At 33.7% G+C, this 121,896-nt stretch overlaps 14 protein-coding genes and 1 long non-coding RNA gene across 17 annotated transcripts; 10 read left to right on the top strand and 5 right to left on the bottom strand.

Annotated features, from left to right (window-relative positions):
- Nucleotides 1-3,129: 3,129 nt before the first annotated feature.
- LOC135134123 (uncharacterized) lies at nt 3,130-3,820 on the top strand. Its single transcript, XM_064062742.1, has 2 exons — nt 3,130-3,206; nt 3,261-3,820. Exons 1-2 carry the CDS (start codon nt 3,158-3,160, stop codon nt 3,752-3,754), a joined length of 543 nt encoding a protein of 180 aa, XP_063918812.1. The 5' UTR covers nt 3,130-3,157; the 3' UTR covers nt 3,755-3,820.
- Nucleotides 3,821-5,326: 1,506 nt separating this feature from the next.
- On the top strand, nt 5,327-6,120 carry LOC135134117 (uncharacterized). Its single transcript, XM_064062730.1, has 3 exons — nt 5,327-5,459; nt 5,561-5,760; nt 5,810-6,120. The coding sequence occupies exons 1-3, from the start codon at nt 5,393-5,395 to the stop codon at nt 6,068-6,070; spliced, it is 528 nt and encodes a 175-aa protein (XP_063918800.1). The 5' UTR covers nt 5,327-5,392; the 3' UTR covers nt 6,071-6,120.
- A 1,680-nt stretch (nt 6,121-7,800) lies between these two features.
- LOC135137303 (uncharacterized) lies at nt 7,801-11,055 on the top strand. Its single transcript, XM_064066926.1, has 4 exons — nt 7,801-7,921; nt 8,028-8,227; nt 8,277-8,738; nt 9,046-11,055. Exon 4 carries the CDS (start codon nt 9,052-9,054, stop codon nt 10,834-10,836), a length of 1,785 nt encoding a protein of 594 aa, XP_063922996.1. The 5' UTR covers nt 7,801-7,921; nt 8,028-8,227; nt 8,277-8,738; nt 9,046-9,051; the 3' UTR covers nt 10,837-11,055.
- Nucleotides 11,056-16,743: 5,688 nt separating this feature from the next.
- LOC135133605 (uncharacterized) lies at nt 16,744-21,315 on the bottom strand. The gene is made up of 3 exons (XM_064062061.1): nt 20,190-21,315; nt 19,647-20,105; nt 16,744-19,505 (listed from the first exon to the last, which is right to left on the bottom strand). The coding sequence occupies exons 1-3, from the start codon at nt 21,313-21,315 to the stop codon at nt 16,744-16,746; spliced, it is 4,347 nt and encodes a 1,448-aa protein (XP_063918131.1).
- Nucleotides 21,316-22,676: 1,361 nt separating this feature from the next.
- Nucleotides 22,677-23,486, top strand: LOC135134108 (uncharacterized). The gene is made up of 3 exons (XM_064062717.1): nt 22,677-22,775; nt 22,873-23,072; nt 23,122-23,486. The coding sequence occupies exons 1-3, from the start codon at nt 22,724-22,726 to the stop codon at nt 23,425-23,427; spliced, it is 558 nt and encodes a 185-aa protein (XP_063918787.1). The 5' UTR covers nt 22,677-22,723; the 3' UTR covers nt 23,428-23,486.
- A 3,617-nt stretch (nt 23,487-27,103) lies between these two features.
- LOC135134097 (uncharacterized) lies at nt 27,104-27,892 on the top strand. Its single transcript, XM_064062707.1, has 3 exons — nt 27,104-27,212; nt 27,359-27,558; nt 27,608-27,892. The coding sequence occupies exons 1-3, from the start codon at nt 27,164-27,166 to the stop codon at nt 27,884-27,886; spliced, it is 528 nt and encodes a 175-aa protein (XP_063918777.1). The 5' UTR covers nt 27,104-27,163; the 3' UTR covers nt 27,887-27,892.
- A 4,075-nt stretch (nt 27,893-31,967) lies between these two features.
- LOC135137311 (uncharacterized) lies at nt 31,968-32,756 on the top strand. 2 transcript variants are annotated; one of them, XM_064066935.1, is made up of 3 exons: nt 31,968-32,111; nt 32,160-32,374; nt 32,424-32,756. In XM_064066935.1, exons 1-3 carry the CDS (start codon nt 32,021-32,023, stop codon nt 32,697-32,699), a joined length of 582 nt encoding a protein of 193 aa, XP_063923005.1. In that variant the 5' UTR covers nt 31,968-32,020; the 3' UTR covers nt 32,700-32,756. The 2 variants fall into 2 exon arrangements, with proteins under 2 accessions (XP_063923005.1, XP_063923009.1); XM_064066939.1 differs by having other exon boundaries at nt 31,972-32,111; nt 32,169-32,374.
- An 896-nt stretch (nt 32,757-33,652) lies between these two features.
- Nucleotides 33,653-44,687, top strand: LOC135137279 (uncharacterized). 2 transcript variants are annotated; one of them, XM_064066905.1, is made up of 4 exons: nt 43,524-43,662; nt 43,761-43,853; nt 43,926-44,125; nt 44,185-44,687. In XM_064066905.1, exons 1-4 carry the CDS (start codon nt 43,623-43,625, stop codon nt 44,464-44,466), a joined length of 615 nt encoding a protein of 204 aa, XP_063922975.1. In that variant the 5' UTR covers nt 43,524-43,622; the 3' UTR covers nt 44,467-44,687. The 2 variants fall into 2 exon arrangements, with proteins under 2 accessions (XP_063922980.1, XP_063922975.1); XM_064066910.1 differs by lacking the exons at nt 43,524-43,662; nt 43,761-43,853; nt 43,926-44,125 and adding exons at nt 33,653-33,754; nt 33,868-34,067.
- Nucleotides 44,688-44,836: 149 nt separating this feature from the next.
- LOC135137293 (uncharacterized) lies at nt 44,837-45,657 on the bottom strand. The gene is made up of 3 exons (XM_064066918.1): nt 45,526-45,657; nt 45,237-45,433; nt 44,837-45,187 (listed from the first exon to the last, which is right to left on the bottom strand). Exons 1-3 carry the CDS (start codon nt 45,572-45,574, stop codon nt 44,894-44,896), a joined length of 540 nt encoding a protein of 179 aa, XP_063922988.1. The 5' UTR covers nt 45,575-45,657; the 3' UTR covers nt 44,837-44,893.
- Nucleotides 45,658-46,110: 453 nt separating this feature from the next.
- On the top strand, nt 46,111-46,886 carry LOC135137258 (uncharacterized). The gene is made up of 3 exons (XM_064066874.1): nt 46,111-46,267; nt 46,327-46,526; nt 46,580-46,886. The coding sequence occupies exons 1-3, from the start codon at nt 46,189-46,191 to the stop codon at nt 46,856-46,858; spliced, it is 558 nt and encodes a 185-aa protein (XP_063922944.1). The 5' UTR covers nt 46,111-46,188; the 3' UTR covers nt 46,859-46,886.
- A 4,246-nt stretch (nt 46,887-51,132) lies between these two features.
- LOC135137275 (uncharacterized) lies at nt 51,133-52,279 on the bottom strand. Its single transcript, XR_010281796.1, has 3 exons — nt 52,088-52,279; nt 51,299-51,989; nt 51,133-51,255 (listed from the first exon to the last, which is right to left on the bottom strand). It is a non-coding gene; the product is annotated as an uncharacterized LOC135137275 (long non-coding RNA).
- Nucleotides 52,280-52,308: 29 nt separating this feature from the next.
- Nucleotides 52,309-53,068, top strand: LOC135137267 (uncharacterized). Its single transcript, XM_064066887.1, has 3 exons — nt 52,309-52,465; nt 52,538-52,737; nt 52,786-53,068. The coding sequence occupies exons 1-3, from the start codon at nt 52,417-52,419 to the stop codon at nt 53,053-53,055; spliced, it is 519 nt and encodes a 172-aa protein (XP_063922957.1). The 5' UTR covers nt 52,309-52,416; the 3' UTR covers nt 53,056-53,068.
- A 10,755-nt stretch (nt 53,069-63,823) lies between these two features.
- On the bottom strand, nt 63,824-64,725 carry LOC135137321 (uncharacterized). Its single transcript, XM_064066948.1, has 4 exons — nt 64,626-64,725; nt 64,474-64,560; nt 64,231-64,427; nt 63,824-64,175 (listed from the first exon to the last, which is right to left on the bottom strand). The coding sequence occupies exons 1-4, from the start codon at nt 64,657-64,659 to the stop codon at nt 63,906-63,908; spliced, it is 588 nt and encodes a 195-aa protein (XP_063923018.1). The 5' UTR covers nt 64,660-64,725; the 3' UTR covers nt 63,824-63,905.
- Nucleotides 64,722-69,792, top strand: LOC135137329 (uncharacterized). Its single transcript, XM_064066955.1, has 4 exons — nt 64,722-64,838; nt 69,114-69,199; nt 69,255-69,454; nt 69,502-69,792. The coding sequence occupies exons 2-4, from the start codon at nt 69,151-69,153 to the stop codon at nt 69,772-69,774; spliced, it is 522 nt and encodes a 173-aa protein (XP_063923025.1). The 5' UTR covers nt 64,722-64,838; nt 69,114-69,150; the 3' UTR covers nt 69,775-69,792.
- A 635-nt stretch (nt 69,793-70,427) lies between these two features.
- Nucleotides 70,428-79,408, bottom strand: LOC135137231 (homeobox protein slou). Its single transcript, XM_064066840.1, has 2 exons — nt 78,805-79,408; nt 70,428-71,033 (listed from the first exon to the last, which is right to left on the bottom strand). Exons 1-2 carry the CDS (start codon nt 79,346-79,348, stop codon nt 70,522-70,524), a joined length of 1,056 nt encoding a protein of 351 aa, XP_063922910.1. The 5' UTR covers nt 79,349-79,408; the 3' UTR covers nt 70,428-70,521.
- Nucleotides 79,409-121,896: the final 42,488 nt, after the last annotated feature.

The following is a 121,896-nucleotide window of genomic DNA, read 5'->3' as shown; positions in this document are numbered from 1 at the left end:
CATACCAGCCTGGATCTCAATTCTCAATTGTGATGATCGATCTGACAACGAGTGAAAACGAGGGGAGGGGATTAACTGCAAGATCCATATTTGTCCACAAGAATTTACCGTTTTAAACATGTTTTAGCTTTCTTGTTCTGAAAAGACGACTACGTATATTAAGAAAAAGGCAAAATATAAGCCCCGCCCACCCACCCTGTCTCAATTGTGGTGATTTTTGAGTTGCAAAATTCTTATTATTTCTCTACAAGAAATTACTGTATAAGACATGTTTTTGAGTATCGTGTTATTCAAGGAATACTATGTATATTACGAAAACATTAAAGCCAAAGATTAAGCCCCACCCATACCTACCCCGATCTAAATAGTAATGAAGTTTTCATTCGTTGGCAGACCTACAGGCGGAGGCTAATTGCGAAATCCATGTTTCCTTACAAAAATTTACCATTTTAAACATGTTTTAAGTTTCTTAGAAAAAAAATCATCACAATTGAGATAGGGTGGGTGGGCGGGGTTTATATTTCGGATTTTTGCTTTTTATACATAGTATTCTTTGAGCAGCCCGATACTCAAAAATTGTTTTTAATTTCTTGTACAGAAATAAGTATTTTGCAGTTGAGCTCCGCCCTCTAGGTTCACAGCGAATAAAAAAAAACATCACAATTGAGATAGGGCGGGTGGGCGGGCTAACATTTTGCCTTTTTGTTTTAATACATGCAGACTTCTTTTCAATACATGAAACTTAAAACATGTATAAAATGGAAAATTTGTATAAGGAAATATCGATTTTGCAATTAAGCTCCGCCTCATAATTAGAAAATCCATATTTCCTTGCAAAAATGTACCATTTTAACCATGTTTTAAGTTTCTTATTGTGAAAAGATGGCTATGTATATTAAGAAAAAAAAGGCAAAATATAAGCCCCGCCCGCCCGCCCTCTCTCAATTTTGATTATTTGTTTATTGGTCGTGAGCCGAGGGGGCGGAGCTTAATTGCAATATCTTTATTTCCCTACAAGAAATAAGAAAACATGTTTTTGAGTATCGTGTTGTCCAAAGAATTCTATGAACATTAAGAAAAAATTAGCCAAAAATTAAGCCCCACCTATATCTATCCCAAGCTCAATCGTGATGAATCAATTGGAAAATCCCTATTTCCTTCCAAAAATTTACCATTTTAAACTTTTTTTAAGTTTCTAAGAGTAAAAAAATTATGACAATTGAAATGGGGTTAATGGGCGTGCCTTAAATTTAGTCTTTTTTTCAAAAAATGTTTTTAATTTCTTATAAAGAAATAAGTATTTTGCAGTTAAACTCCGCCCTCATGGTTCACGGCGAATAAAAAAAATCATCACAATTGAGATAGGGCGGGTGGGCGGGCTTTATATTTTGCCTTTTTTCTTAATATACGTGGTCTTTTTTTCAGAACAAGAAAATTATTTATTTTCAGAAATATTTGTCAAAATATACGCAAAAATATAGGATCGCTATAGTATGTAGAAACGGATAAATATCTTGGAAACCAATTGTACCAATCAACTGAAATTAAGTATATAGGTACAAGAAATTCGGATGTAATTATTCGTCAAAAAAAAATTGTTTTGCTTCATTTGTTTCCGAGATGTCTGGCCAACTTATTTTTTTTTTAATGGCGTTACCATATAATTAATGCATTTTTGAATAGAGCTTTTTTTCTATGTATATTAAGAAAAAATTAAAGCCAAAAATTAAGCCCCACCCATACCTGTCCTGATCTAAATAGTTAAGAAGTTTTCATTCGTTGGCAGACCTAGGGGCGGACCCTAATTGCAAAATCCATATTTCCTTAGAAAAAGTTACCATTTTAATCCTTTTTAAGTTTCTAAGAATAAAAAAATCATGACAATTGAGATGGGGTGAGTGGGTGCCTGGGGTTTATATTTTCCTTTCTTTCTTAATATATATAGTATTCTTGGAGCAACACGATATTAAAAAACATGTTTTTAATAACCTGTACAGAACTAAGTATTTTGCAGTTAAGGTCCGCCCTCTTGGTTCACGGCGAATAAAAAAAAAATCATCAGAATTGAGATAGGGTGGGTGGGCGGGCTTACACTTTGTTTTTTTGTTTTGAAACATGCAGACTTCTTCTCACAACAATAAACTTAAAACATGTATAAAATGGAAAATTTTAACCATTTTAACCATGTTTTAAGTTTCTTGTTGTGAAAAGATGGCTATGTATATTAAGAAAAAAAAGAGGCAAAATATAAGCCCCGCCCATCCGCCCTGTCTCAATTCTGATGATTTTTTTATTCGTTGTGGGCGAAGGGGGCGGAGCTTGATTGCAAAATCTTATTTCTCTACAAAAAATAAAATACGTGTTTTTGAATATCGTGTTGCTCAAAGAATACTATGAATAGAAAGAAAAGCTCTATTCAAAAATGCATTTATATGGTAATGCCATTTAAAAAAATAAGTTAGCCTGATTTTTTTCATTTAATTTCTTGTATCTGTGTACCTAATTTCAGTAGATTTGTACAATTGGTTCTCAAGATATTGAACCGTTTCCATATATTATAGCGACCTTGTATATGTGCGCATATTTTGACAAATATTTCTGAAAATAAATCCTCGTTTTACTTTTCATAAGTGATCCGTGAACACATTCCGCCATTTTATTTCGTAACAAGAATCCCCTGTAATTTTTTTCACATTCGAACTATTAGCATAATTATCTAGTCACAAAGTAGGTACTCATAATTTATCATGTTTGCAACATAAAAATATTAAATATTGGTTTTGAAAGGTGCAGTTTATTTTATGTGGATGTGGGTAGATCACATCATTTACAACAGGACTGTAACTGCAATTTCTAGTTTTAAAATCTAAAAAAGACCTCTACAAGGAAAGTGAAGAGAGGACAACAATGCAAATGTAATTCTAAAATGTAAACCATATTACTGTCATGTTCTTGATTAATAGCATTCAAGGAATCGCCTCTGTTGGTCCAGTGTTATCTCATGCTCATAAATTGGTTTTAAAACCGTAAATACATATAAAGATTAGTTGGAAAATACCAATACAAGGAATTTCACGAGTGAAGCCGGTATAAATAAGTGTGAAATTTCTTATTTGGACATAGTTAGAATATTCTCCAGCTGTAGAAGTACGACAAGATGAACCCACATACATGTCATCATTGTCACCATCATCCAGTGCCAGAAGGTAAGTAGCAAATCGCCAACGATGTCGGTAGCCCAAATGTCGTACTATTTATAGGTTACTACTGGCGAGATTACACCGGCGAAATACCTAACGATGCATTCCCGGGTGGACATGATTCAAACGGTCAACCCACCTATATTGGTCAAGCCTATTTACCAAATGGGGGCGTAGTACCGTCGAATATTTACCGTGGTCAAGCCGGTATGCACTTACCCTCTAATTGGAAAGCGAATTACTCTGATCTTGCCATGAAAGTACTTTGTACTTCAAGCCCCAGTTCTCTTTCTTGGGTAAACGCCACTGCTTCGGATATACATTTGGTTACAGCTGGAAAACAACTAGTCATTGGGGGTTACCATCCTGGTGCTAAGGGTACAAAAAAGCTGCTGAACGTTGGACGAGCGCTGCACCAAGGAGAATTAAGCGTGGGAAAATTGCTGGCATATGACGGAGGACCCGACAAATTGCACTTTATTGGTGGTGGCACAGAGATTTCTGTGGCTTCGTATCAAGCTTTAGTGCTGAATTCCCCAAGTGGATGTTGTTAGTTACTAGTACATTATTTTTTTCATATATATGTAACAGGTGTACAATAAAAATATATTTGGAGCAGGCTTTGAAGTTTTTATTTGCCATTTATGTATAACCTAAATGCAGTCGGGTTGACAGATAGGGTAAATGTGTACAAGAGTACGCACTTAGTGTAAAACTGTCAATAACTTTTTAATTTTTTTGGATAGACAGATTTTATGATATGGGTTCGTTATATACATGTTTAGAGATCAGATATATTTAATTGTACGTCTCAAGACGACTATATTTTAAGAGTAATTTCAATTTTTGTCAAGATGTGTAAATGCGCACTCTTAAACAGTTCATTGCACAAGAGTGCGCATTTGACCGCTTATGAGTGCGCATTACATTTTATAAAAAAATATTTGTTTCTAAGGTAAATAAATGGGAATAAGTGACTACAGACTACACATAAAACGGGAGACCTATTTCTTCGTACTCTAGGGGCCTTGAAAAGTCGAGAAAACGTAAAAATAGAGAGTCGGTCGACGGACTCGATTACAACACGCTCAGGAAGTAAAAATAAAAAAAAAATCACCATAACCACCACCACACAACTTGAGAAGCAGTACAAAGTAGTATAGTTAAATAATTCATTATCGTATGATATGTATCTCCAAGACTATTAGACTACGTATTGCAAGCAATGCGCACTCTTATACAATACCTCGCTGCGCACTCTTGTACATTTGTACATAACCTAATGTTTTCAAAGTTAAAAGCTTTTGATGGATAGAAAGTATAAAAGTGTTAGTGCATAACGAGACCTTAAAAGTTACAACTAATGAAAATTATTACTGTAAAATAAAAGAACTGGTACGTACCTTACAAAAAACTAAAACTATGAGCGGTAAAAATTACATCCACACAACGTGTGAACATAAAATCGTCAGTACGACCAAACTATAAATTCAGGTCACTTTTGCACCTTTATCTCAGGTTTAGCATTAAATTCTGAATGGTATAATTTCATCTTACCCAGATGGCACTAAAAAGCAGAAATCATGAGTGCGTACTCTTATACATATTCGCACTCTTGTACACATTTACCCTAACTGACATATGACTTGACAACATCATTTTTTGTCATTTCATCTTTTGCTTTCTTTACGTCTCACATCTACATATACGTGAATTATATCCAACTGATTTTGGTCAAAGAGTTCAATACTGTCAATGGTTTCTAAATACTCTACATCCAGATCACCATCTTGAAAAAAACGTTTTTCAGTGATGAAGTGAACTTTCATTTGAGTGCCCACAAAGCATTTAGTTTACGGTGACTTTCAGCAGAATGGTACCACGGCTCATACAACTACCTGCTCCAAATATATTTTTTATTGTATAGCCGTTATTCTTGTAATTTTTGTTGGTAATAGTATTCGAAGAATTTCTCGTCGGAGGATATATTTTATCGCCTGACTGCCCGAATTAGCTTAATGTTACTTTACGCTGATAAATTATTTTTAAAACGCGGCATCGGTAAATCGCAAATACAAAGATAAGCTGGAAAGCAACAATCAGAATGGAATTTCACAAGTAAAGTCGCTATAAATACGAGCAAAGTTTATTTTTTAACACAATAATTTCACAAGCTCTAGAAGTGCGGCAAGATGAGTCACCACTGTCATGATCACTGTCATCAACATCCTGATCACGATCATCATCCAGCAACAGAAGGTAAGTAACAAAAAACCTTCAACACACAAGACTCGTTTCGCCAACGACACTGGCAACTTTAAATATTATAAATACATCACGTCTCAAATGCGGAATTTTAGGTTATTACTGGCGAGATTATACTGGCGAAATACCTGAAGACGCATTCCCCGGCGGACTCGATATAAACCAAAAACCAACTTACATTGGTCAAGCAGATTTAAAAGGCGTTGGCGTGATCCCGACAAGTCTTTACCCTGGTCAACTTAGTATGAAATTAGCCTGCGATTGGAAAGCCAACTATTCCAACAACGGCATGAAGGTACGTAGTTGCACCAAAACAAAGCATAGTTCCAAAAGTGTGGTTGCAGATACTTTGTACTTCAGACCCGAATTCCCTTTCTTGGGTGAGCACCACTGCTGCGGATCTACCTTTGATCACAGCTGGCAAAAAATTAGTCATTGGAGGTTTCCAACATACTGACACGCTCAACGTTGGACGAGTGATGCACGGAGGAGAACTAGTGGCTGGAAAAGTGGCCGGGGGTATGCCAGGAAACACCGGGCTGTACTATGTTGGTAGTGAAAAGGAAAATTGTGTTGCTTCGTATCAAATTTTAATTCAGAATTAATTAATTTTTATTTTATTGTTATATATTAAACGTCTAAAAAGCATTACGTAATATAAATAATTTTATATATACAAATTTGGTGATTTTAATAAGTGTCTCTGTGAACACATTCCGCCATTTTGTTTAGTCACAAGAATTCCCGTTTTGTATGACTATAAATTTTTCCACAGTCGCATTTCATCGAAAACTCAAAAGATCAATTTTTCAATATTCCCCCTTCTAAAAATTTCGACGTTTTTTCTATCACTTTTGAAAATTACCACATCTTTTGGTAGATTTTACGTCTAGAAGTTATTTTCTGTTTTATTCTTAGCATCGCCCAAAGAAATATGGCAATTTTTGGGATTTACAAAAAAATTTGAATTTCAAATCAGACATTTGTAAAAACTTGTTGCGGGGCCAAAAACAGGATATATCTTTTGAATCACCACTTTGAAATCTATACACGTGAATTGCTTCTGGATTTTTAGACAACTTTTTTACAAGCTCAAAGTTTCACAACTCTTTATAAAATTTTGAGTTTCTTCCGAGCACCCTCAAACAATTCGAAAGGAGATTCATTTCGAACTGTTGGGGTTATTTTCGGCTTAATTTTTTGAAAATTCATACGACTTTTCCAAAATAGTCAAAATGAGAAATGGAAATTTTAGGATTTTTCAAGGTTTTTATTTTGAGACTTGTCGTCGCATTGATTTGGCATTATTTTCTCTAAATCTATATTCCAGATTTTTTTTTGTGTATTATGATTTTACCATTCTTTAAGTGACCATTTTATTTTATGTTGTATCATTTTATACATATTCATTGTTCCATAGTTCTGGATCTCACTGCATATCTAGTTCACAAATTCTTGAGTAAAACATTGCATACTTTATTTAGAAACAAATCTAACATCATGTAAGTATGCAGAATTCGTCAATTAGTCTTTAATTAGGTACACTGTATTACAGTTTATTTTTGACCTGAGGACGGGTTACCTTTTGGATGATATTCAAACAGCTGTAAAAACAACTTAATCTAATTGCGAAAAATGTGTAGTTAATAGCGTATGAATGTAAAATATGTTATTGGTAATAAATGTAACTGTAGAATTTTTTTGTGTTTCTTGTTTGTAGTTTATTGTTCTTTCTTTCCGTGTCTCCTCGGGAAAATTGCATACAAAAGTGTGCATATTTCGAAGAAATTTTGTACAAATATGTGCGCATCATATTTTGACAAATATTTCTGCAAATAAATCCTCTTTTTAGTTATCATAAGTTATCCGTGAACACATTCCACTATTTTCTGTAGTACCAAGAATCCCCTATAGTATTTTTCACATTCGAACTATTAGTGCAATTATCTAGCAGAAAGCACTGATAATTTATCGTATTTGCCACGTAAAAATATTAAATATTGGTTTTTCAAGGAGAACTACGCCTGGGAATATTGCTTGCGAATGACGTAAAAACGCCAAAATGGCACTTTGTTGGTGGTGGTACAAAAATGTCTGTGGCTTCGTATAAAGCTTTAGTACTGAATGTTGTTAGTTACAAGTAACATGATTTTTTTTGTTAAAATATATTACACCTGATATGTACAATAAAGAACGTATTTGGGCCAGACTTAGGAATTATTATTTTCGCTGATAAATTATTTTTAAAACGCGTCATCGGTAAATCACAAATACAAAGATAAGCTGGAAAGCAACAATCAGAATGGAATTTCACAACTAAAGTCGCTATAAATACGAGCAAATTTTATTTTTAACACAACATTTTCACAAACTCTAGCAGTGCGGCAAGATGAGTCACAACTGTCATGATCACTGTAATCAACATCATGATCACGATCATCATCCAGGAGCAAAAGGTAAGTAATAAAAATATATTATATTACATATATTAATTTATTATAAGTATACATACAACCTTAAACATACAAGACTCGTTTCGTTTAGGTTTAGTTTTAATTTTAGGTTATTACTGGCGAGATTATACCGGCGAAATACCTGAAGATGCATTCCCCGGTGGACTCGATATAAACCAAAAACCTACTTACATTGGTCAAGCATATTTAAAAGGCGTTGGCTTGATCCCGACAAGTCTTTACCCTGGTCAACCTAGTATGAAATTGGCCTGTGATTGGAAAGCCAATTATTCCAACATCGGCATGAAAGTACGTACTTGTACCAAAACAAAGCATAGTTTCAACAGTGTGGTTGCAGATACTTTGTAGTTCAAACCCCAATTCCCTTTCTTGGATGAACACCACTGCTGCGGATCTACCTCTGGCCACAATTGGCAAAAAATTAGTCATTGGAGGTTTCCAACATAATGACAAGCTCAACGTAGGACGAGTGATGCACGGGGGAGAAGTAGTGGCGGGAAAAGTGGCCGGGGGTATGCCAGGAAACACCGGACTGTACTATGTTGGTAGTGAGAAGGAAAATTGTGTTGCTTCGTATGAAATTTTAATTCAGAATTAATTAATTTGTATTTTATTGTTATATATTAAACCTCTAAAAATATTACATAGGGTAAAACAGGGACACATGACGCGGCGGGTTAGATGACGCACCGTTTAAATTTCGCGCCAGGTAACTTTAATATGTGAAACAATGCACTGCATATGATAGCGTGATTATTACTTCAACGGTGTTCACGTTAAATCAGCAATATTACAAGTGGTAAGTACTACATTAATTAATTTGTACTTTGTGCGCAGTCTGAAGTTTCACAGCATGTTTAATTCCACAACGATTTTGACACAAATATAACTGCTGAGTAAAATTCAAACTAGTCGATGAAAATAGGTTAGTTTCTAGTGTCTTTGTGAGTTAATTCAATGCAACTTTCTTTGCTGGTGCATTACTATGAACGTGCGTCGTCTATCCCATACATTTGGTAGAGACGCCGCACGCTGTTTGGGGATACATGACGCATATCAATTTAAAACTATAAATCAATTATAATCCTGTTTCATTTAATGTTTAGATCAAAATGCCTACAATGTACGGTCCCCGGAAAAGCAGTAGGGGCCAATGGTCAGAAGAACAGCTAAGAGCTGCTGTGGAAGCTGTTCGAAATCAAAACTGGTCAATTAGACAAGCCGCTAAAGACCATAATATTCCTGAAAAAACACTACGCACTCGGCTGAAAACCGGAAATTTGAAAAAAGGATCTTTGGGAGGTGCGTCCTTCTTGGGAGAAGAGGCAGAGAAGAAACTGGTAGCCCATATTCGAACTTTGCAATCAGCGGGATTTGCACCATCTAGAAAAACCCTTCGTCAACTTGCTTATAATTTGGCAAAGTCGATGGGACTACAAGGTCGTTTTAACAATACCAAAAAAATTGCCGGAAATGATTGGCTGAAATTATTTATGCGAAGAAATCCTACTCTAAGTATCCGACAATCAGAAGGCGTCTCCTTAGCTCGAGCTGAAGGTATGAACAAAGAAGAAGTGCAACAATACTTTCAGTTACTTACAAAGACACTCACTGATCATGACTTACTTAGTAAACCTTTATCCATATTTAATATGGATGAGACTGGATTACACCTCAATAATGAACCTGGAAAAGTAGTTGCAATTAAAGGTAGTAAAGTTGTTCAAAGTATTAAATCAACCGAAAGGGGAGAAACCATAACGCTAGTAGCATGTTGCAATGCGGAGGGTAATTTTTTACCACCTTATTGCATCTTCAAAGGAGTCAATAAGCAACTTGCCTGGGAAGAAGCCATGCCACCAGGGTCTGTAATAAAAATGCGAAGAGAATCCGCTTACATCAACGAAGAATTGTTTATGGATTGGCTTACAAATCATTTTATACCTCGAAAACCCCCAGGAAAATGTATTCTAATTTTAGATGGACATGGTTCGCACATGAATTCGTATGAAATGCTGGAGACAGCAGTTGAAAATGATGTAATTCTTTTGTGTTTACCTAGCCACACAACTCATTACCTTCAACCCCTAGACCGGTCCTTTTTTAAATCACTGAAGGCTTTTTTTAAAAATCAATGCGACGAATTTGTCAGAGCAAATCCACAAACAAAAATTCACCGTCGTCATTTTGGAATGCTCCTTAGCAGCGCTTGGGCTAATGCCGCTACGAGTAAAAATGGAACTTCAGGATTTGCTGCTACAGGAATATTTCCGTTGAAGCCTTCTGTTATTCCCGAATACGCGTTTTTAGTTGCTGATCCTACTCAGCGTGTACCTTCCGAAGATAATGAAAGATTGAGTGAGGCTCAAGTTTGCCCCGAAGAACCTGTTGTGACCAATCTTGCAGTTCCTGGAACGTCAAGCAGTTCTGATTGGACGCCTACAAAAATTTTGTGTGAAATTTCTCCTGTTCCAACCATTTCTGTTCCCACTAAACGTCCAAGAAGAAAACAGTCTGCCCAGAACTTGACGGAATTATCTTACATGGAAGAAAGAAAAGAAAAACGCCTGAAAAAAGAGGAATCTGTCAAAAAGAAAAAAGAAAAGCAACAGAAAATGAGTCAAAGTTCTAAAACTGTTAAAACAGTGAAAAAACGAATATTTTGTCAAGAAAGTTCTTCAGATGAGGCAGATGATTTTATTGTTAATGATACCACAGATGACGAAGACCTGGATGAAAATGAGTGTGTCGAATGTCTTGACAGATACGAAACGACGTCTTCGAATTCTGATTGGATACGTTGCAACAGATGTATGAGATGGCTGCATGAAACATGCAGCAATTACGAAAATACATGCATGAGATGTGGCTGCATGGAACAAAAGAAACAAAAATAGAATTCCTTTCACCTATCTAGAGACTATACCAAATATTTACAAATAAAAAATGTTATGTTGTTACAAGGCATCTCTCCCATAGCTGCTGCGTCAACTAACCCATATGGTGCGGGAGAGATGGCAAAAAACACTTTCTTTGTTTTTATTTTATTAAAGAAATATTTTATATTTTTTTACTTAATCGACATGTTATTCATAAAATATAAGCTTTTCTCTATAGCCAGACATAATTTTTAATCTGTTCCAGTACTAAATGCGAATGTTACAAATTATTTTCAAAACGTGCGTCATGTATCCCGGTTTTACCCTATTACTTAATATAAATCTATATAAATAAAAATGAATCGCCGAAATGTATGTACGCGCATAACTTCAGAATGACTGCACCAAATTGGATGATTCTTTTTTTTTATGTGTTCCTTATTGTCAGGACAAGGTTTGTATATAAGAAAGTTTGCAAAAAATGAGACAGCTAAAAAATCAAAAAATTCTAAAAATTTTGTATGGGAATTTCCAAAATTTAAACATTGTCGAATAAACGAATCATATGGAATCGGATAAATTAAAACTGAAGTCGTGCTTACCTTGTTTTCGTTCGTGTTCACAGCACTAACACAACATATTTTCCGTAATATGTATTAATAATAAACTAGAAATTCGCTAAAACGCTCCACTTTTACGCCAAAATGAAGCGACCGTCTTGCGGCCATCAAACAGAAATTAATACTGAACACAAAGGACCGCAAAACGTGACCTTTATACAGGTAGCTCACGTGACATTGACGTTATCGTACGTCACGATGAGACTGCAAAAATTATTTTTCATATTTTACCCGGGAAAATGCACATTTTCGGGGATAATTTAACATTGTTTAAACAAATTGATTTGCTTTTAATAATTTCGGCCTTGTAGGACAACGAGTTTCGGTTTAATTATTATATATATTTATGCTTATTATCATATTTAAACATTATAAGTGATATTAATTATGTTTAAAATTCATTAATTTATATCGTGAAAATGTATAGTTTTGATCAACCGACTTCAACCGTTTCGAAAATTTTCCCAAAATTTAAACATTGTCGAGTGAATAAATCAGGGAATACATAAATTAAAACTGAAGTCGTACTTACCCTGTTATCGGTTCTTTTCGGAAAAATATCCATTTTCGTTCGTGTTCACAGTACTAATACAACACATTTTCTCTAATATTTATTAATAATAAATTAGAAATTCGTGAAAATAGTCCTAGTTTTAAGCCAAAACGGACTCTGATGTTGCTGCCACCAAACCGAAATCAAAACTAAACACAGAGGACGGAAAAATAGACCTTTTATCAGGTAGCTCACGTGACAGTGATGTCATCGTACGTCACGATGAATTGCAAAAATTATTTTTCATATTTTAGCTCAGAAATTGTACATTTTCGGGGTTAACTTAACAATGTTTAAACAAACTAATTTGTTTTTGCTAACCTCGTGTTTTTAGGAAAATAGTTTTCGGTTTAATTATCACATATTAATAGTTATCATATTTAAACATTATGAATTATAGTAATTATGTCATTTCTGCAACTCTTGAGTTATTCTCTAAAATAAATTGACTGATCCATACATTTTTTTGAGTCACTGTAAAAGCAAATCTAAAAAATATGAATGCAATGATAAATTACGAAAATATACTGATGATATTTTGCACATTTTAGATAGGATTTATTCGGCAAAATCTTGAGATGACGTCATGAAGTTTTTGGGCTTGATAAACAGATCTATTTATTTGATTAAAAACGTACCATGTCAAACAGTAACTTCAAAACGTCTGCAATATTTCAAAATTCAGTTTTGCAATTCTTGATTCAATCAATAAAATAAACTGACTCAGTGATTAATTTTTTCGAGACACTCCCTATAAGCAAAACTAAAGAATATGAATGGAATGAAAAATCACAAGTATAGTCTCATCCTACTTTGGATATTTTAAAAAGGATTCATTTGGCAAAATTTTGGGCTGACGTCATCAATTTTTTGGAGGAAGTAAATATTATTTTGAATAAAAATTTATTTTGCTTATCATACAGGCTGACTGCGAAATAAGTGCAAATATTTTAACCACGGCATCCCCCACCCTAGTAGAGCCGAAATATAGAAAAAAGAAATTAAAAATCGAATGGGGCAAAACCCCCATGAACCACCCTCGATACGAAGGCACTGAGCCACCTTGTAAACAGAGTTGGAAAAACGTTCGAATAAAAACGACCTAAACACTTTCAGTTTCAATTAAAAGTAAAACCGACTTTTTGCTGCTTATCATTCGTTCATTCATTTACTCATTCATCGTTAAAGGTCAGTGTGAAAGTTTTTTGGTAATTTTGATTCTGACGGATGTTTGGTCCTTGTCACAACGATTTTACGTTGTTTATTGGAACAGAAATAAGAGCAACTTAGAATGCTACTACCTTTTTACAAGAAATGTTGAAAATGTTGTCCTTGACTAGCAATACAGGCGTCAGAGCGTCGCAAGAGGTTTGTTGATAGGTAAAAAAACACCGGAGTAGCGGGTGTCACTTTCACTTGTTGAAGCTCTTCGATAATTTCTGGACACTGTTGATTTCCACAAACGAACTGTTTCATCCAACTGATACACATTTATCGAAAACCGTCTCTTGAAATCGTACTTGTTGACGACTACGTGGAGTTCCATCGGACAAAAAGTGAGTTACACAACGTGAACAATCAGTGGACTCCAAACCGTGCACTTTGTCAACATGGTATGGATGTGGCCGTATTCTTTTAATGTAGGATGCACTACAAGCTGTGAAAATCCAACTTCTTCTTTCTGTCCTATCACGGCCACGATCGTGAGTTTGAGGTTGAAGGTACCATGATCTCGGAGATGCTGTACCACTGATGCACCCATTACCATATCGACACAATCTGCATGGGAAAACTGCACCATAAACCGATTTCACCGACCGCTCGATGCTAACTGGCCCTTTTCGTGTTTTTCACGTTGCGATTAAAAAAGTGCCTGATAAAGTAACTTTTTTGGTTCTTTAACCGACTCGCTCTGTTCCATTCATTGTAGTAATTATGTAGGTCACAAAACAGTCCAGCGGCGCGTACAACAATTTACATTGAATTTCAAATAATTTTTTCTAGACACTGCTACTACTTAGGACCGTGAATTTTACCCAGTGACATAATCATATTGTGAGCTATTCCCCATTTTTTTTTTTGCATGTATTTCGCAGTCACCTTGTATGTTTAAAACATCTGCAAGATTTCAAATCATTCGGTTTTGCATATTCAAAATTAAATTGTAGGTGAAACGAAGTTCACGGGGTCAGCTAGTAATTTTATATAAACAAATTTGTTGATTTAATAAGTGCCTCTGTGAACACATTGCGCCATTTTGTTTTGTGCCAAGAATTCGAACTATTGGGAAACAATTCGTTTGCATATTAGCATAGTTTAATTATGTGGAGGTGGAGACTGTATAGAAAAAAAAGTAAGAGATGACATCAATGGCAAAAGTACTTTTAAATAAATTGATTTTAAAATGTATCATTGGGAAAAAAGGAAAAAACAGATGTAACAATACGTCCATATAAATTTTTTCTTTTGTGTTGGTGTCCATGTAAAAATTTTGTTCGTTTTAATTTAACTGAAGGCCGTTCCATCAAAAATAATATGTTACTATTTTTCGTACATTTGAAACCAATTTTTTTTATCCAGTTGGTTAACAATCTAGGACCAACGTTAAAATCGGGAATCTTTTCCATTACTCGATCGTGCAACAACTTAATAGTATACAATGTATTCTTTAGAAATACCCATTTTATAGATAATCTCCAGGATTCACTTTTATCTTTATGTGACCAATTCTAGAAGAGATATTTTTCTTGTATTCAAAGTCACTTAAACCTGGACTTTTTGTAGCCTGTAGACAAATCTTTCCGAAATTTTCAACAATTCTGCGGCCAGTTTTGTCTTCCTTTTTTTTTCCTAAATTCCAAAACAATCTTGGTTTCTAACAACATAGCCTAACACATTTAAAATTATTTGTTTTGCTTGGTCGTTAAATCGCTTCATTTTTGATTGGGACAAAGGACAGATTTCAAAATTTGACATAAAACTCTACGACTAACTCAAAATTTGTTGATTTTTGTCTCACACAAAGGGCATATATAGATGGAGAAAAACTTTGACTTGGGTTAATTCCACGACTTTAGTAGTTCATTCTTTTTCTTTTTAATCTAAATCACACGTATCTTATCTTCCCCGTATTTATTTTGATGCAATATTTTTATTTTACTGCTACATTTCCACAGATAATTCCAGACAGCGTGTTTCCCGAGATATTTTTGATGTTTCGTAATTAACTACTTCAGAAATTATTCACTAGGGTCTTGTCAATTCCCAAAAAATGGTTTCTAGTAACCGTTCATGATGTCTTTAGACAGAAGTCAGCAACGAATTTTTTTTATGTTGGATAATAGATAAAACGGTTTGTCTGACAGTGTGCGAGACTGACGTTCACTTGAGGCTGATTTGTCACATTTATTGTTATATTTTGCCTTTTTTTCTTAATATATGTATAGTATTCTTTGAACAACACGATACTCAAATAGTATATTAAAGAACGAGTTTCATAAGGCAAATATTGAGGCACGAATCCAAGTTTATAGAACGAGCGGCGAAGCCGCGAGTTATATAAAGGATGAGTGCCTCAATGGCCTTATGAACGAGTTATTTATACTATTTTTTCTACCGCACACGTTTTTTCCCAAAATTTAATTGAAATTTGCAATTTTTTTTAAACTGGGGACTTTTGTCGTGGTTGGTGATGGGTTGGTCTGACACTAACCACGAAATATTCGAGGTTCGAATTTTCACAACAACAATTGTAATTCGAATCAATTCGAGTTTTTGTAATTTAAAATTGGTTAAAATGTCTTGCGAAGAAGCTACGCGTCCGGAAACGTGGGAAATTTTAAGTTTAGATTTGCCACTGACATTCATCTGACATTTCTCGTCATTGCTACCAATCTTACCGATCTAAATTACACCAGATCTATTAAAGAACGCCTTTCTGCTATTAACGAACTGCTGTGACGTCATTTGCGTGCGTTAATAGCTCTATTAGAAAACCAAAAAACGTGGGCGGTAGAAAAAAATGTTTTTAATTTCTTATAAAGAAATAAGAATTTTGCAGTTAAGCTCCGCTCTTTTGATTCACAGCGAATACAAAAAATCATTAGAATCGAGATAGGGCGGGTGGGCGGGCTTACATTTTGCCTTTTGTTTTAATACGTGCAGACTTCTTTTCACAACATAAAACTACAAACATGTTAAAATGGAAAATTTGTTTAAGGAAATATCTATATTGCAACTAGCTGACCCGGCCACGCGTTGCTGTGGCTAAAGTTTTTGTTATATTACATTATAGTAAACAATCTAAGAGGAACAATAAGAGAACATCAGTCACGGAGTCCACTATGCTTTTTCACACAGATGGTATTTGTAAAAAAATATGGTGATCTCCTTATTTGACTTTCTACTACTATAACCCTTTAGTACAATGAAATTATTTACGAACAAAGACGAAAATGTTGATGTTGGTATACAAATTCACTGGATTGAGATTTGAAGGGGAAGTACGTTGAACACAATTAATTAAAATGTTCTTACACTTGATATTAAGCAGAAATCAATAGGTACAAAATAAAAATTTATCAGATTTATTATTTCCATTTAATTTTATAACAAATATAAGTATATTACAGTATAATACAGTAAATAACATGTGACGCTTAAACTCATGAATGAGGTAGGCAAGGCAGACAGTCTTAAAGTTTTAAACATTAATATCTATTTTTTTGAATTATAAATACTTTCAATTTCAATTTAATTTAACACCAATCGGTGCACAATGTTTTTGGTTAACCTGTCTTTAGCTAACACAAATAGATTCGACGGTTTCCCAACACGTGAACACGCAACATATAGTTGCCCATGAGAAAAACATGGATTTTCCAAATCTAAACCACAAATGGACATTGTTTGACCTTGAGATTTATTTATAGACATGGCGAAAGCTAAACGAATTGGAAACTGTAGCCTTTTGAAGGGTATGGTAGAATCTGATGGTATCATCGGAATACGTGGCAGCAGGACCACTTTTCCTTTAAACTTCCCAGCCAAAATGGTTGCTTCAAGAATGTTTCCGGTGATCTTTTTGATGACCAAACGCGTACCGTTACATAATTGAGGTGGATTCAAATTACGGAGGAGAATAATAGGGGAACCAATCTTTAATCGAAGATTATGTGGTGGCATTCCAGGGATATCTAATGAATTTAAAAATTCAATCGGAAAATTTACACTTTCATTTTCATCAACAACAGTATCGATCGATTTAAAAGACATCAGATCACCTGGTAACAACTGTTGTATCTGGAAGTTAATTTCGTCAACATCAACGTTTTTGGCTGCCAAAATCGCCCGTTGACTAAGCCATTCATGATTCAAATAATTATTCTGTATATCCGGGAAAATACTCTGAATCAATTCATTTTTATCCTGAACAACAGTGCAAAAATTGTCTGGTAGTTTAATGCATTGCGTATTTGGTTGCAGTTCTATTTTACCGTTCCCAATATCTAGTAGTTGTTCGGAAAATATTTGTGCTGATGGATCATTTTGCAATTGTACTCGCATATTTATGGTCAATCGAAGTGTTTCAACACTTCGCCATAAGAATGATTGTTTCAAACATGCATTAATCTCATCCGCGAAAGTAGAGCGAGGTATAACCGGTAAGGTCTGCCGGAAGTCACCAGACAAAAGTAAGATAGCACCACCGAAAAGTTTATTATTGCTGTTTAAATCTTGCATAGTTCTGTTTAATGCTTCAAGTGAATATTTGTGTGCCATTGTGCACTCATCCCAAATTATTATAGAACTCTTCCGCAACACTGCAGCTATTCCACTATTCTTTTTGATGTTACACATTGCATCTGGTTTATTATGAACGTCCAATGGCAGCTTGAATGTTGAATGTGCTGTTCGCCCACCATCCAGTAAAGTAGCCGCAATGCCTGACGATGCTACTGCTAATGCGATTTTTTGTTGCGACCGTATTTTGGCAAGAATCAACGATATTAAAAATGTCTTACCGGTTCCACCGGGTGCATCCAAGAAAAAAAAACCGCCTTGTTCAGCAGCAACAGCCAGCATAATCCGATCATAAATAATTTTTTGTTCTGCTGTCAGTAATGGTTCACTGTTCATGATAATTGTTGCTAAACTTCCATGGTCATATTGATTTTCTCGTTGTAAATCGGTATTGACTAAGTCGGTGGCTGGACGATTAGGTGATGGCATAGCATAATGATTAAGTGGTAAATTTGAAATAAGAACACATAAATCCTCGATCAAGACCAATGCTTCATTGTACATCTCTGGTGTATAATCTATGTTTTGGCATTGATTTGTTTGTCTAATTCGGTGCAAGATGTCTTCTGTCATACAATTTTTATATTTTTCCCACAAAGTTTGTGCTTGCGAGGGATAACACGTCGTCAAAATAATTGCAAACAACTGACGAATGTTATTCGGTGTTGATGTCAACGCAGCATCAGCAAGCGTTAAGTCCCAATGGTTATCGTCTTCTAGCAATTGCAGTTCACGACATGCATCCTGGTATGTATTGAATACTCGACCATTAACTGTTCGTAAAAATTCAAAAGACGTTGGTCCGGGAACATTCACCAATAACAAACGTAAATAGAAGCACTCACGTTGCTTTGGATGTACCGTGTAAAGTCTCCCCAATGTCTTAGCTTTGAATATGCCTGTAATGGAAGGATGTGGTTTTCCTTGTTTCCGTGGCTCCCATTTTTTACTGGATTTGTTCCATGTGAAATAACGTGGAACATCACCAAACACCAATGTCTTCGCGAATTGGCCAAAAACATCAGGTTTTTGACACAATGTAAAAAATTCAGTTAGAGTCGTTTTCGGAGCTTCGAACGCTCTTTGGAGAACATTTTCTTCAGTGAAGTATACACGTTGACCGTTTTCAAGATGTATTGCCAGATGTTGGACAGCAGGATCTCTTTCGTGGATGGGAAAGCTGAGAATATGCCAAATAGCTTCATTGCTGCTAATGTACCTGCCCATTTGGTATCGTGCTATTTCGTCATTTTTATTTATGTTTTGTACTTCAAATATGGCCAAATCACTGCCTTTGTTTACATATTTACAAATATACTTAATTGATTTAACAGAACTGCAAAGCTCAACATTGATATGAGCTTTGTAAGTTTTTGAAAGTAGTGGTGAGTATGGTACCACCCACTGATTATCAAACTCAACTTGATTTGGAAAGTTCGGCAGTCGCATTGTAAATGTGTGGCCACCATTCTCAGTACTTCTGCGGCGATACATTGGATAACCATCAATATCCGTGATCGTGTCATTCGTATGCGGCTTTGGGAATTTTTTTTTACATTTTCCATTTTCCATGCACGGTGACGTCATGTTGAAAGCACCGCATGGCCCATGGATCATGTGTTTGGTTACAATATCAAATAATTCTTGATCAATTAATGGGTCTGGAATTTCGGCTGAAATTATTTGATCGATTTCTTCAGGACGGATTCTATCTTTAAGCCAAACCAAAATGTGGGCATGAGGCAAACCTCGCTTTTGCCACCCTATCGTATACAGCCAACAACGTGTGATACCAAAAATTGAATATTTAACAATAAAATCAATTAAGGATTTCAATTTTTGTTTAAACACACGTGCAGTTAAATCATGACGATGAATGGCTTGTTGTCCTGGCAATAGTAAAGTTTGTATCTCTTCCCAATTCGGATTACATGTGAATGTTATAAATAAATCCGGTCGGCCGTAATGACGTACGTAAGTCATCGCATCTTGTATGTATTCCTGCATGTTCCGTGGACTGCCGATGTAGCTTGAAGGTAAAATGAAAGCATTACCGATGTCATTGGGATTTAAATTTCCATCGATGTTTCCAGCAACAGCATCTCGTAAGTGAATATATTCTTCCGATCGTAGTTTTGCCTGGTTGAATCGAAGGAATCGCAAGCGTTCGCTTTCGACCTTAGCATACATATCAACAATGTATTGATGGAACAGCTGACGATATCGAAGGATATAATTGTCTTGATGTTGCCTAACCATTATTCGGTGTGCGTAGTAGTTCATTGAGCTAACTTTATTATTTCTGTAATCACCTAAAAAAATAAAAAATAAAATGCAATACGAAATTAAAATCTATACATTCAGTAAGAAAGTAAATAGATAATTGTCAAATTTACCGGTATTTGGATCATACTGTTTGATATTAAGGTGATATTCATCTTGTCCTTGCCAAAATATCAATGGATATTGTAGTGCGTCATATGAACGGTGTAGATCCGAAATCGTACTGACAGTGTTGTCTCGCCGTGTAATTTTTATAGATCTCTTGTCAACTGGATCACCAACCATGATAACAGCAACCTCATCAACAGTTGGAGCGTTGAATCTACCAGCATGTTCACCTAATGGTACTTTGTCGGCTTTTATGACGATTTGATAATTGTCATTTTGCAGTCGTGGCGAAACTCTTTTGATCAATTGAATTAGTTGATTGTGATCTTCTAAAAAATTTTCCAATAATATCACAATTGCTCTTTCCTCTGCTTGTTCAATAAAATTATACAGGCACCGAGTCGTCACGCGCTCTTCACAATCGCCCATAAAATAAATTTGAAGAAATTTCGGATTGTTATCAGGCATTGGCATCAGTGATCCGATTTTATGGTAGACCTGGCCTTGAATTTTGAATGTAGTTTCAAAATTACGTCCATCGGATGCACGATCGCAAATTTTAGTTGCCCCAAATGACGTCATTTGGAAGCAAGAATTAAATTTGCGTATCTTACGCAAAAATAATTTGGAATCATCTGAATTGCCAGTAAGAAGGGATAATAAAGGCTCCGGCGGAGCGGGTAGAGGTGACAGCACAACTTTTCCTGATGCGCAGCACATGCCGGCTGCTTCATTCCGAAATTTCAATGCCTGACAATATTGACATACTTTATCCATTCCACCGATAGCAATTTTTGAATGCGCTGAGTAGTTAATATCTGGTGCATATTCAAAGGCAAGCCGAACGAATGATGCACGTGTTAATGAGCGGCTGATCCGTTGCCTTTGTCGATCTAGTACTCGTACTGTAGCTATGTTTCGTTCTCGTGCCGCTCTTGTTCTCGTAATATTCTGTTGCCGACGTTCGTCACGCTGTTCTTGAGATTCTTGTGCACGACTTTCTGCAATCCTGATTCTTTCAGCTGCATTTCTTGTTTCGATTTGTTCTGGTAATTGCTGAGCTCTTTCAACACGTTTGCGTCGTGCCCCTTTGCTGCTCGCGTTGTTGAGGTTAGATTTTTTCGGTGGCATTTGACTGACAATAATAATTTAATCGTTTAAATATTAGAAACCCAGTCGAAAGGTATCGACATCTGTTAGAATCATTTGGAGTTAACAGATAATTGTGACTGTCAAATAATAGCAGACAAATAATTAGCAATAAATCAAAATTGCGACTATAATTTGAGATTTAAACTATCCTATAACTCAAGTTGGATCGAACTGCACATGGTGTGCGAATTTTATTATAATCGGTTAAGTGGTTTAGCAGTCCATTGAGGACCAACATTGTGACACGAGATTTATATATATTAAGATTAGGCTACGCCCCATATTTGTAAAATCCATATTTCCTTCCAGAAAAGTGCTATTTTAACCATGTTTTAAGTTTCTTGTTGCGAAAAGATGGCTATATTATTAAGAAAAAAAAAGGGAAAAATATAAGCCCCGCCCACCCGCCCTATCCCAATTCTGATGATTTTTTTATTCGGCGTGAGCGAAGGGGCCGGAGTTTAATTGCAAAATCCTTATTTTTTCCATATGTAAAATAAAAAACATGTTTTTGAGTATTGTGTTGTTCAGAGAATACTATGAATATTAAGAAAAAAACAAGCCAAAAATTAAGCCCCACCCAAATCCTTCCTAAGCTTAATTGTGAATTTTTCATTCGTTGTCAAACCGAGGGGCGGGGCCAAATTGCAAAACTGATACTTTCCTACAAAAACTTACCATTTTAAACATGTTTTACCTGTCTTGTTGTGAAAAGAAGACTACAGATATTAAGAAAAAAGGGCAAAATGCAAGTCCCTACAGTTATAATACCTAATCTGTTTTTGAGACGATATTAACATATATTTCTGAAAATAAATCCTCTTTTTACTTATCATAAGTGATCCGTGAACTCATTCCACCATTTTATTTCGTAACAAGAATCCCCTATAATTTTTTTCACATTCGAACTATTAGCACAATTATCTAATTACATAGTACTCATAAGTTATAGTGTTTGCAAGGTAAAAATATTAAATATTGGTTTTACAAGGTGTACTTAGTTTATTTTATGTGGATATGGGTGGATCTCATCATTTAAAACTGGACTATTTACAACTGCCATTTCTAGTTTTAAAATCTCAAAAAGACCTGAACAAACAAAGTGACAACAATGCAAATGTAATTCTAAAATATAAAGTATATTGCTGTCATGTTTTTGATTAATAATATTCAAAGAATCGTCGGCAGGCTTCTTTTGTCACCTTTGTTAGTTCAGTGTTACCTCATGGTCATAAATTGGTTTTAAAACATGTCATCCGTTAAAATACATATAAAGATGAGTTGGATAATAGCAATAAAAGGAATTTCACAAGTGAAGCCGGTATAAATAAGTGTGAAATTTCTCGTTTGAACCCAGTATTTTTACCAGCTCTAGAAGTACGCCAAGATGAATCCTCACAAATGTGATCATCACCACCACCATCCATCAGTACCAGAAGGTAAGTAATAAAATCAGTTTTGAAAATACCAGGAAATTGTCTTTAAATTTTTGAATTTATTTGTGTACGACATGTCCAAATATATAAAAAATTTTAGGTTGCTACTGGCGAGATTATACAGGTGAAATACCTAAGGATGCATTCCCGGGTGGACATGATTCAAACGGTCAAACCACCTATATTGGTCAAGCCTATTTAGCAGATGCGGGCGTTGTACCGGCAAATCTTTTCCGTGGTCAATCCGGGATGTACTTAGCCTGTAATAACAAAGCGAACTATTCTGATCTTGCCATGAAAGTATGCAGTTTTACCAAAATAAAATACAGTTTAAGCAGTGTGGTTGCAGATACTTTGTACTTCAAGGCCTGATTCTCTTGCTTGGGTAAACACCACTGCTGCAGATCTACATTTGGTTACAGCTGGGAAGGAACTAGTCATTGGGGGTTACCATCCTCGTGGTAACGCCAAGTTGCTGCTCAACATCGGACGAGTGAAGCACGGAGGAGAACTAATCGTTGGGAAAGTGCATGAGTGGAAAGGAAACTTTTCACTAAACTTCGTTGGCGATGACACGGAACTTTCTGCTAAATCGTATCAAGCTTTAGTAGTGAATTCCCCAAATGAATGTTGTCAGTTACAACATACGTACTAGTACATTATTTTTAAATTAATATATATCTTCTCCAAATATATTTTGTGTTTTTCCCGAGATATTTGATTATTACTTTAATACAGGACGTTGGTTAAATTAAATAAATATAAATGAAAGCTAGTTCAATTGTCGTTGTTGTTTCTTATCATCAGTGAGCGGATTTCTAGGTTTAATGCTTTTTGTGAAAAATGTAAGCACTTCAAAACTTTTTTATATCTGTAACTATGATACAATTTGGAGTCATTTGGCATTTTTTTTATGCTTAATTGCTTTTTTTTCAATTTTATGCATATTAAAACTTATATGCTTATTTAATGCTTTTTTCGACGAATATGAGTTTTAATGCATATTTTGTTCAAATGCCGGCCTGTCGGGATGACAAATACTTGTTAGTTAGGCGTAGCGTACCGTATGCATTTTACCTGGACTTGACCATTGAAGTACACTTACTCAAGACCCTTGCTGTGAATAGGTTCCGGTCGTTTGGGTAATAAAATTTTATTATAGGATTGGAAAAATACTCCATAGATTTTATGACTTTAAATCCTTACTTCCGTTGATAATGAATTAAAGCTTTTAACCAGATGTTCTTTTTCGGCATTTTGCGGCAAGACCGTTGAAGATTTTCTAGGAAAAAGGATTATTGTAACCAACTACCTACCTTAAAATTTTTCTAATGGAAACTTTTAAATGAACCGTTTATTTCACAACCATCAGTCTATCGCATCTGTCGTAGTACAGTGTTATACGTGGTTCTCCCTTGTTACATGTTGAGTTCTTTTTGGTAATATTACTAATATTTTAAAAGAATACCGAAAGTAAAATCGACGGCGGATGAGTGGATAAGGGATTTTCGAGAATTAAAATTAGAAAACAACAAAATATTCTGCAGAGCTTGTGTGAAAACCGTAAGCCCACTAATTTTTTTTTTTTTTATCTATTTTCCTTTGTTAATCCTGTATATGTACGTTGTTTTAGATTCAAAGTGATAAAAAATATAACGTGACGCAACATGTCAGAACGACTCTTCATGTAAAAAGGAAGAAAATGTTTGAAGTTTCTAAAATTAAACAGCAGACCATACATGAATCTGTTGCATCTACTTCCACAAAAGATGAGCAGTTTCAGTTTAATTTCGATTTATGTAAAATGATGATCCAGTCCAATATACCTTTAAAAAAATTGGAGAAAGGCCCTCTTCAAGAATTCCTTGAAAAACACTGCAATCGACATATTCCGGTTGAAAGTACTCTCCGAAACAATTATGTAGGCCCAGTGTTTCAGCAAGTTTACAACGAAATTAAACATCGCATTGGAGATAATTATTTATAATTCGCTGTCGATGAAACAACCAATAGTTGTGGAAGATACGTGGCAAGTTTAATTGTTGGAATCTTAAATGAAAATTTCCCTAGTCGAGGGGTATGTAGTAAGTTTGAAAATGTTAGATAAAACAAATGGCAATACGATTACCAGATTTGTAAATGACAGTCTTACGTCACTATTTTTGCCAAATGCCGTGCCGGCGAATAAAATTTTATTGATGATCTCGGATGCAGCTCGTTATATGTTGAAAGCAGGGAATAATCTAAAAATATTGTACCCCAATTTAATTCACTCTACTTGCATTACCCACGGTTTAAATAGAGTGGCTGAAGGAATACGTTTGCAGTTTCCTACTGTTAATAAATTAGTGGCAAATGGTAAAAAGATTTTTGTTAAAGCCCCACTAAGAGTGCAACATTTTAAGGAAAAATTTCCAAACATACCATTGCCCCCAGAGCCGATTATAACGAGGTGGGGAACATGGTTACAGGCTACATTTTATTATGACAAATATATCAAAGAATTTGAGGAAGTAGTTACGGAGTTTAGCGAAGATTCTTCTCATCGATTAAAGATTGCATAAATATTTTGGAAAACAAAGATTTGCGACAAGATCTAGCTTTTCTAAGAAGTAATTATCAATTCGTATGTGAGGTAATAGAAAAGTTAGAAAAATCCAACATGTTCTTGGTAGATGCCATAAACTTAGTGAAAGAATTTGAACAACAAGCAAACGCAGTAAGGGGTGATATTGGTACTAGAGTATCTCAAAAACTTGACGAAGTGTTAAATAAAAATGCAGGTTTCGGTGTTCTTTCCGACGTTGCTCGTGTTTTACAAGGCCAGAAGGTGGAAAATTTGGAGTTAGATCCAACATTAGTTGCAAAATTCAAATTTGCGCCAACAACGAGTGTGGATGTTGAATGCACATTCTCCAATTTTAAACACATTTTAAATGATCGGCGAAAAAATTTTACAGTGGACAACTTGGAACATATTACAATCATAAATTGTTTTAAAGAAAACTGAAATACGTGTTGCAAATATAAAGTCTAGGATTATTGTAATAATATTTTATCCAAAGTTCTAAGAAGTGTTCTTTGATTTGTAATATGATTATGTTTTAATGCTTTTTTGCTTAAAATAAAACTTTTTTAATGAAAGTGTTATGCTTATTTAATGCTTTTTTCTTAAAATAAAACTTTTTTATTGAAAATGTTGTGTTTATTTAAGCTGTTATTCTTAATTTTTTTGTGCTTATAAATCCGTTCTCTACTTATCATAGTGCCTCTATGAAGACATTCTGCCATGTTGCTTCATGACAGGAATCCCGTTCTTGTATGATTACAAAGTGTGTCACATTCAAACCATTAGTAATCACTTTTTTGCATATTAGCATAATTATGGAATCACAAAGTGTATAGTTGCAACTTAACGTATTTACATTGTGAAAATATTAAATACTGGTTTTATGACGTGTATGTTTTTTGTTAAAAGTTTTTAAAGGATCTCTCGTTGGGCGATTTCCTGTATCACCTAACTAGCCTATATTAGTTCAATGTTACTTAACGGCGATACATTGGTTTTTAAACCTGTCATGGGTAAAACATACACATAAAGATTAGTTGGGATTAGCAATAAACGGAATTTCACAAGTAAAGCCGCTAGAAGATCCAAATTTAATATTAGAACACAGTGTTTTTAGAAGTCCACCAGGATGAATACACACAAATGTCATCACTGTCATGATCACGATCGTCATCCAGTAGCAAAAGGTAAGTAACATATACATAAAGTCTTAAACACACAAGACTCGTTTTGCCAACGACACTGGCAACTTTGTTGTTATGTGGCAATTTTAGGTTATTACTGGCGAGATTATACCGGCGAAATACCTGAAGACGCATTCCCCGGTGGACTCGATATAAACCAAAAACCGACTTACATTGGTCAAGCATATTTAAAAGGCGTTGGCTTGATCCCGATAAGTCTTTATCCTGGTCAAGCTGGTATGAAATTAGCTTGTAATTGGAAAGCCAGAATTAATTAATTAAATAATTTTATATATACAAATTTGCTGATTTTAATAAATGCCTCTGTGAACACATTCCGCCATTTTGTGTCGTGCTAAAAATTCGAACTATCAGGAAACATTTCGTTTGCATATTAACATAGGTTAATTATGTGGACGTGGAGTATCTATAAAAAAAAAACTAAGAGATAACATCAATAGCAAAAGTGCGTTTACATAAATTGATTTTAAAATGTGTCATTGGGAAAAAACAAATATAGGTACAGATAAGTCGGAAAGAAGGATTATTTGAAATTTGATAAGTGAAGCGGTTATAAATGAGAGCAAAATTTATCATCTGAGCACAGTATTTTTTACCAGCTATAGAATCACGACAAAATGAATCCACACAAATGTGATCATCACCATCATGATCCAGCACCAGCAGGTAAGTAATAAAAAAATTAATTTTAAAAACACTAACAAACCTTCTTTTAACTAATGTAAATATTAACGAGATCAATATAGATTGTGAAACTCTAACACAATTGTTAGCAACCTTGTGCCCCGAATATCTACTTATAAGATTTTTAGGTTATTATTGGCGGGATTATAGCGGCGAAGTACCTAAAGACGCATATCCGGCTGGACATGATTTAAACAACAAACCCACCTACATCGGTCAAGCATATTTATCAGGGGTTGGTATTATACCGACAACTGTTTACCCCGGTCAAACCGGTATGAACTTACCCTGTAACTGGAAAGCCAATTACTCTACCATCGGCATGAAAGTAGGTAATTTTGCCAAAATAAAATTAAGTTTCAGTGGTGTGTTTGCAGATACTTTGTACTTCAAACCCGAATTCTCTTTCTTGGGAAAACGCCAATGCTTCGGATCTACATCTGACCACAATTGGCAAACAATTAGTCGTTGGAGGTTATGAAATTGAAAAAATGCTCAACGTTGGACGAGTGATGCATCAAGGGGAATTAATCGCGGGAAAAGTGCTTGTGTATAACATAGGAAGCGCCCAACTTCACTATATTGGTGGTGGCACAGAAGTTGCTGTTAGTTCATATCAAGTTTTAACACAAAGTTCTCCAAATAAATGTTGTTAGTTCATACATTAGTATTCGTACATTTTTTTTATTAATTTGAAATTAATCACCAAGGTCTTGTCAACCCCAAAACAGTTCTTGTAATGAATAATACATGAGGAGTTCTACAAATTGTATATCTCGAAACAGGCTAATAACTCAAGATTATACCTATACACATATGTATATTATCCGTTCACGATTTTTATTTAGTAGTGTTGGCCATGAAAATCTAGTGAGTTTGTTGGTATTCGATGCACAGGAATAAAAATTCCCTGAACTTTTTTCGTTAGGTTATGTTTTATTAAATTAAAGGTTAAAAAATGTGCCAGAAATTAAAACATTGTTGCCGATACTTTCAGTTTTCAGTAGCAATGACCAAGTTAACGGTATCCATTTCTTAGAAAGCATAAAACTTTACGCTATTTAAAACAGTTATTCGGCTTTTTGTAAGTGTTTATTTCATATGTAAGGAACAAACACTAAAATTTCACTTAAACATTGTTTTTATATGAATGGGGGTTCTACATACGACTATTGCCGCATGCCACATTTAGCATCTCGTCTTTAATTCTCAATCATCAGTTCGTTTTGCTCGCCCACTCTTCTTAGAAATGGAAATTTCGACCTTGTGAACAGCCTATTTCCATATCTTCCAACTTCTTTTTTCACTTTTTTAAGATTACTAAAAGGGTTGGTAAACGACAACAACCTTGTTCTAGTGCTTTGATGGGTTTAGCTCTTCTGAAATATTTTTCCGGCCTTAAATTGAATGATTTAAGTATATAGCTATTACTAATGCTTTAATACATTGTAAATATGATAACTTGCAAGTGTCTAGTGATTAACTGATTAGATAAGTAAGTTAAGAATAATAATAGTCGAAACTGGTCGAAAAAGATCAACATTTTTAAACGGGGAACAATTAAAAAGACATCATTTGAAAAGTTGTTTAAAAACCGGCAAAAAATCTGGGATATATAGATGCGAAAAATTTGGCGTATTGATGGTCCCGGACTAACATTACAGGTGAAGGTTGAAAGTCCCGGAGTAATCGTCAAATTTTTTTAAAAGGATTTATTTAGCATTGTTCCGGAAAAACACGGTTTTCGCCGGAATCATAGATCTAGTAGAAAAATTTTGAAATATCCTAGATAAGAGTTTTCGAAGAGTTGAAGCCCAAAATACCGTGAAAAATTCAAACTTAATACTTAAAAGAATCGTTTTACATACATTTTCTTGTAGATTTCGGGCCGCAGAAGTCATATCCGCTATCATTTCTTCGATAACTCCAATGGTTTTTCCAGAATCGTCCTTTGAAATATTCAAAAATATTTGTCGTAATTTTTGAAGATTCTCGTGAGTAGAGTTCCTTGGCACAATATGTAGTTTTTAAGAGTATAGACACGACTGACAGCGTTGTCAAGTTAGAAAGAAACACAGATATGGTATTCCTTTGCTCGCCTTGAGAAGAATATATTATCCGTTCACGTTCTTTATATAGTAGGGTTGGCCATGAAAATCTAGTGAGTTTGTTGGCATTCGATGCACAAGAATAAAAATTCCCTGAACTTTTTTCGTTAGGTTATGTTTTATTAAATTAAAGGTTAAAAAATATGCAAGAAATATAAACATTGTTGCCGATACTTTCAGTTTTCAGTAGCAATGAACAAGTTAACGGTATCCATTTCTTAGAAAGCATAAAACTTTACGCTATTTGAAACAGTTATTCGGCTTTTTGTAAGTGTTTATTTCATATGTAAGGAACAAACACTAAAATTTCACTTAAACATTGTTTTTATATGAATGGGGGTTCTGCATACGACTATTGTCGCATGCCACATTTAGCATCTCGTCTTTAATACACAATCATCAGTTCGTTCTGCTCGCCCACTCTTCTTAGACATGGAAATTTCGACCTTTGTGAACAGACTATTTCCATATCTTCCAAATTCTTTTTTCACTTTTCTAATATTACTAAAAGGGTTGGTAAAAGACAACAAACTTACTCTAGTGCTTTGATGGGTTTAGCTCTTCTGAAATATTTTTCCGGCCTTAAATTGAATGATTTATCTATATAGCTGTCACTAATACTTACGTAAGTGCTGTTTATTTAAGTACTTTCAAACGCTTATTAATAAGAACGTTACTATACGCCTTCTCCAGGTCCATGAAAAGTTAAAAAAAATGAAAATGCTTAAAATTTGGTGCAAAGTAACAATGAGGATGATCCAACTAAAATTATACTTATTTTGTTGTACGTCAGGTAGTTTTTCACATACTACCTTGGTAAATTTAGAACGAAAGATTCGTAAAAATATCACCCCCCGACAAGCTACAATTCACTCCATTTCCATTATTTCGCTATTAAAATCTGTATCATCACCGTCATTTTCAAATTCTGGATCAGATTCACCTAGCGAAATAATGAAAGGAGGTATAGATTCGTACGAAAGATTTCCCATATTTTTTTCCCAATCTGCCAAAACGAGTTTTTCACAATGTTTACAAAAATTTTGCCACATACTTGGAGTACATTTAGAAAGCGCCTCAAGCCATAAATTCTCCACCCTATTTTTTAATGAAGGTTGAGAATTTATATGCTTCTTGTAATAGTTCTTAAAAAATCCCCACGCCATTTCAATTGGATTATATTGACAATGGTACGGAGGTAATCTAAGAACTTCATGGCCACTTTCTCTTAATGTCTCGTCTACCAAGTATCTTTTTTTCTATTGTTTCTGAAGGGTTTAATTAAATCCCATAACTGTCTCTTCGAAAATTTTTTGTCAAATTCAACACTATGTTTAAAGAGCCATTCCTGCATTTCACATTTTTTACTAGAAAAAGTAGGTGGTTTATCCAACTGAACCGATGATACGGTGCATTGTCTAAAACCACCACACATTTTTGGTTCAACTTTGCCAAAGCAGGAATGAGCTGATTAACCACCCAATTTTGAAAAATTGTCCCGTCCATCGTTTTATGATAGTCTCTATCGTTATTTTTTTTAATTTAAAAAATTGTTACAACCATCCAAGAACCCCGTTGAACAACCCGCGTGGAGAATAGTAAACCTTGATCTTTCACTTTTAATTTTGGTGGGATTGCTTTTTAGATCAGTATCGTGCACCCAGCGACGAATGGACGAACCATTTTGATAGATCCATGTTTCATCCAAATACACGAAAGTCAAATTTTCACAAGAATTTAGAAACTGTAAATATGTTCTCAAAAAAGTAATTTTAGCTGCAACGACATGTTTTTGTTCACATAGAATTTTGCGACCATTTACTTCCCTGTGTTTATAAACCCATTGACTTAAGAATTTTGTATAATGTGGTTCGCCCCCTTTTAAATTCCAACTGTTCCCTAGAATATGCTAAAAGAGTATCTACAGTGAAATATTCGTTTTTTTCATTAAGTTGCCAAATTTGTCGTTGCAGATCTTTCCGAAACATACAATTTGTAAATAAATCCGTTGGTTTTCGCTTGCCAGATCGTGATGTTTTTAAATTTTGGTCCCCTGTTGATAAAATTTTCGCCACAGTTGATGTTCCCACCTATGAGAAAAAAAATTAAAACATATTTTACAGCGTATTTTTACATTACAGAAAATATGTTCGAGACCCTCATAGTAACTTCTTCGAAAGAAAGATAGGGCCTGTCTTTTCGAAACTGCAAAAAACATCTTTTTATTGCAATTTTTTGTTGCAGTAAAACTATTTTAGGCATTTTCTTTTTAAATAATGTCGCAAAGATCTGTGAATCTGTCACAATGACAAATTATCAATGCTGACAGACAAAAAACTAAATCATCAAATCAGTTTATCCAACTTCAAGAAAAAATATCAAAGCCTACTTTACTATATAATTTTTTTGGTAAATTTTCACCGCCTGCTCCAAATATATTTTTCAATGTGCAGACGTTATTCCTGTATTGTTCTTGGTATAATTATTCCAAGTATCTGTCGTAAGAGATATTTTATTACCTGCCTAGCCCGTATTAGTTGAATCGTTGTCGGTAAATCACAAATACAAAGATAAGTTGAAAAACAGCAATAAAAACGAAATTACACAAGTAAAGCCGCTATAAATACGAGCAAAGTTTATTATTTAACACACTATTTTCACGAGCTATAGAAATACGGCAAGATGAATCCTCAGAAATGTCACCATCACTGTCATCAATGTCACTATCATTGTCATCAATGTCATCATCATGATCATCATCCAGTACCAAAAGGTAAATAACAAAAAAAAATATTTTTTCTTTGTACGTTAAATATACAAGATGTGATAGTTCTAGGTCACTACTGGCGAGATTATACTGGCGAAATACCTGAAGACGCTTTCCCGGGTGGACATGATTCAAACAATAAACCCATCTACATTGGTCAAGCATTCTTAAAAGGTGGTGAAATGATACCGACAAGTATTTATCCTGGTCAAGCTGGTATGAAATTACCCTGTAACTGGAAAGCGAATTATTCTGACATCGGCATGAAAGTACGTAGTGTAGCCAAAATAAAATAAAGTTTAAACGATGTGGTTCCAGATACTTTGTAGTTCAAACCCGGATTCTCTTTCTTGGGAAAATGTTACTGCTTCGAATCTACATTCGACTACAGCTGGCAAACAATTAGTCGTTGGGGGATTCCAAGATAAGAACAAGTTCATCGTTGGACGAGTAAAGCACGAAAAAGAACTACTCGTGGGGAAAGTGCTGGGGTACACCAATGGAAGCGCCAAACTACACTTTGTTGGTGACGACAAGGAAATTTCTGTTGAATCATACCAAGTTTTAATACAAAGTTCCACAAATAATTGTTAGGTACTACATTGGTACCAGTACATTAATTTTGTGTATTACATGTATGGTTACCGAGAACTGTCGTTTTGGATTTTGGAAAATTTTATTTTTTATCTTGAACCCTACAATTTAAAAAATATAGATAATGGCATTCACGTGATTGATGAATCTAAAACGCGTCGCTCGTAACAAATAAGTACTTACATATCAAGATTAGTTGGAAACTAGTATTAACTGATAGAATTTGTTATTGTTGTTAGTTAGTACACTCATACTAGTACTTTTTTTTAATTCATATAAATCTTCTACAAATATATTTTGTGTTTTTTCCCTAGATATTAGATTATAATATTTGAAGACAGGACGTTGGTTAATTAAATAAATATAAATGAAGGCTAGTATAGGCCTACTGACAATGCTGGAAGAATTTGCGGTCAAATTGAACAAACTATTTTTAAGTTTGTAAATTAAAACTACATAATTACATATATATATTTTAACTCGAATGAAAAACTCCCAAATTTGCTGCTTTTAACTGTCGTTATTGTTTATCACTATAAGTGCTTCTATGAACACATTCCGCCATTTTGTTTCGTGTCAGGAATCTCCTTGTACAACTATAAACTTTTTCACGTTCGAACCACTTTGTTGAACTTATCGTATTTACAATGTGCAAATATTAAATATTGGTTTTACGACGTGTAGCTTATTTTATGTGGAGATGACTGGATTACATCATTTACGAGTGAAATATAATTATTACATCTCCGGTTTTAACATCTAATAAAATAGAGGTACAGATATGAAAAATGAAATTAGTTCTTAAGTGAAAAGCTAGCCTATATTAGTTCAATGTTACTTCACGGCCATAAATTGGTTTTTAAACCTGTCATCGGTAAAACATACACATAAAGATTAGTTGGGATTAGCGATAAACGGAATTTCACAAGTGAAGCCGCTATAAGTAAGAGCCAAATTTATTATTTGAACATAGTGTTTTTACCCGCTCTAGAAGTACACCAGGATGAATCCACACAAATGTGATCATCACCATCATCACCCATCAGTACCAGAAGGTAAGTAATAAAAATTAGTTTTGAATATACCAGGAAACTGTCTTTAAACTTTTGAAATAATTAATTTTTTGATTGACTTTTCTGTTTGATTTGTATTCTATAAAAAATTTTAGGTTGCTACTGGCGAGATTATACGGGTGAAATACCTAAGGATGCATTCCCGGGTGGACATGATTCAAACGGTCAACCCACCTATATTGGTCAAGCCTATTTAACAAATGCGGGCGTCGTACCGGCAAATCTTTACCGTGGTCAATCCGGGATGTACGTAGCCTGTAATAACAAAGCGAACTATTCTGATATTGCCATGAAAGTACGCAGTGGTTGCAGATACTTTGTACTTCAAGGCCTGATTCTCTTGCTTGGGTAAACACCACTGCTGCAGATCTACATTTGGTTACAGCTGGGAAGGAACTAGTCATTGGGGGTTACCATCCTCGTGGTAACGCCAAGTTGCTGCTCAACATCGGGCGAGTGAAGCACGGAGGAGAACTAATCGTTGGGAAAGTGCATGAGTGGCAAGGACACTTTTCACTAAACTTCGTTGGCGATGACACGGAACTTTCGGCTAAATCGTATCAAGCTTTAGTAGTGAATTCGAAAAATGAATGTTGTTAGTTACAACATTCGTACTAGTACATTATTTTTTAATTAATATATATCTTCTCCAAATATATTTTGTGTTTTTTCCCGAGATACTTGATTATTACTTTAATACAGGACGTTGGTTAAATTAAATAAATATAAGTGAAGGCTAGTTCAATTGTCGTTGTTGTTTCCTATCATAGTGCCTCGATGAACATATTCCGCCATGTTGTTTCATGACAGGAATCCCCTTCTTGTATGACTACAAAGTGTGTCACATTCAAACCGTTAGTAATCACTTTTTTGCATATTAGCATAATTATGTAATCACAAAATATATACTTGCAACTTAACGTATTTTTTCTAACTAATCAGATGATAATACATGAGTTCTACAAATTGTACACTTACCTTGAAGCAGGCGAATTTTTCGAGATTATATGACATGTGTGCAGTGAAGATTTGCATCCTTTGTTAAAAGCAACCAGTAATAAAAATCTATTAACATACACATTATTATCCATTCAGGATCTTTATATAGTAAAGTAGGCTTTGATATTTTTTCTTTAAGTTGGATGAACTGATTTGATGATTTTGTTTTTTGTCTGTCAGTAGTCTGATTGACATTTGCTTTGAGCTGGATTGCCACTTTTCTACCTCATTTATTAGATCAGAATTATTAGACTCAATTTTTTAATCAACCAAACAAATGTTTTAATTTTGTCAGGATAGATAATTTGTCATTGTGACAGATTCGCAGACCATTGCGACATTATTTAAAAAGAAAATGCCTACAATAGTTTTACTGCAACAAAAAATTGCAATGAAAAGATGTTTTTTGCAGTTTCGAAAAGACAGGCCCGATCTTTCTTTCGAAGAAGTAACTATGAGGGTCTCGAACATATTTTCTGTCATGTAAAAATACGTTGCAAAATATTTTTTAATTTTTTTTCTCATAGGTGGGAACATCAAGTGTGGCGAAAATTTTATCAACAGGGGACCAAAATTTAAAAACCTCACTATCCGGCAAGCGAAAACCGAAGGATTTATTTACAAATTTTATGTTTCGGAAAGACCTGCAACGACAAATTTGGCAACTTAATGAAAAAAACGAATATTTCACTGTAGATACTCTTTTAGCATATTCTAGGGAACAGTTAGAATTTAAAGGGGGGCGAACCACATTATACAAAATTCTTAAGTCAATGGGTTACAAACACAGGGAAGTAAATGGTCGCAAAATTCTATGTGAACAAAAACATGTCGTTGCAGTCTAAATTACTTTTTTGAGAACATATTTACAGTTTCTAAATTCTTGTGAAAATTTTACTTTCGTGTATTTGGATGAAACATGGATCTATCAAAATGGTTCGTCCATTCGTCGGTGGGTGCACGATACTGATCTAAAAAGCAATCCCACCAAAATTAAAAGTGAAGGGTCAAGGTTTACTATTCTCCACCCGGATTGTTCAACGGGGTTCTTGGATGGTTGTAACAATTTTTTAAATTCAAAAAAATAACGATAGAGACAATCATAAAACGATGGACGGGACAATTTTTCAAAATTGGGTGGTTAATCAGCTCATTTCTGCTTTGGCAAAGTTGAACCAAAAATGTGTGGTGGTTTTAGACAATGCACCGTATCATTCGGTTCAGTTGGATAAACCAGCCACTTTTTCTAGTAAAAAATGTGAAATGCAGGAATGGCTCTTTAAATATAGTTTTGAATTTGACAAAAAATTTTCGAAGAAACAGTTGTGGGATTTAATTAAACCTTTCAGAAACAATAGAAAAAAAAGATATTTGGTAGACGAGATATTAAGAGAAACTGGCCATGAAGTTCTTAGATTACCTCCGTACCATTGTCGATATAATCCAATTGAAATGGCGTGGAGATTTTATTAGAACTATTACAACAAGCATATAAATTCTCAACCTTCAGTAAAAAATATGGTGGAGAATTTATAGCTTGAGGCGCTTTCTAAATGTTCTCCAAGCATGTGGCAAAATTTTTGTAAACATTGTGAAAAACTTATTTAGGCAGATTGGGAAAAAAATATGGGAAATCTACGAATCTATACCTCCTTTCATTATTTCGCTAGGTAAATCTGATTCAGAATCTGAATTTGAAAATGACGGTGATGATACAGATTTTCATAGCGACATAATCGAAATGGAGTGAATTGTAGCTTGTAGGGGGGTTATGTTTTTATGCATCTTTCGTTCTAAATTTACCAAGGTAGTATGTGAAAAACTACCTGACGTACAACAAAGTAAGTATAATTTTAGTTTGATCATCCACGTTGTTACTTTGCACCAAATTTTAAGCATTTTCATTTTTTTTTTGTAAATCTTCATGGACCTGGAGAAGGCGTATACTAACGTTCTTATTAATAAGCGTTTCGAAGTACTTAGTAAAAGCAAATAAAGAGCACTTACGTAAGCAATAATAATAGCTATATAGATAAATCATTCAATTTAAGGCCGGAAAAATGTTTCAGAATAGCTAAACCCATCAAAGCACTAGAGCAAGGTTGTTGTCAATCCCCAACCCTTTTAGTAATCTTAGAAAAGTGTAAAAAGAAGTTAGAAGATATGGAAATAGGCTGTTCACAAAGGTCGAAATTTCCATTTCTAAGAATCTCTGTTTCTTTCTAACTTGGCATCGCTCTCAGTCGTGTCCATACTCTTAAAAACGACATATTGTGCCAAGGCACTCTACTCCCGAGAATCTTGAAAAATTACGACAAATATTTTTGAATATTTCAAAGGACGATTCTGGAAAAACCATTGGAGTTATCGAAGAAATGAAAGCGGATATGACTTCTGCGGCCCGAAATTTTCAAGAAAATGTATTTTGGTGAAATTTAGAAATTTTTGTTGAAAATTTGTCGAAAATTGGGCGTATTTTGCATATTTTTGAATATTTCAAAGAACTATTCTGGAAAAACCATTGGAGTTATCGAAGAAATGGAAGCGGATATGACTTCTGCGGACCGAAATATACAAGAAAATGTATTTAGGTTAAATTTCGAAATTTTTGTTGAAAACTGGTCGAAAATTGCGCGTATTTTGCATATTTTTGAACATTTCAAAAGACGATTCTGGAAAAACCATTGGAGTTATCGAAGAAATGAAAGCGGATATGACTTCTGCGGACCGAAATCAACAAGAAAGTGTATTTAGTGAAATTTCGAAAATGTTGTTAAAAATTGGTCGAAAATTGGGCGTATTTTGCATATTTTTGAATATTTCAAAGGACGAATCTGGAAAAACCATTGGAGTTATCGAAAAAATGAAAGCGGATATGACTTCTGCGGCCCGAAATCAACACTTAGTCGAGAGCTCGTAAAGTGTGGACGCGTTGCAAGTTACTCGATTAAAAATGAAATGCAAAAAGTGTAAAGCCAGTTTAATAAGTGGTGTAAAATGCAATGTTTGTTTGTCTTATTATCACACAAGTTGTGGAAAGTTGCTCAGTAAAGGGAAGTTCAATTCTGAAGATGTTATATTGTGCTGTAATCGACCCTGTTCTCCGTTTACCGAGGACACTACTCCTGAGCCAAATGATATCATCGATTTATCAAACATCACTGAACCAGTTGATGCGACCATGTTTAAGTATGTCATGCAGCAGAAAGATGTGATCATTGAAGAACTACGGTCTAAAATCGATCTCCTACAAGAAAAAATTTGCCTTCTAGAACAACTGGAAAAAGAACGGCAAAAACTCTCCCAGTCCTCTATCACACCAGTCGCTGCTAAGCAAGATAAGCAAAAGGTAAACAAGGAAAATGGTGGAAGTTCTGTCAAAGTTTCTGTCAAAGGTTTAAGAAGTCCTGCGATGTCATCAAAAAGTCCTGCGATGTCATCTAAAAGTCCTGCAATGTCATCAAAAAGTCCTGTGATGTCATCACCCAACATAAAATCTATACAGCCCACAATGAAAGTACAGCCAAAGGCTCTTCCAAAACGCCATAATGATGAATGGAATCTAGTTGAGAAGAAAAAACGTAAAGCTGTAGTTGGTTGTTTCGCTGCTGCAGGTTGCAGTTTGAAAGCTATACCAAAACTAATGGATCTGCATGTTTATAGGTTACACCCTGATACCAAAAAGGAAGACGTACTAACGTTTGTTAAATCTCATTTTCCCGAAGCAAAATGCGAGGAACTGGAAGCTAAACACAAAGGCGAATATTCATCTTTCAAGCTGTCTGTATATGCTGACAATTTCGGAAAAGCCCTGGATCCCAACATCTGGCCTGTAGGAGCATGTGTTCGCAAGTTTTTTCATTTTAAAAAAATTAACGAGTAAAGCGGTAGTTAGTGATAGCTATTTTTCAATTTTCCATTTAAATGTACAATCGATTAGGAACAAAGTTGATGAAGTAGAGGTAGTTTTACATAACATTGAAGAATCTTATGATGTTTTATGTTTTACAGAACATTGGTTAACAAACTATGAGTTGGATTTATTAAAATTGGGTAGTTTTAAGATAGCCTCTGCCTATACCAGGAAAGATAATGGTTATGGCGGTGTTGTGATACTAGTAAACGATAAAATTAAATACCAAGTTATTGATGTTTCAAAGTTTTGTAATGTAATTGACATTGAGCTTGCAGCCATTAAAGTTAATAAACCCAAACTAATCATAATAACTGTATACAGAGCACCAAAAGGCAATCTGGAAGTTTTATACTCTAATTTGACTAATTTATTTAATTTTATCAATATAATCGATTCAGATGTTATTATTAATGGAGACTTTAACATACATTTTGACCGCAAAACCAAACAGACTCTAGAGTTCCTTAACTTTTTAAAATCTTATAATTTGAGACCTCTAATCTTTGAGAACACGCGAGCAAATTCGTGTATTGATAATATACTTACAAATATCGCACATGATTGTAGGCACCAGGTCATGGAGACTCATTTATCTGACCATCGTGCTGCTACTGTAGAAATTCTATATAATCGTCATAAGTCAAAAGACTGCTCGAAAGTTGTATCATATCAACCTTTTACGGAAGTAGGATTCTTTAATTTTTTTAATATTATTAGTGATTGCAATTTTGATTTTATCAATGATGCTGGACTTGATACAAATACCAAATTTAACTTATTCACCAAATTAATTTCTGATAAAGTAAACATGGCCTTTCCTATAAAAGTAAAAAGAATAAAAAATGTTAAAAAGGATGATATTTACTGGTATGATGAGAAATTACATAAAATGAAACAAAATGTAGACCTGCTACACGAATTACACAATCAAAATCCTAATGACCCAACTTTTGTGACCTATTTTCAAAAATATAGAGAATTGTTTAGAACCGAAGTTAAGAAAAGAAAAAAAACCTTTAATGACAACCTAATTAAAAATTCTACTAATGTAGCAAAGGACAGCTGGAAATTAATCAATAGCAAACGATTAGCTAGTAGCAATAATTATTCAGAAAAACTGACTGCGGAGGACTTCTCTACATTTTTTGGTGATATCCCACATAATTTGGAGAATAATTTAAAATTATCAAATACGGATCCAATTCAGCTAATGCACAAAAATTTGACTCCGGTGAACTCTGTTTTCAATTTCAGAGAGATAACATTTAATGAAGTAAGAGATACAATTGATTCCATCAAAAAAAAGAAAAGTAAGGACTACTACAACATAAGTATCACCATTGTTAGGAATATTAAGAATCTCATTCTAGTTCCACTCACAAGATTGATCAATCGGTGTATTAATGAAAATCTTTTCCCATCCTGTCTCAAGGTGACCAAAGTAATCCCTATCCACAAAAAGGGCAACGTAGATGATGTTGATAAATATAGACCTATTTTTGGGAAAATTTTAGAAAAGATTATGCTTAAACAACTTGAGGAATACGTTACTAAACAAAACATATTGAACCAACGCCAATTTGGTTTCCAACATGGCAAAAGTACAACCATGGCTATTAATAGGCTTGTTGATGAGGTCATTACCTGTTTCGAAACAAAACAATTCTTAGGATGCACATTTTGTGATCTATCAAAAGCTTTCGATAGTATTAATCACAACATTCTAATAAACAAGCTTGAGTTGTACGGATTGTCAAATGGAGCCTTACAGCTTATTTTTAGTTTTCTCCACAATCGCCAGCAGGTTGTTCTGTTTAATAATGTATACTCCGAAATGACAATAGTTAACATAGGAGTGCCACAAGGCTCGATTTTAGGTCCGTTGCTCTTTTTGTTATACATTAACGACTTGGCTAAACATCTAGACAATAAAATCATACTTTTTGCGGATGACACTACTTGCTATAGTGTGGACTCAGACATCCCGTCTCTCTTGGACAGGATGGAACAAGATATTAATGCTGCTAGTGAATGGTTTACTTCAAACAGATTAACGCTTAATGTACTGAAAACTCAAAAAATGGTGTTTTCCCTTCGTTACATTTCTGAGATTGACAATCCGAGGTGTGTCAAATTTCTTGGTGTGACACTGGACCCGAAATTATGCTGGGATAATCACGTCATTGATATCTGTAAAAAATTGTCCAAGTCAACTTTTCTTATTAGGAATTTGCAATATGAGGTTAGTGAGCAGATCCTTATGATGATATACTACTCTTTATTTCAAAGTATTTTTAGCTATGCCATTATAACCTGGGGCCACAGCAGTCATTTAAAAACCGTTTTTAAATTGCAGCGCCGAGTAGTTCGAATTATTGGAGGTCTATCTTACAGAGCTTGTGTTAAAAATTATTTTAAAGAAAAAAGTATTCTCACCGTGCCCTGTCTTTATATTTTATATGCTTTATTATATGTGAAGTCTAATCTCACCACTTATAATAATCTCACAAATATGTCATTAATCACGAGATCTACCCATAGCATTTACACCGAATTCTATCGTGTAGGTAGAAGTAGAAATGCCATCAATTATTATGGGCCCAAATTATTCAATAAATTACCGAAACGTATTGCTAACTTACCTTTTTCGCAATTTAGCCGTACTATAAGAAATTTTTTATTAAAAAACGCATTTTACTCTCTCGATGAATTTTTAAATTGTAGCGATGTCCTGTGTAGTTTTTACCATTCGATTTGAATTATCTTGTAAATTGTATAATTTTAAACTCTTTATATTGTAATTTCATCTGACTTGACTTATGTACCCTAACGGTCATTAATAAATACTTACTTACTTACTTACTTACTTACTTACACTAAAATGTATTTAGTGAAATTTCGAAAATTTTGTTGAAAATTGGGAGTATTTTGTACATTTTTGAATAATTCAAAGGATGATTCTGGAAAAACCATTGGAGTTATCGAAGAAATTAAAGCGGATATGACGTCTGCGGCCCGAAATCGACAAGAAAATGTATTTAATAAAATTTCGAAAATTTTGTTGAAAATTGGTAGGAAATTGGGAATATTTTTGACATTTTTGAATATTTCAAAGGACGATTCTGGAAAAACCATTGGAGTTATCGAAGAAATAAAAGCGGATATGACTTCTGCGGCCTGAAATCTACAAGAAAATGTATTTAGTGAAATTTCGAAAATTTTGTTGAAAAATTGGTAGAAAATTGGGCGTATTTTGCATATTTTTGAATATTTCAAAGGACGATTCTGGAAAAACCATTGGAGTTATCGAAGAAATGAAAGCGGATATGACTTCTGCGGCCCGAAATCTACAAGAAAATGTATTTAGTGAAATTTCGAAAATTTTGTTGAAAATTGGTCGAACATTATTGGGCGTATTTAGCATATTTTTGAATATTTCAAAGGACGATTCTGGAAAAACCATTGGAGTTATCGAAGAAATGAAAGCGGATTTGACTTCTGCGGCCCGAAATCTACAAGAAAATGTATTTAGTGAAATTTCGAAAATTTTGATGAAAATTGGTCCAACATTGGGCGTATTTTGCACATTTTTGAATATTTCAAAGGACGATTCTTGAAAAACCATCAGAGTTATCGAAGAAATGAAAGCGAATATGACTTCTGTGGCCCGAAATCTTCAAGAAAATGTATTTAGTGAAATTTCGAAAATTTTGTTGAAGATTGGTCGAAAATTGGGCATATTTTGCATATTTTTGAATATTTCAAAGGACGATTCTGGAAAAACCATTGGAGTTATCGACGAAATGAAAGCGGATATGACTTCTGCAGCCCGAAATCTACAAGAAAATGTATTTAGTAAAATTTCGAAGTTTTTGTTGTAAATTGGTAGAAAATTTGGAGTATTTTTCATATTTTTGAATATTTTAAAGGACGATTCTGGAAAAACCATTGGAGTTATCGAAGAAATGATTGATATGACTTCTGCGCCTCGAAGTCTACAAGAAAATGTATTTAGTAAAATTTCGAAAATTTTGTTGAAAATTGGGAGTATTTTTCACATGTTTGAATATTTCAAAGGAGGATTCTGGAAAAACCATTGGAGTTATCGACGAAATGAAAGCGGATATGACTTCTGCGGCCCGAAATCTCCAAGAAAACGCATTTAGTGAGATTTCGAAAATTTTGTTGAAAATTGGTCGAAAATTGGGCGTATTTTGCATATTTTTTAATATTTCAAAGGACGATTCTGGAAAAACCAGTGGAGTTATCGAAGCAATGACAGCGGATATGGCTTCTGCGGCCCGAAATCTACAAGAAAATGTATGTAAAACGATTATTTTAATTATTAAGTTTGAATTCTTCACGGTATTTTGGGCTTCAACTCTTCGAAAACTCTTATCTAGGATATTTCAAAATTTTTCAAATATATCTATGATTCCGGCGAAAACAGTGTTTTTCCGGAACAATGCTAAATAAGTCCTTTTAAAAAAATTTGACGATTACTCCGGTTACGATTATATCCCAGATTTTTTTGTCGGTTTTTAAACAACTTTTTTAAAAGATGTTTTTTTAATCGTTCCTCTTTTAAAAATGTTGATCTTTTTCGACCAATTTCGACTATTATTATTCTTAACTTACTTATCTAATCAGTTAATCACTAGACACTTCCAAGTTATCACATTTACAATGTAAATATATGAAATATTGGTAAAAGTAAAAATAATTAAGTAATCTTTCGTGGGACGGTTCCTTTGTCACCTGACTTGCCTCTATTAGCTTAATGTTACTTTACGCTCATAAATTGGTTTTAAATACGTCATCGATAAAACATACATACAGATAAGTTGGAAAATAGTGAAATGAAACCGGTATAAATAAGGGCCAAATTTATTATTCGAATTTAGTACTTTCTACCAGCTCTAGAGGGATGACAAGATGAATCCACACAAATGTCATCATCACGACCATCAAAAAGGTAAGTGTAAAAAAAAAATCAATTTGGAAAACAAAAACACAAGCTTCGACCTAGATTGTGTATTTTTACAACAACTTTAGAATTAATTTATATACCAGGTTACCACTCGCGAGATTATCCAGATAAATGTCACCAATGTTGTTGTTGTTGTCATCAATACCATCATCACGACCACCACCCAGTAACAACAGGTAAATAAAAAATCAACCACAACTATTGAATTCATTTATTTATCTTATAAAATGCGTCAAATAATATTTTAGACTACTACTGGCGAGATTATACCGGCGAAATACCTGAAGACGCATTCCGGAGTGGACACGATTCAAACCATAGACCCACCTATATTGGTCAAGCATTTTTATCCGACATGGGAATTATACCAACAACTCTTTACCCTGGTCAAGAAAGTTTGAAATTACCCTGTAACTGGAAAGTGAATTACTCGGATATCGGCATCAAAGTACCTATAATTTTACAAAAATAAAATACAGTTTCAAAAATGTGATTACCTGATTACAGATACTTTGTACTTCGAACTGCAGTTCTCTTTCTTGGGAAAACACCACCGCTAACGAACTACATTTGACTTCAGCTGGCAAACGAGCAGTCATTGGGGGCTACCAAAAGGGTCAGAAGAGACTGCTACTCAACATTGGACGGGTGCACCACCATGGAGAACTGCTTGTGGGAAAAGTGCACGGGAATGTACCAGGAGAGGCAGTAATGTACTTTGTTGCTGGTCACAAGGAAATCGCTGCTGAGTCGTATCAAGTTTTAATACAGAGTACAAATTCGTGCTAATACGTTATTTGGCAGTTCGGTATACAACTGTTTTTCGAAAACTAGTTAAAAAACGTTTGAATGTCACACAAAAAATATGTATTTTAAATGGATTACGTAGATTTGATGAAGGAGAGAGAGAGGGCGAGAGAGAGAGATAAAGATAATCTATTTATTTGTTATTCTATGTCCTTAATCCCACTAACGTAAACAATAGCTGGAATATATATAAATCTACAGGTGGTGGTTTTTTCATTTTGGCAAAAATTATTTCCAATTCCAAAAAGTACTTTTTCCGATATATTTTTGATGTCTAGTCTGGAAATGTGAGTGTGAAGGTGTTAAATTTTGTACTTCTGTCGCAAAGTGAAAAATACGTCAGAAACAACACTTTTAATTTCACTTTTGTATGTCAATGTATTCGTATTTATGTTACAAGTGATACAATTTATTTGGAGGAATCATACAACAAAACTTGATAGGAATTAACAGAATTTTCTTGGCCACCAGCAACAAAGTACAGTATTCCCTGTCCCGCCTTATTCTCTGTTGGATGATTCCCGGTCACTTTTCCCACGATTAGTTCTCCTTGGAACAGCACTCGTCCAATGTTGAGGATCATTCTATAAACATTCGTTTGGTAACCCCCGATGATTACTTCTTTGCCAGCTGTAGTCGAAGGTAGTTCCCTATTAGTGACGTTTTCCCAAAAAAGAGAATTCGGGTTTGAACTACAAAGTATCTGAAAGCACACTGCTGAAACTTCATTTTATTTTGATATAACTACCTACTTTCATGCCGACGTCAGACGGGTGCACTTGATAATAAGGTAAGTTCATTGTGGTTTGACCTGGGTAAACATTGGTCACTATAAGACCCACGCCTGCCAAGTATGCTTGACCAATATAGGTGGGTTTGGTGTTTGCATCAAGTCCAGCTGGGAATGCGTCTTCAGGTATTTCGCCGGTATAATCTCGCCAGTAATAACCTAAAAATATAACGACGTCATACACATTTTAGATCTATCTTTTCACAAGACATCAGGTTCTAGTATTTTCGAAAATATTTTTTATTACTTACCTGGTGGTGATGGAAGTTTATTGTGACAACAACATTTTTGTGGATTCATCTTGTTTTTCTACAGCTGGTGAAAATACTGTGTTCAAATAATAAATTTTGCGTTCATTTATAGATGTCGATTGAGCCAAACCTATAAGATAATGCAATTTTTCGACTTATCTTGACATAATATGTGTTTTAAGATGCCGCAATGTAAACTTTAAAAAAGTTTATTAAAGTGAAGAAACAGGAAACCGCTCAGCCTCATTAGATAACAATGGGTTTTACCAATGATTTTTTTTACAAGAATAAAGTACGAATTACAAAATATTGAAACTAGATGGAATGTAACAATACATTGCTTGAAAACTAAGTAAGTATCTAAAAGGCATTTGAATATCAACGTAAAAAATGTAATTTGTCCATGTTTTGAAATAGAATTCCCAATTTAATAGGAGTAATATAATTAATCAATAACATCAGTTCATCCTATTTTCCAACTAATCTTTATATATGTATTGGGTTATATCTACAGATGACGCATTTTAAATTCAGTTTATATAACTGATAAGGGTTCATCATGTATCAGTGGGTCTTTCTGCGATTTGATAAGTGAAGCTGCTATAAATAAGAGCAAAATTTAATACCTGAACACAGTGCTTTTATCAACCATAGAGGTACAAGATGAATCCAGATAAATGTCGCCAATGTCATCATTGTTGTCATCAATGCCATCATCACGATCAGCACCCAATACCAACAGGTAAGTGAAAATTAAATTTTTCAATTGTATTTTATAAAATAAGTACCTACGTCGTTTAGGTTACTACTGGCGAGATTATACCGGCGAAATACCCGCAGACGCATTCCCAGGTGGACATGATCTAAGCAATAAACCCACCTACATTGGTCAAGCATATTTATCAGGTACTGGTTTGATACCGACAACTCTTTACCCCGGTCAAGCAGGTCTCAACTTACCCTGTGACTGGAAAGTGAACTACTCTGACGTCGGCATGAAAGTACGTAGTTTTACAAAAATAGAAAAAAAGTTTTATTAACAGTGTGGTTGCAGATACTTTGTACTCCAAACCCCAATTCTCTTTCTTGGGAAAACGCCACGTCTTCCGATCTACATGTGACTGCAGCTGGTAAGCAGTTAGTCATTGGGGGTTACCAAAGCCGTGGGTCGAGGATGCTGCTTAACGTTGGAAGAGTACCGCACCAGGGAGAACTACTAGTGGGAAAAGTGGTTGGGAGTGAACCAGGACAGGCAGTAATGTACTATGTTGGTAGCAACAAGGAAAATGCGATTAATTCGTACCAAGTTTTGGTACAGAAGTCCGACAAATAAATGCCGTCAGTTGTAACATTAATACCAATACAGTTCTTTATTTCTTGCAACTTGCATAACCTGTCCCGCTTGATGTGGTATTTTATAGTTCATTGATTTTTGTACATTGGGATTTTACATGGAAAAAGAGATCTACTTATTTTCGAGCAACACATTAAATACAAAAGTTTGTAAACATGAAACCACTGATAAGGATAAGTGTTCATCGGGAGACGAGAGGACCTTGCATTGGGTTTTTCAAAAATTATTTTAAGAAGTGCAAGATAAGTAAGTATGTTGTTTTTATTAGTTTATATTATCTTCATTTGTGTGCCATAAAAATTTTATACATAATTAGTTCAGTACGTAATGTATTGAATGATTTCTTAATAGCGATAATAAGACATTTATAAGTTATAGATAAATAAAAACAAAACCAATAAAAAAAATCCATTAAAGCATAACCAACTAAACAATAGAGAAGATGTACAAAATTCCTGCCTTCTGCATATAAGTGATCTCGTAGTGTTTCCAAATATTGATCATTTTTTTGTAAAAGTTAGTCATTAATACTACTGGCTAAGGTAAAACTGATTTTGGCAAATAACATACCTTCTAAGAAAAGAGAAGGTGGGTGGGCGGGGCTAGTACCTGCTAAGATAAGACTGATTTTGGCAAATGATTCTAGAGACTATAGAGCTTGAGATTCTAGCCATTCGAGAAATGTTAGATTCTAGAGATTCTAAATATTCTGAAGTTTTCGAATAATTCGAAGACTGAAGGTCCCGAAAATCCTGAACATCCCAAGAATTTCGGAGATTCTAGAAACTCCCAAGATTTCGGATAGGAGGCTAGAGAATCCAAAGAGTCTAAAGATTCTGAATATTTTGAAAACTGAAAATCCCAACAATTCTGAAGAATTTGAAGATTCTCATGTTTATGAATACTCTAAAGATTCCAGAGCTTCCATAAATTCCAAAAATTCCGAGGTTAGAAACTTCAGAAACTCTAAATATGCTAAAAACTCTATATCTTCTATCGATTTTAGACTTTCTGATGAATCTAGATTCTAAGTAATTTAAATTCTACAGCATATTGGAATCTAGCCATTCGGGAAATTTTAGATTCCAGAGATTCTAAAGATTCAGAAGTTTTCGAATAATTCGAAGACTGAAGGTCCCGAAAATTCTGAACATCCCAAGAATTTCGGAGATTCTAGAAACTCCCAAGATTTCGGATAGGAGGCTAGAGAATCCAAAGAGCCTAAAGAATCTGAATATTTTGAAAACTGAAAATCTCAACAATTCTGAATAATTTGAGGATTCCCATGATTATGAATATTCTAAAGATTCCAGAGATTCCACAAATTCCAAAAATTCCGAGGTTAGAAACTTCAGAAACTCTAAATATGCTAAAAACTCTATATCTTCTATCGATTTTAGACTTTCTGATGAATCTAGATTCTAAGTAATTTAAATTCTACAGCATATTGGATTCTAGCCATTCGGGAAATGTTAGATTCTAGAGATTCTAAAGATTCTGAAGTTTTCGAATAATTCGAAGACTGAAGGTCCCGAAAATTCTGAACATCCCAAGAATTTCGGAGATTCTAGAAACTCCCAAGATTTCGGATAGGAGGCTAGAGAATCCAAAGAGCTTAAAGATTCTGAATATTTTGGAAACTGAAAATCCCAACAATTCTGAAGAATTTGAAGATTCCCATGATTATGAATATTCTAAAGATTCCAGAGCTTCCATAAATTCCAAAAATTCCGAGGTTAGAAACTTCAGAAACTCTAAATATGCTAAAAACTCTATATCTGATTTTAGACTTTGTGATGAATCTAGATTCTAAGTAATTTAAATTCTACAGCATATTGGATTCTAGCCATTCGGGCAATGTTAGATTCTAGAGATTCTAAAGATTCTGAAGTTTTCGAATAGTTCGAAAATTGAAGGTCCAAAATAAGACTGATTTTGGCAAATGACATACCTTCCAAAAAAAGAGAGGGTGGGTGGGCGGGGCTAGTAGCTGCCAAGATACGACTGATTTTGGCAAATGAGATACCCTCTAACAAAAGAGAGGGTAGGTGGGCGGGGCTAGCATCTGCTAAAATCAGTTTTACCTTAGCAGCTACTAACTGGATAATTGTGATTGGTGTTTTATTAACGATGAGAATAATATTAGTCCTATTGTGAATGTGTCTAATAGCTTTCATTTGTGACAATGTTGTAAAAACGAAAAACAGTGTGCATTCGATTTAAAAACACTGGCGATATTAGAGACTATGTTGACTTTGTTTTTTTTTTAAAGCAAAATGCAAGAGTATTATTTCTGAAGGTTGTAATTTGTACATAAACAAAACGGAATCCGAGATTCATTCCAATCCCAAATACTTTTGGAATATTGTTAAAAACATGAAAAATAGTTGTGAGCTTCCGAATACCATGAAGTATAACGATAGTCATATTCTTGGGTATGAAACCATAGTAAACGCTTGTACCAATTACTTCCCTTCCGTTTATACGTAAAGGAGTGTCAGTGGCTACCATAATTATTCCTATAAAATTAATTCACTTATTGATATTAATAACGTACATACTACAGAAGATATTGTATCTAATGATCTGAACTCTTCCATCTATCTTTTTTTTTTATAATTATAGCGATTCTCTGATGGTACCACTTGGTAATATTTTTTCGGTCTCGGTTGGCTATGGAAGTCGGGCGCGTGTTGTATCAGTCTTTAATTCTGGTGATGAACATCACATTGAAAATTATCGCCCTGTTAATAGATTGTACGTCCCATCAAAACTTTTTGAAAATATTGTGTTCAAATTTGTATAAGAACGTACGTAATTCGCATATCTCAGCATGGTTTTTATTCTGAGAAAACAGAGGTGGGCGGCCGGGCTAGTACTTGCTCAGATAAGACTGATTTTGGCGAACATCATACCCTCTGAGAAAATAGAGGGCGGGTGGGCGCGGCTAGAAAATTTTAAAACCTCCGTATTTAGAATCTAAGATTCTCATAATAGACAGATCTTTGAACAATAAATTAAACTCATTTTCTATTTTTTAGAAAATTCTAACAATTTTGTCCGAAATGAAAAGAATTTCTTCCGAATTACGAATCTAAGTGTTATAAACCATGATAATTAAATCGTAACATAGACCATGATCGAAAACACTCGCTTTAAACAATCGAGGAAAATTTTAGAAACCCCATTTCCAACATTTTTGAGAAATTTTAGAGCTAACCAAATGGATGGAAGAAGAAGAGCAATCGTCATAGTTTTAGGTTGTTCAAAATTCCGAAATTCAGATTTAATTTTTAAAAAATTCGCAATTAAATCTAAAATAAAATAAGCCACATTTTTTAAAACCAGTGAACTGAAGAGAAGATTAGATTTTAATTTTTACAGTTCGTCTTTGCAAAATTATAGCTATGTAACTGCGCCTTAAAAATTTTTTTTTGCTTCATTAAAGGCATTTTAGTCCTCTGTTTTGAGAAGACCGACTCATTCGAATCAACAGAGAAATATAACAATAATAAAAAATTCATCACAATTAAGATCGAGGCGGGTGGGTGGGGAGTAATTTCTGTTTTTTTTTGATATATAGAATTTTCTTTCAAACAACAGGATAGTTAAACAAGTTTTCAGTTTCTTGTTGCCAAAAGAAGACTTCGTATATTAAGAAAAATGGTCAAAATATAAGCCCCGCCCACCCACCCCTTCCCAATTGTGATGAATATTTTATTCATCGTGCGCTGAATGGTGAATTTTAGTTGCAAAATTCTTCTGAACGAGAAATTACCATATGAAATTCATCACAATTGAGATTGGGGAGGGTGGGCGGGGCTTAATTTTGGTTTTTGTTTTAATATATAGAGTTTTCTTTCAACAACAGGTTAGTTAAACAAGTTTTCAGTTTCTTGTTGCCAAAAGAAGACTTCGTATATTAAGACAAATGGTCAAAATATAAGCCCCACCCACCCAACCCTTCTCAATTGTGATGAATATTTTATTCATCGTGCGCTGAAGGGCGGAGTTTAGTTGCAAAACCCTCATTTCTCAACAAAAAATTACCATATGAAATTCATCACAAATGAGGTTGGGGCGGGTGGGTGGGGTTTAATTTTGGTTTTTTCTTTAATATATAGAATTTTCTCTCAACAACAGGATAGTTACACATGTTTTCAGTTTCTTGTTGGGAAAAAAAGACTTCGTATATTAAGAGAAGAATGGACAAGATATAAGCCCCGCCCACCCACCCCTTCTCAATTGTGACGAATGTTTTATTCATTGTGAGTTGAAGGGCGGAGTTTAGTTGCAAAATCCCCATTTCTCAACAAGAAATTACCATATTAAACACATTAAATTTTTCTCCTATTTTGATCCTTTGATGTTGGGAGCTTTGTATTTCATAAAATTCGTCATGTGATATTTTAAGGTTACTACTGGCGCGATTATTTGGGCGAAATACATAAAGACGCATTCCCGGGTGGACATGATCGAAGCAATAAACACATCTATATTGGTCAAGCATATCTATCAGGCGTTGGTTTAATCCCGACATAATGTTCAAGCTCTTCCCTGCCCTGTTCGTTCACCAGATTTGTCACCAATCGAACATGTGTGGGATATCATGGGCACACGTCTAGGTAACTTGCAGCATCCCCCGAATAATTTAAATGACCTTCGTATGTGACTTCAGGAAGCTTGGGACGAGATCCCACAGGACACCATAAACCATCTTCTTTCAAGCATGCTTCGCCGAGTATATGAGTGCATTAGAAATCAAGGTGGACCCACACATTATTGAATAAATTTTTTATTTCACAAGATTTAGGCCTGTTGTTTTTTTAATCATGTATTTGGTTCGATTTAGTGCACATTTAGTGAAACTTTCAGTTTTATCAGTCAACTAATTCAAGGTGTTTGGATTTTTATGGAAATCAGTATGTATTGGGATTATATCTAGAGATGACGCATTTTAAAGTCAGTTATATAACTGATAAGGGTTCACCATGTGACACTGGGTCTTTCTAGTGCAATTTCAACTACTCGTGGGAAAAGCAGGAATGTTCTATGTTGGTAGTAACAAGAAAAATTCGACTATTTCGTACCAAATTTTGGTACATAATTCCTGAAAATAAATGTTGTCAGTTGTAACTTTAATAATAGTTCTTTATTTCGACGACTACTTGGATAACCTTTCCTGTTTAATAAAGAGATAAAATATACCTTTCTTGCGTAGCTTCAGCTATTTCCGTTCAGGCTTTGGTGTGTATACTTGTTTCTTGACAAAGTCGATTTGTGTGTTCACAACATTCGATGTTTTGGTAATTCATTATTATTTGTATAAATTTAAACAGAGCCACGGGACCGTTGCATGTCATCTGTTGACCAATCGCTGCAATACTGATTCCGTGATTATTCCATCTTAATCACACATGCAAAGGTTAGTGCAAAAATAGAAATAACTGGAATTTCCTAAATGCAACTCATATAAATGTGGGCAACATTTATCATTTAAACACTGCCTTTTTTACCAGCTGTAGAATTGTAGCAAGATGAATCAATGCAATTGTCATCATCATGATCATCATTCAGTGCCAGCAGGTAAGTGTCCAAAATATTGAACACATTGAAACTTTTAAGTTCGTTCGAAAATTCGTCAACTGATACTTTTAGGTTATTACTGGCGCGATTACACGGGCGAAATCCCTGAAGACGCATTCCCGGGTGGACTTGATTCAAACAGTAAACACACCTATATCGGTCAAGCATTTTTAGCAGGCGAAGGTGTCATTCCGACAACCCTTTACCCCGGTCAAACAGGCTTGAACTTACCTTGCAATTGGAAAGTGAATTACTCTGAAATTTCCATGAAAGTGAGTAGTTTTACAAAATAAAATAAAATTTGAGTAACGTGGTTCCAGATACTGTGTACTTCAAGCCGGAGTTCTCTTTCTTGGGAAAACACCACTAATAAGGAACTACCTTTGACTACAGCTGGCAAACGAGCAGTCATTGGGGGTCACCAACATCGCGGTAAGCTCAATGTTGGTCGAGTGTTGCACCAAGGAGAACTAATTGTGGGAAAAGTGCACTCGATTCAACCAGGGCAGGGAGAAATGTACTTTGTGAGTGGTGACAAGGAAATTTCTGTTAATTCGTATCAAGTTTTGGTGGAGAGTTCCTGCAAATAAATGTTATCACTATCAGTTGTATTATTTCCTTAAGATATTTTTGAATTGTTTGCTGCCACCATTTGATAACGAAGAGATTTCTGTAGACTTTTCAAAGCGTAGTTTGTGGTAAGTAGAACATTTGAAAATTTAGTCTTTTTAAACCGTTTCACTACAACGAAAACAGGAAAAAATAGTATTGTAATTCTGTGCCTTCAAATCGAAGAACCTTCCAACTATTGAATTCAAGATGACTCATTTTAAATTGAGTTTGTAAACATGAAATAACTGATAAGGTGATAAGTGTTCATCGGGTGACAAGCGGTCATTCCATTGGGTTTTTTAAAAATTATTTTAAGAAGTGCAAGATATTATCCGCTCACCATCTTTATATAATAGGGTTGGCCATGAAAATCTAGTGAGGTTGTTGGTATTCGATGCAGAAGAATAAAAATTCCCTGAACTTTTTTCGTTAGGTTATGTGTTATTAAAGGTTAAAAAATATGCCAGAAATTTAAACATTGTTGCCGATCTTCCAGTTTTCAGTAGTAGTGACCAAGTTAATGGTATCCATTTTTTAGAAAGCATAAAACTTTACGCTATTTAAAACAGTTATTCGGCTTTTTGTAAGTGTTATTTCTAGAGAGCGGATTTCTAGGTTTAATGCTTTTTGTGAAAAATGTAAGCACTTCAAAACTTTTTTATTTCTGTAACTATGATACAATTTGGAGTCATTTGACACTTTTTTTTTGTGATTAGAAAAATACTCCATAGATTTTATGACTTTAAATCCTTACTTCCGTTGAGAATGAATTAAAGCTTTTAACCAGATGTTCTTTTTCGGCATTTTGCGGCAAGACCGTTGAAGATTTTCTCGAAAAAAGGATTATTGTACCCAACTACCTATATTAAAATTTTTCTAATGGAAACTTTTAAGTAAATGAACCGTTTATTTCACAACCATCAGTCTATCGCATCTGTCGTAGTACAGTGTTATACGTGGTTCTCCCTTGTTACATGTTGAGTTATTTTTGGTAATATTACTAATATTTTAAAAGAATGCCGAAAGTAAAATCGACGCCGGATGAGTGGATAAGGGATTTTCCAGAATTAAAATTAGAAAACAACAAAATATTCTGCAGAGCTTGTGTGAAAACCGTAAGCCCACTATTTTTTTTATCTATTTTCCTTTGTTCATCCTGTATATGTACGTTGTTTTAGATTCAAAGTGATACAAAATATAACGTGACGCAACATGTCAGAACGACTCTTCATGTAGAAAGGAAGAAAATGTTTGAAGTTTCTAAAATTAAACAACAGACCATACATGAATCTGTTGCATCTACTTCCACAAAAGATGAGCAGTTTCAGTTTAATTTCGATTTATGTAAAATGATGATCCAGTCCAATATACCTTTAAAAAAATTGGAGAAATGCCCTCTTCAAGAATTCCTTGAAAAACACTGCAATCGACATATTCCGGTTGAAAGTACTCTCCGAAAAAATAATGTAGGCCCAGTGTTTCAGCAAGTTTACAACGAAATTAAACATTGCATTGGAGATAATTTATTTATGGTTCGCTGTCGATGAAACAACCGATAGTTGTGGAAGATACGTGGCAAGTTTAATTGTTGGAATCTTAAATGAAAATTTCCCTAGTCGAGGGTATGTAGTAAGTTTGAAAATGTTAGATAAAACAAATGGCAATACGATTACCAGATTTGTAAATGACAGTCTTACGTCCCTATTTTTGCCAAATGCTGTACCAGCGAATAAAATTTTATTGATGATCTCGGATGCAGCTCGTTATATGTTGAAAGCAGGGAATAATCTAAAAATATTGTACCCCAATTTAATTCACTCTACTTGCATTGCCCACGGTTTAAACAGAGTGGCTGAAGGAATACGTTTGCAGTTTCCTACTGTTAATAAATTAGTGGCAAATGGTAAAACGATTTTTGTTAAAACCCCACTAATAGTGCAACATTTTAAGGAAAAATTTCCAAACATACCATTGCCTCCAGAACCGATTATAACGAGGTGGGGAACATGGTTACAGGCCACATTTTATTATGACAAATATATCAAAGAATTTGAGGAAGTAGTTACGGAGTTTAGCGAAGATTCTTCTCAATCGATTAAAGATTGCATAAATATTTTGGAAAACAAAGATTTGCGACAAGATCTAGCTTTTCTAAGAAGCAATTATCAATTCGTATGTGAGGTAATAGAAAAGTTAGAAAAACCCAACATGTTGTTGGTAGATGCCATAAACTTAGTGAAAGAATTTAAACAACAAGCAAACGCACTAAGGGGTGATATTGGTACTAGAGTATCTCAAAAACTTGACGAAGTGTTAAATAAAAATACAGGTTTCGGTGTTCTTTCCGACGTTGCTCGTGTTTTACAAGGCCAGAAGTTGGAAAATTTGGAGTTAGATTCAACATTAGTTGCAAAATTCAAATTTGCGCCAACAACGAGTGTGGATGTTGAACGCACATTCTCCAATTTTAAACACATTTTAAATGATCGGCGAAAAAATTTTACAGTGGACAACTTGGAACATATTACAATCATAAATTGTTTTAAAGTAAACTAAAATACGTGTGTAAAATATAAAGTATAGGATTATTGTAATAATATTTTATCCAAAGTTCTAATAAGAAGTGTTCTTTGATTTGTAATATGATTATGTTTTTAATGCTTTTTTGCTTAAAATAAAACTTTTTTAACGAATGTGTTAAGCTTATTTAAACGCTTATTCTTAATTTTTTGTGCTTATAAATCCGCTCTCTAGTTATTTCATATGTAAGGGACAAACACTAAAATTTCAGTTAAACATTGTTTTTATATGAATGGAGGTTCAAGATACGAGTATTGTCGCATGCCACAATTAGCAACTCATCCTTAATTTTCAATCATCAGTTCGTTCTGCTCGCCCACTCTTCTTAGAAAAAGAAATTTCGCCCTTTGTGAACAGCCTATTTCCATATCTTCCAACTTCTCTTTTCACTTTTCAAAGATTACTAAAAGGGTTGGTAAAAGACAACAACCTTGCCCTAGTGTTTTGATGGGTTTAGCTCTTCTGAAACATTTTTCCGGCCTTAAATTGAATGATTTATCTATAAAGCTATTACTAGTACTTCCAAACGTTTATTATTAATAAGAACATTACTATGCGCCTTCTCCAGATTCATGAAGAGTTACAAAAAAATGAAAATGCTTAAAATTTGGTGCAAAGTAACAACGTGGATGATCTAACTAAAATTATACTTATTTTGTTGTGCGTCAGGTAGTTTTTCACCTTGGTAAATTTAGAACGAAAGATGCGTAAAAATATCATCCTCCGACAAGCTACAATTCACTTCATTTCCATTATTTCGCTATGAAAATCTGTATTATCACCGTCATTTTCAAATTCAGATTCTGAATCAGTTTCACCTAGCGAAATAATGGAAGGAGATATAGATTCGTACGAAAGATTTCCCATATTTTTTCCCAATCCGTCAAAATAAGTTTTTCACAATGTTTACAAAAATTTTGCCACATGCTTGGAGTACATTTAGAAAGCGCCTCAAGCCATAAATTCTCCACCATATTTTTTAATGAAGGTTGAGAATTTATATGCTTGTTGTAATAGTTCTTATAAAATCCCCACGCCATTTCAATTGGATTATATTGACAATGGTACGGAGGTAATCTAAGAACTTCATGGCCAGTTTCTCTTAATGTCTCGTCCACCAAATATCTTTTTTTTTTTCTAATCGTCACCTTAGAACTGGTTTGCCGCATATCCAGATCGCGTCCGAGGGATTTTCGCCTCTACTGTTTGGTGCAGATTTGCCGCATGTCGCACTTGGGCGAAGCGAAACATAGTTTAGATTCAGTGCTGATTTGCCGCATGTCCAAGCAGAAATCGATACAGTACCGTTATCCGTTTTTACGTACTTCCTTGCTGTTTTCCTTTTCAGCGTTAGGTATGGGGTTGGGAAAGAAATCGTATTCAACTTCATGCGCAGAACAATAAGAATAATGTGAAATAAATAAAAAAGAGACTTAACAATTTTGATGAATCTGAAATTAAAAAAAAGCAACTGTAATTTGTGCAACTTTTTTTCTGTTGTTATAGATGTTACAAATATTTTCGATTTTTTTTTTAAGAAAGATTGAGTTTCAAATTATTGGATTCGAAATTTTACAAATTAAAATTTCAAATAAATTTGTTGCTCGTTAAACAAATAATTTAATTTTTTACTTAACAATAACATTTTTATTTAATGATTTCTCGGAAATGATTGAACTCATTTTCTCTAAAATTTTAGTCAATAAAATTCATAATGCTGCATACCTGTATTCGTATTTGTGGAAATGATATTTCCACATTAATAATTACAGATAATAATAAATACATTTTTCAGAGATAATTAAGATTAAGATTTCTTAATCAACTTCACGCGCAGAACAAGTAATACGGCAAGGACTAATAATGTGAAATAAATGAAAAATTGAAACGATATTAGAAATCGCGTGGTGAAGTAGTTAACTAAGTATAACGAACAATGAATGTTAAGTTATTGATGTTTTGATTCGATTTTTTCTAAATATTTTTAAAATAAAGAGACTTATTTTTCTTTATTTTTATATAAAATCTACATTTGATAAAACGCATTGCAGTCATCCATTTTACCTAAAAATTGTAGAATCGAAATATTGCATTGTTAATTTCCAGTGTTAAATGGTGAATTGTGAACGAAATACGGAGTACCAAATTTAAATGTGTTTTACAGAAAGGAATTATTTTTACAAAGGATAATAAAATGATATTTTCTTTGCATTGGCGGAGTAAAGGCGGCTCGTTGACTCGCTGCAGTCCTACTAAAATTGCAGCTTAATATGTAATTTTTTTATATAAAATATTCAAACTGATAAAGAACACTCGGGTAAAAATAGGTTGTTGTCTCAAACAATTAGATTCCAGTATTTTATTACATTACGTGGATATTGACTACAAGTAGCTATTGTCGGGCAACCAGAGAAAATTAGCAGTGATACTGTTTAAAACTGTAAATGCAGTATATTTGGATTTGGAAATAAATCATTCGTTTCCACAGCGCTGGATTATATATGAGGCGCATGAGGCGCGCGCCTCAGGGCCCGGGGAGACAAGGGCCCGACAGCAAGCGAACAACAATAACATAAGTTCAAATTAATGCTTAATAATTTAGGTTCGCTAATTCATTATTTTAGGTTGTTTTTGGTTTTTGTTGAGAGGTTTGTGTTTATTTTATATTACAGGAAAGACAGGAAATATTTTTTTGTTGTTTTTATGAAAAATATATTTTATTCTGATATTATATTTAGTTTGTTGTTTTTTACACGTAAGTCATGTTAAAAAATTTGACAACAATCGACCCAGTAGTTTCGGAGATCATCTGTCTAATAAAAATCCGTGACGGCAGATAGACAGACAGACAGACGGGCAAGAGAGACCTATTTCTTCGTATTCTAGGGGTTATGAAAGGTCGAGAAAACGTAAGAGTAGAGAGTCGATCGACGGACAATACTTCTTTCGCTTACGCTCGGAAAGTAAAAATTAAAACTAATAATGTCAAGATGAAAGGGGCCAGGGGCCCAGTATTTTTTGCGCCTCAGGCCCGAAGATTCTTTGATCCGGCCCTGCGTTTCCATGTCTTATGTATCAAAGACAATTATGTTGACTGCAACCCAAATCTATTTGATTACCCCTAACTCCATAATATCTAGTACTTAATGTAGTTATACGCTTTTCAGTTGAAAATGAAAGAATTATTTGTACTGGTAGTTGTAAACAATTGTATAAATATTTCCGTTGGATTCCTTTGCGAACTCTTTGTCCATTATTATTTATGATACTATGGTATGATCCCAAACTGTTTAGGAGAAGAAAGGGAGACTGTGGTGTGCACACGTAAACTTGTCCTATTTCTTTCCAATACATTAGCTCTATGTATTAGCTCTCTGTCTATCATCTCCTACGTGCGCTTATCATAGACTCCTTTTTTCTAAAAAGTATGCAGTATTTCCCGCGCAAACCAGCAGTCAGATCTCTAGATTGCCTGGCCTCGTGATTTGTCACGTATTTTTAATTAACATACAGTTTTCTAAATTTGCTGAAGTACTACTAGACTACAAAAATAAATATACGGGTAAATTATATTCTCAAATTATAACTCCGAATTAAACATGCAATGTGAAAAGTTTAATGCCGTGAACCCTACTAAGTATAAATTAAACGTCATTGTTTGCTAACTACATAATTGATTTAACTTATTATTTTAATAAGGTAAGATATTAAACTAGACAGAGACTTGAATACTTTTTTTTACTAATTTTAATAATTCTTGTAAATGAGTAGATATTTAATAATAAAGCAATACATATTATTATACGCAAAAAATGTATTTGCATGCTTTTGCATAAACTTCCTGCACTTTTAATTTATGAACAGTATTTTGGACGATGCCCAATTAATTGATAAATAATAGTATGTTGATGTAAAAAGAGTATCATTACATTACTTCAAATTCTTTTAACTTTCTTTATGTAGTATATCCTGTTTCCAAAATCTCAAGAAATTAGGGTTATGGTAATTCAATTCAATCTGGGTGCTTAGGGTAAAAACTCAATAAACAACAAATGAAAAAGTATGTTATTTTTTAAAATTTATATAACATTTATTGCTGTAAAAGTTGGAGATGACGTTATATGATGGGGAGGATGATTACAAATGTTGGTCAGCGTTTTATCAACCGGAAACGAGAGACCTATGTTTTCGTATTATAGGAGTCATGAAACGTTCAGAAGCCATAAAAGTAGCCAGTCGCCCGATGAACTTGATTACAATACTTCCTTAGCTTACGCTCGAGACATAAAAAAAATAAACAATAACATTTGGATTTAATAGCTTTTGATATCTGGTATACCTAAACAGTGAGTGAATTTTATGCGGCTATTATTACCATTACATATAACCATCCACTTAAATTAATTGGTAAAAAAATGTACCCATAAATAAGTTATTGTAAAGTTATTTTTATTTACACGCGTATAATTGCACAACAATAATTGTTAGACAAATAGAATGATAAAGAAAGGCAATGTCATATTAAAAAACAAATTACTCGTTTCGATGTAAGGTACCTTATATAAGTTAACAACATACATCTATTTAATTATTATAGGTAAAATTCTAATACGGAATTTATTCTTGAAGTAAGTCGTAAATTGTAAATAGCTATAAATTCGGAAATAATTCTTTTTAAAAGATACAAGTCAAAAATGTATTAGGCATGATTGTCAAGAAACATTCCAATTCTGTTTCAAATTTGCAAGCATTTTATGTCAAAAGCTGATTTTTGTAAACGTTCCAGTCATAAATTATGAATGTTTAGGTGGATTTCGCTGCGAAATTTTAATTTTCATATTACTTTTACAACATTTTAATTTAAAAAATTAAAAATGTATCTATTATTTGTGATTATTGATGTAGAAATATCGTTTCTACAAATAAGAATACTACAAAAAATTGTGAACTCTTTTACTGGTATGCAGCGTTATAAATCTTGTTCACTAAAACTTTAGAGAAAATAAGTTCAATCATTCCCGAGAAAAAATTAAAGAAAAATGTTACTGTTTAGTAAAAAATTAAATTATTTGTTTATCGAACAACAAATCTATTTGAAATTTTAATTTGTAAAATTTCGAATCTAATAATTTGAAAATATTTGTAACATCTATAACAGAAAAAGAGTTGCACAAATTACAGTTGCTTTTTTTTAATTTCAGATTCATCAAAATTGTTAAGTCTCTTTTTTATTTATTTCACATTATTCTTATTGTTCTGCGCATGAAGTTGAATACGATTTCTTTCCCAACCCCATACCTAACGCTGAAAAGGAAAACAGCAAGGAAGTACGTAAAAACGGATAACGGTACTGTATCGACTTCTGCTTGGACATGCGGCAAATCAGCACTGAATCTAAACTATGTTTCGCTTCGCCCAAGTGCGACATGCGGCAAATCTGCACCAAACAGTAGAGGCGAAAATCCCTCGGACGCGATCTGGATATGCGGCAAACCAGTTTTAAGGTGACGTAATGTTTCTGAAGGGTTTAATTAAATCCCATAACTGTTTCTTCGAGAATTTTTTGTCAAATTCAGCACTGTGTTTAAAGAGGCATTCCTGCATTTCACATTTTTTACTAGAAAAAGTGGGTGGTTTATCCAAATGAACCGAATGATACGGTGCATTGTCTAAAACAACCACACATTTATGGTTCAACTTTGCCAAAGCAGGAATGAGCTGATTAACCACCCAATTTTGAAAAAGTGTCCCGTCCATCGTTTTATGATAGTCCTTATCGTTATTTTTTGAATTAAAAAAATTGTTACAACCATCCAAGAACCCCATTGAACAACCCGCGTGGAGAATAGTAAATCTTGATCCTTCACTTTTAATTTTGGTGGGACTGCTTTTTAGATTAGTATCGTGCACCCAACGACGAATAGATGAACCATTTTGATAGATCCATGTTTCATCCAAATACACGAAAGTCAAATTTTCACATGAATTTAGAAACTGTAAATATGTTCTCAAAAAAGTAATTTTGGCTGCAACGACATGATTTTGTTCACATACTTAGAATTTTGGACCATTTACTTCTCTGTGTTTATAACCCATTGACTTAAGAATTTTGTGTAATGTGGTTTGCCCCCTTTAAATTCCAACTGTTCCCTAGAATATGCCAAAACTGTATCTACAGTGAAATATTCGTTTTTTTCATTAAGTTGCCAAATTTGTCGTTGCAGGTCTTTCCGAAACATATAATTTGTAAATAAATCCGTTGGTTTTCGCTTGCCAGATAGTGATGTTTTGAAATTTTGGTCCCCTGTTGATAAAATTTTCGCCACAGCTGATGTTCCCACCTATGAGAAAAAAAATTAAAAAATATTTGCAGCGTATTTTTACATTACAGAAAATATGTTCGAGACCCTCATAGTTACTTCTTCGAAAGAAAGATCGGGTCTGTCTTTTCGAAACTGCAAAAAACATCTTTTTATGGCAATTTTTTGTTGTAGTAAAACTATTTCAGGCATTTTCTTTTTAAATAATGTCGCAATGATCTGTGAATCTATGCTGACAAAATTTAAAAAATAATTTTCAACAATGGATTAATAAAACAAGTTTCGAAATCCCTTGATTATCACTTATCAGTAATACACAGAAATAAAGATTAGGTAGATCAGTCCCTATTAGCTTTTGGTTATTCCATGTCATTAGTCACAACCTCTAAAGATTAGTTGGAAAGTACACATTAACTGGAATTGTTAAGTGAAGCTGCTATAAATAAGAGCAACATTTATTACCTGAACATAGTACTTTTACCAGATACAGAAGTGCGGCAAGATGAACCCAGACAAATCTCATCATCATCATCATCATCATCATCCCGGTCATCAATCAGGACCAGCAGGTAAGTAACAAAAACATCAACTACAATTTTTGAATGTTCCAAAAAATTAAACACATTCAATTTTTCCGTCAGTTTGATACAGCGATGTTGGTAATTTTGTGATATTTTAAGGTTACTACTGGCGCGATTACACGGGCGAAATACCTGAAGACGCGTTTCCGGGTGGACACGACTCAAACAGTAAACCCACCTACATCGGTCAAGCATTTCTAGCAGGCGAGGGCGTCATACCGACAACTCTTTACCCCGGTCAGGCAGGTTTGAACTTACCCTGTAACTGGAAAGTGAATGAATTACTCTGATATCTCCATGAAGGTACGTAGTTCTACAAAAATGAACTAAAATTTAAGCAAGGTGGTTCCAGATACTTTGTACTTCAAACCGCAATTCTCTTTCTTGGGAAAACACCACAAGTCAGGAACTACTTTCAACTACAACTGGCAGAGCAGTCATTGGGGGTCATCAACGCCATGGTAAGCTCTACGTTGGACGAGTGATGCACCAAGGAGAACTACTCGTGGGAAAAATACACTCGAGCGAACCGAAGCTGGGAACAATGTACTATGTTGGCAGCAACAAGGAAAATGCGATTATTTCGTACCAAGTTTTGGTGCAGAACTCCTGCAAATAAATGTTATCAGTTATTACTATCAGTTGTATTTGTTGCATACAATATTTTTGAATTGTTTGTCGTCACCATGTGATAAATAATCCCTTGTAAAATGTTCATTATGGACCGGACAACCATTTTCTTGAAACCATCTCATCAGTTCCCAAATCATTAATATTTGGTAGTGCACTTTCTTTCGGTAGATTTAAATAATGATTGTCATTTAATTGATTCCGAACAAAATATTAGTCAGTGATATTATGAATTTATTTAATTTTATGTTGTAACATTAATACAAATACAATGATATATATGAGTAATTTTATTGAAGTTGTTATTCTTAGTATGACCGAAAACAAAAATGCATCATTGAGAAAAAAGGGACAAAATTTCCGGTATCCACTCAGGTTCACGATATTTTAATATGCAACCAAATTTCTCTGCATATAATTCCGACCTTTAGTTATCACTCTCAGTTGTAAAATCTATTCTACGGTAGAACAATAGGGAACTTTACTTCAAAAGCAACCAGTAATACACTGCAATAGTACGTAAAGTTAATATCATTACTTAAACCAAGTTGATTATCCCGAGCTTTTAACTAAAACCGAAAATAAATTTACTGTAAAAATTACTAATAACTTAATTATGTTAATATACCATAGAACATATTTCAACCCATATATTTAATTAATGTAAAACACAATTAAATATTTACAATTCCATTTTCAAATCTACAATCCTTCAAATCATGGTGTGGCTTGGTAAATCAAAACCTCATAGGAACTAACTTCATACTCCTTATCACCATGTATAAAGTACAACTTTGCTTTCTCCGCTTGAAACCCCAACACCTTTCCAACTACAAGCTCCCCCTGGAACATAGCTCTTCCGATGTTAATCATTTTTCCATCTTCGAAACCTCCGATCACCAGGTGCTTTCCAATTGTACTGGAATGCAGAGTGGTACTTTCGGCTCTCTTCCATTGAAAGCAAGTTGCATTAGGGCTACATAGTACCTACAGGAAATTCTTTGTAGTTTTATGGTACTTGTTTAAAATATGTCAGACTTGCCTTCACACCTATTTCAGACGTATTTGATCCGCTGTAAGGTAATTTAATCCCACTTATTCCTGGATATATAGTTCCTGTTAGCAAACCAGCTTTAGAGTAGAAACCTTGCCCGATGTAGGTAGTTCTGTTGGTAACGTCGTGCCCACCGGGTACAGCATCACGTGGTACTATTCCAAGATAGTCCCTCCAATAATAATCTGAATCATGTGACTATTATATCTCGTATTAAAAAAAATCTCTTACCTATAGGAGGGACTTCATCACTTCTACTACATTGCGAACAAACATGCTGTGGTTCCGTATTATTAGTCGTACGAGTAATCCTACGACCTATTTTTGTATGATTTTTATTTTTTATTAATAAATAAGTCGTTTTTAGTAATAATAAGACTTACTTGGAACGTGTGCGCTGTCCATATCGTTCCCCATTACACACAACTCTATCAGTACTCAACGCTCTAGATATTTGTCTATTTTATTAGTGCTCTCGAATCTTATCTGTATAACATATAGAACAAACAGTCTGTGACAAAAATCGGTAAATTACCCACAATGTAGACATTTATTTTACAAGTACGGAAAAAGTTGTGTGTTATTACTTCCCGAACGTAAGTAAAAGAAGTATTGTAATCGAGTCCATAGCCGACTCTCTACTTTTACGTTTTCACGACCTTTCATGACCCCTTTCATGACCACTAGAGTAGAAAAAATAGGTATGTCTGTCCCAGATTTTGGGCCGATATTTTAATCATCCCCTCCAAAAATGATGACGTCAGCTCAAAATTTTGCCGAATAAATCTCGCAAAATATGAGTCTATACTTGCGATTTATCACTGCATTATTATTTTTTAGATTGGCTTATTACATGGTGTCTCAAAAAAATTAATCTCTGAGTGAATTTATTTTATTGATTAAATCGAGAATTGCAAAACTGAATACTTTGAAATCTTGCAAACGTTTTAAAGTTATTATATTAAGCAAGGTAAATTACTAATCAAAATATATCTATAATATAAAAAAATTCGAAAATGGGTGGGTGGGCGGGGCTAAGTTTAACTTTCTCCTGCAGAGACGTTCATAAGCAAGCAATAATACCGCCCACCCACTCCCTCTTCATTCCAGTAATTACTCTTAATATTGTTCAGTTATTTACCAAAATCAATCTTACCTTAACAAACCTTCTATTTTTCTTAGAGGGTATGTCGTTTGCCAGAAAAAGTCTTATCTTAGCAAGTATTAGCCCCGCCCACCCACCCTTTATTTTCTTAGAGAGTATGTCATTTGCCAAAATCAATCTTATCACTGTTCTCATTCTGGTGATTTTATCTCTCTTCAATTGAGATCCGCTTTTTATTCGGAGTAGTAAAAATGAATCACTGAAATGGAGGCCGGGTGGGTGGGCGGGGTGAATTATATGTTTTTTTGTAAAGTGAGAATGAGAACTAATAGAATGTAGACTGTTAAAAAAAATCGTTAATCGTAATTTTTTTGTTGTCCTACTTAATATAACATTTATTTCGTATTTCTGAAGAAAACAATTAGAGAACGGATGGGTGGGCGGGGGGTTTTACTTTCTGAGACAGAATCGTTTATAAGCAAGCAATGGTACCGCCCACCCACCCTCTCTTCATTCCAGTCATTACTCTCAATATTGTTCAGTTATTTACCAAAATCAATCTTATCTTAACAAGTACTAACCCCGCCCACCCACCCTCTATTTTGTGAATGGGTATGTCGTTTGCCAAAATCAGTCTTATCTTAGCAAGTATTATCACCGCCCACCGACCCTTTATTTTCTTAGAGGGTATGTTATTTGCCAAAATGAATCTTATCACTGTTCTCATTCTACCGATTTTATCTCTCTTCAATTGAGATCCACTTTTCATTCAGAGTAGACAAAATGAACCACTGAAATGGAGGCCGGGTGGGTGGGCGGGGTGAATTAAATGGTCTTTTGTAAAGTGAAAATGGGAACTAATGGAACGCAAGCTGTTAAAAACAAGCGTTAATCGTAATTTTTTGTTGTCCTACTTATTTGATATAACATTTATTTCTTATTTCTGAAGAAAACAATTAGGGAACGGGTGGGTGGGCGGGGATAAGTTTAACTTTCTCATATAGGATTATTTATAAGCAAGCAATAGTACCGCTCACCCACCCCCTCTTCATTTCAGTGATCACTCTTAATACTGTTCGGTCATTTACCACAGTCAATCTTATCTTAACAAATATTAGCCCCGCCCACCCGCCCTCTATTTTATTAGAAGCTATGTCGTTTTCCAGAATCCGTCTTATCTTAGCAAGTATTAGCCCCTCCCACCCACCCGTTATTTTCTTAGGGGGTATGCCAGTTACCAAAATCAATCTTATCACTGTTCTCATTCTACCGATTTTATCTCTCTTCAGTTGAGATCCACCTTTCATTCGGACTAGACAAAATGAACCACTGAAATGGAGGCAGGGTGGTTGGGCGGGGTGAATTAAATTTTCTTTTGTAAAGTTAAAATGGGAACTAATAGGACGTAGGCTGTTAAAAAGAACCGTTAATCGTAATTTTTTGTTGTCCTACTTATTTGCTATAACATTTATTTCTTATTTCAGAAGAAAACAATTAGAGAACGGGTGGATGGGCGGGGATAAGTTTAAATTTTTCATACAGAATCGTTTATATGCAAGCAATAGTACCGCTGACCCACCCCCTCTTCATTTCAGTGATTACTCTTAATACTGTTCGGTCATTTACCACAATCAATCTTATCTTAACAAATATTAGCCCCGCCCACCCGCCCTCTATTTTATTAGAAGCTATGTCGTTTTCCAGAATCCGTTTTATCTTAGCAAGTATTAGCCCCTCCCACCCACCCGTTATTTTCTTAGGGGGTATGTGATTTGCCAAAATCAATCTTATTACTCTTCTCATTCTGGCGATTTTATCGCTCTTCAATTGAGATCCACTTTTCATTCGGACTAGACAAAATAAATCACTGAAATGAAGGCCGGGTGGGTGGGCGGGGTGAATTAAATGTTCTTTTGTAAAGTGAAAATGAGAACTAATAGAACGTAAGCTGTTAAAAAGAAGCGTTAATCGTATTTTTTTGGTGTCCTACTTATTTGCTATAACATTTATTTCTTATTTCAGAAGAAAAGAATTAGAGAACGGGTGGGTGGGTGGGGATAAGTTCAACTTTCTCATATAGAATCGTTTATAAGCAAGCAATAGTACCGCTGACCCACCCCCTCTTCATTTCAGTGATTACTCTTAATACTGTTCGATCATTTACCACAGTCAATCTTATCTTAACAAGTATTAGCCCCGCCCATCCGTCCTCTATTTTGTTAGAGGCTATGTCGTTTGCCAGAATCAGTCTTATCTTAGCAAGTATTAGCCCGTCCCACCCACCGGTTATTTTCTTAAGGGGTCTGCCATTTAGCAAAATCAATCTTATCACTGTTCTCAATCTACCGATATTATCTCTCTTCAATTGAGATCCACCCTTCATTCGGACTAGACAAAATGAAACACTGAAATGGTTGGGGTGAATTATATGTTCTTTTGCAAAGTGAGACTGGAAACTAATAAAACATAGCCTGTTAAAAAGAGGCGTGAATTGTTTTTTTTTTGTTGTCCTACTTATTTGATATAACATTTATTTCTTATTTCTGCAGAAAACAATTAGGGAACGGGTGGGTGGGCGGGGATAAGTTTAACTTTCTCATATAGGATTGTTTATAAGCAAGCAATAGTTCCGCTCACCCACCTCCTCTTCATTCCAGTCATTACTCTTAATACTGTTCGGTCAGTTACCACAATCAATCTTATCTTAACAAATACTAGCCCCGCCCACCCGTCCTCTATTTTATTAGAGGTTATGTGGTTTGCCAGAATCAGTCTTATTTTAGCAAGTATTAGCCCCTCCCACCCACCCGTTATTTTCTTAGGGGGTACGCCAGTTACCAAAATCAATCTTATCACTGTTCCGATTCTACCGATTTTATCTCTCTTCAGTTGAGATCCGCCTTTCATTCGGTCTAGACAAAATGAATCACTGAAATGGAGTCCGGGTGGGTGGGCGGGGTGAATTAAATGTTCTTTTGTAAAGTGAAAATGGGAACTAATAGAACGTATGCTGTTAAAAAGAAGCGTTAATAGTAATTTTTTTGTTGTCCCACTTATGGGCTATAACATTTGTTTATTATTTCTGAAGAAAAGAATTAGAGAACGGGTGGGTGGGTGGGGATAACTTTAACTTTTTCATACAGAATCGTTTATATGCAAGCAATAGTCCCGCCCACCCACCCCCGCTTCATTCCAGTGATTACTCTCAATACTGTTCAGTTATTTCATCAATCTGATTTTAACAAAATACTGAATATGTCCACCGGCCCTCTACTTTCTTAGGGGGTATGTAATTAGCCACAATCTGTTTTATCTTAGCAAGTACTACACTGCACCCAATCCAAGTTCATATACGTATTCTTGCAAAAATGTTGATCAGTTAATCACAAAATTGTGTACAGAAAAAACTCAACTCGAACTTTCGGTGCGAGGGAAGTTCTGTCGAAACAACTTTCAACCAATTTTTAATCATTTTCGTTATTAGGATAAAAATACACAACTATCTTTTTCATAACTTTGTGAAAAATAACTGAATCGTTTAAAAATTAAAGTATATGTAAATTTAAGTTCACAAGGTTGCCGCCTTGGACCTGTTCCTTTTTCGTCTTATTTGAATGATATTATTGCTTCTATTTTTAAACCTGTAGAAATAGTGTCGGAGTAATTTCGTATTAATTCGCGTTCACGAAGTTATTATGTGTTATCATTATCAGTAATTGACTCACAAAAGATTAGATAGAAAATTTCATTAGGTACTATATTGTAGGTTAAACTGTCATCCCCAGTTGTAGTGGTATTACAAGATGAATCAGCTTAAAAATCACCATCAAAAGAAACGTCACTCACCAGCAGGTAAACACCCAAAAAATAATTAATTTGTTGTAATCTTATACCCAAACATTTTTAGATTATTACTGGCGCGATTACACCGGAGAAATCCCTGACGACGCACTCCCAGGCGGACACGACATAAACAAAAAAGCCACTTTCATCGGTCAAGCATTTTTATCGAACGGTGGAATCGTGCCTGGAACCATTTACCCCGGTCAACCCGGCATGAGATTGCCCTTTGGCTGGAACGCGAATTTCTCTGACGCCGGCATGAAAGTACGTACTTTGCTGCGTTAAACTCAGATCTAACGTTATAGTTGCAGATACTTTGCAGTTCAAACTGGAACTGTTTTTCTTGGGAAAACGCCAACAGCACTAATCTACACATGACCACAATTGGCAAACAATTAGTGATAGGGGGGTGCGAAAACGGTGGTAGTATCGTCAACCTTGGACGGGTGATGCACCAAGGCGAACTCATCGTGGGAAAAGTACTGGGGTACCAAGCAGGAAACGCGAAAATGTTCTACGTTTGTGGCGACAAAGAACACGGGGTCACTTCGTATCAGGTTTTAGTGTATTATCCTAGCAAATAGATTTTATTTTCATTTAAACAGTCGTATTTTATCTCTGTTTTCTTTTTATAACCCAGCGATTTGTTGTGATACGGCCTATTTATGGCTTCTCGATAAATTCTTAAACAGACAACAAAAACATATTAAATCATGAGGGAACGTCAGAGGGTATTTAAATGCGTTAACACCTCTGGACATCCAACTTAAATGCCATCAAAAATCTGCAAGATGACATCGTCGGCGCTTTTAATGTTCACCAGATGTTGCCGACTTGAACTCTAATTTTCTTTGATATTTAATATCTGTTGCATTTTAGGCGTGACACCAGACCTAGCACAAAAAACCTAAAAGAAACACACATGTATTATGAACTTCTAGGGTTTTATTTACAAGAGAAACTTTACAATACAGTTAATAAATACAACTTCTAGATACAACAATGCGGATTTATACACTAATTATACAGGGGGAACTAAAAATGTACCAGTTTTATTTACAGTCAATTATGGCACACTTCGAGGTTGTCTAGGACTTTTAAGGGCCACTCCAACGATCCGCAAAATCGCTCCGACAAAAATTTGATTTAAAATAATTTTACTAAGTAATTTATATTATTTTTTGCAATTATTAAATCATTTTGAATCATATGTGAAAAATGACTGTACCTCGTCTTCGAGTTCCGGCGCATTTCCCTCGCCGTCGGAACGACCCTTAAACTAAGTACTTATTGCACCGTCGAGATCATCATAGCTCTTGCTATTTCAACTTTCAAGAACCTAAATTATGGCCGTGATTGGCTAAGTGAAAATACGGCGCATAGCTCCCCGAACTCGTCGCTTGAAGAGGGTAAACACCCCCGTACGGTACATGATGCGAATATAATAACCCGGAATGGGTGTGGTGTCCCGGAAATCCGGGAAACCCGCCGCCAGTGCCGACGTTCGGCGGAGGAACGGTGGGCGAGTTGACGTCCATCCCGGGATTCTGCTTCTTCCACTTCGTCCTCCGATTTTGGAACCAAATTTTCACTTGCGTCTCCGTTAAACTTAACGATAAAGCTAGGTTCAGTCTTTCACAGACACTGAGGTAACGTGTGGTTTTGAACTTGTTTTCTAAAGCTACGAGCTGCTCGTACGTGAAGGCGGTCCTCGCTCTTCGGGGTTTGCCCGTGTTTTGGGACTTGGAGTCGGAGGACTTCTTTTTCTTCACGTTGGGGTCTTTGATGTCTTCGCTGATGTCGCTTTGGATTTCGTCGTCTTCGTCCGAGTGATGATCTTTGCCTGAAAAAAAAAAAGAATCTGTTAGAATGCGTCTAATCTGGAGCATTCATCATTGGTGTATTGTTTCCCACCGTCGTCGTTAATGGAGAAAGCGTTTCTGGCAAGAGCGTCGCTTTGATCACAGAAGTGTAAAATTTTGATACCAGAGATGGTAAAACAACAATAACGAACAACTTAAATTCAGCGTGCGCCAACATAAATACTTTACCAACTTTACAGCGTCTTAGCATTCAAGCGGCATTGGCTGGTTTAGACAACGGAAGGAATAACGGAACCGGGACATGTAATTAACAGCCTTAGCGTAATTGCCTCCGGGCTCGTTAGCAAGCCGTGAACTTTGTAATTAATCCTTTGGTTTTGCTGCTACTGCTCTAAGCAGATGTATTAATTATGGACGGAATACGCTCGTTTTAACTCCACCTACTCCCTTCTCTTCTCCGTACCTACTTTATTAAAATATTTAAACACTCTGATGGTTTTCTAATTGCAATCTATTGTTCCGCACTTCATAAATTAAACGCTCCTGCTTTACTTGGAACATTTATTATATTGCACTAATGGCGGGCAATTTATTTCAGGACTTCCTTTTCTGCTCCTTTCAACAAACTACGCGAATCTTGCAAACACTAGTGCGGTAACGCAATCTAGCAAATGGTGTTTATGCTCACTAGTGCGATAACTTGACACACGTGTTTGTTTTGCCGGCCACAAAATGCATTTTTCGCCGTCTCATCGTTGTCGATTAAATCGGTAAATCCGGGGCTCAGTATGATTAAGCGTCGGTAATTCGAGAACATCACGGGAGCCTGTGAAATCAATACGTAACAAGCGACAAACGTGTTAACCGCATTCATTTGTCTGTTCACCGCTAAAACAATGCAGTGCGGTGATGCTCTGTCAGCCATCATTATTCGGATTCCAGTGTGGTCGGCGAAGTTGGCCAGTCATTGAAAATTACGTGGTGCAACCCGGTTGGAGGATTATGTTTTAAATTAAGCATCTAATTAGTTCAACTAGTAGTCGTGCCGTCGGTGAGAAGCGGCACAATAAGGGTGGATATTTGACGGGCCCGGCGCATCCACCATAAGGATGTTTCACTTGAATTAACAATCAAATTTCAAACATCAAAATTACGACCTGTATAGATATATTTTGTATATATATATATATATATATATTTCATTTAAATTCCTTTCATGCTCTATTTCTACCGAGGTGTTATAATAAAGCATCTAAGTTTAATTTGAAACTTTACTGCCTTGCTTTCGATAATAAAATGAATTAGAGCACGGATTTAAGGATGTGGTCCTCAAATTGGTTACCAGGAAATACGAAATGAATAAGACCTATACAAATTTATTTTAAATCTGCAAACATCGATAGAGGGTTTTACTTAAAATCATTTTAGTAATGTTGCTACTTAATGAAACTCACTTAAGTTGTAAAATGTGTTTTTAAATTCCTGAAGATTAATTTTACGAAAGTGTGGGAAACGTCAATATAAGTCTAAGATGGGGTCAATATCCTGATTTAATATTTGCTGAACATTTCAAGGTTCATAGTGTACGAAAATGCTATTTTACCTTTGTCATTTTTTTCATCTGGAACGTTAGTTATATGTGTAATAAGTTTGTCATGAAAATGTATTAAAAACCTGGAAAATGTATTCATTTATCCCCTTTAAAAAACCTATGACGTCGTCTCGAAATTTTACTAATATATGTCATATAAACTTTATAAAATAGCATACTCCTGTACTTGTCGTTTATGAAATTGCCTTGATTTTGTTTGTTATTATAATTTTGATTTTATTCAATATTTCTGGTTGAAAAGTTGGTCCTTAAATAAGTCCATACATGTTCATATGTTTGGTTTATCTGCATTTTAGAAGTCCGTACATATCCCTACTTTAAATTATAAGGATTATTTTAAATTTCGAAGAAGCTGAATTTATTGGACTGTACTTCAGGGAGTTTTGCTTTCAAAATATTAGTTATCAAACAATCGTAAATTGTAACCGTCGGCCGTCTCCGTTTACTGTTCTGAGTTTATGGTTTCTTAGAATAAAAAATCGCATTAACTGTGAACATTAAATATAGAAAATATTTAACAAAAAAAAATTAAATACAGTGTTGTCTTCAGTTTGAAAAATTGAAGTATTGATATTGTAATAATTATTCTTTTGAACACTCTGTATATGAAATTTTTACTTTATTTATACCACAACCAAGCGCGTACTTTTATTTTTAAAATAATGCTACTTCCATTGCTAAAAAATTTCAATGAAATTGGAATAACATGACAACGTCGCATTGGAATTCCAAAAATAAACTGTGATACTGAAGCCTAACAAGAGGTCAATTAAAAATTAAAAATAATTTTGGATTATAGCTCTAGAAACGCCCAACTCGTGGCTTTTTTTCTATTTCAAATGATTAAAGAAATATTGACGAACGCGCGCTTAGTGAATCACCCTGTATATGTAAAATTTGTAAGGAAAAAATTCTACCTACCTACACACGTATTATCTTTATTTTAACTTATAGGAATTAAAAAAAAAATCGAAAAATTTTAAAAAGTTGTACTGTATAGTATGTACTTCAGAGGCAAGGGAAGTTGGACAAGGCAAGGGCGGGTGGGCGGGGTTACTACTTGCTAAGTTAAGACTGAACCATATTAAAGCAGTACCTGGAATAAAGAGGGGGTGGGTGGGCGGGGTTACTGCTTGTTTATAAGACTGTTAAAAAGAAGACAAACTCAGTTCCGCTCACCTGTTTTCTCTATATCACTGTCTGATTTTTTTACTGTAAAGTGCAATCTAAAATTTAAAACAAATTAAAATGTGGCCTCGCCCACCCACCCCTTTGTTTCGTTGTGATCATTCATTGTTATTGGCTCTGAAGAATGGAAGTTGTATTTATATTGATAAATAATAGAATCTAGGATACATTCTTTTTTAATAAAATTTAATTTTGACCATTGTTTTTCGAAAAAAATGTTTCAATTTTTAGATTTTTCAATTTTTGATTAGCAATTTTTCTAGTTTTCATTTTAAATAAGCAATAATAATAATTTTTCAAATGTTATTGGATTTTAAAACTTTTCCGTTTCCAATTTCAATTATTCGTTTCTTCCAATTTCTGATTTTCAATTTTTAATTTTTCAGTTTTCCAATTTTTTAGTTTCTCTTTTCTTTAATTCTTCGATTTGCAAATTTTCAATTTTCTTTTTTTTGTTAAGACTATCTAAAATCAGACTGACTTCGGCAAATGACGTACTCTCTAAAAAATAGAGGGCGGGTGGGCGGGCTTAGTTTTTGCTAAGTTGAGACTAATTTTAAAAAATGACATACCCTCTAAGCAAATAAAGGGTGGGTGGGCGGGGCTACTGCTTGCTTATAAGACTCTTTAGAAAAAAGGCAAACTCAGTTCCGACCACATTTTTTCTCTATTTCATTGTCTTATTTTTTTAATGTAGAATATCAATCTAAAATTCAAAACAAAGTAAAAAGTGACCCCGTCCACCCGCCCACCCCTATCTTGTTTTGATAATTTATTATTATTAGCTCTGAATAACGGAAACTGGACTTTACATTGAAAAATAAAAGAATCCAGGGTTACATTCTTTTTCAATAAAATTTAATTTTGACTTTTTTTTTCGAAAAAATGTATCAATTTTTAACTTTTTCAATTTTTGATTTGCAATTTTCCTAGGTTTCATTTTAAATGAGTAATAATAATAAGTTTTCAAACATTATTGAATTTTAAAATTTTTCCGTTTATATCCGGATTTTCTGTTTTTGATTCTTCATTTTTTCATTTCTTAAAATTTTCGATTTGCAATTTTTCGTTTCGGCTTTTCATCTCCTTTATTTTTACAGTTGTTTGATTTTTCAATGTTGCTACTTTATAAATTTTGTTTTTCAATTTCAATTATTTGTTTCTGGCATTTTTTCATTTACAATTTTTCAGTTTTTCATTTTTTTGTCTAATTTTACGATATGCAACTGGTCGAGTTTTCAATTTTTAATTTTTCAGTTTTCCAATTTTTTAGTTTTTCTTTCTTTAATTTTTGTTAAGACTAGCTAAAATAAGACTGATTTCGGCAAATGACGTACCCTCTAAAAAAATAGAGGGCGGGTGAGCGGGCTTAGTTTTTGCTAAGTTGAGACTAATTTTAAAAAATGAGACACCCTCTAAGAAAATAAAGGGTGGTTGGGTGGGGCTAGTACTTGCTAAGTTAAGACTGAACAATATTAAGAGTGGTCCTTGAAATAAAGAGGGGTGGGTTGGCGGGGCTACTGCTTGCTTATAAGACTCTTTAGAAACAAGCCAAACTCCGTTCCGCCCATCTGTTTTTCTATTTCATTGTCTTATTTTATTACTTAAAATGGAAATCTAAAATTTAAAACAATGTAAAAAGTGGCCCGCCCACCCATCCCCTCTTTCTCGTTTTAATGATTCTAATTAGCTTTGAAAAACGGAAACTGGATTTTATATTGATAAATAGGAGAATCTAGGGTTACATTCTTTTGTAATAAAATTTAATTTTGACTTTTTTTTTTCGAAAAAATGATTCAATTTTGAACTTTTTCAATTTTTGATTTGCAATTTTTCTAGCTTTCATTTTAAATAAGTAATAATAATAATTTTTCAAATATTATTAGATTTTAAAACTTCTCCGTTTATATAGGTGCGACTTTTCTTTTTTTTGATTATTCATTTTTTCATTTGTTCAAACATTCGATTTGCAATTTTTCGTTTCGGCTTTTTATTTCCTTTATTTTTACAGTTTTTCGATTTTGCAGTATTGCGACTTTATAAATTTTGTTTTTTCAATTTCAATTATTCGTTTCTTGCATTTTTTGATTTGCAATTTTTCAGTTTTTCATTTTTTTTGTCTAATTTTACGATATGCAACTGTTCAAGCTTTCAATTTTTGATTTTTCAGTTTTCCGATTTTTTAGTTTTTCCGTTCTTCAATTCTTCGATTTGCAAATTTTCAATTTTTCTTTTTTTTGTTAGGACTAGCTAAAATCAGACTGATTTCGGCAAATGACGTACCCTCTAAAAAAATAGAGGGCGGGTGGGCAGCAGCAGTGTTTGCTAAGATGAGACTAATCTTGGCAAATGACATACACTCTAAGAAAATAGAGGGTGGGTGGGCGGGGCTACTATTTGCTAAGTTAAGACTGAACAATATTAAGAGTGGTCCCTGAAATAAAGCGGGGTGGGTGGGCGGGGCTACTGCTTGCTTATAAGACTCTTTAGAAAAAAGGCAAACTCAGTTCCGCCCACCTTTTTTCTCTATGTCATTGTCTTATTTTTTTTACAGTAAAATAGCAATCTAAAATTCAAAACAAAGTAAAAAGTGACCCCGCCCACCCACCCCCCCTATTTCGTTTTGATAATTTATTATTATTAGCTCTAAACCTTTATATTGATAAATAAAAGAATCTAGGGTTACATTCTTTTTTAAAATTTAATTTTGACTCAATTTTTAGAATTTGTAAATATGTTTAAATTTGAACAACACGATTATATTATATTATTATAGGTATATTACCTATATATTATTATATTATATTATATACCTACTAACACGTTTCATGTGTAATTTCTTGTAGAAAAATAAGCATTTTGCAATTAAGCTCCGCCCCACACGACTGACGGCGAATAAAAAAATCATCACAATTGAGATAGGGCGGGTGGGCGGGCCTTATATTTTGCCACTTTTTTTAATACAGTTATAGTCTTCTTTCCACTACAAAAACTTAAAACATATTCAAAATGGTAATATTTTGTAGGAAAATATGGATTTTGCAATTAAGCTCCGCCCCCTGGCTCACAATTAATACTGTTTTTTTTTTTGGCTAAAGTTTTGTCGTTGTTGATCTACAATTTAAAAACCATGCTGACGCTCTGATCTATAATTTTTCACAACAGGATAGATAGATAGAACGTAGAATTAATTCGAAAATGACAACAAAAACTCTAACTATGTGTTTTCTACGCCCTAAGTAACTTTACCTACTTAAGTACACTTTCGGAGCCGCTAAGTCAACAAAATGGCATCGAAACGCAGCTTTTGCATTTTTATGACATTGTCTTGGAAGAATTAACGGGTATATAGTTTAAAGATCCTTATTTTCGGAAAAACTTCTGAAATCAGAAAACTGAAAATTTTAAGGTCACTTAAATAGTAACTGGAAGGTTGGTGATAAGGTATGTATGCTACCACAAGAGATATAGTAGTTTTACGGCTTTGACTTTTTGACTACTGCATTATCACGTTTCAGGTTCGCACACTTCTAAACAGGACCGGTTTATCTTTAATGCTCTTTGTTTATAGACGACGTAAAAAGAGGAAAAGTCAAAGTCATAGAATTACTTTATCTCCTGTGCTAGTATACACACTATTAGCGAAGCATCAAGATATGAAATGATGTATTTATAAACAAATCAACAACAGGACAAAATAATCCTACCTAAATTGTACAAAACATAATGAGCTTGTACTTGTAATTATCATTCCATTCATATTTTTTGGATTTGCATATACAGGGTGGGTCAAAAAAATTAATGAATCAGTCAATTTATTTAAGTTCCCGCCTTTTTTGTCACATTACACACGACTCCGTAAACTAAGCGTTATGTACTTCTCTGTGTGCTTTACACCAATTCATAGTTTTCCATTGTTATTAGCATGACTCATCAATCACTGTAATGTATGTCATAGACAAAACTAAAGTACTCGTATGAATCAATGAATGTAGAATTCATATTCATTAATTTGTTTATCCGTGACTTCGTACGTCGCGGTGAAACAGTAGATATATTTACGTAAACAAACTCATAGACAAAACAATCGTGTGGAAGTAGGACAATTCTGAAACCAATACGAAAAAAATTTTACTTACTGAAGTTATGCTTTTCTGTTTGTCACCTGTCATATAAATGATTTCCTGAACCTAAGCTAAAGAACTATAGTAATCGAGTCCATCGGACGACTTGCCACTTTCATGTTTTCTCGACGTTTGAAGACTCCCAGAATACGAAAAAAGTGGTCTCTCTTTTCCGCCTGCCTGTTGCAACCGTTTTAAGCTTATCGTAGTCCTGGTAAATCGTTAATCAAAATTTATTCGTTTATCCCCGACCAAATTTTTCCGAATAAATTCTATTTCAAATCCTGCAAAATATGACTCGATACTTGTGACTTAAAAATATTGATGACGTTATCACAAAATTTTGTATTGGAAAAACTCACTTGAAACATACGCGTAGCACGTTTCTTTATGTTTACTTTAATATTACATACATATCTTTGTTTTAGATTATAAGGGTTATCATAAAAAAATTAAATTTGCAAAATAATGGGTTGATTGTTGTCAAATTTTATATGTATTCTAGGCACATCATGTAGATGGTAAAACGCTAACCAAAATTTGTCTAGTCATCTCCACCCACAATCTGATGACGTCACTTCAAAATTGTATGTATAAATGTTATTTAAATTTCATAAATAACATACTCCTACACTTGCGATTTATGAATCCGCCTTAATTTTTCACTATGGATGACAATTTAACACTCAAAACTGTAAAAATGAAAGCTCTGAACGGTTTAAGCTTGTCGTAAGCACACTAAATCTTCAAAAGTCGACAAAGTTTCTATAGGTTGCATACAGTAATGTGTACTTGTCAAAATGAGCGCGCAAATTGCGTTTCTAATAAAAATGATGATTTGGGTCGAAAATTCTTTTTCTTTCTCACCTGTTTCGCTGTCGTCGTAGTCCGGCGACCCCCTCGATCCGTCGTGGTGCGGTTTCCAACAACAAATCCCGTCACTGTAAACCCCCTGTCGTCCCGTGAACTTATTAGGGTCCAAAATATTTTCGACGGAAAAGGCTAGTCTGCGATTCTGGTGAGGCACAACCGACGGACTCTGATCCCTCGGACTCTCCGACCGACTAACATCGTCACTACAAACACTCTCCGCTCGCTTCATATCCTTAAAACTAATGAAATCACTACTCGAATCAGTCTTGGTCGAAGGAATCAAGTTCTCGAAGGACGTGAACTTGTCCTGCCTCCGCGTCAGGTCGACCGGACACAGCGTGTCGTCGTTCTCCACGTCCACGTTGAGCTCTTCCTCGCTGTCGCAGTTCTTATCGCACATTTCGGCATCCCGCGAATCGTCAGATATCCTCTTCGGCTGGAGGAAGATCTGCGACTCCGTCGAGTGCAAAGGGGACCGTTCCTTCTCCGCGGGCTCTTGATTCTTGTGTATAATCCGTTCCATCATCAGCATTGTCATTATTGGTGGTCACTGCTTAGCGCATCCGATCGATTTGGACTATTTTTAATAAGGCAAATGCTTGTTATCGTGCGGCAGATTTTGATATACTAAACTAAATTTGATCTGCCGAAATCGGTTTAGGATGCAGCTTCCCCACACAGAATGGCGAAGCAAGCATCAAGCCGGCGTGGAGAGGGTAAGGCGGGCGCGGATTGGGCGCTGACGGCGGCGCCGCGAGCCGCGATTGGCGCGGCGGGATGGCGGGCGGGGCTTGTTTAAACGTAGTCGAGTGATCTTTATTTGCTTTGTAATTATGAATATGATTTGTAATAACAAAAGAACCGAGTTGGGAAATTATCAAGCCATGATTGTCGGGCATATTTTGGAACAAAGGCGGTTATTTAGGCTATGCTGATGAAACAATTTAAATTTAGTAGCGTTGAAAATGTTATGGCTAGTCGTTTAATTAGTGGGGGCTGCATTGTTTCGGAGATAATGTGGATTTGCGATATCGCCCTATTGGGTCATTAATATTGTTTATCGCATTGTCTTTGATCACATTAGTGCGGCGCATCGTGACAATTATCGCTGATGCTGATGGCTATAGCGAAAATTGTGGCTCTCTTTATGCGTTTTATACACAACCTGCCACTAAGCTGGAATGAAGCCGGTTTATACAATGCTACCTATAGGATTACTTTTTTTCAGTGTTTTTATTTCTACCGATTGATCACACTGTACAAACAATAGATACTCTAGGTATTTTAATTTTCTAATAAAAAATTAATTTCACTTTAAAGATGAAAGGGTAGTTTTAATTGTACAAAAAAAGCGAGTGGCCTAAAGACGCGCTTACACAACTCACCGAGTAGTAAGTTACAGAATTTATGTCAGCGCTTACTATGACGTAAAAACGCGTATTAATTGAGAATATAATTAAACTAATTTAAATGGGTAATCGTTGTTTGAACCACCGTCTTTTGAAAAATTGTTACGAATTTTTGTAAAACAATTATTTGCTTTCAAAAAACTATAACAATTTTTTTTACTCTTAAAAAATACAAAATAAAACTCGTGATGGAGTAAAAGTATCCGGTTTTAGGGTTCTATATAAAGCAAAATTTAAACAGATTTTTTTCAAAAATTAAATAAATTCCTTATTTTTTAAAATTCCTAAATTTTTCAAGACATTTTTTGTCCCTTGTAAGTATAAGTTTGAAATATTTTTACTGGAATCAAATCCACATCTACTCTTGATATAGATATATTTTCAAAAAATATTTATAAAATATCTACTAAAAATTTTCGAAATATTTTAATGCATGTACCTTGTGTAAAAAAAATTATTAATTAATAGTAAAGTTGATGATTTCGGCCTAGATCTAGCAGACTTTGAAGTATTCCTTAGAAATCATTTTGTTGTATGTAAGTATTTAGTGTCATTTTTTCAAATTTTAAAAACATCAATGAAAAACCCTTTTTAAAAATCCAACACTGTCCGATTCCAGTCATGCTTCAAAACGACAAAAGTTGTCTTTAAAAGCATTAATAAAAAAATAAGAATCTCAGTTGGCTCTAAAAAAAAACAGAAATTAGGCGGCGGTCGGATCAAAAAATGAATAAGCAGATGAACAAAATAAATTGGTGTAATGTTCTAATAAAAAATTAAATAAATATTTAGGTATCTTGGGTAATACCTTACACCAGAATTTAAAATAAGTCGTTTTTATAGATATACCTAATCCTGCACTATTCACTAATTTTCTTGATTTTGAAGTACTTAGTTTGAAAGAATTCGGGAGATTCCTTACTTTGCTTTTGAAAAACTGTAAAAACAAAGGAAATGAAAAATTGCTAATCGAAAATTTGATGAGAAAATGAAAAATCAAAAACTGAAAAATCCTATAAATTAAAAAATTTTAAAATCCAATAATATTTGAAAAATGGAAACATTCTAAAATCGTAAAATTCAAAAAGTGAAACATTTTAAAAATTATTATTATTATTACATAGGTATTTGAAACGAAAACTACAAAAATTGCAAAAAAAAATCGTAAAATTAAGTAAATGTTATTAAAAAAAAATATGTAATTCTATATTCTAGGAGTAGGTACCTGTTATTTATTAATATAAAATTCAACTTCCGTTCTTCAAAGCTAATAAGAATGAACGATCAAAACGGAATAGGGTAAATGTGTACAAGAGTACGCACTTAGTGTAAAACTGTCAACAACTTTTTAATTTTTTTGGATAGACAAATTTTATGATATAGGTTCGTTATATACATGTTTAGAGATCAGATATATTTAATTGTACGCCCCAACACCACTATATTTTAAGAGTAATTTCAATTTTTGTCAAGATGTGTAAATGCGCACTCTTAGACAGTTCATTGCACAAGAGTGCGCATTTGAACGCTTATGAGTACGCATTACATTTTATGAAAAAATATTTGTTTCTAAGGTGAAAATAAATGGGAATAAGTGACTACAGACTACACATAAAACGGGAGACCTATTTCTTCGTACTTTAGGGGTCATGAAAAGACGAGAAAACGTAAAAATAGAGAGTCGGTCGACGGACTCGATTACAACACGCTCAGGAAGTAAAAATAAAAAAAAAATCACCATAACCACCACCACACAACTTGAGAAGCAGTACAAAGTAGTAGAGTTAAATAATTCATTATCGTATGATATGTATTTCCAAGACTATTAGACTACGTATTGCAAGCAATGCTCACTCTTATACAATACCTCGCTGCGCACTCTTGTACATTTGTACATAACCTAATGTTTTCAAAGTTAAAAGCTTTTGATGGACAGAAAGTGTAAAACTGTTAGTGTATAACGACACCTTAAAAGTTACAACTAATGAAAATTATTACTGTAAAATAAAAGAACTGGTACGTACCTTACAAAAAACTAAAACTATGAGCGGTAAAAATTACATCCACACAACGTGTGAACATAAAATCGTCAGTACGACCAAACTATAAACTATATTCAGGTCACTTTTGCACCTTTATCTCAGGTTTAGCATTAACTTCTGAATGGTATAACTACATCTTACCCAGATGGCACTAATAACCAGAAATCATCAGTGCGTACTCTTATACATATGCGCACTCTTGTACACATTTACCCTAGGGGTGGGCGTGCCCACTTTTTAATTTGTTTATATATTAGATTCTACGGCTTGTCAAAATAGAAATCAATTCCCATTTTACAGCAAATAGACACTGAAATAGAGAAAAAATGTGGGCGGAACTGAGTTTACTTTTTTCTAAAGAGTCTTATAGGCAAGCAGTAGCCCCGCCCACCCACCCCCTCTTTATTCCAGTGGTTACTCTTAATATTGTTCAGTCTTATCTTAGCAAGTAGTAGCCCGCCCACCCGCCCTCTATTTTCTTAGAGGGTATGTTATTTGCCAAAATTAGTCTTAACTTAGCAAGTACCTACTAAGTAGTTAGTAACTTAGTTTGAAATGAAACACCCTATATATTTTTACATATTTTGATTGACCTGTTCTTAGGCTTTATAACTATGATTTGTTCACTTTTGAAATTTCAATGCGATGTTGTCGCGTTATTCCAATTTCTTTGAAATTTTTGACAATAAAAGAGTTAATAAAAAAAAACAAAATCGCCAAGGGTTATTTTTAAAGTCTGTCTTACAATATTCTGTGGAAGGATAAATAAACGTACGTACTTTGTTGTGGTATCAACTAAATCAAAATTTAAAATTTTATTATTTTTCAGTTTTTTTTTAAGAATTTAAAAGAATCTCGGAAAACCATTTTGTTTTTATTTATTTTTTTTTGAGTAATTTGAAAAAATGTCAAACCACTTGTGTTTTTTTTTTGAAGTAATCTCGGAGACTCCTTTTGTTTAGTTTTGAAGTGGTTTTAAACAATCTTGAAGATCCCTTATTTTGTTTTTGAAGTACTTACATAGTTTTAAAGAATCTCAGGGATCTCTTGACTTGTTTTTGAAGTGGTTTTAAAGAATCTCCGGGATCCCTTGACTTGTTTTTGAACCAGTTTTAAAGAATCTCAGGGATCCGTTATTTTGTTTTTGAAGTAATTTAAAAGAATGTCGGGAGGTCCTTGACTGGTTTTTAAAGTAACTTCAAAGAATTTCGAGAACTCTTTTTGTTCTGTCTTTGAACTAGTTTTAGAAAATTTCGGGGATACCTTAATTTGATTTTGAAATACATAATTTAAAATAATCTCGGGGACTACTTTTGTTTTGTTTTTGAAGTAGTTTTAAAAAATCTCAGAAATACCTTTTCTTGTTTTTGAAGTATTAATTTAAAAGAATTTTGAAGTAATTTTAAAGAATTTCTGGACCTCCTTGACTCCTTTTGTTTGCTTTTGAAGCAGTGTTAAAGAATCTCGGGGCACCGTTGACTTGTTTTTGAAGTAATGTCAAAGAATGTCGAAGACTTATTTTGATATGTTTTTGAAATAGTTTTAAATAATCTCTCCTTATTGTATTTTTGAAGTACCTAGTTTTAGAAAATCTCGGGGACTCCTTTTGTTTTGTTTTTGAAGTAGTTTTAAAAAATCTCAGCGATCCTTTTTCTTGTTTTTGAAATATTAATTTAAAAAAATCTAGAGGACTCATTTTGTTTAATTTTTGAAGCAGTTTTAAAGAATGTCGGAGCTCCCTTGACTCGTATTTGAAGCCATTTCAAAGAATGTCATCTCAGGGACTCTTTTTGTTTTGCTTTTGAACTAGTTTTAGAGAATATCGGGGATCCCTTATTTTGTTTTTGACGTAGGTACATAATTTAAAAAAATCTCGCGTACTCCTTTTGTTTTATTTTTGAAGTAGTTTTAAAGAATTTCAGGGATGCCTTTGCTTATTTTTGAAGTATTATTCTTAAACAATCTTGAGGACTCATTTTGTTTTATTTTTCAAGCAGTTTTAAGGAATCTCGGGCCCCCCTTAACTTGTTTTTGAAGTAATGTCAAAGAATATAGGCTACAGTACAGCTACAGCCCTAGTGTCTATTGTTGATGATATTTTGCGTAATATGGATAGGGGAAACGTTACTGCATTAACTTTATTAGATCTGTCCAAAGCTTTTGATTCCATCGATATTAATTGCTTGTTGGAAAAATTATCTTATTACGGTGTAACTAATTCTACCTTAAAATGGTTTAATAATTATTTGCACAATAGAAAACAGGTTTGTCGCATAAACTCTGTCACAGGTCAAGACACTTCTGCCACTCGTGACATTAAAAGAGGAGTTCCACAGGGATCGATTTTAGGTCCTCTCTTGTTTTCTGTATTTATATCCGATATTCAGTTTGTGCCTAAATACTGTACCTTGCACTTGTACGCTGATGATATTCAAATGTATTTAAGCTTTCATCCTCAAGATACAACAGCTCCGATTAAGATTAATGAAGATTTGGCAGAAATTTTTCAATGGACTGCTTGCAATTCTTTTTATTTAAACACTAAAAAATGTAAAAACATAATATTCGGTTCCTCTACTTTAACGGCAAACATTCATCTTAATTTAGTCATTAACGAACAACAAATTCCCTGTGAAAGTGTTGTTAAAAATTTAGGTGTAATCCTTGATTCATGTCTGAATTTTTCACAACATGTTTCTGCATTATGCCGTTCAAGTTATTTTAAACTAAAGCAGCTTGCTCCTCTCAGACAATCTTTAGATCAGGACACTAAACTCATTTTAGTTAAAGCAATAGTATTGTCTAACTTAAATTATTGTACTGAAGTCTATGGTCCGTGTCTGTCGGAGTATGACAAAATCAAACTACAAAAAATTCAAAATAGTTGTGTGAGATTTATTATTAACGTACCGAGATTTCAACATATTTCACCATATATAAAACTTTTACAAGAACTTAAGCTAAATGAACAGCGTTTCTTACATTACGTAAATTTCATTAAAAAGATTCTAGAAACTCATGTCCCTGAATATCTTTTTGTTAAAATGATTAAAAGAAATGAAATAAATATAAGAGACTTAAGACATGTTGATCAACGACTCGAGATTCCTGTTCACAGAACTGCAAAGTTTCAGTCGTCTTTCTCCTACTTAGCATCACATATTAACAATAATTTTTTGATATATTTAAATGCATCCAGTTCTTGTATCAAAAAGAGAATTAAGTCTGATATTTTAAATGGTCACGACATAAATGTTAATGTTCGTCGATTTTAAGTTTGACTATGTTTTGTTAGGTTGTTTTATTTATTTTACTTATTTACGTATTCTAATTGTATATTGTATGTTTAATGTGTGTAGGTATGAGTTAGAATCGTTATAGTATCAGGGTTAGCCTGTATTCTAACTTTTTGTACGCTGCTCTAGTTGTGCAATAAACTTATTCTTATTCTTATTCTTATTCTTAATATCGGGGGCGTCTTTTGTTTTGTTTTTGAAGTTATTTTAAAGAATATCTGGGATCCCTTTTCTTGTTTTTGAAGTATACATTTAAAGGATCCCGAGGACTCCATTTGTTTTGTTTTTGAAGTAATTTAAAACAATCTGGGGGACTTGTTTTGTTTTGTTTTTGAAGTAATTTTAAAAAATCTGAGGGATTCCTTATCTTGTTTTTGAAGTATTTATTTAAAAGAATCCCGAGGACTCCTTTTGTTTTGATTTTGAAGTAATTTTAAAGAATTTCTGGACCTCCTTGACTCCTTTTGTTTTGCTTTTGAAGGAGTTTTAAAGAATCTCGTGGCGCCGTTGACATGTTTTTGAAGTAATGTCAAAGAGTCTCGAGGACTTATTTTGTTTTGTTTTTGAAGTAGTTTTTATAATCTCGGAGAGCCCTTATTGTATGTTTGAAGTAGTTTTAGAGAATCCCGGGGCCAATTTAAGTTGTTTTTGAAGTAATTTAAAAGAATCTCAGGACCTACTTTTGTTTTGTTTTTGAAGTAGTTTTAAAGAATCTCGGGGTCCCCTTCACAGGTTTTTGAAGTAATTTCAACGAGTCTCGGGGACTTCTTTTGTTTTTGAAGTAGTTTTAATGAACTTCGCGGACTTCTTTTGTTTTGCCTTTGAATTCGTTTTAAAGAATCTTGGGGCTCCATCGAGTTGTTTTTGAAGTAATATCTTTTTTAATAAAATTTAATTTTTACGACTTACTTTTTTTTTTCGAAAAAATTTTTCAATTTGTAAATTTTTCAATTTTTGATTTGCAATTTTTCTCAGGGAACCCTTTCCTTGTTTTTGAAGTATTAATTTAAAGGAATCTCGAGGACTCCTTATGTTTTGTTTTTGAAGTAATTTTAAAGAATTTCGGGCCCCCCTTAACTGTTTTTGTTTTGTTTTTGAAGTAGTTTTAAAGAATCTCAGCGCTCCCTTGATTGTTTTTGAAGTAATATCAAAGAATCTCGAGGACTCCTTTTGTTTTGTTTTTGAAGTAGTTTTAAATAATTTCGGAGATCCCCAATTGCATTTTTGAAGTAGTTTTAGAAAATCCCGGGGCCCCTTTGAGTTGTTTTTGAAATAAGTTAAAAGAATTTCAGGGACTACCTTTGTTATGTTTTTGAAGTAGTTTTAAAGAATCTCGGGGCCCCCTTGACTAGTTTTTGAAGTAATTTCAAAGAATCTCGGGGACTTCTTTTGTTTTTGCAGTAGTTTTAAAGAATTTCGTGGACTTCTTTTGTTTTGCCTTTGAATTCGTTTTAAAGAATCTTGGGGATCCATTGAGTTGTTTTTGAAGTAATTTCTTTTTTAATAAAATTTAATTTTTACGACTTACCTACTTTTTTTTCGAAAAAATGTTTCAATTTGTAGATTTTTCAATTTTTGATTTGCAATTTTTCTCAGGGATCCCTTTCCTTGTATTAATTTAAAGGAATCTCGAGGACTCCTTTTGTTTTGTTTTTGAAGTAATTTTAAAGAATTTCGGGGCCACTTGACTGTTTTTGAAGTAATATCAAAGAATCTCGAAGACTCCTTTTGTTTCGTTTTTGAAGTAGTTTTAAATAATTTCGGAGATCCCTTATTGTATTTTTGAAGTAGTCCTTTTTTTTGGAGTGGTTTTAAATAATCTCAGGGATTCCTTATCTTGTTTTTGAAGTATTTATTTAAAAGAATCCCGAGGACTCCTTTTGTTTTGATTTTGAAGTAATTTTAAAGAATTTCTGGACCTCCTTGACTCCTTTTGTTTTGCTTTTGAAGGAGTTTTAAAGAATCTCGTGGCGCCGTTGACATGTTTTTGAAGTAATGTCAAAGAGTCTCGAGGACTTATTTTGTTTTGTTTTTGAAGTAGTTTTTATAATCTCGGAGAGCCCTTATTGTATGTTTGAAGTAGTTTTAGAGAATCCCGGGGCCAATTTAAGTTGTTTTTGAAGTAATTTAAAAGAATCTCAGGACCTACTTTTGTTTTGTTTTTGAAGTAGTTTTAAAGAATCTCGGGGTCTCCTTCACAGGTTTTTGAAGTAATTTCAACGAGTCTCGGGGACTTCTTTTGTTTTTGAAGTAGTTTTAATGAACTTCGCGGACTTCTTTTGTTTTGCCTTTGAATTCGTTTTAAAGAATCTTGGGGCTCCATCGAGTTGTTTTTGAAGTAATATCTTTTTTAATAAAATTTAATTTTTACGACTTACTTTTTTTTTTCGAAAAAATTTTTCAATTTGTAAATTTTTCAATTTTTGATTTGCAATTTTTCTCAGGGAACCCTTTCCTTGTTTTTGAAGTATTAATTTAAAGGAATCTCGAGGACTCCTTATGTTTTGTTTTTGAAGTAATTTTAAAGAATTTCGGGCCCCCCTTAACTGTTTTTGTTTTGTTTTTGAAGTAGTTTTAAAGAATCTCAGCGCTCCCTTGATTGTTTTTGAAGTAATATCAAAGAATCTCGAGGACTCCTTTTGTTTTGTTTTTGAAGTAGTTTTAAATAATTTCGGAGATCCCCAATTGCATTTTTGAAGTAGTTTTAGAAAATCCCGGGGCCCCTTTGAGTTGTTTTTGAAATAAGTTAAAAGAATTTCAGGGACTACCTTTGTTTTGTTTTTGAAGTAGTTTTAAAGAATCTCGGGGCCCCCTTGACTAGTTTTTGAAGTAATTTCAAAGAATCTCGGGGACTTCTTTTGTTTTTGCAGTAGTTTTAAAGAATTTCGTGGACTTCTTTTGTTTTGCCTTTGAATTCGTTTTAAAGAATCTTGGGGATCCATTGAGTTGTTTTTGAAGTAATTTCTTTTTTAATAAAATTTAATTTTTACGACTTACCTACTTTTTTTTCGAAAAAATGTTTCAATTTGTAGATTTTTCAATTTTTGATTTGCAATTTTTCTCAGGGATCCCTTTCCTTGTTTTTGAAGTATTAATTTAAAGGAATCTCGAGGACTCCTTTTGTTTTGTTTTTGAAGTAATTTTAAAGAATTTCGGGCCCCCCTTAACTGTTTTTGTTTTGTGTTTGAAGTAGTTTTAAATAATCTAGGAGATCCCTTATTGCATTTTTGAAGTAGTTTTAGAGAGTCTCGGGTCCCCTTTGAGTTGTTTTTGAAGTAATTTAAAAGAATCTCAGGGACTACTTTTGTTTTGTTTTTGAAGTAGTTTTAAAGAATCTCGGGGCCCCCTTGACTAGTTTTTGAAGTAATTTCAAAAAGTCTCGGGGACTTCTTTTGTTTTTGAAGTAGTTTTAAAGACTTTCGTGGACTTCTTTTGTTTTGCCTTTGAATTCGTTTTAAAGAATCTTGGGGCTCCATTGAGTTGTTTTTGAAGTAAATTCTTTTTTAATAAAATTTAATTTTTACTACTTACTTTTTTTTCGAAAAAATGTTTCAATTTGTAGATTTTTCAATTTTTGATTTGCAATTTTTCTCAGGGATCCCTTTCCTTGTATTAATTTAAAGGAATCTCGAGGACTCCTTTTGTTTTGTTTTTGAAGTAATTTTAAAGAATTTCGGGGCCACTTGACTGTTTTTGAAGTAATATCAAAGAATCTCGAAGACTCCTTTTGTTTCGTTTTTGAAGTAGTTTTAAATAATTTCGGAGATCCCTTATTGTATTTTTGAAGTAGTCCTTTTTTTTGGAGTGGTTTTAAATAATCTCAGGGATCCCTTTTCTTGTTTTTGAAGTATTAATTTAAAAGAATCCTGAGGACTCCTTTTGTTTTGTTTTTGATGTAGTTTTAAAGAATCTCTGAGATCCCTTATTTTGTTTTTGAAGTAATTTAAAAGAATTTCAGAGATCCCTGTTCTTCTTTTTGAAATATCTATTAATTTAAAAGGATCTCGGGGAGTTCTTTTGTTTTGTTTTTGTAGTAGTTTTAACGAATCTCGGTGATTCCTTATCTTGTTTTTGAAGTAAGTATTTTGAAGGAATCTCGGGAACCAATTGTGTTTTGTTTTTAAAGTACCTACACCTAGTTTAAAAGAATTTTGGGGATCCCTTGTCTTGTTTTTGACGTAATTTAAAATAATCTGGGAACCCCTTGTGTGTTGGTTTTGAAGACACTTGAAAAAATCTCCCAGTTCCGTGATCGAGAGAAATTCAGACTGGAACTTGAAAGGCCGAAATTTTATTTTAAGTATTTAAAATTAAGTAGGTCTATAAAATACTACTGTCTATGGAAAATTCCCGATTTCCAGATGGTTACGTCTGTCCCTACTGTCAGGTTCCACTTATATCTTCAAAACGATAAAACTAGTCTTAAAACATTACTAAAAAAATAAGAATCTCAGTTGGCTGCAAATATATATTATTTATGGTTATAAAATTTTACAAAGTAGACAGCGGTCAACCGAAACTTATTTCGGTGAACGAAGAAGGTTTTAATACAAAATTGTTTTAATATTACCACCGAATTTTCCTTATTTCTGACGCATAATCAGTCCGACACGAAATAACCCACCTCGACGTTTTCACCATTCTCTCTCAGGTTTCTAAAAATAACTGCATCCTTTACCTCTCCACTCTTTACAAAAACCAAATTTGAATGCCTTCTTTCAGCGTAAAACGGGAAACTTCCCGAAAACCGGGTCATTAATCAACCGATTTTACACTTTGAAAGGCAACAGTTGTGTGCGTAAATTGGACATTTACTGAATGAATAGAAATCCAGGAAATAACAAAACGAATTGAATATGTAAAAAAAACACACTGTATAAACGAGAACGAGCGAGAATCGAATTCACTATAACATATGTCAAATTAAAGATACAAAAATGGACTTAAATTGGGCAGTTCGATGAATGACCGGTAGCCAAAGGAAACAGAAAAATCGATCAACACTGATAATGGGACCAAGTTAAATAGTCAAAAACCAATTAATCACAACAATTTGTTCTATTATCAAGTGGATTTTACTGTCAGGTCGAAATTCTATTGCGGGACGAAGCGAGGTTGAGAGAATAATAAGACAGGAGATGGGTGATGGCGATTCGTTTGGTTTTAATTGAATCTTTTGGATTCTTCTGCTGGGGCATTTAAAACTACCGGATATTGATTTTCACAAAAAAAACATTCGTAATTTTGTGGCGGAAACGTTTGCCGTAGAAATTCTTTGGTAATCTTAATATACAGGGTGTTCCGTTGAAGCTTCCCTTTATTAACAGTTCGTCGACAAATTAGGTTTGAAGCGTCGGGATTTTATATTTGCGTTGAGCGGCGTCGAGACGGGCGAGTTTTTAAAAGGACCGGACCGTTGTGGAGTATTGGCAAATAGACCAAGAGCTGATTCCATTACGGCCCCCATTATCCTCTGATTGAAATGAAATTGACACATCTGCTACTTAGAATCGTCGCCCTGATAAAGACCCGAGCGTACGAGAGCACCTCCGCAGGGACCGCGGCTGCGGACCTAGTGCAAATACGATTAAAACGACCATTGTCGTTTATGGATGCTTGGAGGAGCGGTAAACGGCCTCTATTGTTCGAGGATCGACGGTTTCGTTTAGACTGAATTATGCAAAGATGACGCTATGGTTAGAAGTATGCGGGATAAACTATTAGGCTGATGTGGAGGCTAATTGCTCCATAGAGGTAGACCGTGTTAATTTTATCGATTTTTCTGCTTTCCGCCACGAAAATAGATGGAATAAAGGGTGCCAGCAAATTTTGGCGTCTATGATGAAATATAGAGCGAATAATTACTTAAATATATTAACTAATTTTAAACTGCCACCATTAATATGTGTTTATGAATGATAAGTGGACATGTTTAGTACATCAGTAGCTTCACTGTGTATAAATACAGACTTATAAATACGTCCACAAAACCATTTTCGTTCGACTAACTAGCTATCGTTAACTTGTCCTCACATTTAACCGTTTTAATTTCCGGCTGGAGACTTTATTATTTTAACACTAAAGATACATTCACGCCTCTACGTTTCACTGATTTATTATACATCTCGTATTATTAACATCAAAAACACACTTCAAAAGCGCTTTTCCCCCTCGGTTTCTTCAAAAATGTCATCTATTATTCGCCCACGCATTCATATAAAATCACACATCTTTTTTTAAAAAAGAGTTAGCGAGATGTGAAAGGATTATGTGGTTTTCATCAAAATACAGAAATTAACGTTTACGGATGCGGAAAGTGGGCCTTTAAAAAATATGACTTGGGCAGGGCCGTACTGCACAAATGCAACGGTAAAAAGTTACAAAAAAGAAGCTTTCACTTTCATAAGGATTTATCCAACGAAATTTTGAATTCTCTTGCCGTAATTAATTTTAAACGTTTTATTTAATATTTTTTTAAATGACGTCATCAGAGTTTCGGGGGCGTAGACTGATATTTATAAATCTCAAGAAAATTTGGGTAGATACTTACATTAATTTTTGAAGTAGTTGTAAAAACCGTAATAATTCTATGTTACTGCTGCCCTCATACTAAACATACGCCAAAATTGAGGGCTTAATTCCCTGCATTATTTTAAGATTTTTTGTTCTGGGATGACGCTTTGTTTTGAAGACACAAGACAATAAAAGTAAAGTAAAATCGATAAACATATAAATAAATTTTCACTACCTACTTTAAATCTTTTTTGAAAACATACCAAGATAGCAGATGTGGATTTGATTCCAGTGAAAAAGTTGCTTAAAAATTTTACAATTTAAAAAAAATATATTAAAGAAGTTTTAAAATTATTTAAAAATCCATTTAAGTTTTCGGTAAATTCTGGTTATTTCTCAGTACATCTGAATTTATGAAGTGGATACTTTTTTTGCATAAGTATCCCCACCAACAATCTAATGACGTAACATCCATATTCTGCTAAGTAAAAATATTTAATTAAATAATATGCTTCTAACTTGTGTTTTTATTCTGCCCTGGTTTTTAGCTGAAACAACTAGATTTTTGGAAAAAAAAAAGTTTCAGAAAAATTATGGAGGGAACAGTTTATTTTATTAAATAAATAATAAATTTCAAATTTAGTAAATAATTTTGTGTTAAAACCTTACTCCCCTTTATTGTGTTCATCAGCTTATTCTAGTTTTGATGTTTTACTGATCGCTGCTTAATTTCTAAAAGTTTATAGGCACAAATAATATATTTTTGCGCAGCCAACTGAGGTTCTTAAATTTTTTTGCTATTATTTGTAAAGACAATTTTTCATTCGTTTTCAGACTGAGGGGCAAAATTGCAAAATCCATATTTTCGCATTAAATTTTGAATGTTTCAAGTTTTTTCTTGGAAAAAGAAGACTATAAGTACATTAAAAAAAAGGGCAAAAAATATGCCCCACCCACCCGCCCTAATCTGTTGTGATGATTTTTTTTATTCGTCGTCAGCCAGGAGGAGGGTGGAGCTTAATTGCAAAATCCACATAGTTAGGAATACATTTCTACAGGAAATGACATGTGAAACGTGTTATTAAGAAATCATATAGTTCAGAATCGAAACATTCTATCTATAAAAGTTGAAAAATCTAAGAATGGAAACAGTAAAAGTAGAGAGAAAAAAAAAAAGAAAATAGAAAAATCAGGCCCCGAGATTCTTTAAAACTACTTCAAAAACAAAACAAAGGGAGTCCTCGAGATTCTTTTAAATTAATACTTCAAAAACCAGAAAAGGAATCTCTGAGATTCTTTAAATCTACTTCAAAAACAAAACAAAAGGACTCTCCGAAGTTCGCTTAAATTACTTCAAAAACAAAATAAGGGATCCCCGAGATTCTTTAAAACTACTTCAAAAACAAAACAAAAGGAGTACCCGACCCCGGCATTCTTAAAATTACTTCAAAAACAACTCAAGATTTTTTAAAACGAATTCAAAGGCAAAATAAAAGAAATCCGCGAAATTCTTTAAAACTGCTTTAAAAACAACGACCCCGAGACTCTTTGAAATTACTTCAAAAACTTGTCAAGGGGGACTCCGATATTCTTGAAATCCACTTAAAAAACAAAACAAAATGAGACCCCGGATTTCTTTAAAATTACTTTAAAAACAAAACAAAAGGAGTCCCCGAGATTTTTTTAATTACTTCAAAAACAAGTCAAGAGGGGCCGAGATTCTTTAAAATTACTTCAAAAACAACACAAAAGGAGTCCCGGAGATTCTTTAAAACTACTTTCCTACTTCAAAAATAAACCAAAAGGAGTCCGCGAAATTCTTTAAAACTACTTCAAAAACAAAACAAAGGGAGTCCTCAAGATTCTTTTAAATTAATACTTCAAAAACCAGAAAAGGAATCTCTGAGATTCTTCAAATCTACTTAAAAAACAAAACAAAAGGAGTCTCCGAAATTCGTTTAAATTACTTCAAAAACAAAATAAGGGATCCCGAGATTCTTTAAAACTACTTCAAAAACAAAACAAAGGGAGTCCTCGAGATTCTTTTAAATTAATACTTCAAAAACCAGAAAAGGAATCTCTGAGATTCTTTAAATCTTCTTCAAAAACAAAACAAAAGGACTCTCCGAAATTCATTTAAATTACTTCAAAAACAAAATAAGGGATCCCCGAGATTCTTTAAAACTACTTCAAAAACTAAACAAAAGGAGTACCCGACCCCGCGATTCTTGAAATTACTTAAAACGAATACAAAGGCGAAACAAAAGAAGTCCGCGAAATTCTTTAAAACTACTTCAAAAACAAAAGAAGTCCCCGAGATTCTTGAAAACTACTTAAAAAACAAAAGAAAATGAGTCCCCAAGATTCTTTTAAATTACTTCAAAAACTAGTCAAGGGAGCGCGAGGTTCTTTAAAATAATTAAAAAAAAACACAAAAGGAGTCCCGGAGATTGTTTGAAATCACTTCAAAAACTAGTCAATGGGGCCCCGAGATTCTTTAAAACTACTTCAAAAACAAAACAAAAGGAGTCCTCGAGATTATTTTAAATTAATACTTCAAAAACCAGAAAAGGGAACTCTGAGATTTTTCAAATCTACTTCAAAAATAAAACAAAAGGAGTCTCTGAAATTCATTTAAATTACTTCAAAAACAAAATAAGAGATCCCGAGATTCTTTAAAACTACATACTTCAAAAACAACTCAAGATTTTTTAAAACGAATTCAAATGCAAAATAAAAGAAATCCGCGAAATTCTTTAAAACTGCTTTAAAAACAACGACTCCGAGACTCCTTGAAATTACTTCAAAAACTTGTCAAGGGGGGCTCCGAGATTCTTGAAAACCACTTAAAAAACAAAACAAAATGAAACGCCGGGTTTCTTTAAAATTACTTCAAAAACGAAACGAAAGGAGTCTCCGAGATTTTTTAAATTACTTCAAAAACAAGTCAAGAGGGACCGAGATTCTTTAAAATTACTTCATAAACAAGAGAAGTCCCCGAGACTCTTTGAAATTACTTCAAAAACGACTCAAGGGGGGCCCGATATTCTTGAAAACTACTTAAAAAACAAAACAAAATGAGTCCCCAGGATTCTTTTAAATTACTTCAAAAACAAAATAGGGGATCTCCGAGATTCTTTAAAACTACTTCAAAAGCAATAAAACACTAATAGTTTGAGATTCTTTAAAATTACTAACCTATATTTTAAGACTATGTATTAAAATTTGATTTAGTAGATATCACAATAAAGGGCCTACGTTTATTTATCGTTTCACAAAATATTGTAAGGCACACTTTAAAAATAACTCTATTTAAAAGTGAATTATTTTAAAAATTATTATTATTACATATTTAAAATGAGAACTGCAAAAATTGCAAAATACCTAATAAGAATGAATGATCAACACGGAATAGGGGTGGGTGGGTGGGCGGGGCCACTTCTTACTTTGTTTATAACTTAGATTCTACCACTTGTCAATATGAAAATCAATTCCCATTTTACAGCAAATAGACAATGAAATAGAGGAAAAAGGTGGGCGGAGCTGAGTTTACTTTTTTCTAAAGAATCTTATAGGGAAGCAGTAGCCCCGCCCACCTACCGTTCTTTATTCCAGTGGTTACTTTAATATTGTTCAGCCTTATCTTAGCAACTGGTAGCCCCGCCCACCCACCCTCTATTTTCTTAGAGGGTATATTATTTGCCAAAATTAGTCTTAACTTATTGGCTAGTACTAGGCCTGCCTATCTGTGTATTTCATTTTTATTTTAGCAAGTAGGTATTAATTAAAAAAAATTAATAAAGAAAATTTGCAAAACGAAAAATAGAAGAAATGAAAGACTAAAAAATGGGAAGACTGAAAAATTAAAAACTTGTGAAATAGCAAATACAAAATTGAAAGATAAAAAAGTTGGAAAAAAACTCCCTCTTCAGTTCAATCTTATTTCAGAGAGTACTAGTGTATCAAGTAAGAAATAAACACTGAAAAAACATCCTTTTCTATTTGAAATAGAAAAGTTGATGTCATTTCCTGAAAAAGTAGGACAGATAAGGTGAAATATTTAAAAATTTACTAAAACATGAAACCAAAGTGGGTACCTACACATCAAGTTCTACCTCTGGAAAATTAAAAAAATAAATTAACGCATTAAAACACATTCTTATAATTTTTGAAGAAATAAAGTTGAAGTCATTTCTGAAAAAAAATAAAGACGATCTAATAGATATATATTTGTTTTATAGAGATTTTTGTGTTAAACCGTTATTTTTTTTTGTTAATAATTGGAAGAGTCACCCGGCATAATAAAAAAAGCAATGTAAGCATTTGAAAAAAGTAAAAACTGACCTAAGGTTATTGAGACAGAACTTCCCTCGTCTCTGAAGTACGCTCCAATGAATCCAGATTCTTGAAAAATTATAAAATGGAGGATTCATAAACCACAAGTACAGGTTATGATATTTTATAAAAATGAAATGGTATCTACCTTTTACCAAGTTAAATTTTGAGGTGACGTCATCAAATTGTTAGTGGGAATACTTGCACCAATTTTATTATAAGATTGTAAATATTTAGAGGAACCAAATACGTAAAATAAAAAAGTAAAATATTATGAAATGACGTAATTAGTTTTTCAAGGAGGATAAATAAAATAAATTAATAATCGTTGCAGAGAATATGTGTCAAAAATTTTCAACAGACAGACGCCGACAAACACCCGGAAACGGAAACTCACACTGTCGCACACGTAGGTAACATAAACTTGAACACTAAATCCCAACTCTCTCTCTAAGTAATAAAATAACCCATGAACTTTTGACGACTGCAAACCACACCACATTAGCATGTGGATTTTTTGCGTTTTTTGTTTGTCTCCGTGTCCCACTTGAGCGAAGAAAAATATCCTTGGCTCAAAAACTAACGCAGATAATAATTTGTGACAGAAAGCATTTGTTAATGTCATTTTTGGCCTAAATTTTGATTTTTTTTCCCACGACAGCGTACGTTTTTGAGGTAAATTACGCCTTTCGGAGTGTCGTCGAATCCGTAAACGATCGTAACAATTAGATCTCGCTGATCTTGTTTTCTGCCTTTGCATTTTATATGAAAATTCGTGTCGCTTTGTGAGATCGTCGGGCCTGCGTAAGTATCTCGGTCGATTTCCCAAAAACAAATTTAAGAGGCATCTCTATTCAAGTATAAATATTTAAGTGGTTCATAACAGTTTGCAGTTTGCGAGATCCCGTGTGGCGTCCGCCATGTTGGTTGATGGCCGAATGATGATTGTTTTATAAATATTTAACGAAGCCAGCAAAGCTCGCAACCGTTCTACTCGCTCAAATCAGAGTTTATGGGACATCATAATATTCCGATGTTTTATAGATGTATACTGTTATCTTCGAAATGTGTTCGCCGGAAGGTAATTTGCTGAATATCCTAGTGCAAATGGGGATTTTTGATGTACGATGCGATGATGCTTATGCGATTTGAATAAAAATTGCTCTCGTTATTTTCGTACTTGCGAATCTGAAAAAATCTGTCTCGTTAAAAATCGGTCGAATGGTATAAATCACCGGCCGGCCGAGACTGTTAGAGGGTGCATTCGGCATAATTAGCTAATTAGGGAGGTTCACACCGACGAATTTCATGCTGGAACTGCCGAACGAACGCCCTTCCTGTCGGCTAACCTTTGCTAGTGCAAGTATAATGCGCTCGTTCAATTAGTGACATGCAAAAATGCTGAAATCGTTATTACTCGCAGGCTTTAAAACTACTTTGAACCTTCAAAGCTGCTGCACCGACAAAGTAACCTACTTCGGGGGGGCGGCACTCGCGTAATTAGCGTACTAAGGAAATAACGCTATTTTTAGCCGAAAATAAAAAATACATTTATGAAATTTTCATCAAAAAATGATACCATGCTCGAAGAATACGTTTTTAAAATTTGTGAAATGCAATTTTAGCTTGTCTCAAAGGTTACAAAACGCCTTTTTTAATAATTATAAAATGTTTATTCATCCAGTTTAGAAAAGTAGTGACGTTATCCTAACATTTACTTAGTACAAAAAGAAGTAGGCTGTGTTAAAAAACTTAATGGGTAAATATATTTATCTTTTCAATTTTCTCAAAAAATATTTATCTAATTTCAACATGTTTTAAAGTTTTTGTTGTGAAAACATGACTACGTATATTAAAGAAAGCTACCATATACCTAAGCCCCACCCGCCCTATTTCAATTGTGATGGTTTTTTTTTATTCGTCGTGAGCCGGAGGGCGGAGCTTAAATGCAAATCTTTATTTTTCTGCGAGAATTACCATGTGAAACGTTGTTCAAAAAGAACTGTAAAAAATATACACTGAAAAACATAACCTTTTCAGTTTAAAATAGAAAAGTTGTTGTTATTTCCAGAAAAACCAGACAGTAATCGAGAAATATTTAAAACTTTACTAAAACATGAAACCAAATTAGATATATATCCAGGTCTGACACAGAAAAACTAAAAAAAATATATTTAACGCATTAAAAAAAACATTATTATACCTGCTCGCTAAAATAAGACTGATTTTGGCAAATGATATACTCTTCAAGAAAATAGAGGGCGGGTGGGCGGGGTTACTACTTGCTTAGAACTTATCAGACTTTGGAAAAAGGCAAACTCAGTTCTGCCCAACTTTTTTCTCTATTTCATTGTCTTATTTTTTTATTGTAAAATGGCAAAGTAAAATTCAAAACAGAGTAAAAAGTGGCCCCATCCACCCACCCCCTCTATTTCGTCTTTAATCTTTCATTCTTATTGGGTTTTATATTGATATACTTAATACTTAAAATGTTTTAATTTTTAGATTTTTCAATTTTTGATCTGCGATTTTTCTAGTTTTCATTTTAAATAAATAATAATAATAATAATAATTTTAAAAATATTTCACTTTATGAATTTTACGATTTTTGAATGTTTCCATTTTTCAAATGTTATTGGATTTTAAAACTTTTTCTTCTTTCTTCAATTTTTTAATTTGCAATTTTTAATTTTTTTTCTCTAATTTTACTAAATGCAACTGTTCCAGATTTCAAATTTTCAGTTTTCCGATTATTCAGTTTTTTCGTTTCTTCAGTTTGTCGTTTTGCAAATTTTAAATTTTTCATTTTTTTTTAGTGGGCGGGGCTACTACTTGCTAAGTTAAAACTGAACAATATTAAGAGTAGTCCCTGGAATAAAGAGGGGGTGGGTGGGCGGGGCTACTGCTTGCTTACAAGATTCCTTGGAAAAAAAGCAAACTCAGTTCCACCCACTATTCTTCTCTATTTCCTTGTCTTATTTTTTTAATATAAAATGGCAATCTAAAATTTAAAACAAAGTAAAGACTGGCCCCGCCCACCCACCCCTACTCTGTTTTAATCATTCATTCCTATTGGGTCTGAAGAACGGAACTCGGATTTTATATTGATAAATAATAGAATCTAGCATTACATTTTTTTAAATAAGATTTAACTTTACTAAATCTTTTGCAATTTTTGCAGTTCTCATTATAAATATGTAATAATAATAATTTTTTAAATAATTCACTTTTAAATAAAGTTATTTTTAAAGTCTGCCTTACAATATTTTGTGAAATAAATAATAAATAAACCTAGGCCCTTTATTCTGGTAACTACTAAATCAAATTTTAATACATAGAGTCTTTGTAAAAAAATCTAAAATTTTACTATTTTTAATACCGATTTTGAGATACTGTATCTTCCTCTATTTTTTGTACCCATTCTTCTAAAATGTGATTCTTTAAATTATTTTCAGCCTCTATTATTTGTCCGGGATTCTTCTAAATATAAGACGCAGTAGTAAAATATAGGGTTAGTACGAATAATTTGAAAGAATCTCGAAAATTACTTGTGGGATATTTTTGAAGGGGACACTTCTGTTTTTTTTTTGAATAATTTGAAAGAATCTCAAACCATTAGTGTTTTATTGTTTTTGAAGTAAGTTCTTTGAATTTTTTCAAAGAACTTACTTCAATCTTGGGGATCCCTTATTTTGTTTTTGAAGTAATTTAAAAAAATCCAGGGGACTCATTTTCTTTTATTTTTTAGGTTGTTTTCAAGAATCTCGGAGCCTCCTTGACTCGTTTTTGAAGTAATTCCAAAGAGTCTCGGGGTCGGGTACTCTTTTTGTTTTGTTTCTGAAGTAGTTTTGAAGAATCTCAGAGATCCCTTTTCTAGTTTTTGAAGTATTATTTTAAAAGAATCTCGAGGACTTCTTTTGCTTTGTTTTTGAAGTAGAAGTAAAGAATCTGAGAGATCCCTTTTCTGGTTTTTGAAGTATTAATTTAAAAGAATCTCGAGGACTCCTTTTGTTTTGTTTTTGAAGTAGTTTTAAAGAATCGCGGGGCTTCTTTGACCTGTTTTTGAATTAATTTAAAAGAATCCCGAAGACTCCTTTTGGTTTTTGAAGTAATTTAAAAGAATCTCGGGGATGCGTTTTGTATTATTTATGAAGTAGTTTTAAAGAATCTCAGGGATCCCTTATTTTGTTTTTGAAGTAATTTGAAAGAATCCTGGGGACTCATTTTCTTTTGTTTTTTAAGTAGTTTTTAAGAATCTCGGGGCCCGATTGACTCGTTTTTGAAGTAATTTCAAAGAGTCTCGGGGAGTTCTTTTGTTTTTGAAGTACTTTTAAAGAATTTCGCGGACTCCTTTTGTTTTGCCTTTGAATTCGTTGTTAAAGAATCTTGAGTTGTTTTTGAAGTAATTTCAAAGAATCTCGGGGTCGGGTCCTTTTGTTTTGTTTCTGAAATAGTTTTAAAGAATCTCAGAGATCGCTTTTCTGGTTTTTGAAGTATTAATTTAAAAGAATCTCGAGGACTCCTTTTGCTTTGTTTTTGAAGTAGTTTTAAAGAATCTCGGGGCTTCTTTGACCTGTTTTTGAATTAATTTAAAAGAATCCCGAAGACTCCTTTTGGTTTTTGAAGTAATTTAAAAGAATCTCGGGGACGCGTTTTGTTTTATTTATGAAATAGTTTTAAAGAATCTTAGGGATCCCTTGTTTTGTTTTTGAAGTAATTTAAAAGAATCCTGGGGACTCATTTTCTTTTGTTTTTTAAGTAGTTTTTAAGAATCTCGGGGCCCGATTGACTCGTTTTTGAAGTAATTTCAAAAAGTTTCGGTGACTTCTTTTGTTTTTGAAGTAGCCAACTCTTTAATTGGCGTATAATAAAGTATTATTATTATTATTAGTTTTAAACAATTTCGCGGACTTCTTTTGTTGTGCCTTTGAATTCGTTTTAAAGAATCTTGAGTTGTTTTTGAAGTAATTTCAAAGATTCTCGGGGTCGGGTACTCCTTTTGTTTTGTTTTTCAAGTAGTTTTAAAGAATCTCGGGAATCCCTTATTTAGTTTTGGAAGTAATTTAAAATTTCGGAGACTCCTTTTGTTTTGTTTTCGAAGTAGATTTAAAGAATCTCAGAGATCCCTTTTCTTGTTTTTGAAGTATTAATTTAAAAGAATCTCGAGGACTCTTTTTGTTTTGTTTTTGAAGTACATAGTTTTAAAGAATCTCGGGGCCTCTTTGACTTGTTTTTGAAATAATTTAAATGAATCTCGAAAACTCATTTTGTTTTGTTTTTGAACTTGTTTTAAAGAATCTTGGGATCCCTCATTTTGTTTGTTTTGAAGTAATTTAAAAGAATCTCGGGGACTCCTTTTGTTTTATTTTTGAACTAAGTAGTTTTAAAGAATCTCCGGTACTCCTTTTGTGTTGTTTTTGAAGTAGTTTTAAAGAATCTCGGGGATCCCTTATTTTGTGTTTGAAGTAATGTAAAACAATCTCGGGGGCTTCTTTTGTTTTGTTTTTGAACTAGTTTTAAAGAATCTCGGGAATCCCTTATTTTGTGTTTGAAGTAATTTAAAACATTCTCGAGGGCTTTTTTATTTTGTTTTTGAAGTAGTTTTAAAGAATCTCAGAGATCGCTTTTCTGGTTTTTGAAGTAATTTCAAAGAATCTCCGGGACTAGGTACTTTTGTAATGTTTTTTTAGTAATTTTAAAGAATCTCGCCCTCTCCCCTTGACTTGTTTTTGAAGTAATTTTAAAGAATCTCAGGGACTCCTTTTGTTTTGTTTTTGAAGTAATTTTAAAGAATCCAGGGAACTCATTTTGTTTTGTTTTTTAAGTAGTTTTCAAGAATCTCGGGGACCCCTTGGCTCGTTTTTGAATTAATTTCAAAGAGTTTCGAGGACTTATTTTGTTTTTGAAGTAGTTTTAAAGATTTTCGCGGACTTCTTTTGTTTTGTTTTTGAATTCGTTTTAAAGAATCTTGGGGCTTGAGTTGTTTTTGAAGTAATTTCTTTTTTAATAAAATTTAATTTTTACTACTTACTTTTTTTTCGAAAAAATGTTTCAGTTTCTAGATTTTTCAATTTTTGATTTGCAAGTTTTCTAGTTTTCATTTTAAATAAATGATAATAATTTTTAAAATATTTCACGTTATGAATTTTAAGATTTTAGAATTTTTCCATTATTCAAATATTACTAGATTTTAAAACTTTTCTGTTTAATAAGACTTTCAATTTTTTCTTTTCTTTTTTATTTCAATCGCTCGTTTGTTAAATTTCTTGATTTGCGATGTTTCAATTTTCTTTTTTTTCTCTCTACTTTTACTGTTCGTACTGTTATAGATAGTATGTTTTGATTTACCTAATGACACGTTTCACATGTCATTTCTTGTAGAAAAACAAGGATTTTGCTATTAAGCTCCTCCCTCTGACTCACGACGAATAAAAATATCATCAGTATTAAGGTAGGGCGGGTGGGTGGGGCTTATATCAATATCTCTATCCGTTCTCGGGACATAAATCCGCCGAATTTTTATTGTTTACAATTTATAATAAAAAAAAATCGTATTTGAGATGATATTTATTTATCCTATCTAGAAAATTTTATTTTTTTTTTTAAATGTTAAAAGTGGGTCAATTTAAAGAGCAACAATTATTAATATGTAGCAAATTATTTGCAATGGGAGAAAAAATCCAAAAAGTTAATTTCAATAGCTCAATAGATTATTTTAAACAGACTAGGAATTTAAAAATCTAGATGTCTAGCGTAAAAAATAAAGACTGTTAAAAAAACACGAGTACAGAAATAAATGTTATTTTATCAAATTTAAATAACATTTATTATACAAAATTGTTGTGATACTATATTTTCTGCTTTCTTACGACAGAATGTTTATTTTATATAAAAAGTGCATCGAATATAATTTATTGCACTGAAATTTTATATGTACCCTAAAATTGTCGTAAGCTGTTTTATTTAAAATAAATATATGTAGTGGTAGTCATTAAATTAAAACCGAGTTAAGTCGCTCAGACCAGTGTGTATATTATAACCATATTAAATATAAATTAAATATGGCTACAACAAAGAACAAAATTCACAGTAATTTTTAATTAAAATTCGCGTCCCCCTGCGTAAAAAAGAAAGCAAACATTCGAAATGAATTAATTGTGAGCGTCAATAAATTAGCTCATTAAAAGTTTACAAACACATTTCATCCTGGAATCGCATTGTTTATTAGTTTCAACGTTTTTTTAATATGCATGAACCCAATTAAAAATTTTCATTCGACTCTGTTTTAATGACGAGTTTGCCTCTTTTTTGTCTTTTGTTTTCAATTATTTTTCATGTGCTTCACAGAGTTTCCATTAATTAAAAATTGTCTTTATTGGATGGGAATTCACTCACGTGATTGAGACGAGTCTGGGTACTGTGCACAAAAACCCGCCCATAATTTGTCAGACATGTTGGATTTATTACCCCCCAACAAATGCTCGGAATGTGAAAAACTTTAACTAGCGGTTAAATATAGTTTTGCATCATTAATTAGTCGTGCGGATGGTTAAAAGCATTCAACTTTACAAATAAGCTTGTCAAACGATGTATCTCTCTTTTTAAAAAATAATTAGCGTGCTGTGTGGTCGAACGACCATATGGTTAATGGGCAATTGAACAATGTATTCAATCTGGGCTATTTTAAACCGTGCAAAAATCAATTTCGGTCGAGGGCGGGTTCTTATTTGATAATTGATTTCTAGTATTTGCGGACTTGACTTGAACGTTTTTGTAGTGAAACGAGCTGTCAGTGGCGTAACACGAAAAATATTTTTTCTGGGCTGAACGTACGTTTAGTTAAATTAAAATATCGTGTCAACAAATCTTTATGAATAATTTGAATTTTTCTGTCGCACATAATAAGGTTTGGATGCCTTCCAAATCAAATTAAATGTCTAATAGCATATGACCACAAACGTTTACTTGACTGAAATATAATTAGTGAGGCTGTTTAAATTATTTTTAGGTAATTGAAAACAGGTTCAGCGAATTTTTCAGCTCTCAGAGGATGCTCCAAGTTTTCGTAATTTGTTAATTTTTTGTAGCGTTTATTTTCAGTTACACTGAAATCTTTATGAGTATTTAAAAAATATAATATGATAAAGTAAATTATTATTAGTCCTTATAAGAAAATAGAATTTGAATTTGGAGGATGAGGGGACCTCAAGCTTGAACCTTAGTGGTAGTACTAATTAGGTCTGGCATTCTCACGCACCTTATGCGAGATCTATTTCTGACAGGATGCGAACCAATTTGTAGAGACAAATTAGTTATTTGGTGTCCGTAAAAACAGATTACCCTGTTGGTTGCGACTTAATTTACGTTTAAAGTAGATTAACCTGTCAAATATTTCTTCCCGGCTGATGCGACGACTAATTTATGTTTGTTATTGTTAGCCTGTTGGTCCTATATTTACAAACATGATCCCCCGCGTAAAAGTCCGATTGTCGTCGCCACAGACATTAAATTTCGTTCGGAAATTATCCGTTCGGCTGGTGGATGGAGTATATATCCACGTCCAATTACCATCAGTAGTTTAGAGTGAATATAGCGCGTTGAAGTAATTTGGCAATTTGTTAGTCGTTAAAATTCCCAGCTGCTTGAATCTGTCATTTGACGGTCGGCTGGTTCACAAGTCAGCCACTAACATGTGTCGCCATTGGAGTATAAATAAGATATTCACACTAAAAACTAGACTGAAAGTCGCCGAAAATAGCTGCTGAATGGGCAGATTGATGGAATGCATGTGAGCGTGGCCTTTTACGAAAACTGCAGTTCTTTGTCTGCTATAAATTGTGTCCTGTTATCGAAGTTGCGAAATATTTCACAAAGTTATCAAGAAAAAATTAATCATCATAACAAACACAGTTCTCACAATAAAAAACAAATTTAAAATTAGTGTAAATTTGTTTCTCGTATTTTAACGAGTGAGTATCGTCAGGTTTGACGTAAAAAGTCCTTACCACATAATTTTACTATTTATTATCTCATCATATATACAAACAATATAATTCTTGTAGGTAAATAGCATTTCTTATTTATTTATGAATATTTTAAACGTAGACTGTCTGTTTTATTACAAAATATAATATACAGAAAATTTTCATTTATTTAAAGTTGTTGGACAATGATTGTAAAAAAAACAAAATCGTTTCTACATATTACTTATAATATTTTCATGATATATATCAAAATTTATGTTATTGGGAAGATAATGCAATTTGGGCACATTGCTAACTTCAGCGACATCTGTGTATCCAAAGCAAAACAGCTGAAAGAATTTTTACCCCTCAAGCTCCGATTCTGGATAAAAGTTTTCAGGAAGTTGTGGAGATGGCGCTTGAGGTCGTTTCTCTGATAAGTAATTAACTCTTGTTTATTTTTTCATTCTGTGACAGTTTTTTTTAATGACGTTAATCTTTCCAAATAAATTTTTTAAAATGAACTTTTTTCTTTTAAGATTTTATATTTTACATTTCTCTCTTCTTTAGGCAATCTAAAATTGCTACATATCTTTCTACCTATTATTAATAAAATAACGCAGTTACTTACATTTTTAGAAAAGTTTTAAATTTAACGATGCACTTTGATAAACAATTTACACGTCTGCGTATTAATAGGCGATAATGTAACTATGCAACCAACATTACGTCGGGAATATCGAAAATTTCTCCTTTTTTCTTAATATGTGTAATACATGTTTTTAATTTCTCGTAGAGAAAAAATAAGGATTTTGCAGTTAAGCTCCGCCCCCTAGGCTCACAGCGAATAAAAAAAATCATCAAAATTGAGACTGGGCGAGTGGGCGGGGCTACATTTTGCCTTTTTTTTTTATATATACACAGCCATCTTTTCACAACAAGACACTTAAAACATAATTAAAATGGTACGTTTTATCAAGGAAATATGGATTTTGCAATTATGGGCGTCTAATTGCAAAATCGATATTTCCTTATACAAATTTTCAATTTTAAATATGTTTTAAGTTTCATGTTGTAAAAAGAAGTCCACACATATTAAAACTAAAAGACCAAATGCAAGCCCGCCCACCCACCCGATCTCAATTGTAATGATTTTTTTTTTCGCCGTGGACCAAGAGGGCGAAAGTTAACTGCAAAATACCTATTTCTTTACAAGAAATTAAAAATATGTTTTTGAGTATCGTTTTGTTCAAAGAATACTACGTATATTAAAAAAAAAACAAATATAAACCCCGCCCACCCACCCTATCTCGATTGTGATTATTTTTTCATTGTTAGAAACTTAAAACACGTTTAAAATGGTAAATTTTTGTGAGGAAGTATGGATTTTGCCATTAGGCACCGCCCCTCGATCTGACAACGAATGAAAAATTCATCACAATTAAAAACTGTGATCGCGGTGGATATGGGTGGGGCCTAATCGTTGGCTTTATTTTTTTCTTAATATACCTACATAGTAGTCTTTGAGCAACACGATACTTTTTAATTTCTTGTAAAGAAATAAGTATTTTGCAGTTAAGCTCCGCCCCCTAGGCTCACGGCGAATAAAAAAATCATCACAATTGAGATGGGGTGGGTGGGTGGGGCTATATTTTGCCTCTTTTTTCTTGATATGTGTTCACTTATTTCAACAACAAGAAACTTAAAACATGTCTAGAAAGATAAATATGTCACAACGAAATAAATTTTTGAAAAATGTAGGTTTATGTAAAGTTGCCTAAAAAATTTAGAAAAAATTCGAGGAGACAGATTTCAATGAGTTGAATTTAAAAATATAGTATCTAGTAAGTCCTGTCTAGGATTTAGGGCTATCATTGAAAATTCTGGGGAAATTATATCACTTTTGTTGAAAACGTATTTGGCGCAGTTCTCGAAAATTGGAGGGCCAAAATGGTGGAAAAAAAAAATCGTGTCTACGTAGGAATTATGATTCCATCAGGGAGAACAATCCCAAGTCCATATGACAACTGGTTTGCGAAATATTTGGTTTCAAAACAAATTTTTTAAGATATCTCAAAAATTCTGATATTTCATGTTGACGATTTTGGAAAAATGGGAATAATTTTTGTCTAGCTGAAACCGGAAAAGAGTTCAGGAGATCAAAATCAACAAAAAAAACGTTCAATACCAAATTTCGAAGTTGCCGGAGGAAAATTCAAAAATTTCACAACGAAATTTTTTAAAAAACGTAGCTTTTTACAAATTTGCATGAAAAAATTCGAGGACATTGATCTTAATGAGCTGAATCCAAAAATATATGATATGTAGTTAGTCTCGGTCCAGGGTTTAGGGCTATCATAGAAAATTCTGAGGAAATCATATCACTTTTGTTGAACACGTATTTGGCGCAATTCCGGAAAAACTGGGGGTGCGAAAATGGTGGAAAAAATCGTGTCTACGTAGGAGTTATGGTTGCATCAGGGAGAACAGTCCTAAATCCATGTGACAATTGGTTTCCGAAATATTTGGTTTCAAAAATAAATTTTTAAGATTGTATCTCAAAAATTCTCATATTTAATGTTCACGATTTTGGAAAAATGGGAATAATTTTTGTCTAGCTGAAACCGGAAAAGAGTTCAGGATATCGAAATCAACAAAAAAATGTTCTCTACCAAATTTCGAAGGTGCCTGAGGAAAAGTCAAAAATTTCACAACGAAATAAATTTTTGGAAAACTGTAGGATTTTCCAAAGTTGTCTATACAATTCAGAAAAATTCGAGGAGATAGATTTCGACGAGCTGAATCCAAAATTATCATATGTAGTTAGTCTCGGTCCAGGGTTTAGGGCTATCGTGAAAAATTCTGAGGAAATCATATCACTTTTATTGAAAACGTATTTGGCGCAATTCTGGAAAAACTGGAGGGTCAAAATGTGGAAAAAAATCGTGTCTACGTAGGAGTTATGGTTGCATCAGGGAGAACAGTCCCAAGTCTATGTGACAACTGGTTTCCGAAATATTTGGTTTCAAAAATAAATTGTTAAGATTGTATCTCAAAAATTCTCATATTTAATGTTGACGATTTTGGAAAAATGGGAATAATTTTTGTCTAACTGAAACCGGAAAAGAGTTCAGGATATCGAAATCAACAAAAAAAAAAATTGTTCTCTGCCAAATTTCGAAGGTACTTGAGGAAAAGTCAACAATTTCACAACGAAATAAATTTTTGAAAAATGTGAGTTGTTGCAAAGTTGCCTAAAAAATTCAGAAAAAATTCGAGGACATAGATTTCAATGAGCTGAGTCCAAAAATATGACATGTAGTAAGTCCCGGGGTAGGAGTTTAGGGCTATCATCGAAAATTCTAAGGAAATCATATCACTTTTGTTGAAAACGTATTTGGCGCAATTATGGAAAAACTAGACCACGAAAAAATGGTGAAAAAAATCATATCTACGTAGAAGAGAATCCCAAGTTGATAGGACAACTGTTTTGCGAAACATTTGGTTTCAAACTCGAATTTTTAAGATATCTCAAAAATTTTGATATTTCATGTTGACGATTTTCGAAAAATGGGAACAATTTTTGAATAAGTGAAGCTGAAAAAGACTTCAGGGGATCGACATCAACAAAAAAATGTTCTCAGCCAAATTCCAAAGATACTCGAGGAAAAGTCAAAATATTCACAACGAAATAAATTTGTGAAAAATGTAGGTTTGTCCAAAGTTGCCTAAAAAATTAAAAAAAAAAATACGAGGAGATAGATTTCGACGAGTTGAATCCAAAAATATGATATGTAGTAAGTCCCGGTGCAGAAGTTTAGGGCTATTATCGAAAATTCTAGGGAAATCATACGACTTTTGTTGAAAAGCTATTTGGAAAAACTGGAGAGCCAAAAGTGGTAAAAAAAAATCTTGCCTACGTAGGAATTATAGTTCCATCAAAAAGAACAATTGCAAGGCCATATGACACCTAGATTGCAAAATATTTGATTTCAAAATCGAATTTTTTGATATCTCAAAAATTCTTATCTATTATGTTTACGATTTTGGAAAAATGGTAACAATTTTCGAATAACTGAAGCCGGAATAGACTTCAGGAGATCGAAATCGACAAAAAAATGTTGTCTGTTAAATTTCGAAAATGCTCGAGGAAAAGTCAAAAATTTCACAAAGAAATTTTTGGAAAATGTAGGTTTTTGTAGAGTTGCTTAAAAAATACAGAAAAAATTCGGGGGACCGATTTCGACGAGCTGAATCCAAAAATGTGATATGTTGTATATCCCTGTCCAAGATTCAGCGCTATCGTCGAAAACTCTGAGGCAATCAAAGCACTTTTGTTGAGAGCGTATTTAGCGCGATTCTGGAAAAACTGGAGGGCATAAAATAATTAAAAAAATCGTGACCACGTAGGAATTGTGATTTTATCTGGGAGAATACTCCCAAATCGATCCGATCACTAATTTCCAAAATATTTGATTCCAAAATATATATTTTTTAAATTTCTGAAAAATTGTCATAATTCAGGCTGACGATTTTGGAAAAAATGGCAATTATTTTTAAATTTGGTCCAATTTTTCTTAGTATAAGAAGTCTTCTTTGCCCAACAAGAAACTGACAATATGTTTAACCATCCTGTTGTTGAAAGAAAACTCTATGGACTATATATTAAAAAAAATAAACAAAAATTAAGCCCCACTAAAGCTTTTCATTCCTAATCAAACCAATGGGCGCAGTTTATTTGTAACATCAATATTTTTTTAAAAAAATCTGCCTTTTTAAAAACAGATTTCATATGGTAATTTCTTATAGTGAAATGAGAATTTTGCCGCCAAACTCCGCCCTTCAGCTCACGATGAATAAAATATTCATCACAATTGAGATGGGGTGGGTGGGCGGGGCTTATATTTTGTCCATTTTTTCTTAATATACGAAGTCTTCTTTTCCCAACAAGAAACTGACAATATGTTTAATTATCCTGTTGTTGATATTGGTCCATATATTAAAAAAAGAAACAAAATTAAGAAAACATGAACAAAATATAAGCCCCGCCCACCCACCCCGATCTCAATTGTGATGAGTTTTTCATTCCTAATCAGTCCAATAGGCGCAGTTTATTTGTAACATCAATATTTTTCTAAAAAAATCTGGCGTTTTAAAAACAGACTTCATATGGTAATTTCTTGTAGTGAAATGAGGATTTTGCAGCCAAACTTCGCCTTTCAGCTCACGATGAATAAAATATTCATAACAATTGAGAAGGGGTGGGTGGGTGGGGCCTATATTTTGTTCATGTTTTCTGAATAAACGAAGTCTTCTTTTACCAACAAGAAACTGACAATATGTAGCCGGAAAAGATTTCAGAAAATCAAAATCAACAAAAAAATGTTCCCATCAAATTTTGAAGGTGTTTTGAAAAAGTGAACTTTTCGCGGAATTGACTAAAAATCGTAAAAATTCTATTGTCTCGATGAGGCGCTGAGGGTCCCGGACTATTGTAACTGAAGGATGTCATCGAAAAATCCGGAGGTTATGTTTTGCCCTAGCGCCCTCTATGCGAAACTAGTTTTTAAAACAGGCTGGATTTTCGTATTTAAATTTAATCGGTGGGACAATCTGTATGTTTTATCAATATACAACATCAAATGAAGAATACTGTCAAAAGAATATCTTTACTTTTACTTTTTAAGATAGGACACTATTTAATAACAGTTATTTTGAAAAGTATTTACTAGATGTCGCAATGATACATATATAGACTTCTACATAGTTACAGTCTTGAAATTAACAATTTATTGCAAATATGACTTAATTACGTTAATAAAAAATTATAAATTGTGTGGAATCATACTATTTTGTATTTTAGCCGAATTTAAGGCGCAATTGGATCTGGATTGTATTGTTGGTTGCATAAGAAGAGGCATTTTTAAAATTGCAGTGGCCACACGAACCATTGAATCAATTGTACCACCACAATTAAGAGTGGCTAAAATGTGAAAAGTTGCACGATTAAAAGCTTTAGCTGAAATTTATTTTTTTTGTTGACAAATTAAATGGCACTGTTACTATTTATATAAATTTTGAATTACATTTATTGTACAAGTTTGTGATCACTTATAAAGTTATTATTTAACTGAGAAAGAAATTAATTAGTGTTTCTGTCGTAAAAAGTGACAAAAAGCTCTGCATCTCTCCAAGCGCTCTGTTCTCATTTGCCCCGAAAGCCGCTGGATGTCTCCACTTTCACCTTCTTCGCCCTCTTCGACGTTCTTTTCAAGAGGCTGCATCAACAAACAAAATTTATTATTTATTTACACACGTATCCATAAAAGTTCTAATTATACAAGCAAAACATTTCGTACCATAAATCATTATTACACGTGATTTTATTCGACGACAGACACTTCCCAAGCACGCCGATTCCGAACTCCCAAAACATACAAACCACCCGAATAATGAGAATTACCCTGGCAATAATTGGCATGGAAGCTAAAACCCACAAAAGAAAAAATAAATAAAGTCTGAACACGTCCGACGGCCCAGTCATGGGTAAAACTTCTCTGATTTCGTTAAATCTCACAGCGCATTTTGTTCGCCTTCTTGTTAGAGCCACTAACAAAAAGCGAAACTTAATAAAACAAGTCGGAAGCTTTTATTTACTAAAAGCTCGGTATCTAACTCTTCCAACTGTAAACTTTGCGAGTAATGTGTCGTCTTGACCTCTTAAGACTAACTTATTTTCATTACACAAAGTAAGCAGTAATTTTAAGAGCAGAGAGCGTGGTACCTTGATACCGCGAACATTATTGTTGCTTTATCGTCCGGGAATAAATCAAACTTGGCCAGGGAGGAGTGATGCGTCCGGTTTTATTTATAGTTTTCGCTGATGACAACTAATAAACATGTAAACGAGAAAAATGAGCTAGCTTTATATAAAATAATGACGGTAAGCCGTAATTCGCCTTTCCCTTTGACCTCCACTAATAAAATGGTCAACCAAGCATCAAACCCATATAGAACGTCCCACGAGACCATCCCTATTACGAGCATTAACGCCGTCTGTTAGGCACATCTGTTAATTTTTGCACCCCGTCTTCTGGCGAGCTTTACCACGATTTTATTCCAACGCCGTGTGCACGCAACGCTGCCCAATCTCGATGGTCCTTAACGGCAAACACATTTTGATACGCCTAATTAAAATGTATATATCGTGTTGTGACAGGGCCGTTATTGACTTTTAATGTTCTCTTCTTTTGCATTATTCAAACGAAAGAATTGACAGTTTCAAATTAAGATACAGATCAGCGGATGTGATATAGAAATATAAAAAGAGGCGATAGGTTGTCAGGGAGTTGTGTTCGAAGCGGAATCTCGAGGGAAATATACCTCGAGCAGGAGGTGCGAAGATACAAACCGGTGTGAAATATTAGCCAACTTTTCGTATGGGCGAGCGACGTCATTTATTTTATGCAAATACGTATCAAAACTTTGTCATTTTGTTATTTCGTGATGTGTTTACGAGATCTTCGCGATTGCGACTCGACCAGAAAATGAAAGGGAGGTGCAGTCGATATTTTGCAAAAATTTAACTTCAATATTTGTTGTGTTTATTAAACGCCGGCTGCTGGTGTCATCAAAAATTAAAACATGAGTTTCCCTCATGACTTATGCAACATGGCGGACGTTGTTCTCGTAATTATGTTTATTCAGTTCGCAAAAACAAGGCGCTTTCGAAGAATTACCTTAATCTCTGTCCGCACCTCGTCCTCGAGCCCTGAATTAATAATCCCGACATTCCGCCTCGAAAATCTCAAAATCGGTTTTCTTGCAACCGAGACTCGGATAATTCGGTTAATATCGCAGCAATTGCCGGCGAAAGTTTGTTGCAATGAAAACACGAAAATAAAATATTTAATTGGGCATTTTCGTGCCGACGGCGATGGAGTCCGCGATATAATAATAACTCCAGTACACAAACGCTAAACAAGCGAGCATCGTTTACCCGTGCTCTATTGTTCGGCAACAAAAGCCGACGCCAGACGCTACTTTGTTCCTACTCAACGCTGATTGGGCATCGTCTTTTGTTCTATTTACTAGCGGATTACTTACGCCTGCTGGATTCCTTTTCCGGATGAGTTTGCCGACAGGACCGACGTCATCTGATATCTGCAAATCACCCGGCTCACCCTCGCAAGACATAACCCGAGAAATCCATAAGTTAAAAGTTTTAAACCGACTATGAGGAGAGCGAAGGCGGCGGAAACGTGCGGTAGTGTGCACTACGTGTTCCTCGTCCGCGGATTATGTTGACTTAATGAAGGTCGCCAGTAAACATCGGGTATGCATTTCGAAATTATCGCACTAAATCTGGCTGAATTATCACCTGGCGTGCAATGACTTTAGAGATTACCACAAAGCAATATTGTTCGCCCCCTTTAGATACCAAATATTTTTCACAAATCAGCCATGTGTAAGCTGTAAAGTATACAATAATATACTCATAATAGTTTAGTGTCACGAAGCAACATTTTCGAAAAATTCGGTGTGAAATTCAAATTTTTTTAATTTTCTAATACTTTTTGCTATATTGCTATATTGCTATATTTCAATAGGTAATGCTGGAAAACGGTTGGAGTTATCGAAGAAATCAGGCCGGAATTGACTTCTGCGGCCCGAAATCTACAAGAAAATGTGTTTAGTTACATTTTGAAAATCCTCGAAAATGGACAAAAATTTGCATTTGATTTTGTTCTCAACTGCGAAAGAAAACATCTCGAGGACTTGACATAAAGAGACAAAATATTAAACAAAATCATCCCAAGGAAAAGCTCAAAATTTTTCCAAATTTCAAAAATATTTTTAGGCAAAATTTTGGATTTGTTCTTAAGATTAAGACCAAAATTGAAGAGTTCCAAAAATATTGAAATTTTGCGGACAGATCTCAAGAAATAAGATAAAAGTTTCTAAAAAGTGTTAACTTATTTCAGACCGAGTTGATTTAAAGAATTTTAGGTTCATTTCCACAGATTTTATTTTTTTTTTTTAAGATACTGATTTCTTTAAGATTTTCAAGTGTTTTCTGCCGAAGTCTCGACTTGATGAAACTGATTCTGTTCTCATTTGCAAAAAAAAACATGTCAAGGACTTGACCTTAAAAGACAAAGTATTAAACAAAATAATCCTAAAAAATCTTCGCAAAATTTCAAAAATATTTTTAGGCAAAATTTTGGATTTGTTCTGAGAATTAAGAAAAAAATTGAAGAACCCCAAAAAAAAAACACGAATTTTTGACGACAAATTTCAAGAAATAACACAAAAGTTTCTAAGAAGTGTCATGTTATTTTAGACTGAATTTGATTTAAAGAATTTGGGGTTGATTTCCACAGTTTTGATTTTTTTTTAACATACTTATTGATTTTTTTTTTTAATTTTCAAATGTATTCTCTCAAGATCTCTACTTGATGAAATTGATTTTGTTCTCAACTGCAAAAGAAAACATCTCGAGGATTTGACAGACAAACACAAAATATTAAACAAAATCATCCTAACAAAAAGCTCAAAATCTTTGCAAAATTCCAAAAATATTTTTAGGCAAAATTTTGGATTTGTTCTTAAGATTAAGACCAAAATTGAAGAGTTCAAAAATATTGAAATTTTGGAGACAGATCTCAAGAAATAAGATAAAAGTTTCTAAAAAGTGTTAACTTATTTCAGACTCAAGTTGAGTTAAAGAATTTCAGGTTCATTTCCACAGATTTTGATTTTTTTTTTTTAGATATTGATTTCTTAGAGATTTTGAAATGTATTCTGTCGAAATCTGGACTCAATGAAATTGATTTTGTTTTCAACTGGAAAAGAAAACATCTCGAGGACTTGACATTAAAAGACAAAATATTAAACAAAGTCATCCTAAGGAAAAGCTCAAAATTTTTGCAAAATTCCAAAAATATTTTTAGGCAAAATTTTAGATTTATTCTCAAGATTAAGAGAAAAATTCAAGAATTCCAAAAAACTTGAATTTTTGACGACAGATCTCAAGAAATGAGATGAAATTTCCTAAAAAGTGTTAACTTATTTCAGACTCAAGTTGATTTAAAGAATTTGAGGTTCATTTCCACAGATTTTGATTTTTTTTAAGATAGTGATTTCTTTGACACTAAAAGACAAAATATTAAACAAAGTCATCCTAAGGAAAAGCTCAAAATTTTTGCAAAATTCCAAAAAATACTTTTTAGGAAAAAGTTCGAAAGATTTAGTTGTTTACTTAGTGAATCGAGAATGCATTTAAAAATGTCGAGAAAAAACTTGGCAATTTAAAAAAAATCTGTGTCTGTCTTTGACTATGTTTTTTATTGCTTTGTGTATATAATAATCCAAATCCATTTTGTAAAAAAAGTTTCTAGACCCAAAAAATGTATATTTTGATTGTTCTGAAAACAAGCGTCTATGAAATTTAGTAAGAAACCAATAATATAATCATTTAGAGATTGCCGAAAATTTACTAAAATTTACTTATTATTCATCCTTTTCGAAAATCCGATAACGATGAAGTCTTTTTCATCAAATTATTTCTTTTATTTATAATTATTTATTCGTATTTATAATCCGTTAACATGTCTTTAGGTTAAGATAATTTTTACAAAAATAATCTAAAAATATTTTCAAAAGCTATATATTTTTTTTTAAGATTTACATTTTTCTCAAGAACAAAAATATAAAAAAATCTAAAAAATGTCATTCTTAGAACTAAGTATCTAAAGAAATAGGACGAAAGTTTAGAGAAACGGTAGAAGCAAAATCAGTCTTATCTTGGCAAATATTGGCCCCGCCCACCCACCCTATATTTTCTTCGAGAGTATGCCATTTGCCAATATCAGTTTTATTTTAACAAGCACTAGCCCCGCCCACCCGCCCTGTAACTATTTTCTTAGAGGTCTACTACCTGATAAAATAAGATCGAAAACATTCATTATTTTTTTTTAAGCCACCTGTATAAGCAAAGCTAAAAAATATGAATGCAATGATAAATCACAAGTAAAAACCCATCATATTTTGCACATTTCGTTACTATTGAAATTTGCAATTTAACACCTTTAAATTTCACAAGTTTTTACAAGTTTAATAGGGGCAAAATCAGTTTTATTTTAATAAGTACTAGCTCTGCCCACCCGCCCCCTATTTTCTCAGAGGATTTCATTTGCCAAAATCAGTCTTATCTTACTAAGTACTAGCCCCGCCCACCCGCCCCCCTTTGTCTCAGAGGATATGTCATCTGCCACAATAAGACTTATGTTCGTAAGTTATTTTCTTAAAGGGTAGTACTTGCTAAGATAAGTCTTATTTTGGCAAATCTATATCCTCCGAGAAAACAGGGGCGGGTGGGCGGGGCTAGCACTTCGTCAGATAAGACTGATTTTGGCAGACGCATTACCTTCTCAGAAAATAGAGGGCGGGTGGGTGGGGCTAGTACCTTCTAAGATAAGAGGGATTTTGGCAAATGAGATCCCTCTAAGAAAATAGAAGGCGGGTGGGTGGCTTTAGTGCCTGCTATGCTAAAACTGATTTTAGCAAATGACATACCCTGTAAGAGAAGAAAGGGTGGGTCCTTAATAAGATAAGACTGATTTTTTGGCAAATATTGGCCCCATCCACCCACCCTTTATTTTCTTCGAGGGTATGCAATTTGGAAATAACAGTTTTATCTTATCAAGTACTAGCCCCGCCCACCCACCCTTCATTTTCTTAGAAGACCAGTACCTGCTAAGATAAGACTGATTTTGGCTAACGAGATCCCTCAAATAAAATGGAGGTCAGGTGGGCGAGGTTAATACTTGCTAAAATAATATCGATTTTGGCAAATGACATACCGAATAAGAAAAAGAGGGCGGGTGGGCGGGGCTAGTACTTGCCAAGATAAGACTGATTTTGGCAGATGAGATAGCCCCTAAGAGAAGAGCGGGCGGGTGGGCGGGGCTAGTACCTGCTAAGATACGACTGATTTTGGCAGATGAGATACCTTCCAAGAAAAGAGAGGGTGGGTGGGCGGGGTTAATTTTTGATACGTCAAAAATTTTTAATTTCTTACTGGATTTTTGCTGATTTGTACTTTTGATTTATATCGGGCGAACATTGTTGTCAAATAGAATTTTATCAAATTATTCCAAAAACAACATAGCCATGTACATTCTAATAGACTGATTTTGGCAGATGAGATACCTTCCAAGAAAGAGAGGGTGGGTGGGCGGGGTTAGTTTTTGATACGTGAAAGCCATATCTTTGTACATTCTAATTGAAATGGTAATTAAACATAGTCATGGGCGACAGAAATTTTAACTAAAAGTTTTATTACAAGTTATTATGATAATGAATATGTTGTTTAGTTGTTAAACGTAGCAAACGAACCAATTTTAAATTCATTAATTCCACCAAAATGTGAGACTCATCAGTTGATTGTTACGAGCGTAGTGGAGAGTTAATCCGCCATTTTCTAGACACCCGGTATGGTGGAAAGTTTCATTTTTGAAAACATCATCTGAAAATTCTCAAAAATTCCAAGTTTATATATCTTGTGGTACTGATTCCAAAAATTTAGCGTGTTTAGGGTCACGGGGGAATATTTTCGAAAAAGTCGGCGTGAAATGAAAATTTTTTGATATTTTTAAAAATTGCGATATTTCTATAGGCGATTCTGGAAAAACGGTTGGAGTTATCGTAGAAATGGGCTCGAAATCTACAGGAAAATGTATTTAGTTCAATTTCGAAAATCGTCGAAAATGTGTCAAAATTCACATAGTGGAAAATTACATTTGTGAAAAAGTTGTCTAAAAATTCTCAAAAAATTCTGGGTTATAGATCTTGGCATGCTGACTACAAAAATATAGCGCGTTTAGGCCCACGGTTTTTTAAATATTTTAAAAATCAATAACCGTATCGACTTCGGGTTATCCTTCCTGATAGACGTATGCATCATTTCTGCGTAAAGTCTATTTTTTTCACAATTTTGGCCATCTAGTTTCGCTAAATAAGTCCATAACAAAAATAATCCAATCCTCCCAGATTTTCGAAGCTCGCTTGGAATCTTGGTTCAAAAGCATCAATAGAAAATATTTTTCGATTCGGCTCTTCAAAATCTATCTCTTAGATTTTTTTTGGATTTTTATGGAAATTCACCAAAAATTCTACTTATTTTTCAACACACCACGTGAGATTTTTAGCCTTTTTCGAGCACCATCCAAAATTACCAAATGAATTTCTTTCGTTGATTTCGACTTCCAGAGATCCTCAGTTTTTCGAAAATTCCTACCATTTTTTCGGAATCGCCAAAACGAAAACTTTGAGAAATTTTTGAGAAATTTTGAAAATGTTTTTCGGTCTTCTAGATTTTTGTGGATTTTTAGGCAACTTCTCCAAAGAGTCAATTTTTCAACATAACTCCTTGAGAATGTTGACCTTTTTCTGAGCACCGTTGAAAATTACCAAAGGAATTTCTTTCGTTATTTTCTATCTCCAGACGATTCTCAGGGCTTCAGTCATTCGAAAACTCCTCCTATTTTTCCGAAATCTCCAAAATCAAAAATGTCACAAATTTTGAGGTATTTTAAAAATGTGACTTTGAAATCGAATATTTCAAAAACTAATAGCTGTATTGACTTTGGATTATCCTCCCTGATAAACGTATCATTTCTGCGTAAAAGCAATTTTTTTCATCATTTTTGGCCATTGGGTACTCTCCTTACTAGTTGTCACTGTTTCTGAAAGACGTCAACCAAAATTTCACAAAGGAAATATTAAAAAAACACCAACATATTAATTCAAAGAAATGTAATAAATAAATCGAACAATTAAATAAATTTATAGCGTAAGTACTGTTCAAAATGCTCTTTATTTGCTTTTACTAAGTACTTTCAAACGGTTATTAATAAGAACGTTACTATACGTCTTCTCCAGGTCCATGAAGAGTTACAAAAAAAAAAGAAAATGCTTAAAATTTGGTGCAAAGTAACAACGTGGATGATCTAACTCAAATTATACTTATTTTGTTGTACGTCAGGTAGTTTTTCACATACTACCTTGGTAAATTTAGAACGAAAGATGCTTAAAAATATCACCCCCCGGCAAGCTACAATTCACTCCATTTCCATTATTTCGCTATGAAAATCTGTATCATCACCGTCATTTTCAAATTCAGATTTTGAATCAGATTCACCTAGCGAAATATTGAAAGGAGGTATTGATTCGTACGAAAGATTTCCCATATTTTTTCCCAATCTGCCAAAATAAGTTTCTCACAATGTTTACAAAAATTTTGCCACATGCTTGGAGTACATTTAGAAAGCGCCTCAAGCCATAAATTCTCCACCCTATTTTTTAATGAAGGTTGAGAATTTATATGCTTGTTGTAATAGTTCTTACAAAATCCCCACGCCATTTCAATTGGATTATATTGACAATGGTACGGAGGTAATCTAAGAACTTCATGGCCAATTTCTCTTAATGTCTCGTCTACCAAATATCTTTTTGTTCCTATTGTTTCTGAATGGTTTAATTAAATCCCATAACTGTTTCTTCGAAAACGTTTTGTCAAATTCAACACTATGTTTAAAGAGCCATTCCCGCATTTCACATTTTTTACAGAAAAAGTGGGTGGTTTATCCAACTGAACCGAATGATACGGTGCATTGTCTAAAACCACCACACATTTTTGTTTCAACTTTGCCAAAGCAGGAATGAGCTGATTAACCAACCAATTTTGAAAAATTGTCCCGCCCATCGTTTTATGATAGTCTCTATCGTTATTTTTTGAATTTAAAAAATTGTCACAACCATCCAAGAACCCCGTTGAACAACCCGCGTGGAGAAGAGTAAACCTTAATCCTTTACTTTTAATTTTGGTGGGATTGCTTTTTAGATCAGTATCGTGCACCCAGCGACGAATGGACGAACCATTTTGATAGATCCATGTTTCATCCAAATACACGAAAGTCAAATTTTCACAAGAATTTAGAAACTGTAAATATGTTCTCAAAAAAGTAATTTTGGCTGCAACGACATGTTTTTGTTCACATAGAATTTTGTGACCATTTACTTCCCTGTGTTTATAACCCATTGACTTAAGAATTTTGTATAATGTGGTTCGCCCCCCTTTAAATTCCAACTGTTCCCTAGAATATGCCAAAAGAGTATCTACAGTGAAATATTCGTTTTTTTCATTAAGTTGCCAAATTTGTCGTTGCAGGTCTTTCCGAAACATATAATTTGTAAATAAATCCGTTGGTTTTCGCTTGCCAGATAGTGATGTTTTTAAATTTTGGTCCCCTGTTGATAAAATTTTCGCCACAGTTGATGTTCCCACCTATGAGAAAAAAAATTAAAACATATTTTAGAGCGTATTTTTACATTACAGAAAATATGTTCGAGACCCTCATAGTTATTTCTTCGAAAGAAAGATCGGGCCTGTCTTTTCGAAACTGTAAAATCATCTTTTTATTGCAATTTTTTGTTGCAGTAAAACTACTTTAGGCATTTTCTTTTTATATAAATAATGTCGCAATGATCTGTGAATCTGTCACAATGACAAATTATCTATGCTGAAAAAATTAAACATCTAACATTTTCAAACTTACTACATACCCTCGACTAGGGAAATTTTCATTTAAGATTCCAACAATTAAACTTGCCACGTATCTTCCACAACTACGGTTGTTTCATCGACAGCGAACCATAACTAATTATCTCCAATGCGATGTTTAATTTCGTTGTAAACTTGCTGAAACACTGGGCCTACATAATTTTTTCGGAGAGTACTTTCAACCGGAATATGTCGATTGCAGTGTTTTTCAAGGAATTCTTGAAGAGGGCCTTTCTCCAGTTTTTTTTTAGGTATATTGGACTGGATCATCATTTTACATAAATCGAAATTAAACTAAAACTGCTCATCTTTTGTGGAAGTAGATACAACAGATTCATATATGGTCTGCTGTTTAATTTTAGAAACTTCAAACATTTTCTTCCTTTCTACATGAAGAGTCGTTCTGACATGTTGCGTCACGTTATATTTTTTTTCACTTTGAATCTAAAAGGACGTACATATACAGGATTAACAAAGGAAAATAGATAAAAACAAATTAGTGGGCTTACGGTTTTCACACAAGCTCTGCAGAATATTTTGTTGTTTTCTAATTTTAATTCTGGAAAATCCCTTATCCACTCATCCGGCGTCGATTTTACTTTCGGCATTCTTTTAAAATATTAGTAATGTTACCAAAAAGAACTCAACATGTAACAAGGGAAAACCACGTATAATACTGTACTACGACAGATGCGATAGACTGATGGTTGTGAAATAAACGGTTCATTTACTTAAAAGTTTCCATTAGAAAAATTTTAAGGTAGGTAGTTGGGTACAATAATCCTTTTTTCCAGAAAATCTTCAACGGTCTTGCCGCAAAATGCCGAAAAAGAACATCTGGTTAAAAGCTTTAATTCATTATCAACGGAAGTAAGGATTTAAAGTCATAAAATCTATGGAGTA

Source organism: Zophobas morio, unplaced genomic scaffold (assembly GCF_036711695.1).
Source record: "Zophobas morio isolate AGI-343-1 ecotype UQ-CSIRO unplaced genomic scaffold, CSIRO_AGI_Zmor_V1 ptg000004l, whole genome shotgun sequence".
In the NCBI taxonomy this organism is placed as follows: Eukaryota; Metazoa; Arthropoda; class Insecta; order Coleoptera; family Tenebrionidae; genus Zophobas; species Zophobas morio.
The sequence above is the reverse complement of the archived record's forward strand: the minus strand, read 5'-3'. Positions and strand labels throughout refer to the sequence as shown.

Excerpts from the sequence above, each read along its gene's own strand:
- LOC135137311 (XM_064066935.1), top strand. The coding sequence starts at position 32,021 with ATGAATCCTCAGAAATGTCACCATCACTGTCATCAATGTCACTATCAT. Across the intron at positions 32,112-32,159 it reads TCATCATCCAGTACCAAAAG|ATGTGATAGTTCTAGGTCAC; the intron begins GTAAATAACAAA and ends TAAATATACAAG. Across the intron at positions 32,375-32,423 it reads ATTCTGACATCGGCATGAAA|ATACTTTGTAGTTCAAACCC; the intron begins GTACGTAGTGTA and ends ATGTGGTTCCAG.
- LOC135134108 (XM_064062717.1), top strand. The coding sequence starts at position 22,724 with ATGAATCCTCACAAATGTGATCATCACCACCACCATCCATCAGTACCA. Across the intron at positions 22,776-22,872 it reads CCATCCATCAGTACCAGAAG|GTTGCTACTGGCGAGATTAT; the intron begins GTAAGTAATAAA and ends AAAAAATTTTAG. Across the intron at positions 23,073-23,121 it reads ATTCTGATCTTGCCATGAAA|ATACTTTGTACTTCAAGGCC; the intron begins GTATGCAGTTTT and ends GTGTGGTTGCAG.
- LOC135137303 (XM_064066926.1), top strand. The coding sequence starts at position 9,052 with ATGCCTACAATGTACGGTCCCCGGAAAAGCAGTAGGGGCCAATGGTCA.
- LOC135137279 (XM_064066905.1), top strand. The coding sequence starts at position 43,623 with ATGAATCCACACAAATGTCATCATCACGACCATCAAAAAG. Across the intron at positions 43,663-43,760 it reads TCATCACGACCATCAAAAAG|GTTACCACTCGCGAGATTAT; the intron begins GTAAGTGTAAAA and ends TTTATATACCAG. Across the intron at positions 43,854-43,925 it reads CCACCACCCAGTAACAACAG|ACTACTACTGGCGAGATTAT; the intron begins GTAAATAAAAAA and ends ATAATATTTTAG.
- LOC135134097 (XM_064062707.1), top strand. The coding sequence starts at position 27,164 with ATGAATCCACACAAATGTGATCATCACCATCATGATCCAGCACCAGCA. Across the intron at positions 27,213-27,358 it reads TCATGATCCAGCACCAGCAG|GTTATTATTGGCGGGATTAT; the intron begins GTAAGTAATAAA and ends TAAGATTTTTAG. Across the intron at positions 27,559-27,607 it reads ACTCTACCATCGGCATGAAA|ATACTTTGTACTTCAAACCC; the intron begins GTAGGTAATTTT and ends GTGTGTTTGCAG.
- LOC135137329 (XM_064066955.1), top strand. The coding sequence starts at position 69,151 with ATGAATCAGCTTAAAAATCACCATCAAAAGAAACGTCACTCACCAGCA. Across the intron at positions 69,200-69,254 it reads GAAACGTCACTCACCAGCAG|ATTATTACTGGCGCGATTAC; the intron begins GTAAACACCCAA and ends AAACATTTTTAG. Across the intron at positions 69,455-69,501 it reads TCTCTGACGCCGGCATGAAA|ATACTTTGCAGTTCAAACTG; the intron begins GTACGTACTTTG and ends TTATAGTTGCAG.
- LOC135137267 (XM_064066887.1), top strand. The coding sequence starts at position 52,417 with ATGAATCAATGCAATTGTCATCATCATGATCATCATTCAGTGCCAGCA. Across the intron at positions 52,466-52,537 it reads TCATCATTCAGTGCCAGCAG|GTTATTACTGGCGCGATTAC; the intron begins GTAAGTGTCCAA and ends TGATACTTTTAG. Across the intron at positions 52,738-52,785 it reads ACTCTGAAATTTCCATGAAA|ATACTGTGTACTTCAAGCCG; the intron begins GTGAGTAGTTTT and ends ACGTGGTTCCAG.
- LOC135133605 (XM_064062061.1), bottom strand. The coding sequence starts at position 21,315 with ATGCCACCGAAAAAATCTAACCTCAACAACGCGAGCAGCAAAGGGGCA. Across the intron at positions 20,106-20,189 it reads ACAGTATGATCCAAATACCG|GTGATTACAGAAATAATAAA; the intron begins GTAAATTTGACA and ends TTATTTTTTTAG. Across the intron at positions 19,506-19,646 it reads TCGTCATGATTTAACTGCAC|ATAGAATCCGTCCTGAAGAA; the intron begins GTGTGTTTAAAC and ends TTTGGCTTAAAG.
- LOC135137293 (XM_064066918.1), bottom strand. The coding sequence starts at position 45,574 with ATGAATCCACAAAAATGTTGTTGTCACAATAAACTTCCATCACCACCA. Across the intron at positions 45,434-45,525 it reads TAAACTTCCATCACCACCAG|GTTATTACTGGCGAGATTAT; the intron begins GTAAGTAATAAA and ends TTATATTTTTAG. Across the intron at positions 45,188-45,236 it reads CGTCTGACGTCGGCATGAAA|ATACTTTGTAGTTCAAACCC; the intron begins GTAGGTAGTTAT and ends GTGTGCTTTCAG.
- LOC135137231 (XM_064066840.1), bottom strand. The coding sequence starts at position 79,348 with ATGACAATGCTGATGATGGAACGGATTATACACAAGAATCAAGAGCCC. Across the intron at positions 71,034-78,804 it reads CTACGACGACAGCGAAACAG|GCAAAGATCATCACTCGGAC; the intron begins GTGAGAAAGAAA and ends TTTTTTTTTCAG.
- LOC135137258 (XM_064066874.1), top strand. The coding sequence starts at position 46,189 with ATGAATCCAGATAAATGTCGCCAATGTCATCATTGTTGTCATCAATGC. Across the intron at positions 46,268-46,326 it reads TCAGCACCCAATACCAACAG|GTTACTACTGGCGAGATTAT; the intron begins GTAAGTGAAAAT and ends TACGTCGTTTAG. Across the intron at positions 46,527-46,579 it reads ACTCTGACGTCGGCATGAAA|ATACTTTGTACTCCAAACCC; the intron begins GTACGTAGTTTT and ends GTGTGGTTGCAG.
- LOC135137321 (XM_064066948.1), bottom strand. The coding sequence starts at position 64,659 with ATGGGGAACGATATGGACAGCGCACACGTTCCAA. Across the intron at positions 64,428-64,473 it reads TGATGAAGTCCCTCCTATAG|ATTATTATTGGAGGGACTAT; the intron begins GTAAGAGATTTT and ends CACATGATTCAG. Across the intron at positions 64,176-64,230 it reads CGTCTGAAATAGGTGTGAAG|GTACTATGTAGCCCTAATGC; the intron begins GCAAGTCTGACA and ends AATTTCCTGTAG.
- LOC135134117 (XM_064062730.1), top strand. The coding sequence starts at position 5,393 with ATGAGTCACCACTGTCATGATCACTGTCATCAACATCCTGATCACGAT. Across the intron at positions 5,460-5,560 it reads TCATCATCCAGCAACAGAAG|GTTATTACTGGCGAGATTAT; the intron begins GTAAGTAACAAA and ends GCGGAATTTTAG. Across the intron at positions 5,761-5,809 it reads ATTCCAACAACGGCATGAAG|ATACTTTGTACTTCAGACCC; the intron begins GTACGTAGTTGC and ends GTGTGGTTGCAG.
- LOC135134123 (XM_064062742.1), top strand. The coding sequence starts at position 3,158 with ATGAACCCACATACATGTCATCATTGTCACCATCATCCAGTGCCAGAA. Across the intron at positions 3,207-3,260 it reads CCATCATCCAGTGCCAGAAG|GTTACTACTGGCGAGATTAC; the intron begins GTAAGTAGCAAA and ends TACTATTTATAG.